Source organism: Buteo buteo, chromosome 18, assembly GCF_964188355.1.
Source record: "Buteo buteo chromosome 18, bButBut1.hap1.1, whole genome shotgun sequence".
NCBI lineage: Eukaryota > Metazoa > Chordata > Aves > Accipitriformes > Accipitridae > Buteo > Buteo buteo.
Genome location: NC_134188.1, coordinates 26,477,488 through 26,620,547, shown reverse-complemented (window position 1 = coordinate 26,620,547; position 143,060 = coordinate 26,477,488). Strand labels below are relative to the sequence as shown.

The following is a 143,060-nucleotide window of genomic DNA, read 5'->3' as shown; positions in this document are numbered from 1 at the left end:
CAAGAGCATAGCTTGCAAGACAAAAAAAGCCATCAACTCTGAGACAATGTCAGATAATGAAACAGAAAGGACTATATAGCAGCAACAGCCCCTTCCATCCTTTTAGCAGCATTTGTCCCAGAACTGTTAGAGATCACCCCATGCCTAAGGAAAAGAGGAGGAATCAAATGATTGGTCAAAAATAATGCATGTTACTGCCACCAGTGAAACTATAAAGACATACATTATAGGGCAGTGGGGAAAATCACAATGGAAGTAATTGTTGACTGATTAAAGTAAATTACATAGGAAGCAATGGGTGGAAAATGCTAAAGTGTGGGAGTGGGTTACATCAAATGTCCGTGCTCTGACTATGAGTAGGAAAAGGGTGAGAATAGTGATTAAAGGTGCTTTTGAGGATAATTTTTTTTTGAGAGAGAGAAGCACCACAGAAAGTAACAAAATCAGACATGTTCCAGCTAAAAGCATTGTAACTACAGTTGCTATGTGGAGCAGTAAGAGCAGGGAGAAAGTTAAGTAACTTCAAGTCAGAAGGCTGCACAGAGTAACTGTTAACGTTTCATCATCTTCCCATAGTGTTGTAACAACCCAAGCTGAGATGAATCTCATGGCAACGGGTGTTATACCCTTAAGATCCTTATCTTACGCAAATGCCACCAAGCAATTGGCAGACATATCAGAATTGATGATGATGGTCTTCACACATAGTAAAAATACTTTTGTTAACACAAACTTCCAATAAAAACTGAAGTGGCTGGTGCAGGGGAAAGGAGAGAGCAATTGGAGAGAGAAAAATGCAGGAAGAGAACAAAAAGATTAATTTGTATTTCTCAGGCAGCATAAGCATACCTGAGGACTTCCTCCAGAAGGAGTTTTTAAAGACATATTCCTTCAGTAGTGCTGTTGCATCGAAAAGTCACAGCTTCAGAGACTCAGGGTGTCTTCATGGAGCTGTCTCAGTCTGAGATACCTACAGCACTGCCCCGGGCAACAGGATCACCGGCATTCAGTGGAGAACCATGGATGTCTTTGGGCCAAAGCAGATGCAAAGCGGAGAAATTTTAAGACTAATAAAGAAGCAAGGGGAGAGGACTCAGGTCAAAAGAGGAGAATCAAGGAGCAAACTGGAACAGCTGAATGAAGGTGGAGGTAAGGCAGAAAGCAAAGTGATGGCAGAAGAGCAAAGAAATACATTCAAACTTGATCAGCGTGGCTTAGTCAAGAGGTCATCAATCACTAGCAATTATGCACTCCAGGTCCTATGAGTGACCTGGGTTATTGGGTGGGAGTGGACAGAAAAAGGGGACTAAGCCCCAGCATATATAAAGAGCCAGAGAACTATCTGTCTGCTCCACCCATCCTTTGGCACTTGCTTACCTGTGTTGTCTACAAGGGCAACATTAACACTTTTCTAAGCATTCAAGAAAATCCACCTGAATGAGTTTAAAAAATAATTTTTCATGCATCGTTCTGAATGGACCCTATCTATGTGAACCCTGAGGAGATAACACATATTCACACCCTCCTAGGAGCTGCAGCACCAAGGCTCCAGCTATCACTTAATAATGCTTGCAAAGTGCCAGTATCACTATTTTTTCTCATTAGTGACACCAGGAATTGACACATGGGTGGGAAGAAACCCCAGGCTGTCCCAGCCATGGCTTACCCACACCGGGAGGAAGAATGGGACAGAACCCCTTTGCCACCAGACTTGGGAGCTGCCTCCTGTGATAGCATGGGCTATCTCCATTTAAAATGAGAAAAAATCAATTTACAATCAGGGAATGATCAGAGAATGGGCCTCCAGGAAGCTGCAGTCCATCTGAGGCCTTTCAACCTCATCACACTGTTCAAAAGACAAAAACAACAGAGAAACCAAGAAAGTGCTAGGGACACCTCTCCTACTGAGATGGTCTCACCACAGAAGTCAGAGCTTCTCCTTGCTCCTAAGAAATCTGTGTGTTTAGCCTGTTTTTCTATGAAATTAGGTTTTTGCGTCACTTTTCGTCTCTGCCTTCTCCCATCCATGCACTGTTGGCCAAGAGCACATCACTGTTGGCCAACAGAGGGGCTCGAGGGTAATTACATTTCCTTGGGCTTGGAAAAAGCAAGCTTCCCCTGGGAAGCTCAGGTCTCAGCTATTCACTCATTCACCCACAATAATGTCTAAAATCGTAAACAATTTGGACAATAGAGTCCAGCAGCCTCACCAAAACACTCCGTGGGAGGAGGTTATAGGCAGAGATGGCAGAAAATCTTTGCATCATGCAAGGGAAAAAATAATCCGCCGAGAGAGCCAGCTCTGTTGGAAATACAGCCTCATTACAGCTAGCACACACAGCCGTGAGTTTCTACCTTAGCAGGAATAATATGCACAAGCCCCACCAGCCCAGCAAAGAGGCACCTGAGGTGTTTATATGTCGAAGCACAGTGCTGATTCCCACAAACATGCCTCCCGGTAAAACAGAGCTGCCTTATCTTCCTCGCCTTTTTATCTCAGGATAACTCGGGCGCCTTCCTTACTCCCATAAGAAAAATGCAGCTTTTCTCTCCCGTAGAGCCCACTCTTTGCTGCGTAGCTCCCTGGCATGCTCTGAGTCATCAGTGTGCTTCAGAGGAAACCACGGGGCTCAAGGTTTGGGATTTGGGATTTGGGTGGGAAGTGAGCTCCTGGGGAGCTTTGCTGCAGGCAGGAGGGCAGAGTAAAAGTAAAAGGGAGGTAAGGCAGGGAGATGAAACCCACCAAAGAGATACAGTTTTGCCCACAGATATGAAATATTAAATTTCTAAAAGAATTAGCAAAGCCTTCTGGGCCATTATATCTACACCTTGGTAGCTGTATCTCTCAATTTGAGACGGAAAACATCGCATTCCCAACTATAATACATATCTGCCCCATCATATCCAGTTGTTCATATTCCAGAGGCAGCTTTCAGCTTAACTAGCTCTTTTCCATCCCCAGTGTTTACATCCCCATACATTTAGGTAGAGCAACTGTATTTTCACTCAGCTTCTGTTTGGCAAGGCGAGGCCAAGCAAGGCTTGCTCCTTCAACCTTCATGTTTACTTCTTGAGGGGGAGAGGATGAATAAAAAGAAGGCAACACACCAAGCTCAGTGCTCAGGAGGGGAAACGAGAGGACCTTTATTTGCTGCACAACATTATGGAACTGGCATCTTATTGCTGGACTTCTTCAGGTGACCCCGGCCAAGGTTGGTGTGAAGTCAGGTTGATGGCAGGGACTTCAGCAAGTCCCTTTCCCTCTCTGTGTCCTCTTCCCATCTAAAGCTGTGTGTGCCTGTCCCCGCCGAGACGTAAGCTCTTTGCAGAAGGCACCATCTCTTACTCATCCAGCTATCATCTCAGCGAAGGCTTCTGGTGCTCTTATCTCTTGCAGTAGAAATAAAGTCTACTTCTTGTTGAGGGACTCCACCGTCAGGCTGTGTTAGCAGCTAATACCACCCCACACATCCTTCTGTGATGGAGAAGACCAGCTTCTGCCTTTACCATGAAATCTTGAGCTTTGTCTGCAGCTAACTCTTTGTAGGATGATGTAACTCTTCTAAGCATTGCTGACAACTGTCCACTTTTCTCATTATGACCCTGTCCTTGGGTTCGCAAGGCTTCTGGGTATTGATGGCTATGTATTTTGGAGCATGAACAAACAGCCAATGGATCAACGTCCGCTGGTACAAACTTGCTGAGATAAAATATTGGCTTCATTTGTTAAACTTTAATGACTGACCTGCCTGACAAAGCCAAAAATGCAATAACTCCCATTTCTCTAGGCACGTTTCGCATTTGGGTAATTATACTTAAAGCTCAATGAACAATGTTTCTTTTGAAATATTTTCTTGCCACTCAGTTAAAAATACATGTAATTAAACCTCAGAGGAACGCATCACAGATTTATGGTCCGAGCGAAGCTGGTTTGAATGACAACCCACCAGGCTTCGTGGCGCCAGCGGTTCAGCGGGTGAGCGCGGCAGCTGCCTGCGAGGAGATGCAAACCCATGAAGTCAGCGTCCGTCCGTCCGTCCTTTGGGGAACTCGGCGATGAGGGAAGGCTGCAGCCTAAACAGAGGAGCTATGAAAGCAGGAAAAGATGCATATGTCATCTTGTCTGTGATACATACCGTGCTTGGTTACCATAGCAATGGACATTATAGGTAGCTTCAGAGGAGGGAGAGAGTGATTAGCAGACAGATAAGGGAGAAGACTGTGCTGTACTCTCTGCAGTCAGAGTATTTTCATTAAGATTACAAGAAACAGGATCTAGATTTTAGACAGTAGCTATTTTCATTCTTGTCCTAATCTAAGTTCAAATGTATCAACAATAAGGTCATCCCGTGCTTCCCTTGGCAGGCAATTCCACCAGATGAAAGATTTTCCCAGTATTTGGCCTCCTGTTGTCTTTATTTCCCACTATATGGTGCTTAATCTTCTCAAGTGATAAGCAAAACCACCCCAAATCAATGTTTTCTATTGAAATTTGGCTGCTCAAAGAATAACTTCATCAAGTAATGATTTTGTGTTTTGGGCTAAAAACTTGCTTACAAGGCTTCAGTGCATAGGTGAATTTTATCTTTTAAATTAAAAGAAGGAAAAAACTTTCATAACCATTTGATCTTAGACTGAGAAATGCAGAAGAATGGGAAAAATGTTGCCTTTTATTGGGACTGGACTTATTTTGCTCTCCTAGCCTGGTTCCTGAACAAAATGATGCCCATGTGGTCTTTTGCCTAGCTATTAAGCATTAACACTTTTAAGCCTGTTGGCCAGTATCACCCCACTTTCAGAAAAGGGTCTTTGCCACTCTGTGGGGGTATGAAGTTCCTACAAGTTTCATTCATATCAGCAACCAGGGAAATGAGAATTAAAGGCAAGTTAAAGGAGAATTAAATGCCAATTAATCTATGTTAATGGGCCCACTAATGGAAAGACAATTCCCTATTCATCCTGCAAGGCAGCAGCCAACTGGTCAGTCAGCAAATGCCTACTGGTCCACCAGCTGGTACCTCAGGGCCCTACCAGCAATACTGTAGGTTGCCCTTTCCTGACCAAAATGATAGTGGACACTGGGAGAAACTGGGAGTACTGCAGGATGCAAATGTGCAGGGGATTAGGAAACCAGGTTTCATTGCTTAGGGAGCAAGAAAAGTATGTCAACAGCTTTGTACAGCAACAGCATTTTAAAAAATATCTAAATATCGTCTATTGTTTCCTTTTTTTCCACAACACATGTCTCTGCAGGGCTTGTTTCAGCAACGTACTTGTACCCACACATTTAACATTTAAGGCCACAGGTGTTTAGTGAAAATCACAGTCCTCTGTGGAAGTGAAGTCAATGGAGCTTTAGCAAATGCAAAATGGTAAGTGAGTGTTTAAGAGCTTTCTGGGATGAAAGTTGGACATAACTTTGGAGTTTTGGACCAAAGACCTCCAGAGGTCCCTTCCAGCCTAAATTATTCTTTGAGTTTGCATCTTGAGAGCTGTCTCTGTAGTCTGTATGCACGGTACACAGCTCTTACCTTATTCCTCCTTAGTTCTCACCTTGTCAATGTGAATTATTCTTATTTTCCTGACTGTCCTCCAAAAGGACTTTCAAGTTGCTGATTGTCTGGACAAAGGGCCTCAATCTATGCTTCAATATTGTTTTGGGGGATGAGATGACCAAAGTAGCTTACGGCATCCAAATAGGGTGCTGGCTCCCTGAATACACCAAGAAGACTCTTTCAGTATGGATTGACAGGGTATATATGGGCCACATATTCTGGCTTTGATTGTCAAAGATTTCCACCTTATCAAAGGGATTCTGATTCCATCCAGTTTACATGGGAAATAGAGATGAAGAAACCTCTGAGGATTCAAGGAGCCAAAGGCATGGAACTGAGTGGAAACACCAACATGGCATTAGAAAGATGCCAACATCCCTTCAATCTACAAATTGATCTGCTGATGCCAATGTGAAGCTGTTCAAACAAAACTGAGAAGAATAAATAAATAAATAAATAAATAAATAAATAAATAAATATACCTGTGCTTTACTTCCTTCCTTGTGTGGTCTTAGGAACCCTGATGACTCCAGGTAGCATTCAACACAGCTGAGGATGTGACCTTTCATGAAAAGAATGAACTCAATCTACAAATATCATTGCAGAAACAGGTCTTGAAAGCATGACAGGGTTTTCCTACCCATTGGTCCCAGGGCTTAACCATGAATGATAGCAGAAAGAGCTTAGGACACATTGATTTCATCCAAGTAAATCTCAATATTTATTAACTCAAGAGCTAAATATTGACTGATGTCAAAGGGAAGTCAATATCTGCAATGAGAGACTCAACATATCTAGAAAGGAAACAAACAGTCCAGTGAGCAGCTTGCTGGGAAACAACCACCCGCTTGCCAGGATCAGCTAATACAGCCAGATGGACAAAAGCCCACACGTCCCTTGGGCAGGCTATTTAGGCTCCACAATACCTGAAAAGTAGATGCTTGGCCCCAGTGGGGTGATAAAACTATCTTAAGTGCCCAGGCCTCCTCTGCTGTCTGTAGAGAGAAAGAATCTAGTGATTCAGTGGACCTGAATGAGACTTTTTTTTTCCCCCACAGTGGATGGGACCTACGCAATCCCATAGGAGGCTCAGTGCTCCTGCATGATATTCTGTGAGTCAGGCTACTGGATAGCAAGGGGAGGGAGCTGCCCTCCCTTTCTGCTGCTGAATTTTGGTCAAAATGCAGAAAAGAAGGCCTCCTCAGCCCAAGGGAGCCAAAATCCATAGATTCCCACTAGCCAAAACAGTGTCAAATCCACCAGACTATGGAGCAACTGGGGTGAGCAGACAGCAGGGACAGGGGATAAACAGTGAGGAAGGGGCTCTCCTCTGTCCCTTTCGGTCAAGCTGGGTCACCAGGCACTAAGGAGAGCAAAATTCATGCGGCCAGGCAGGAAGAATGACCAAGACGAACCTTGACCCTTGCTGACAGCCATGGGGCTTCCACCAGGAGGAGCTGAGTTCTGCCTCCTTTCCCAAATATTCTTCGTGTGGTTTTCCTACTAGCCCTCGGTCAAGAAAGTTCAAAAAATCTCTGCTTCTTGTTCTGACTTACTACAGGAGTCCCACAAAGATGGGAAATATTCACAGAGCAGACAGATAGACCTGCCTCTTTCACATTTTCCCAGTGGGAACTGGTGGTGGTTGTTTGCTATTATTGTGGGCAGCTTTTTTTCCTAACTTCTTGCAATAACTAAAGTCTTCCACAGTAATCGTGCTGGCTGCTGCTGTGGGTGCTTCTTTCTGAGAAATCCCATCAAATGCAGTCGAGCTTGGACAACTTCCTAAGACATCTGCTCTATCTCAACCACAAAGGAGAGAGATGAACGATCCCTTGCACAACAGAAAGGGAAGGCTCCTTCCTCTGCAGGAATACCCAGGGAGGGGGACACGTGGGGGAGATCAGAGATGGGGATTGCAAGGCACCCGTCTGGCTTTGTGGTTTTTTCCAATAGTTTGGTGCATGAGAAACCTCCTTTCCTGGGATTGCATAAGAGGAAGGGAAATGAGATCGCAGGGAGGGACTCAAATATCACGGGGCAGAACTCCAACACTAGCTCTTCTTACTAATCCAGCTTATGTCATCCTCATTCACTCTTTAACGCCTTTTGCCTGATATGTGCCTATTAGAATTTATCCAGGAGAAACTCAGAGTGACTCAGATATCTTTCCTTTGGCTTAAGAATCGTCTGGATTTTAACAAGCCAAACCAGGCGTGATGTTATCAGCTGTTGAGAAACAAGGAACTGAGCTGGTGTCTTCTGGGAATGGAAGGTCAGAGGAAGGCTCAGCATCACCCTGGAAGAACCGCCCTGGGAGAAGGTGTCTTATGGCCCCCAGACCTGTCAGGGTCTCTGCAGCAGCGGTATATGAGGGCTATTTGGAGTGATGCTCTTCAGGGCCGCAGGGCCAGAGAGAAAACTGAAGATCAATCTGTGCTGGTGTGGAGCTGAGCTGGAGAAATGGGCCATGAACACAGACCGAACCCTCGCACCTGGAGACAGCAAGAGAGGGAAGAAGCTGGGCTGAGGGACAGCATAGCGATCTGGCGCTCAGCTTTCTGATGTTACAGCATGGTGCTGGCAAAATTATTATAGCTAGACCTTATAATCAGGGTGAAATGGAGTAATTTTAGCAGAACCGCCCTCATCTGCTTTTCCAAAGCAAAAAAGGAGGGTAACCGATGGCTACAGCAGTGCCTAAAACCCCAAGTGAGGTTCTAGCATCATTTGGTGCTGCATGAACTCAAGCAAATCTCCTTCTATTTGCATCTTTTACATCCTATGCCGGTGTATTTAGGCAGTGAACTGCCTGAGACAGGTGGGGAAATTTGTCCAAACACAACGTGGCAGGCTTTGCATGTGAAAGTTCAGCCCGTGGGACCACACAGCTCTGGGAAAACCCTGGTTTATCTTCAAGAAAATGTGCTCCCATGTGCCAAAGAAATAGAAATAGTAATGGTGGGAAACGTGACCTTAAGACTAAATGTCCTCTAGAAATGATCTTGGTGCAGTCATGGGAATTAACTGGGTTTGATTTGCTGGGGGGAGCATCCTTCTATGGACTGTCCAGCCAAGGCGCTTTGCAACGGAAAGTTTCACAGTAGAGATGTGGACCATGGCAGCACGAGGCAGCGTTTTGTCATCCATCTCTGCAGGGCACGGACTGAGCACCAGGAGGGGGACACCCCACTTTCAGAAGTGCAGCTTTCAGTGGGAGACGGTTGAAGGAGCTAAGAAGCAGAGATGGACACACACCAGGGCTAATTTTGTGTTAGCATCACACCAGGGCTAATCCCTACCCCCAGATCACCCAGAATTAAATTGTCGGCCCTCTCCCCAGCATGATTTTGGCCAACTCCATCACACTGGGGAAATTTTGTTAAAATCTCTCTTAGCATTAGAAGTTGAAGCCAGGACACCTCTCAGTTGATTATTTTTTTCATCTGAGCAACAAAATTTCTGACTACACAATTTTCCCATGTCCATCTACCAGCAGCTATTGCAAAGCATGCTTATTTTGGGCTTCAAATAAATAAAACAAAATTTAAAGATCTTTCTTGAGCAAAATTCAGAGATTTTAAGCCAGTTTCATGTTTTTCAGCTCTTCCTTTTAAATACCCAGACCTGGCAGCGCTGACCTCTGGCCTTTATCTAAGCTAGAGAGTTTAATTCCCAACTCCTCCAGCTTCAAACTGGCGTTTTGCTTTACCGAGGCCAACTTTGGCATGGCAGGAGCCTAACACGAGGCATGGAAAAATTAACAAAATGGAAAATTAAACAAAAGTTTCCAGCTTAGCAACTTCCCCTACCCAGAGCTATAAAAAGGAACAAAGACCTGGGTAAATGGATCCTTATAGCAGACTGTTGATGTCTGGAGATATCACCACCACCTTTACATGCAAAATCTCAACCCAGATTAAGGGGTTTTCCCAGGGTTTTCCCCAAAAAGCGCTTGGCTCAGCTGAGTCCTGAGCACAGATTTCCTCCGTCTGGCTCCCCGGGGGCTGCTTGTCCCCTCCTTGGCAGAGCTCTCACACTCTGATGGTGATTCCCGAAAAGCAGCTCCTAAGACGTGGGCGCAGAGTGAGCACATAACCCAGATAAAACATGCTTGGAAATTGGGAGGGTGGAGAGGAACCTCTGCCATCTCCTCCTGATGTCCCCGGTATCTCCTGCCTTGAGCCCCAGCTCTTCTGATCAGAGCTGTGTTCAAGGCGGGGGGAATCACCCAGTAAATCTTCAGGCAGGTCATGGGGTGATGTGCTCGGAGAAAGCAGCTGAGCGGAGCAAAAACCTGCCTTTTCGCCCCCTTTTCATCACAAAGAGATGCTAAATGCAAATCTCAGCAACACGCTTGCTTGAAGGTCACGGTCTGAGCAAACTTTGATCATTGGTATGGGGCATGTGCCGTACTTCAAAGCACCAGCGCTACTGAGAGTAAACACAGGGAGCCTGGTGGCACCTTCTTAACCTAAACGTGTTAAGAAACAAGCAACCGCACAGCTTGGGACCTGGCACGGGCCACTAGTCGTGGCTAGCAGACGAGGCGTGAGGTATGGGAAGCCACAGCCAGCCGCAGGATGAGTCCCCTGCCACTCACAGACCCCTGAGGTCCTTTTAGCCTTGTCCAGTGTCACAGCACCACGACACTGGGTAGGATCCTGGGTCTTTTTCCAGTACCAGCATCACGACTCGAGCCGCCACCGGGCCATTACACCTAATAGTCAAGAAATTCTGCTGCGGGGCTGCTCTTTCACAGCCTCCTTGGAGAAGCCCCAGAGACTGCCCATCCCACAGTGATGGGGTCCAGACTCTCTGTTCCCCAAAATTGCTACCTACTTTTTTTTTTTTTTTTACTTTTTTTTTTTGCTTTATCCTATTTCAGGGGTTGCACCATACAGTTTATAAGCCCCAGTCTCCTGCCTGCTGTCATCACTCACGGCTTGGTGCTGCCTTGTCCTACTCTGCACCCTGGGGTGACGGAGCTGACCTTGGCCCTATACGCCTGGAAAACTGGGTGACGTTCGGGAATAGGACCCACTCCTGTAAATACAGCCCTGCAGAGGTCAGGGCTGGAACCAAGGCTGTGCTGTGAGCGATCCCCAAGAAAGCAAAAGAGAAAAGAGATTTTACCCAGGGGGGGAAGCAGAGCAGCAGGGAGGGGGAATGTGTGTGTGCAAAGCCGGCTTGATACCCCCCCATTCTTTTTCCCCATAAGGGGGGTCTGCCAGCTCAGGAGTGGCACAGCCGAGCGTAAGTCCTGCCTCCTCCTTCCTCCTCCTCCTCCTCCTCCTCCTCCTCCCAGATGTTCCCTTGTGTGCAGCCATCTGTTGAGCTCCCTCCTCCCTCCTCCTGCGGGGAAGGGGGCAGCCCGTTTGCCCGGCCAGCTGCACGCCTTGGACGAGAAAGAGGAGGAGGAGGAGGAGGAAGGAGAAAAAGAAGAAGGAGGAGGAGGGAAGAAGGGGACACCCGGCCCCAAGCTTTGCTGCTACCGGCTGCCGGCGGAGTCCGCTCCCCGCCGTGAGAACCGGCCCGGCGGTGGGAACCGACCCCGGTCCCGGTGAGTCCTTCCCTGTCCCCCCCCCCAGACACACAGGCAGGGTGTGGAAGCCGTGGGGTGTTGCAAAACCCCCCCACCCACCCCCGCAATTTTTTTTTTTTTTTTTTTTGGGGGGGGGTGCTGAGCCCTCCCTGCCTGCCCTGGGAGCTGGGGATGCTCAGGGCCAGCCCTGGGGGTGTCTGCTGGGGAGACACCCCCACACACACACACACACACCCCCCCTCAACCTCCGAGTGGGGAAACTTTTTTTTTTTTTTTTTTTGGTGTGATGAGTTTGCCTCGCGTGGGGGCTCAGCGGCCGGCGGGGGGCATGGGCTGCAAAACACCACGGGTGAGGGGCGAAGGTGGTGGGGGGGGAAGGACAGAAGTCTCGGGTGGAGGTAAACTACTTTTTCCCCACCTCTGGTTTTGCCAAAGGGGGAATTTTGGGGGTGCAGCGGCTGCGTACGAGCCCCCCAACCCGGCTCACCTCGTCCCTGGGGGGGGCTGCAGCCTGAAGGATGGGGGGGGGTGGGATCTTTTCCCCTTTTTTCCTTCCCCCGGTGCAATGGTGGTTTGCAGAGGGTTTGGGATTGCCACGGCTGCAAAGTAATCCGAGCAGCAGCTGGAGGCTCCGCACCGCCTCCCGTGCCCGGCTGCGGGGCTTTGATTTCACACTGGGCTCCCTGGCTCCCACCCCCCAAACCTCCCCCAAACCCCCCTCCCTGTCTTTTTTCCCGGCCCTCCCTTCCCAGCACGGCTGGTTGGGAGAAGAGAGAGGCTTTTTTTTTTTTTTTTTTTTTTTTTTTGGTCGGGTTCTGGTGCTGGGAGGCTCGCAGGGGTTTTGCAGCTCGTCCAAGGTAAGGGGAGAAAGGAGAAAATTGGGGGGGGGGGCGGTTAAAGCTTAGAGGGGGTCGCCTGGATGGGGTGAAAAGGCTGGGAGGTGAAAAGGGGGGTCTTCTCCCCCCCGGGTTGCAGAGATAAAGGCAAGGCAAAGCTCCCTGCCTGGGAATTTCCCATGCCTGTAAATGGATTAAGCTGGAGGGGAAGGTGTGTTTGGTTGGGGGGGGGTGGGGGTGAGAAGGGAGAGGAAGCAGATCAGGATTTATTTGTTCTCTTATTGCAAAAAAAAAAAAAAAAAAAAAAAAGCTGCTGGTTGTGACTTTTGAAGCAGGAGGTCAGAAAGCACGGGGTTCCCCTGATAACGCACACACCCTGTAAACTTTTAAGCAGCTCCATGGAAACTTGTTATTAATGCTGCAGTCATTAAAAGGCGCAGACCACGGCAGATTTATTAGCCCAGTAAACCACAACACGTGCCAGCTCTCTGGAAACAAAAGGGTCCGTCAACTTTACTCCTCTGCTTGGGATTTGGGAAGGCTGGGAGGAGAGCGGGCGAGGACGGAGCTGGGGAAGCGGCATTCGCCTCCGTTAACCGACGCTCTCCATCGCGGTTCGCGAACGTAATTCGGTGGCAGCGAAGGCGTTCGAGCACGGGTGGAAGGAGCTTCACGGCGTTCATCGCGGCAGCCGGGCGAGGAGCCTCCAGTCTCTCGAGTCGAAAGATTTCCCCCGGGGTGTCTGCCATGATAAATCAGCTGCCGTTAGCCTGAATAACCGCATTCACTGAAGTTACAGTAGGAAACTTGTCTGGGTGGACACTGTGCCATTGCTCTGCAGAGAGCAGCCGGTGCCGATCGCTGGCGTCGCGCTGAAATATTGCATTGATCGCCGCTCCAGAGCTGGCTTGGCAGCGCGCGGAGCTTTATTGCAGCGGTAGAGAGCGGAGCGAATCCCGGGAGAAGAGGCACTGTGGAAAGGCAGGGTTAGACCAACGCCTCGCCGATCTCTCCGGGAATAAGGAGAGCGCTGGATGTGTTAGATGCTGGAAGGACTCGGTGAGAGCCTGGTAGGTCCCTGGGAGAATTTGCAGGAGAAACTTGGCCGCGCAAAGGAAAAGTGGGTTAGCGTCTGCCGTCGTCCTGGCGTGGGGCGCAGCTCCCGTCCCTCCACGACCCACGGGAGCCAGTCCCTGTCCCGGAGAGGGCACACGGGAGGTGTTTCCACGTCTATGGGTTATAAATGACCCAGCCAGGCCCTGACCCGTGCTCAGCCGTCACCCGTCTCCGACGCGGGGGTCCCTCTCCGGAGGCGTTGGGTGCGCGGGGTGAGCGATGCTCGGGATCGGGGTGGGCAGGAGGTTGGGTGGCAGCACCCAGATGGGTTTTTCCCTTGCGGCATCGTGGAGCGGGAGCGCTGCGGGGAGATGCTGTTGGTTTGTGAATGAATTTGAGCAGCTGCTGGTAGAGGCAGCGGGGAGCAATTACGAAACGCCCGGAGGGAACGAGGACGTGAGGGACATCCCAGGGGACATTAATTTCTGATGGTGAGGTAGACCGGCAGGGAAAGCTGCAGGGTTAGGGTGAGGGTCTCCTGCACCCTTATTCTTTAAGATTGAATGCAAGGAATAAAACAGCATTGAATGGGTAGGAAGAAATTGGGAGAAGAGAGTGCTAAAAAAAAAAAAAAAAAGCAAAAGTTTTTTATTTGTTTGTTGTTTTTTTTTTATAGATAGGAAAAAGCATCCTGTGCTCCCCCAACCCTGCAGCAAACAGCAGCGTGTGCCACCCCGGCGCGAGACAGAGCTGGAAAAAAAGGTGAGCCACCGTCTTCCGGAGATTTAGAGTTTTCCCTCCATCCCTAACCGCTTTTTTTCCTCCTCTTTCAGTCTCTTCTCCCTCCTCCTCGCTTGTCAGCTGGTTAGTGGGGAGAAGCAGAGGCTGGAGGGTGGGATAAGACAAGGCATCCTTGTCCGGCAGCTCTCCTGACCCCCGGCACCCCCGGGCCGTGCGCGGTAGCCGCAGCGCTGGCCTCCTGGCAGGCTATCAAAAGAAACTTCCGAACGCCGAGATGTTGAGGGCCGGGAAAAGATAAAGGCTGGCTTGAGCAAGCTGTTTCTTGTCTTAAAACTTGGCACCTGGACCTATCAAGGGGGAACGTATGAATGGCTCAGCCGTTCACTACACGGAAGCCTTGAGATTTTAATTTGTATTGCAATTTTTTTTTTTTAAATTTTTTTTTTTTTTTCATTTCCTGGGAGTTTCCATCGTTCATTCTTGGAGTATTCATGATGTGCAGCAGGGGGGAAGGAAATACGTGCTCTGAGAATTGCCCCAGCCTCCCCCCGCTTGCAGACACTGCAAGAGATTAAACCAACCTGGCTGCCTTAGCACGGGACATTCCTGAGTTGTATTAACCAGGCTGGAAATCTGCCTGTTGGAGCAGTGGCAAACTGGAAAAAAAGCACTTTATCTTTGCCGTAGCTGAGTGCGGGGCCATGTGCTGTGTGTGATATCTGAGTGCTGGCATCTGTGGGTTTTCTTTTCCTTCCCCTTTCCCCGCTCCTACTTCTTTTTTGCTGTCCATGTATCTGTGATGCTGACTCCTCTCCCTTCCTCTGGTTCATGCATGGCAGCTCAAACCCAGGGGTGAGGAGAGAAGCAAGGACCTTTTTTTTTTTTTAGTTTGAATAAGATAACCCTTGTCAGGAAAAGCTGAAACTTCAAGGCAAAGCCCTCCTGTGGCAGATGGGTCAAACCAGATGTGATTCCTCACCCCCGTCACGTCCGAAGTGACAAATGTGCGCAGAGCTCGCCAAGTGGGGCAGGACAAATCCCTGACCCCAAAAGCACCCATTTTCCTCCCATCCTTGAGAACGAGATCTCTGTAGCAGGGGGCATGGCGAGGCCAAGTTTCACAAACCCTTCCTCCAAAGCCCTTTAATCCCGGTGCAAAACTCAGTTCCCACCCAGGGTGCAGCCCCCGTATCTACCCAGGAGCGGAGCGTTGCAACCTCTTGCAGGAGATCTCCAACTCAAAGGATTACAGGATCATGGGGTAACTCATAACCTGGTCGGTCCCACGGCCGGGGGGGAGCATTGCTCTTCCGGACTGTCCCCAAAAGTCCCGTGGTGATGTCCCCACCTCCTGTGTTTGCAACATGGTGCATGGTGACCTCCCCTGGCTTTGGGGGAAGGAACAGGGTGCAAGGGGCCAGCACCATGTAGCCCATATGGCGGGCACATATGAGGATGCCGTGATTTGGGAATTTTTACTCTGCTGGTCAGAAAATCAGGCCAAATTGGGTTAGGAGGTGGCTTAATAAAGGGTTAAATGGAAAAAGAAGATGGGTTTGTGCATCCTGGGTGACTTGCGGCACCTCCATGGCACGGCAGAAGTGCCACAGAGCTGCGCCAGAACCGAGGGGACGGGGATGGGCACAGGATGGACCTGAGCAGCGCGGGTGGGCAGAGGTCCCCGGAGAGGCAGACCTGCTGTTGGCAGCCACCGAGACCGCAGCCATGCTTCAGAGTCCACGAACGCTGATTTGAGAGGCACATAGATACTTCTCCCCCACGACCACCTCCCCAAATGTCCCCTTCCCTGTCCCCCCAGCCTGGCTGCCCATTTTGCAGAAGGCAAAGCAAGGCTGGTGTCCCCAGAGTGTCCAGGCAAGGCAGGAGCTGGACACGGTACACGAGGACAAGTGGTGGCATTGGGCTGGACCGGTTGTGGCCGTGGCTTCTGCGCAGGGTGAGACTGGGGCGTCTTGGCTCGTTCTCCACTCTCCCAGTTAAACTGGTGGGATTTGAACCTGGGGATGGTTCAACCATCCCCCCAACCCCACACAGGAATGAACACCTCTCGGTCCTGGGGTTAGTCGTCCTTAAGGTGTCAGGAGGGAAACTGAGGCACGTGAATGGGGACTGGTGGTAACATGAGCGGTGAGAAATGGGTCCTGCTGGGGATGTGGCTCTCCCAACCCACTTTAGATGACCTTTCTCTCCAAAATCCTGCACCAGGCAAGAGGGACTGGAGGATCCTGAGCCAGGGAGGGGAGTCAAAGACCTGAGGAGATACCACCACACCGTATCACTGGGGCAAGAGAGCATCATCTGGACTGGGAACCCCCATGGGGACAAAGCCCTGCTGCTAAACCTTTTGTCAGCTTTACCCAGACCCCCTTTCCCCTCCCCAAATCCTCCCTTCCCAAATCTTGTAGGAGACCCGCTGGGCGTAGCGAATGCCTCGCGCGCTTCGCTGGGGTGGGGGCAGCTCCTGAAGCCCCGCTCTACCGAGCGGTTTCGCTGGCGTTCATTGTTCGCAGAGTCACATTGCAAGAATTATTGGGGGGGGGGGGAGAGAAGAAAGGCCGGGAGGGGAACGAGACGGGAGCCTCCAGCTGTGCTGTTTGCAACAATAACGGCCAGGATTGTATTTATTATCTCCTCGGTGGAGGGTCTGCAGCTGCACACTGAGAGCCACAGGAGGCAAAGAGGCCTGGAGATTATTGTGCATGAAAAATAAAAAAATCCCAACCACAAAAATAAATAAAAAGCCCACAAAGAAGCCCTGGGCCGGCTGGGGCAGTGCTGAGGGGCACCCAGCCTAATGTTGCCTCCTCTCTTTGCCCTCCCTTATTGAAGCCAGCAGCCCCGCAGGGCTCTTAGGAGAAGGGAGGTTGGGAGCTGCTGCTTTTCAGAGAGCTAAAGCAGCATGGGGTCCTCTTAAAATCCTTCTGCCAGGGCCAGAGGCATTGCCCAGCTGGAGTCCCACCGGGGCAGATTTCTTTTCCCTCTGCTTTTCGCATGATTTTGGCCGGTGCCAGCCTCCCCTGCTCGCTGGAGCCGGGCAGAGCACCGTGACCAAGGCACGCCGTCAGCGGCAGCGTTTGGAGAGTTGATTTGCAGCCGCCTCTGTTTCAAGGAGAAAGAGCTGGAAAGCCCTTAGAGACCCAGGATGATGGGGCTGCTATGAGCTATTCGCTCCTGGTGGGCCGTGTCTCACCTGGAAGGGAGAAGCATCACCCTGGGATGTATCGCCTTCCCCTGGAATCGTCCTTCCTCTCTCTTCCTTCCTTCCCCCTGCCCAGCTCATCCTTTCCAGGGGAACCCATCCATCCCCATCCACGCAGCGTGGTCCTTCCGCAGCTCACGCCAACCCACCGGGGTGACTGAAAGCAAACTATTGGGGATGTGGGTTACATGGTACATCCACAGACGTTGTGCTTTTCCCTCATGGATCAGACAGCCGCTGGTGGGTTCTCACAATCTCTACTCTCCCGGGGTGGGATGTGGCATGTGCCATCCCAGGGACATGCACGGCACGTGGCATTTCCCAGCCAGGCACAATGATACAGCCGAGCAGCTCTACTAACAGTTAAAACCAAAAAGGGTCCTTCGTGGGTAGGAGGTTTTCTCTCCCCGTGCTGCACCTCTTAATGTTTCTCGCTGGCCTGGTGTATGGTGTTCGTCCCAGAGTGCATTCCTCTTGAATTATATCATGTCTCTGGGAGCCAGAGTGCTACGAAAAAGTATCGTCGTAGCAGGAGCCGGCGCAGGAACCGGCTGGGTCTGGGGGTCAGGTGTGGGAGAGCATCGTCAAAGGCTGAGGCTATAGGAGGAGCACACTACAATCATTTTAGCTTTCACTAATTGACCAGCTAAGAAATAAGGTCCTGCCTCAGTTGTTTTATGCTTTAAAAATTCACGTCAGCTTGTTGGCTTTCTTAGTCTGACACCAGGAGAGGTCAGAGAGGAGGGGGAAGCATGTGCAACCCTGACGTTGCAGATGAAGCTGTGATCTATCATTTTTAAATTGATCTTTTGCAAAGGGGGGTGAAGCCCTGAAGAAGGAGGGTTTAATCTTCCCAAGGTTACTGCTGTGATTTGGGTAAAGCCTGGGTATTCGCCGCCTCCCTCCGTGCATCACAGCGAGCCCTTGGCCATCGGAGCTGGTGGGGCAGGGGGATCTGTTGGTGTCTTCACCAGGTTCCTCTACAGCAAAATGCATTAGGGCTGGCGTAAAGCTTGGTGCAAACCTCTCCTTTTGCTACGAAATTACATGCCAAAGGGCTGGTCTGTCCTCCTGTTTGTGTCAGAATAACTCCTCTGCAACGGAGTTCTGGGATGTGTCGCTGGGTTTATGATAAAGATCCTATTCGGGCTGAGTTCGAGGCGGTTAAGAAAATATTTGTGTTCCTGGCTGAGATGAGGTCTCTGTTATGCGCAGCGAGTGCCGGGATAGCGAGACCTCCTGTTCCTGGAAATGCTCACGGTTAAAAAGCAGAGGGGGGAGGATGGGAAGCAGGGGTTATTAGGGGTAAAAGGATTTGGGGTGGTCACCCTGGGGGTGATGCTGGGGCAGGAGAAAGCCCTGAGCTCCTGCATCCCTTGCGGGCACCTTGTTTGATCCCGTGCATCCCGGGCTGCTGGGAACCGGCGTGCGGCTGCCGATGCTCCCAGTTTGAGCGGTCCTGCAGCTGGCAGAGCCCGGAGGCAATGGTGGGGCCGGGATGCTCACGTCCCATCTGCTCACGGTGAACCTCGTGAATACATCTCGGTGCTGCCGGGAGGTGCCACGCCACTCCGACGCCTGCCTTCCCCTGCCCGCAGCTGCTCCGGAGGCTTGGCAAACTTCAGTTTCCTTTCGGGAACGCCTCCTCCAGGCACAAGCACAGCTCAGCGTGAGGCTGGCGAGCAAAATTGCTTTCCGAAGCCATGGGAGGCTATTTCCCCACCCTGGATAAAACTGCTATTAACCTGAGAGCTTCCTGGGCTGAGCGGGAAAGGGGGATTTTTTGTGCAAAACCCTGGTGCTGCAGTGATTTAATTCCTGATTTGCTCATGCTGGAGGTAGAACTGATCTTTTCCCACTTGAGGCAAAATTCCCGGGAGTTGAGCTGCAGTTTGCTTCCAAGATGTGGCTTTTCGAGGCACGCAGCTCTCAAGGTGGCAGAAATTGTCCATATTTCAGCCATGGATGTCAAGCATCTGGAACTTGCTGTATGGGCTGGCAGACCTGCCCGCACAGGTTTCCTTTTGTCAGAGCCCAAAATACACCGCACGGCATCTTGATTTCTTCCTTGGGCGGGATGAGGGATGCTGGGGGAGAGATCGCCCAAGTGGAATAAACTATTAGGTGTTTAAACACTAGGATGCTAAATTACCCATGGCTTCTTGCAAAGCAGATGGGATTTGTGATATTAACAGTTGGAGCAAAGATTATTTTAATAGGTCTCTCAATTTCTTTTACAAAGAAAAGATAATTTATTTTTATTTTACTTTAATAAAAAAATAGAGCAGAGGCTGTTTCAGCTGAGCAAGGGATGTCACATGTTTGAAAACAAACCCATAGTGAGAAGGGTTTGGAGGTGCTGGGTTCCCTCTAGATCAATCCCATATGTCTTCTCTGCAGCCCGCATGGTGGGTCGAGTGGCTGCTTCGTTCCGGCTTTGGCATTGTGAAATGCTTCTGATGCTGAACAATTTGGCTTTGCTCTTGCTAATCTTATCTATCCCATCCCCTGTAATGTCTACGAAAATCTCCCTGAAGGATGGAGAGCATGGGTGGGATGCTGGTTAATCATTGCGGTTTTGGCTCAGCAGTTTCTCTATGTCTGGAGCTGAGAAAAGCGAATGGAGATAGCTGACATCTGGGGAAAATGAGGAATGGTGTCTTGTTTTTTCCTTCCTCACCCCTTCTGGCTGTCTACAATGCAAATTCCATGTTTTTTGGTGACATTCAAGTCTTGCAAAGGCAGACTTGATGCAGAGCAATGGGGTTCTTGTTCAGATCTGGGAGCAGCATCTCGTCTCTGTTTATGGCAGTTTTGTCCCCTCTTGAAATCACTTGAACGGGGACAAAGCACCCACAGAGCAAATAAACCACTGGCTCAAGATCTGCTTGTCCTGGCTACCTCCTGTGATCCCTGGGGACCCACAGGTCAGAGAGGATAAATCCTGTCCTGAGCTCACCCATCCCCATCACGCCGCCCATCCTGGTCTGCCTTAAGGTCTGCTTTGAGGGAGGAGAGACAACTTTTTGTTTCCATCCCCAGTTTGGTGCCTATCGTATTTTATTCTTCCATAGCCTGGTAATGTAGATTCCTGATACCACTGGGTTAATTACTTGCTAACAACTCCTCCTTTGGTGATGGGACTCTTGACTGAATGCAGAGGAGGTGCTTTTACATCCATTATTAGAAATCATTAAAGCAGAAACCAATTCATAGAGAAATCTTTTCTTTTTTTTTTTTTCTTTTTTTTTTCCCCCTCATTCCCTGCATTTAATTCTGATTTTCCCCAGTGAGCGGGAAGATGGAGCGAAAAGTGTTCAGGCACCTGCAGGATGATTTCAGCTCCTGTTCATGCCCTTGATGTCTCTTTACACTGAGCCATAAGGGCTAAAGCCACCATCCCAGTGGCTGAGTTTCCACTCGTCCCAATGCTTGCATGCACTGGTGGGGGAAATAGGGTGAGGAGAAGGAGAAGACTGGGTTGCACATCTCCTTCTTTATATCTTGATGGGGATGCCTCTGCTGTCTAACCAGCTTTGCGCTTCCCACTGATAAAACCATCAGTGTGAAGTGAAGGGTGACAACTTATCACCCCAAAGCGACTTGTGCAATGGCTCCTGATGGAGGGCTCCGTGAAATCAAGTTGAATTTAGAAGAGCCAAGGCACTAATTCTCATCTTGCTGTCACTGACACCTAGAGTAACTCCACTGAACTCCCCCAAACCCATCTAGGCAAATGCAGGATCAAACCTAAATAGCAGATACTTCTTGCATTCTCATTAGCTGTCCTCTCCCTAAATCCAAGAAGTCAGAAACGCTGAGTGTAAAACCGGGACCAGTATTTGCAAACCATACCCCAAACCAGTAAACAACAAAAAATAACGAATGGGTCAGAAAGCCCTGTTCCCATTTACACCAAAACTCCTTTGTGAGGAAGCACTAATTGGTTTAATAAGGTTTATAGGGGGGGTAAACACAGCTCTTTGATACATGCATCTGGGAACCCTTTCTGCAGGGGAAAGCCAGTCTGAAGCAGGCAGACCAAAAGCCTGGATGACCTTTACTTTCCATGGATTCAGACACACACGCACAAAAAAAAAAAGAAAAAAAAAGAAAAAAAAAAGAGTAACCTTGTCAGCAGCAGTTTCTTTATCATGTGAGGGGTGTTTGCCTGAGAGTTAAGGGATTAATAGTCTCTGGCTGTAGGCTGGTTTGAACCAGCTTTGCTGTCTGCTCACGTTGGCACATGGGATCTGGAGACGAGGCTGCGGTTGCGTCATTTGGACCGAGCCCGGGACAGTCCATACTGGAAAAGTGTAGCTGTTGCTAGTGCTGCACTGTATTCAATAATTATTCCTATTTTACAGAATAATTCATGTGAGGAGAGGGGGGGAAAGGTCTCTGAAGCAATTTTGTTGTTGGAGAAGCAACTGGGGAACATCCTGGTGCTCTGGAGCTGCCATCCCAGCTGCCTCGCAGAGCCTCCCAAGTATTTAGGTAGAGAAAGAGCCAACTATCTCTTCTTTTTTTTTTTTTTTTTTTCCAGTCTGGAGGATTTATGGCCTCTATCATAACCTATGCAGTTTGTTTTGCTTTCCAATAGCGTTCCCTTTTCCCTGCCCCCAATTAGAGAATGCAGCCAAGTGGGCCTCGTGGGCCTTGCTATAAAGACTTGGCTGATGCAAGAGACAGAAGACAATCCCCAAATTTTCTTCCTGATGAAATATTGTTGCTAATCAACTCCTCCCTCCTTTGCTAGAACAGCAACTCTATTTGGGATAGGTGGACTCCAGCCCTTCCTTTTTGCCTCTTTCCTTTAAAGGTTGCTATATTTGTTGTTAATCCAGAATTAATCCAGTAGCACATTGGCAAGAAACATGGAAATTACCAGGATCAGTCCACCAAGCCTTAGATACACAGGGGTTCATCTGCTCTAACGGTGGGCTGGTGTTGAAAAGACAGGTCCTGTTTTCCCCATTCCTGTGTCAGAGCTGGTAACCCTGCGGCTGGGCAGCCCGATTTGCTAGAAAAATGACCCACCAAAGGGGAAAAAGGAAGATCAGGGTTTTTTTTATGAGCTGAACTGATTCATCCTGGGTACAAAACAAACAACAAACTTTCAAATACCTCCCCCTCTTTTTATTTTTTAATTAGTCCTTGATTTTTGGCTATAGGGATTTCTGGCTTGGTGGATGCCAGGGCAAATGGAGGTAGCCTAGGTAGCATCCTCTTCATCTCCACATTCCCAAGATGGGAACCAGTCCCCGAGCAATGGGTTTCCATCCAGGGCAGGATGTGTTAGCACATCTCCCTTGGGTGGGAACGAGGTGGAAAAGTCTCAGCTGTGGATTGGGGAAGACTAGTGAGAAAAGTCTTTAAGGAAGAGGAGAAGGAGGAAATCAAGTGCAGTGAGAAGCGTGAATTTGCAACAACACCTTAACAAGGCTTTTGTCTCTCCCACCCCCTGACCCTCAGCTGAGACCTGGGTTTCCTCTACAGTCTGGTTTTAAAATCAGATTTTAATGGTTTTCTTGGCAGGGAAATCTCAGTGTGAGGTCCTGCCACATGACAGTGCAGGGTATGAGCAGAGCAGGGAGGAGGCATCAGGGCATCTGCAGGCTCAAGGAGAGACGTGGGATTTGGGAAGAAGGCTAGCACCCTGCTAGAAGCTTGGTCCAACCTTGGCTCCATCGTCCACCGCTGAATCTCCTTGGGGTTGTCTCAGGATATTTTCCGTGCAGAAAGGACAAGCAAGAGGTAAAGACCAGAGCCCTGCAGCCACCCCAGGCATCTGAAATGTGGGGGATGCTGCTGCACCCCCAGCAGCTCCTGTTGAAATCAGTGGGTTATAACAAGCCCCCCCAGAGCTGTCAGATGGCCAAAATTTATCCCTGGGATCTCTCCACAGCACAACAGCCATAGAAATGAAGAGGTCATGGTCATGAACCGGCCCAAGGGTGGGCTGCTTTCTCCCGATGGCTTTCCCCTTGCCATCCCAGGTGATGATGCCAGTGGTTTCTGGTCCATGGTGTTTCCTCCAGGTGAATCTCCCCAGTGCCGCAGGAGGATAACTCATCTTCCTTTTACGAGGGGATACCTTGGCTTCCTGCCTTTATCAACAGAGCAGCTCGTAGGCAGCAATCCAAAGGCAATTTGATGCGGTTTCAAAAGCACGCTGTACACAGATGAACTGTAAATGCCTGCGGCATGTTTCTTTCCCCATTTCAAAGAGCGCTATCGATTGCTCCATGTGATGATAAAGCATGCCTGTACCTGACTAAGCTCTTTGTTGATTATCTGGCAATGCAGGAGTCTCTTGGACTGGAAGATGACCAGTATCTTTATTTCTCCTATATTTTATCAGACCTATTGGCCAAGGGTCTTGTTAGCCTGTGAATGCTTCGTGCTGCTCCGTAAAGAAGTTTTTAACTGGTAGTAATGGATTGCATCTCATCTGCAAAGCAATTGCAGAGCCAGTAAGGGAGAACTTGGGGCAGTGCTGTGAGGAGGGAAGATCCAATAGATGCCGTGCAAATATCGAAGCTGAGCTTTGCGTACTGCATTTCAGCTGTGTAATGGTTTGTTCTTGCTGCTGGCTGGAGCCGTGGATGTTGCGGTGGGAGTCACTGTATCTGCCCACTTCTGGCGATCATTTTTGAGGCTGATTGGGAAGGGAATTCCCATGTCAAAAGGGGTTTGAGCAGCTGCATATCGAAGCCCAGCACTGGCTTTGATTTTCCTCTCAGTTCATATAATCACAGAATCACAGGACGGTTTGGGTTGGAAGGGACCTTTCAAGGTCATCTAGTCCAACCCCCCTGCCATGGGCAGGGACATCTTCAACCAGATCAGGTTGCTCAGAGCCCCGTCCAACCTGACCTTGAAGGTTCCCAGGGATGGGGCATCGACCACCTCTCTGGGCAACCTGGGCCAGTGCGTCACCACCTTCATCATAAAAAATTTCCTTATATCTAGTCTGAATCAATCCTCTTTTAGTTTAAAACCGCTACCCCTTGTTCTATCACTTCAGGCCCTGTTAAAAAGTCTGTTCCCATTTAAACTAGGACTTTGGAGATTGCCCTCTTGCTTTTCTTCAGGTGGCCCAGCAGGAGCCCATGAAGGTCTTAGCGGTGCTCAGAAAACCAACTCTCACACTGATGTGTCTTTGGACCTGCTGGAGTCTGATCCAGCTCCCACCAGAGCCAACAGAATGCCATAAGGAACTGAGCTGGGCTTTCACAGAAGTTAGGAGATGCTTCCCCTGTTGAGACATCAAATGAGAATAGCCACTGGGTGGGATCTGGAAGAAGAAGTACCAGTAGACTGAGTTGACACTAACGCGGGTACTTCCCTGTATGCGAGACATTTAGCATTTGAGTTTTCGCTTTTTTAGTTTCCAAAGAGCTCCCCACTGCTGTAACTTCCCCTGGTAATAAAACACTTCAGTGCGTTCCAAATGCAGCTTCATGAAAAGAAAAGTAGTATGTAGTTTAGGAGGGATTGCAGAAGGGAGCACGCTATGGTCTGCCTGCACAGAACCAGAGGGGATCAGCCTTGATGTCATTAGGAAAGGGATATCTGGAAACGTGTCTGCAGAAAGGAGCTCTACCCCCTGCGTCCCCTCTGCACACATATGTGTTTTCTCAAGAAACAGTTGAGATGGGCTGGGACTAGGGCTCATCTTACTGATTTTTCTGTTGTTTCTATAGAATAATGGACCCCAGAGGATTGCGTGTTGGCCTTTAGCAATGCTTTGGTTGCAGGCACTTTGGCCAGAGTCCCAATCTCTGCTCTCTGTTTGAAGGAGGTCTGGGAGTTACTGCCAGACAAGTCATATCAGTGATCAGGACAATATTTTTGCAACGCTTTTTCCCCTTTGCACTTCTTTTGCACATTGGCAAGTAGTCCCCCATCGGTCTCCTGGGAAAAAGCGCAGGGTCAGGAAGACCATGCTGGAAAGGGAGAGAAACTGCTGCCAAGGGGTGGGTGAGGGAAGATGAAAGGAAGCATGAACTTCTAGGAAATGGTCCTGGGAAGGTGTAAGAGCTGTGGGGAAGGCGCCTCGGTCAGATCAAAGAGTGTGTGGGAAAGATGATACTGCAAGGAAGTCAATAAAGTGCTTTTAAACAGCGGTGGGAAAGGTGAGAATAGAGACCAAGGGGGCTGAGATGGGGATGGGAACACACGTTTAAAGGGGATTTTTTTTTTTTTTTTTTTTTTTTTGGCTAAATGAGTGCTTGGCATGCGAGCCTCTGTTTATCACCAGCAGCGCAGCCAAAGAGCGGTGCTGATGGATCTGCTTGCCTGGTTTTTGTTGCTGGCCTCCCAGAGACTTTGTTTGTAAGGCACAAGGAGCCATCACCCATGGCTGCAGTAGGAACCAACGAGGACAGCCCTTGCTGTCTCTGCTGACCTGCAGGATGCTGGCATGCTCCAGTTTACCCTCTCCAGAGATGCAGAGCTAAATGTTTTTTGGCTGGCTCTTGAAAGCACGCAGCGGCTGTTGCCCAGAGTTGTGCGGAGGAGCTGTTAGGACGTGATCTAAAGAGGTCCAGCAAGCCGGTGAGATGCAGATCAGCTCTCTTCCTCCCTTGGCTGCAACGATGGAGGGACAGAAACGTCTCAGCTGGAGGAGGGTCAAAACCAGAGGGGTGGAGAGAGCTCCTTGCTTGCTGGCATCGTTAATCAGAGAGAATACTTAATGTAATTAGCAAAGACTCCCCAGAGGCTCCGTGTGAAATAAATTGGCTCTCTTCAGCTGATGCCTGTGCAGGAGGCTGGGCCCACCACAGCAGAGTCTGGGTTAGACTAAGAAGTCCTTGGTTCTTCTGCTCCAGCAGACAAGGAGCCAAGAGGCTGTTGTCTGTCCTACATGCCACCAGCCCGAGGAGCGTCGGTTTTAGCCACCTGCTATAAAGCAATGATTCCACCTATCTGAACACGTCTAAATTTGCATCTGAAGTCTAAGCAAGGGAGACATGCTGTCCGCTTGGGCGGTAGGCAGCTGGTCTTTCAAGCTGTTCATCCTGGAGGATGTTCTGATGATGCCATTATCTCTGTCATCTATAGGAAATTTGAACAAAGCTTTGGTTTTTCCTTCCCTGATAAGGGTTTTGGACACCTAAGGCTCCCACCGAGCGCACAGCCTAAATGATTTCTCCAACCTGTCAATGCAGGGTCTTGAACCGGAGCTCCCAAATCTCACATGGCTGCCCTGACGTGAAGACCTCTGCCTCCTGAAGTTTGCCGGGCTGTAAAATGACTCGGTGTTTGAGCTGTCATTTAGCCTCATGCATGGTCCAGTCGAAAGGGTGCATGTTGCTTAGGTTTTGCTTTAAGGCAGCCTACTGTTCTTACAGCTAATTTACAGTTGTGTCTTAACTTGGTTATATCTGCAAAGACTGTTAACCCAGGTTTTTTTCCTCTATTAATTTCCCAGTGGGGTTCATAACATGAGAGACAAAGTGTTTGGGACATCCATGCTATTTAAGGGTGTATTAATCTATTCCTTTGGAAAGGGAGTGGAGAAGACTGCATGCCTCAAACTGCTACAGATCTTCAGTAATTTCTGCAGCAATTAAATCTATTTTCATATTGTCTTGTTTTCTAGGTCAACAATGCAGTTCCTAGCCTGGTTCAATTTGCTGCTTCTCCTTCCTTGTTTCGGTACCACCAAAACCTGCTTCCCCGGCTGCCACTGCGAAGTGGAAAGCTTTGGTCTCTTTGACAGCTTTAGCTTGACCAAGGTGGACTGCAGTGGAATAGGCTCACACATTGTTCCTGTCCCAATCCCTCTGGATACCTCCTACTTGGATCTATCATCAAACAAACTGGAAACAATCAATGAATCGATGCTTACTGGCCCTGGATACACCACCTTGGTGAGCCTCGACCTGAGCTACAATAAAATTGCCAAGATTTCCTCCACAACCTTCTCCAGGCTTCGGTACCTGGAGTCCTTGGATCTGAGTCATAACTCTCTGGAAGTCCTTCCAGAGGACTGCTTCTCCAGTTCACCTCTGGGCGACATAGATTTGAGCAATAACAAGCTTTTGGATATCGCAATGGACATTTTTGCTTCAAAAGGTCAAGGAAAACCCCTGAATGTGGATCTGTCCAATAATATGCTCAGCACAGTTACAAGGCACCGTGAAAAGAGCATCCCCAACATCCAGAACTTAAATCTTTCTGGAAACAGGCTAATGTCTGTGCCAAACCTTCAAGGTATTCCTCTCCGATACTTAAATCTTGATGGGAACCCTCTAGTCAAGATTGAGAAAGGAGACTTCACGGGGCTGAAAGATTTGATTCATTTATCCCTCAGTGGCCTGCGTGGCTTTGGAGAGTTTTCTCCTTATAGCTTCAAGGAACTACCAGCCCTCCAAGTTTTGGATTTATCCAGCAATCCTGACCTGAAGTCACTGACTGCTGAAGTTATCTTTGGTCTGAACTCCCTACAAGAGCTCAACCTCTCCGGGACAGGCGTGTCATCCTTGCCAAAGACTGTGCTGAAATACCTACCTTCCATCAAAAGCATCACCTTGGGGAAGAACATACAGTGTCTTAAGACCATCAAAGAAGGACAGTACCACCGGCAAATTGGGCTGACCAAAAAAGAGGTCCTCAGTTGCCACGACAGCCACGGGTCCGTAGCAGCAGCCCCTTACGTTTCGTGATGAAAACTGGGGAGAAGGGGTGGGGAAGGGAGGGGGGGGCTGTGGGATTTGTACAGGTGTCGGACTGAGATGGCTTGCAGTGTGCCTTTTGTAAAATTGTCAATAATTTATATATTTGTATATGCCAATACTTGATTGTTTGTGGATTTTATAAACTCTCAAATCCTGGTCCACATCATCCGCAGGCTCCAGATTTTGCCCAGAGCGTTGAGGTCCTGTACGCAGCCCGTTAGCTCAAGAGCAGTGATTCTGGACAACGGGGACCAAGCTGCTCTGCAGGTCCCAGGGCAGAACAGCCGGTCTGGAGCAAACTTTTGTGCCCCAGACACATTCGTAGGAGCAAAGCTACGTCTCTGCAGAGCACACACCAAAACGTACCAACTCCGTAGCTGCTTGCTTACAAACCCATGCATCATCCTTTTTTTAATTATTACTCCCCAAGAAGTGCCTTCTGGATCTTGCCTTCATTAGCAGCACCCTGTTCCCTGTCATGCACTTTCAGTCTTGAAGAAACATTTCCAGACAAACCTGAATACAGGGTGCTCCTAATGTGCTGCTTTTTACATGTTATTTGCATAGGTGTGCAATGAACATTGAGTAAGTAAGTCGAGAACTTTTCCCACAATTTTCTCCCTGTTTTCCCATCTCGATCCTTTTCATGTCAAATTACTTCAGGTCCAACCTTGGCAACCTCCTGTCTTTCTAACCTTAGAGAGCCATTGCTCAGAGATGATGTGCAGCAGAGCAAGGGAAGCAGAGGGGTCTGCCAACAGCCGCATCTCACCCAGGAACCAGCCTCTGATGAAGCAAATTAACTGAAGAGATCATGTAGCCTAGCTTAAAAAAAAAAAAAAAAAATAATAAAAATCCCTCCTCCCTTTCTGGGGAAGCTTGGAAGAAAACCTCGACAGGGATTCTCGTTTTGACGACCTTATCAAACCAAGATGCAGACCCAGAGGACGTGCGAGTAAGCTGCTTCCACGCTGACGTCCGCCATCTGAGCACAACATCTGCGACTCAGCTGGGCTCGTGTGAGGCAATTTCCAGCGCCGAAAAACGCTCCAGAACATGCCAGCGGAAGAATTAACACTGACGCCTGGGACCCTGGAGTGCTTTGCCTATCGGGGGAAAAATCTTGGGGTTTTTTTTGCAGAGTTGTGGCTTTTCTTTCTCTCACACAGCTCCTTGGCTGCCAACTGAAATCTGATAAAAAGCCTCAGAGATTTACTCTTTTTTTACTCCATTGCTGAAATGCTGGCAAAGTAAAGGGGAACCCTTCTGGTCCCTCTTCTCCAGGCTAGGAGAAAGTGGGGGAAGGCAGCACAGCACGACTCAATGCCATGTGGGAAGCCTTCAACTTGCTTATAGGAGCTCCTGCAATGGAGGGGTCTGGTCCACATCGAGCATGGTCCGTCCTGGGGATGGGAAGGGATGTTGTGGATGAGGGTCCTGCTCGGGTTTTTCTGCAACTTGGTCTCTAAACCCAGCCTTGCATCAGGGCAACCTTCAAAGTTTGAAGCTGGTTTAGGGAGGCCCGTGCAAAGGTGATAGAGGTATAAATCCATCCCACAACCCTCCTTGGGAGCGTTGGGAGGAGCTCAGGCTTCATCCTCGCACCCCCAAAGGTCTTTGCGAATGGAAACCCTGTTGCCCAAAGCAGCTGTCTCCAGGGGTGGTTGAAGTCTACTGAGCCCATAAAAGGCAGAGTCAACACCTCACTTTGGATACTGAAATCCCTCTCTCACATTTTCATCCATCTCCTTTTCAATCGTGGATCTTAGGGTGGGATTTTAACCCTTTCTTTCAGTGCTGGGGGTTTTCCCTCTCTACTGAGCCTTTGCAATGCTCGACCAGCCTTCACAGTCACAGGAAACATTGATTTTCTTAAAAAGGCAATGGGACTGCCTACAGGCAGGGATTTGGAGGGGAACAGTAACCAACTGCAGTGCAAGATGGGGGCAGTTTGGGAGGGAGGAGGTGTTTTTTAGTAGATCTTGCCTTTTTAAGAGAATTCTTTTCTGCTGGCAGAAAATGTAATTTTTTAAAAAGCTGTTTAATTTTATAAGTCTGTACGTAGATGAAATGTTTCGGGGATCACGTACTGTCAAAGTTACTGTCTTTGCACCACTGTGGTAAGTTTAAAACCCAATGTGACAATCCAATTGAAGACTGCAAGATTTCCTTGTGTAATCTCACACTAGCTGCTAGCTAAACAAGTCTTAGCAAAAGCTGGCAAATACCGGCGCTGTGTTAGTTTGTTTTTTCAAAGAACCTCTGCAGCATTGTAAGGCTTTGTGATTACTCACGATATAATAAAGTGATTTGGAGGAGAATAAACCCAGATCCCCCGGATTTATTGCCTTAGTGCTGGGAGGGCGACAGATGTCGCTGGGTCCGAAGTGCAACGCGGCTTCTCTCCTTGCTCTCCTCAGCCCCACCAGCCTCGTGGGTGTTGCATCTCCAAACCGGGGGCAGGATTTGTCCCGCTGCGTTTGGCTCGCTGGGCTCCTCGCTGGAAGAAAGGCTTGAGAGCTGCACTGGCTGACTCAAAGGAAATTATGGACACGTGGCAGTGAAGCAGCACAAGAGTATCTGGAGCAAATTTCCTGCTCCAGGATCTGCTCCAAAGCTTGTCAGAGATGGTGGGGATCTCTTCATGGATTTTGCCAGTTTGGGACGCGGTCTGCTAGGGTGGAAAGGCTGGATTTGAGGAGCGGGTGATGTGGGGAGAGCCCACGAGCTGTTTCACAAGACCTTGGGGGTGGGGGGGAAAGCGAATGGGTGCAGGAGCGATGCCACGGCATGGCAAACCACACGCTGCCAGACCGCAGAGCTTTTGGCGGTGAGATACACGTGGTCCGGTCTCAGCACTGCTCTCCGAGGAGCGGGGGGCTGCTGCGTGGAGGGCTAAGAGCATGCAGAGCCATTGCAACTGAAGAATAAACAGAAACCCCTCAGGAGGGCTTTGCCTGCTCTTAAATAGAAAAATTTAATTTTAAGCACTTCTCGGTGCTGTGTATAAAAGCAACGCAAGCAGAGCCCCAGCGAGGAAACCGCCTCTGGGCAGTGTTCCCGGTCCTCCCAAGCCTGAAGGAACAAATTCATCTTCCATCCAGGCAGGAAGAGCTGCAGGCTGCCTGGAAAAGACTATGGGTTCTCCGTTTGCCTTCCAAAACTGCCCTGCTCTCCAGGATGGCCTGCAAGATACAGTCAGACTATAACCTGGGGGTTGACATCGCCAGGAGGGGCCAGATGTTGCTCCCAGCAGTATTATGGGCTGTAGGGGAAAAAGCCATCACCAACCCTTAGAGATGATGGCTCCTCTGGTGTCCACCGTTAGCCTGGGACCATTAGCCTACACCACCACGCTCCTTCTGGATGGGATCCCTCCTGCCCTGGGATGCGGGCTCAGCTGGAGCGGTGGACAGTGTCCTGCTGTCCTGGGGAAGGATTCCATCCCAGGAGTGATGGGTCTGAAGCTGGATTCTCCCACTTCTAGTAAACTCCCCACTTACATGATGCTCCAGCGCTGTGCTGGACCTTGACCCTCCCAGTACTCCTTTGCCTTAACATCTTATTTTGCTAGTGATTTTTATTATTTAAATAGTCTTTCCGAAGCCCCCTGGATGGGAAGAAGCATGCAAAGCTCTGTCAGCCGCATGAGCCCCCACATTGCCCACCCATGACGTCCCTCTCCACAGAACGTGGACACCAGAAACACAGCACTAATGTCCCCACGGAGGAGGAAAAGGCACGTGGTGGATTCAGGCTTGGAAAAGTGGAGGAGGCCCTCATGCCAGCTTTCTGAAGCTGCTGTCAGCTTGATAACATGGTGTGGTGGACTATAAACCCCAGTGTCACCCCAGCCACCCATGCCAGGAAAGCTGGCCAGGCTGGTTAGCTGCAAGCTCTGGCTGTCTCCAGGACCAGCTCAGCTCTGCGGCCGGATACGTTTTGCCCTGGCAAGGCAAATGGGCGTTTTAATTAGAGGCTGACCATTTTTAGAAGCAGGAAAACCTCAGTGGAGGCTGGGCGATAAGGATAGGCTGGGTTAGGGAGGGGAAAGTCGTGGCCGAGCTGGCGTTTGCTTGCAGCACTCTGTCTCCTGGAGGGCTATCATCATCTCACTCCCCTTCCCAGCATGTTGGGAAGGACATTGAGGGTTGCTTCGCCCCATCCACCTTGTGACCAGGGCAGCATCGGACAACCTTCTTCTCTTTATTTGAAAACATGAACCTCTTGGTACCCAAAAGCTCCTATTTTCTTCTCACCAGTCTGCTGGAGCTGTTTGTCCTGACTGTCAGCTGTCAGCCTACAGAAGTCCCTTGCTGACTGATTATGAGCCTGACTTCATAGCAGCAGTAAGTGCTGTCCCTTTTAAAAATAGCTGCTCCTCTGTACATTTTCCATTTTGCAGGAGGTTTTTATTTCCAGCACGTTTATTCCGCACACCCTGGCTTGGTCAGGCTGGAAAGCACGGATGTACGCTTGCCATGCCAGAAAATAATGCTGCATGGCTGGGCATAATCCTTCTGGCTACCCCAGGATCTGCCTCCTGGGAAGGCTTTGGGGCAGCAAAACCCTCTGCCCCGTTCATGTTTCTCGAGGCAGCGCCGTAGCATTATTCTTGCCCCGTCATCCCCGAGACATCCCCTTCCTTCCCTTTTTGAGTGGACAAGCAGACCTGGGAACCTGATTAAAAGGTGGAAAACTGGAGCTGAAAGTAGGCCATCAGAGAAATCCTTTCCTGTAATAAGGAGGGAGTCAGAGCACCGGCCCTTAATCACAGCCTTTGTCTTCTGGCATTTGTATGCCTGTGTGCACGCGTCCCTCAGCGCCAGAACAAACCCTCCCCCCTCCTGCCCCATCCCCACCCCTCCATTGCCTTTCATTAACGGCATGAAAATAAAAGTGGTTTATTCTGCCACAGAGGAGCACCCCGGAGAAAGCAGCAGCCCGCTGTGCCAGGCGCTGTGCATCCTTCAAAAAAAACCCCCTGCCAGCTGCCAAGGGGGTTTGGGCAGGGGGATGTGTTGCCACCCTGCCCAGCTCCATCCCCTCCAGTGGTCCAGCCTCCGCTCCGGGTGCAACTCAGAGGGATTAAAAAGCCTGGAGAAAACCCACAAATTTTTGCCCCTGGAAACTTTCCCACCAGCGTGGTGATGTCCTTTGACCCCCGCCGCTGCCCGCCTGGACCTCCGCGCCACGTGCTCCCCTCCTCTTCCTCGTTAGCGGTGGATGTGTGTCACGGCGCTTGCTGGTTAATTGACTGGGGCCGTGCTGGGAATTTGAACCTACATTTCAAAGAGATTGTTAACCTCCTTTTCCTTCTCTTTGAACTGCTTTGCTTTATTGTAGGTTAAAGGAAACACACGGCTTCTTCCTCCCAGAGCCCCTTTTGACAGAATCCTGGCACATTAGAGCCGGTGGTTTTTCACCAGCGACGATGTTGGCGGCAGCATGCTGCTAAGCGGCGTGTGATGATGCGTTTTGGTGGCATCAAGCTGCCCCTTGATTTCTGAGGGGATTGCAGGTAGAGGAATGGTCCAGAGATGCCCAAGGGACTGGCTGAGGCACGTAACATCGCCGTCCCGGCAGCACGTGGGGGGGATCTCAGCCACCAGAGGACCAAGGAAGGGCCACAGGTTATGGGTCGCTCACCCAGACGGGCTTGGGTCCACAAATGACGACTTTTTTGAGGTGTGTTTCCATGGGTGGTTTAAGTCCCCCTGTGACTGCAGGGCAGCAGAGGGAGGTGGTCCTGACCTTCCTTTCCATTACATCAAAGCCAGCATTTGTGGAGCCCTTCACTGTATCAAAAAAATGAAAAAAGACGACCAGTTTTCAGACAGATCGGTGAGCTGAACCAACCCATCAGGTGGCCATGCAGCCGCTAGCAGAAGTGCACAGCAAGAAGAGCGTGGTGCTCTGCACAACGAGCACTCTTCACGATAGTATCTGGACTCTATAAGCAATGTCTGCATCCATTTTAGCTTCAAAACAGGTGGACTGAAGGCTTCCAAGTACCTCTGAGTATCTTGCCTGCTTATAACCTACAAGTCAGCCCTGGTTGGCCTGCTTTGAAGGTAAATGTATGTAGGACTGTGAGGCGTTGGACTATTAGGTTAGAAGGTGTCCTGAAAGACAAGCTCTGCATCACCAGAGCTGACACCTGCATTGGTAGGTCTCCATTGATAACTGGGGTCATCTTTGGGCCTATGGTCCTAAAATCCTTGCATTGTTAATGATGCTTTTTCAGCCCACATTAGCTATCCTCTTTGCCCCCATAGTAGATGCTCTACTAAGCATTTCTGAGGGGCTGGAATATGTTCAATACCCATCTTGTTCAGTAAGTCTTTAAGAGGAACTATCTCAACATCTTCTCACCACCTGGGACAGGACTGGGTATGATGGGAAGGAAGAAGGTCAGGGATGGAGCAGAGCTCTGGCATGACCCCAAAACTGAATTTGGGGTCCTTCGTGGGGCACACACCTCTATAGCTCTGATGAAAGCCATAAGGCCTGAAGCTCTTTCCAGCTAGTGCTTTTTTTCATCTCATTTTGACTTCATTTCAGCTGCCCTTGAATTTGGAAGGCAAGTATTCCATGTCCTCACTGCTCTACTACTGTCCCTAATTCAACCACACCAGGCTTTTAAGTCACCTTCTGCCAATGATTGGCCTTACCTTTTTGTAGGACTCATCCAGACAATAATTATCACAGCTCAGAAAATCCCTAGACTTCAACTGACCAATTATAAGCTCTTAGCTTCAGCTTTTGTGAGGAGAGCATGTCAGTATAAACTTAAGTCAAATTTTTATGCTAATATGTCTTACCTCATGGTTGCAATCAACTAAGTGCATATATTTACCACAGGTCAGCCAGCATTCACAAAACCTCATTGCATTGATCAAACATCTGAGAACTTATATTAAAGCATAAATCAATCTGTGCTGCTCCATAACCTTTAGGATATTTCTGAAGAACAATATTCTACAGTCTTTTTTTACTTCAACTGTACTCGCTGCCGTCATTTCTTTTATCGCTTCAGTGATTACAAAACCTGAAATAATGGCTAGATTTATTTGCTGGAAGAACTGGGCATCTCTGGAGGTAATTCTCAGACCTGCTAATCTGCTGTCTCTGTCTAAGGTAAGAAAATTCTGAAGAGGGAGTAGCTTTTCCTCTGAGATATGCTGAGGAAAACAGATTCCTGTTTGGTCCTTACCTGCAGCCTCTCTTGCAGGAACACAAGGGGCAAGATTTTTCCCTGTTTTGCTAATAATCCTATTCACCAGCATAAAAATTCTCCATTTTCCCCAGAAGTATTCATTCATAGTTTTTTTTTTTTCTCATTTGTAAAGTGATTTCTTGTTTTCAAAAAAAACCCCAGCCAACAGCTGTCTGTTTATCATAGTGCCATCTGGGACCTGCATCCTAGAGACTACAGAGGTGAAAATCCCCTTGAATAAACAGGAAAGGATGAGAGCACAGAACATGTCCCTGTGATATCCCATGGGAAATGCCTGCATAATCCATGGTGGCAGTTGTTCCACAATGCATTTTTGCCACTGTTTCTTAAATGTCCTGTGGCAGCATCCTCAACCTCCCAAGACCAACGCTCCTCCATGGCTAAATTGGGAAGGATCCTTCCACAGAGATCCTGCAACCAGAGAAGACCTTCAAAGAGGATATTATCACAGAAATACAGGAAATTAGGACTGTGTTTGACTCAGTTTTCCCAAAGCCTCATCACAAAGCTGTATTTTTTTCCTTGGTTGCTTTAGGAACCCACATTGTCCCCATCTAGTCCCTATCTGCTTGCTGTAAGATTGCCTTTACCATGTGTCAAGCCTTTCAACAAGTCCAGTAGGCTTCTCCCTTTGGATGCTATTTCACAGCTGGGTTTGAAATCACCAGTGAGACACCTTTTCACCTGAAAATATTCCCTGTAAGAATATTCTTGACTCTACTTTTGCTCATCAGCTATTTCTATGTTCACACACAAGCAGGCCAGTCTCTGCTCCACAGGAGGAGTGTAGATACTTGGTGATCCCGGAGAAAGAGGTGCTGTCCTGGGAAAGAGCACTACCAGGCTCACGATCGGTTTGGGTTTCATTGCTTTGGGGAAAAATAGTGCTTTTCTGCGGTGGCTCTGCAAATACTGTTTGCTGGGTTTCAGCAGCCCCAGAAAAGCTGTGGTAGGTATTTTATGCATGGAGAAAATGCCCCAATCACAGCCTGCAGTCCATGGGCAACCAGTTTCGGCAGGCAAAAGTTCTGCCTGGAATTGCTTCAGCTTCCGTCTTCCTGAAGCTAAAATCAGAGCTATAAAGTGTGTGTTGTGCTGGCATCTCAAAGCAGAATGGAAGCACCACAGCTGGCAGGGACCCCATCCTAGAGTTACCAAGGTGATATCGAAATTAATTTTTCAAATTGTCAAAAAACAGCCCCAGCAGCTTGATGGAAATGAGGTGGTAATTCCTTCATTTTCTCTCCTCAAGCCACAGCAGAACAGAAGAGCCCCAGGGCAACCCTTGTGTCAGGCCATGTCCCCATTTCAGTGCCACAGCTCCCTGCATTACCTGCTGCAGAAGGGAAGCTGGCTGCCCCGTCTGAAGCAGCAGTTTCACACGGCAGAGCAGAGCTATGCAGTTCCCAACAGAGCTCTGGAGCCAGCCAAGCACCATTAGCCTAGTTTTTCATCCAAGCAAGGAAGTCCTGGCTCCTGGCAGGCTTATTAGCTTTGGCACCGAGCTCAGCTGACACCTGGCCAAGGCATTCTGGCTGCAGCTGGACCTGCCTGGCTTCTATCCCACTAGCTTGGGTCTCTCCTCATCACACTTCCCTACCCTCTTGGTTCAGCCAAGCAAACTTGCGTGCCTGCCCAACGGAGCAGTGGGGATAGCTACAGACTTGGGGGTTAGAGGGGCTGTTCAGACTCCAGACCTCTTTGTATATCCAAAGATCCCTGAGATTCAAACAGTTCCTTGCAAAGTACTTGATTGTCCAAGAACAGAGATTTCCCTTCCATCTGACAAAAATGGTGCTGGGCAGCTGGGCGCAAGGAAGGATGAGCAATTTGTTGTATTTTCTTTTATTGCTTATCTTCTCTCCTTCAAACACAAGATATGCTTGAAAGCCTAGAAGAAAGTTGCATGGCTCTTCCCAGGGATTGAACTAAGTTGGAAGAGAGGACAAAATCCTAGAAGCTGGCAGGCTCTGGAGATCCAGTACCTGGTAGATCTTCCCTAATGGTTGCAAAAATCTACACCCTATTTCTTAACCCCCTTTGTGATTTCTAGGGAGAGAGGAAGACAGCCTGTGCCCATAGCAGTCCCACCTCTCTTTTCTCCTGGTCTCTTCCACCAGAGTAGTCCTGGGCAGAAGTACCTTTGGGGTGGCAGAAAGGATTTTCTCTGCTCTAGGAGCACAAAGCTGTTCCTATCACAGTGCCTGCCCCATTGCTGTCTCCATCAGAGCCAGCACCTGGCTGGGCAGAGATTCTTTCCAGGGCTCATTTCACCACAGAGAAAAGACACTGAGGATATCCCCTATCCCTCACACCCTTGACGCTGTTCACATGCAAACAATTTGTGAAGGCCATAGAAATGCTCCCGTACATGGGAACGTTTGTTTTCAGCATGGGAGCTCTGGGCTGCAGGGATGTTAAGGGCTAACAGCATACCCCAAGCTGTTTGCTGCATCTGCATTGCTCTGTTATAGATAAAGCCCAGCACCTTGGCTCAAGTCCTACAACCAGGGGTCTCAATGGCCAACTCACCCATGGCATCAGATTGGCATCAGCCAGATTTACACTTTCAGACAGGAGTGTGTCTCCATTGGTCTAGCAGACCTGCAGCAGTGGAGGTGCCGTATCCTCTCTAAAGAAGCAAATTTCAGCCTTTGTTTTGCCCTTCTCATCATAGAATTATAGAATCATGGAATGGTTTGGGTTGGAAGGGACCTTTAAAAATCCTCTAGTCCACCCCTCCTGCTGTGGGCAGGGACACCTTCCACTAGACCAGGTTGTTCAAAGTCCTGTCAAACCTGTCCTTGAACACTGCCAGGGATGGGGCATCCACAACTTCTCTGGGCGACCTGTGCCAGTGCCTCACCACGCTCATAGTGAAGAATTTCTTCCTTATGTCTAATCTAAATCTACTTCCCAGCCTTTAACCTGAATCTTCCCTAGCTGCAGCCTGAGCCAGTGACTCCTTGTCCTTACCTCCACAGAGGTGGTGACGAGGTCACAAAATTAATGACTGACAGGCGACGATGCTGCGTATATCAGCTATGTTTGAACTGCTGAGCCCCTGATGAAGGCTGGTTCCCTCATTAACCACCTGCCAGCACCAGGCACAGCCTGGGATGCAGCAGATAGCATTTTTATCAGCTTTGCAAGACATTAACTGCAGGACCTGCTCTTCTCTCAGGCACCTGCTACGCACTGCAGGTTAAACAGGGAGCAGACAGTATGCTCAGAAAACAAAGGAGATGCTCTGTTGGGAGGAGATAAGGACAGAAATTGCCCCACGACGGTGACCTTGGACAGAAATTGCCCCATCGCTAGATAAGGAGTGCTGGCAAGAGGCAGAACTTCTGCCTGCCCCAGTCAGGATCTCTTTGGGCTGGGACAGGCAGAAGTGAGGTTTAGAAGGGACTTGGGGTCTGGTTAGGGTGGCAGCCTGTGGATCGATCCCCTTCACAGCCACTGCAGCGAAGCGGTGCTGCCAACGCATCGAACTGCCAAGGGGGATGTCAGGGCAACATGGGTTATTGCTGCCCATTCCAAAGTTGCATGCATTCATGGGGGAAAAGAAGTGATTAGATACCACTTCTTTCTGTAAATATTGATACCTCTTCTGGCCTTGAGATAACTTTGTCAGGACGACATGCCACTGCACCTCCTCGTAGTGGTGGGTATGAATTCTGCTGCCAGGAGGAGGGTCCAGTGTTAGCATCATCAGGGATGCAAATCATTGTAAAATACAAAGCACAGCAAGTCTCTGGGCATTCCCAAAGCAAAAGCCTGGAGATCTAGTGTGCGTGTCTGCTCATCACTTTGTCAGGCAGTGCCTGCAACTTTCCTGTGACACCTGTATTGACGTGAGTCAGCTAGATCACCAGGGAAGTCACATAGCCACCAAATTCATCCATGCAAAGGAACGGTACTTCACCAGAGAAGAACGCATCTATCAGGGCTGAAGGCAATGGCACTGGGAAATGGAGGGGACCACCCACAACCCTTCTGCCCTGATGACAGGCAAAAGCCCTTTCCACCTGATGTATCTCATCCAGGAGGACTGATTTTGCTAGGAACAGGGAATGAGTTGCAATTAAGATTCAGCCCTTGGCTCAGGTTAACCTCTTTCTGGCAGAAAAGTTTAGGTGAGCACGGGTGTGAATTTCTTTAAAACCAGGTTAGATGTTCAGCTCATTCGATAGGTCTTTGATGGGGCATGACAGTCTTGCTTGGGCTCTGAAAATGCCAGGCCCAAGGTTCAGAAGCATCTTTTTAAAAATTTCACACATACAAAAAGAGCACAAGGTCAGGACTAGGCTGATCACTGGATGCGCTCAGCAGGATCACAGCCAGTGACTCAGAAATCCCTGATAGACCTCTCTAGTCCCTGTTTGCAAGAAGACACCATGGCAAGGTGGATGGAGCAGAAAGCTAACCATCTGCAGCAAGGGAGAATTATCTGCTGTAATGACATCTTTCAAATCAATAGGCTTGGATAACTCACTGCCAGGAACCATCAAAAAATGACCCAAAGAGCCATTACCATTAAATCTAACAAGTCTTGGAGAACCTCAGGGAAGAGGAATGAGCTGGCACAGGGCCTGGGTCATGGCAACATGGGCAGACGAGAAGGGGACAACCAGAAGGGTAAGCACCATCAGTTCTTAGCAAAACAATAGAGCAGTTAATTTGGGATTTCATCAACGAGCTTGTAATCTGGACAAATGCACATATGTCTATAAACACAGTCAGATGGCAGAGCAGAAAACCTTCATCAGCATTCATCACGTTTCAGCCTCTGAGCCTCTGCTGATAAAGGCAGCTGTGGCAGTTTAATACATCGCAGTTCCTCCAAGGCATTCTGCTTTTTTTCCTTCTAAACTCCATTAGATGAGATTAACAAAACATGCATTAAATGGCGTCAGAACTGGGCCCCTGACAGATCTCGAAACGTGGCTGTAAAGGGATGGCGTTATAACTCTTCTCTTACGAGAGATGGCTTAATGTGGACAGCAGTGGAGAAGCAGATGGAAGCAGGTCCAGGCATGGAGGATTAAAGAGCTCAAAGCCCCAAGGCAGGCTCAGGAGCATGGGCTGGGGAGGAGGCACTGGAAGGAGGTGCAGAAGGACTTTAAGGGGATTGAGAAGTGGACAGGGTTTGCAGGAGCAGTTCAAAGGTCTGTAGGGTGGGAAACGTACTGGGCCGATACGTAGGTGCATCCACGGAAGGAGAGAGAGTCAAAGGGGTGTCAACCTGGAGGGCAAATCCCCTGTCAGAGGGTGTTTCACCCCTAAAGGGCGAGAGACTGCCTTGAAGTCTCTTGAACACCCCTTGAGTTGGGGATGGGTGAGAGCCAGCCAAGCTGATGTGCCAGAAGAGCCCCACAAAGGTCTTGGGCATCCAAAATGAAGAAAGGTCCCGCAGAAAGGACACCTTCTTGCCTTCGTAGACAGTAGGCTAGGGCTGCTAGGAGGTGACGGGTCAGTTCTGCTGGCCGTGAACCAGAGGCTGGGGAAATAGCAGAAAGCCAGGGATTAGACACACAACCCGCCAACGTAAAGATTTAGGAACGTAACCTTATTCATCAAAGAGAAGGCTAAGAGAGATCATTACGTATGGGTATTTACATAGGGGAAAGCTGTCTGATAGTGAGGCAGAGAAGGGGAGGTTCTTCAGCCATGCTGATAAGGGGAATGAGAAGACATGATGGGTGGACGATAGCACTAGATTAATTCAGCCTTTGAAGTGGACACCAACTCACTGCTATGAAGGTAATTAAATATTGGAACAGCTTATCAGGGAGGCTGCCAAGTCACCAGTGCTTCTTATGTTGAAATAAGGATTAGGTATCTATGAAAGAAGATGCTCTAATCCAATTTCTGGGAAAAATCTATTTCCTGTATACAGAAGGTCGGATAAGATGATCCTCGTGGTGTCTTTTGACTGTGCAGTCTGTGAATTTAGGAAGCATAAAGTCCCCTGTGTAAGGATCCATCTTCATCTGGTACATGACGTGTCAGGCAAATCAAGGGGAAATACATAACACAGGCTGAGATCCCAGCTCAAGAGCATGCAGCCAGTGCTGGGAAGAGAGCTCAGAAATTCCTGGCTCTTATCCCATTAGCCGACTGGAAGATAGATAAGCCTCCACATTTCTTCAAACCTCATATGAATCACAAAACTACTTAGAGGTTTTTGGTTTTGCCTGGTATTTATATTGCAACGGCAATAAAAAGACGCAGTCTGACTGTGCTAAATTGATAGGGGATGGAAAGGTGTCCTCTGCTCCAACAAGGTTTAAAATCTAGCTGAGAACATGAAGCAAGCAAGAAAGGACCCACCTGCCACTCGGCAGTGGCAGCCTGCAAACACAGCCCTCCAACAACTGAACGAGATCGTGCAACCCATTCCTCCATGCCAGAAACAGGAGGAAGAGAAGCAGGCAAACCTTGGGAGAGCAGATAGAGTGGTTGTGGTGGAGAAAGGGGTGCAAGCCCCAATGGGATGTGGCCAAAGCCAGGATCTATCCAAACAAGGCAAACTTCTGGATGGTGTCATCTCCAGGGAAGAGAATGGCCAAGAACCACCAAGAAGAAGGGCTGGGAGTCATCCAGCCACATGCAGGAGTGGCAAAATATGCCAGATGATAGAGCAACTCGTGAAAGTGCTTGTTTCTCCCCACTGACTTTAAAGGGAGCCAGGGGTGATTGGCCCAGACGGAGACATTAATACCTTAGACATCAGAATTCAGGTGAGATGAACTCCAAAAGCCAGAGGAGCCCCAGACTGAAGTGGTCACAGCAGAGAAATATTTCTCTAAGGCACAGGGCTCCCTCTGACTCAGTTTCTCAGCTGTGAAAAAGGACTTTCAATATCATCTGTCTAGAATAATCTACGACTCATTTAACGAGAAAAGGGAATTTCAGAGGGACTGAAGCTGCCTGTGAAGCCAAATTGCTGTGTGGCCTCCTGTGCTGGCTGGGTGGGGAGGGTGCTCAAAAATCCCATTCCAGCAGTGTCAGAAATGAAGTGTGGTAGCCAAAAGTCCAGACTAGTGTTTTCCCTTTTTTTTCCTTTAATGATATATCTCTAAGGGAGGGGGCGGGGGGGACGCAGGAAGAGAGAAAAGAAAAAAAGATAAAGCTAAGACGTGCTAAATAATCCAGAATAAAAGCAAAATGTTTCATTACAGACAGAAAGGGAACACTGAGTGTTAAGCCACAGTGAAGTCACTTTAGGTGGTTTTTATTATTTGGTAGGGTTTTTTAATCATTTCACTGAAACCCCCTTGGGAGACCCCTTTTGCTTCAAACAGAAGTGATTTTTTTTATCTTCTTGATTTTGGTCACTGAACCACAAAATCCAATTTCAGTTCAGGTCTCTCGGAGAGCCCTGGGTACTGGTGATACGGAGGCCCCTGTTCACTACGCATCCCTCTGCAGGCAGGAGCAGAGAGAAAATGGAGCAGTCCTAGTGAATACACATGCACTTACACGCTCCGGGAATATGTTTGCAAAAATCAGGGCATGCAGGTTTGTCATCTTTCCGTCTTCCTCTGCTGTCTCAGGTCCCTGCTCCCAATGGGAATGCTTTTAACCCTCTCCTGTGTGATGCTGCATGGATCCTGCCTCTCACGGGCTGAACCTGAGCAGTCTCCCTTTGAACCTGTGTGACTTTCTTACACTGCCATGGTTCTGCAGCAAGGAATTGCTCATTGCATGAAGAACTGCCTTTTTATTAGAGAGAGAGAGAGAAAAATAAAGAGTGAAAGAATGAAATAACAGAGGGAAGGGAAGGGAAGGGAAGGGAAGGGAAGGGAAGGGAAGGGAAGGGAAGGGAAGGGAAGGGAAGGGAAGGGAAGGGAAGGGAAGGGAAGGGAAGGGAAGGGAAGGGAAGGGAAGGGAAGGGAAGAGGAGAGAAGAGGAGAGGAGAGGAGAGGAGAGGAGAGGAGAGGAGAGGAGAGGAGAGAAGAGAAGAGAAGAGAAGAGAAGAGAAGAGAAGAGAAGAGAAGAGAAGAGAAGAGAAGAGAAGAGAAGAGAAGAGAAGAGAAAAAAGAAAAGAAAAGAAAAGAAAAGGAAAAGGCAAGAAGAGAAAAGAAGGAAAGGAAAGGAAAGGAAAGGAAAGGAAAGGAAAGGAAAGGAAAGGAAAGGAAAGGAAAGGAAAGGAAAGGAAAGGAAAGGAAAGGAAAGAGAAAAGAAAAGAAAAGAAATGAAAAGAAGAAAAGACAAGAAAAGACAAGAAAAGAAAAGACAAGACAAGAAAAGAAATGAAAAGAAAAGAAAAGAAAAAAGAAAAGGCAAGAAAAGAAAAGAAAAGAAAAGAAAAGAAAAGAAAAGAAAAGAAAAGACAAGAAAAGAAAAGAAAAGAAAAGAAATGAAAAGAAAAGACAAGAAAAGACAAGACAAGACAAGACAAGACAAGACAAGACAAGAAAAGAAAAGAAAAGAAAAGAAAAGAAAAGAAAAGAAAAGAAAAGAAAAGAAAAGAAAAGAAAAGAAAAGAAAAGAAAAGAAAAGGGCAAGAAGAGAAAAGGAGAAAAATACCTAGCCTAAAGCAGTACCCCTGTAACTCCCTCTCTGTCCAGGGCTTTCTGCCACAGCAGAGATGGAATTACAGTGCTGGAGGAAACTCAATGAAATAATGATTACCCTTTGGATTTAATTAGCACAGAGCTGAGGCAGCGTAGAACAAGCACGTCCGTGCATCAAAACATTCCTCGTGGCGCCGGGGAGCTCAGACCCAAACCGCCTGGGTCTGCCAGGCACAAACCAGGCACGGAGGGCAGAGACCCGGCTCTTTGGTCCCTGCCCGTGGTGCCAAGCCAGGCCAGGGCACGTGCCCCTGTGAGGACATGGGGTCAGGGATGGTCCTTTAGATGGGTCTACGGCTGGAGGACCACGGCTGATGCTCCAGGAGAACTTTGTCATGCTGTGCACTGCACAAACCTATCAAGGGAGAGATCTCCCATCCCAAAAGACCAGGTGGTGCTGGAGGGAAGATCACCCCATCACGGGGCTTCATGTCCTCTGTCTTACAAGGCACAGCCCTCTCTCCCCAGGGAGAGACAAATTTCAAAAAGCCACTAGTTATTGACACTTCACAGTGAATTGGGATGAAGCAGGGAGGTATTTCCATGCTTGAGACATGGGAGAACCAGCCCTGAGACACGCAACCTTCTCCAGCGACCAGGTGGGGAAAGGGCAAAGGGGCTGGGTGGCCTGGGAGAAAGCCCCAGACTGGGAGCAGGGCTGTGACGGAGGCTCAGGAGGCAATGACAAACTGCACCTCCTGCCTGAGGGTCCCTCTGTGTTTGCAGAAAAAACACGACTAGGAAAGCTGATTTCCCCCTTCTTTTGGCTACAGGCACTTTGTTTCTGGTGCAGGACAAGACCTGAAGGGAAGAGTGCTCAAGGAGGCTGTGAAGCCCAGCACGCCCAGGGAGTCCACAAAACCAGTTATCCCCAGGTGCTTGACTCCCCATGTTCTCCAAAGCCAGTGTCATTACCTTTCTTTTACTGATGGGGAAGCTGAGGCAAAAAGCACAGAGCTAGGATTATAATATACCCATAACACCTCCCACAACACAGGGCAGCAGCAGGAATAAGTTTCTGCCTGTTCATTCCCAACGGACACCCTGCAAGACCAATCCTGTAATTATAAGGGCCAGTAATGGAAAGATGTTGGAGGTGAGTAAATTAAGGCAGGCTTCATTTGCAGGCAGAAAAAAGACACTCGGAGGAAATGGCAGGTCTTGGGTTTCTAAGCTAGGGTGCTGAGACCAAGAAGAGAGATGCAACTCTTTTAATTTTAATTAACTCTTTTAATTTTAAAAGAGTTCATGCTAATAGCTATAATTACACCAAGAGCTTCTGCTCAACCACAGTCAGGGAGCTTTTAGAAATTGCTCCTTTCACACCCCTGGAACAGGAGCTCAAAACTGATGTGAGACCAGAACTTGACCAATTCTATCCTGATTTTCTGCCCAGTCCCTATATGTTCCTCTTCCTTTTTATTACAGCTACATTTATCCTGCATGTGGTTGACTTTGATCCTGCAGGTATTCGCAATGATTTGGGGGACGGCAGCAGTGTGCAAGCACCGTCCCTTAAATCACAAAGCTCCCTGCTCATTATTCCATCACCTGGACACGTTTGTTCACAACTTGGCAGGGAAATTGCTGTACAAATTACACTGCTTAGCTGCATGCGCAGCTCTTGAGATCGTCACACCATGATCACACCACCAGACAAAATCCACGGGAGCCAAAAGCCACTTCTTCATCCCTCTCCCCACAAGGATTTTCCTGGGATTACCCAGAAAGCGAATGAGTTGGTTCCTACAGCTGCTTAACAGAGGGCTTGCAGTAACAAGATCCACGCTGTATTAGGTTTAAATGAATAACATTGTCGGCAACAGGGTCTGCTGAGTGCTGGCAGATCTCAGATGGCATATAGCTGTGATCTTATGAAAGAGCATTAAAACTCCTTGAAAATATTACAGCTAATTGCATTGTCACGACATTAGCACTGTAGTTTCCAAACACTCGCAACAAAAGGCTACTGTCACTTCTGGCAGCTCCCAGCATCCCCATGCAGGGCTGAAATTTTCAAATTCTCCCATTTAATGGGGATCTACGGACTATTTTTCATAGCCTGGCCAAGCATGACTGTTCTGCTGGCTCAAAATAGCCAGCGTCCAAGTGTGATTTGCTGTTTTGTGTTGCTAGGAAGACATGCAGCCTTACAAGCGGAAAGACAGCCACACAGCTCCAAGCAGCTTAAATGGGCCAAAATTACTGACTTTTTTTTTTGGGGGGGGGGGGAACTAAGAGATTAAGGAACCCACTCTATCGTCCTCTCACTTGCATGGCCAAGAGTTGAACCAGTATCTATTAAACCCTTCTCTATACAGCTGATTTTTGCTCTGTCCCATGGTCTGTAAGCGAAGGACTTGGGGCTGGAGCTGTTTCTCTACTATCAGCCATGAGATGGATTTTATTCCTTTAAAACAAATAGCTGCCTGCTTTATTTTCCAGCTTGCCATGCTCCCCCTTTTGCAATAAACAGGATTCCACCGTGGAGAACGGGGGATCTCAACGTGCCACTAATTAGAAAGGTGTTCAGGAGAAAAGAGGAGGGAATAAATAACCTCCTCATAAATCATTTGCAATGAAAGGGGCGGGGAGGCTAATGATTTTAAATGGATACTTTGGCAATTCCTTTAATGAGAAGGAGCAGGTAATTACGTTGACCTTGGAGATCACATTATTCTCCTTGGGCCAGAGGAAAGAAATGATGAAAGATTGCCTAGCGCTAGCTAAACAAGGGGTGATGTTACAGAAGACTGACACAGTCAATAGCTAACCGGCCAACGGGGCATTTGCTGTGTTGTCTCACTCCTTTCTTACCTCCTAAATGTTTGTTCTTGTGCCTGGTTTTCCTCATCTTTTATTTTTTGGATAGGTTAGGGCCCTCGGGTTTGATGACTTGTTCTTTCTTGTGGAGGCAAATGCAATGGATTGGAGGGTGGGTTCTGAGCTGTCTTAGCATCCAGAATTTTTTCCAGAAGCCAATGGGTTTCAGTGAGACCTGCACAACCCAGAACAACAGAAATTATGCCTCCAAATCAAGTTGCTCCTAGAAAGCAGCCTTCCACCACCCCAAAAAAAGGGAGAAAGACTGCATTTTCCTAATGGAGCAGAGTAGAAGAGTCCTCAAGGTTCATCTCTGAGCCTGATCCAATACCATCATGTAATCCCAGAGCTGTTCCACTGAGTAGGAGTCTTTCTGATTTAGAGCCATTTACTATGAAACTGCCTTCTTTGAGAAGACACCCTGCTGTGACTGCTGAGGGCCTCTATACCATGAGAGAGCTGAGCACCTTGGGTCAAAACCAGAGACAGCTCAGGAGCCAAGACAAGACACGGGGGCAGGAGGTGGGGATTTTTTTTTATCCCGTGTAGACATCTCCATGTAAGCTAGCAGCCCAGACTCAGTGGAGGGGAACAGGCACTGCTGTGTATGAATCCTGTCATCCAGGGGTGAAGATCTGAAACCGGGCAGATGAATCACCACAGAAGCACCTACTTCCCTCCGTTGACTATTAAGGAAGCCCATGGTGACCAGCTCCATGATGATCCAGAGAGGTGAAACAAGTCCCACTGTGCGGCTGTTTAGAGAAACAATTTCTTCCATCTCTGCACCTGCCACTCAAAATTTTGGAGCAAGTTCAAGAAGAAATTACTCCCATTTTCCTTCTGATTCCAATTAATTTTCAGACCTTTCACAGTTCTACCTGGTTTTCCCCAGTGGAACAAAGGTGCAGGCAAAGATGGGAATAGAAATAAAGCTATCAAGCAAGCCAATGTCTCTTCTCCTTCATTTGTCATCTTGCCAATAGCCACCAAAGGTGTAAGGCGAGAGAAAGAACAATTTAGGAACTGAATCATAGAACCATAGAATCATAGAATGGTTTGGGTTGGAAGGGACCTTGAAGATGATGTAGTTCCAACCTCCTTGCCATGGGCAGGGACACCTTCCACTAGACCAGGTTGCTCAAAGCCCCATCCAACCTGGCCTTGAACACTGCCAGGGATGGGGCAGCCACAACCTCTCTGGACAACTCGTGCTAGTGCCGCACCACCCTCACAGTGAAGAACTTCCTTACATCTAGTCTGAATCTCCCACATTTTAGTTTAAAACCATTACCCCTTGTCCTATCGCTACAGACCCAACTAAAAATTCTGTCCCCATCTTTCTTGTAGTCCCCCTTTAGGTATAGGAAGGCTGCTATAAGGTCTCCCGAGAGCCTTCTCTTCTTCAGGCAGAACAATCTCAACTCTCCCAGCCTGTCTTCATAGGAGACGTGCTCCAGCCCCCTGATCATCTTCATGGCCCTCCTCTGGACCCGCTCCAACAGGTCCATGACCTTCTGATGTTGGGGGCCCCAGAGCTGAACGCAGTACTGCAGGGGGGTCTCACAAGAGCAGAGCAGTGGGGGAGCAGAGCTGTGCAGAGTCTCACTGTATGATGCCTCTTTCAGAGACTGATGCTTTGGGCAGACGCTGACAGCCACGTGTCTTAAAGGTGAGGACTGAAATTCTTCTCCAGAAGAGCCGTTTGACAGCTTGTCGTGCTGAAGTTTCGCTCTTCCGCATATCACCTTGCAAAGGAGACAGACTTCAGCATCATCTGTCACCTCTGTTCATTAAAATATCATCTAGACAAATGAGTTGTAATAGTTGGGCAGCAGTAAGGTGGCAGAGTAAAAGGCTGAGGCTCTGACGGCAGCAGTACCTGCTAGAAGAAGATAGGGCAGGGTCATGTACAAGCTTGAATGCCAGATAAACTTGAGATATAAGAAAGTCTGCTGTTAAACATGTGTGAGAACAGGTAGATCCTTGTTCTTCTGCCATTTCTTTTCCCCCAGCTTGCCCCATTTATGCCACAGAGACTTTCTAAAGAAAAATGCAGTCCAGTCCGCTACAGCCAGATGTTATGACCATCCAGTCCAACACTGAGCTTTGTCTAAATTTGCCACGCTGACCCCTCATATCTCCATCCAAACAAATTAATTCCTTGCCTGGCAACATCCCAGTGGGAACCACTGCTAGCTCTAAATAAAGCCCAGAGGAAGTTTATTAAGAACTGGAAAGGGAAGGTTAAACAAAAGTAAGCTGCCTGAAGCTTGTGAAGGAGATTGCGGGTTTGATGGGATAAGAAGCTGCTGTTCTGCAGCGTGGGTGGAGGACAGGACTTGGCCTGGTGGGAACGTGAGTGTGCCAGCTTTCTCCTTCCCTTTCATTCATGCCAACCAAAGCCCAGAGGTCTTGCTCAGGGAAGACTCCTGCTGCCAGATGTCAAAATACTGAACTGAGCAGTGAAGACCCCAATAAGACCGTGCCCAAAGCTTTGTCCAAAATATGATCTCTGCCAGGTCTGGGGAAGAAAGGGGGGGCAGAAAAAGGGTGATTAGCTAAAGTGTAGGAGCCTGGAGCAGAGAGAACTGTAAGCCTACGACCAGCTCATTCATATTGTACCGTTTCCTTCCTGCTTTGGGTTGGACATACTCTAAAGAATGGCCTTGCGGAGCCTGGGCCATAGTCCAAAGTAACTTAATTGACTGTTAACACAATTGCAACTGATAGCAGAAGGCATTTCTTGGTCTCCCGTGAAGGTCCTATGCCTCTCTCTGCACCCATCTTCTCCATCCACCTACTGCTGTACCTGGGTGGTCACACCAGCCTGCCTCCCCATCGGTCCCCTGCAGCAGAGCTGGACATGAGGGGAATTTTCCCCACAAACCCATCTGTCTGCAAGCATTTCTACCACCACACTTTATCCTGAGAGAGACAAAAAGAGCTCAAACGTGATGGAGATGGAGTGGGGGGACCTGTGAGCAACAGAGTGGAGAAAGACTGAAGAGCATATGGTCATAAGACCAGCAGAAATAGGGTCTGCAAAGGTGTGATTGTGCATATGTGGGAGGAAAAAAGTGAGAGCAAACACATGAATGTGGGAGGGAACAGCACAAAAGTGTGTGTTTGAAGGAAAGCAATCCCCAAACCCCATCCCAATTTGTTTCACACAATTTTCTCCCCACTCTTGTTAGAAGAGAGCACTTGGGAGCTGCCCTCCAGCATGCGGTGGCAACAAGCCACTTACATTGCATGTGTTGAGCAAGCCACCAAGCAACTCTCCCAGGGAGGGCAATCATTGTGGATCTAATTAAAGCTTGTCACGCAGCTCTGCTCGGCTGACCAGCCTCCGCGTGAATGAGATGACCTTCGTTAATTTTATCCGACAATGATCATTGCTTCAGGAACAAATCCCTACATGGGACTTGACACTCGCCAAGAGATGGATACAACAGCTGGAGCTCTGAAGGTGCAGGAGACGAGGAGGACCTGAAAACCCCAGCTGTGCACATGGTCTGCCTGTCTCTTGCCTCAATGGGCTGAGGATGCTGCCCGCTGCCACGTGTCTGTTGGTGAGACTGCAGGCTGGCAGAGCAGAAATGGCTGGAAAACTGGGTCTCCTCTATGCAAAAGCATCATCATCCCTTTTGTAGAAACATGGGACACCTCCAACTGTCATTCAACTCCATTGGTGCAGCCTTTCGGAGAGGAGGTGGTTATTTTCAAATGATAAATCTACTTAGATGTGGAACAAAGTATAAAGTTATGACCCACACTTTGCTAAAAATCACTGCAGAAGTCTCTGTCTCCCTGCTAGCCTCTGGAAAGGATTTTGAGCAGTGCAGCTGTGTTCCTGTACCTATCCCTGCACAGAGTTGTGTCAGGGCTCAGCACTGTGCTAACCATGCCCTGGTGGCCCCAGAGAGCTTGAAGCACCAGGGGAAATAATAGCAAAAGGCTGGTCTAAGAGAAGCTGTCCGGTGTGGCAGAGATATAAATGTCTGTGACACTGTGATACAACCCCTGCATCTCCTCCTGTGGTCCCTGATGGTCAGCAGATGGGGGGATGAAAATTACTGACCTCAGCTGCCTATCGGGAATGGTTCCTGCACTATGTTATCCCTGGAAACCTGCTCAGAAATTCAGCAGAGGTGTGAGCCAAGTCACAGACCAGGCTGGCAACGTAGCAAGAGATAATTGAATGGATGCTCCAGGCCCCAGAGCATGCCCTGGTACTAATTAATTGATTAATCCTGAAAAATGGGAGCAGATTTTTGATCAAATTGTCCTTCATAAGATCCCTGAAGGAATGAGGCTTGCAGGAACGAGAGAGGAATCTCGTTAACCAATGTTGCTTATTAGTAGCATTTAAATAATCTTTCTGAAGGCACATATACCCCTTAGGAACAACAAAGGACCAGGAAACTGCTGTGCATCTGATGGCAAACATAGGCCTGGGTGATCTCTGGAAATTTGGTAGATCTGTAGTGCATCTGAGGTTGAATCAGTGTGATGGACTTAAAACTGTTGTAAATTCGCAGGTAAATAACAGGGAACACAAAAAAAGCATTACTCTATGCAGCAGCAAGACCAGAACTGAAAACCTCAGAGAGCACCTGACAACTAGAGGTCTCAGCTTGTTATTTTCTTGTTAGAATGTAATTGCTTTTTTAATATAAAAGCTTTTTTAATATAAAAGCTTTTAAAATAATTTTCTTGGAGTCGCAATGCGGAGCCCCCGTAAATCTCTCAGGATCGCGTTGTCTCATCCTCCACACCAGCATCCACAATTCTCTCTGATCAAAAGAATAAGCGCGTTGCCAAAATCCAGTATTCTCATTAGCATGATCAGTTATTTAGCGCTCATCTCCCTGCGATTAATTTAACAGGTGTCTGTTGGATGGCAAACATTTCACCTGCTCTATTTCCTTTCTGCTTGTAACTGGAGGTCCCGTTTGGGAAGGGACTCAGCATCTGGACCACAAGCTGCTCTCCTGGCTCACACGCCAGTTGCACGCAGGAGCTGTATCTCCAAGCCATCCTGTTCCCTGGGTGCTCAGATGGTTTGTGTGATACCCATCACCTAGGTTTTTATAGCACAGCCCTGAGTGTGAGAAACTGCAGCTAAAACTTGATTAAATCTGATAGCTTCCTCTCTGCGTCCATCTCTATTCTCACTGCTGATGGGAACAGACAGTTTGATGTTACTGCATATGGGGTCATTACAGATGATCTAGTCTTGGAATCCAGAATCCATGACGATCATTTTGGGGCCACCTTCTTTTGTTTTGGGTAGACCCTCAGAGCGATTTGGTTTGGAATCCAGGTTGCATCTGGTGAAGCAACAACTGATCTCATCAAGACACAACCATCAGTCTGTGGGGCCTCCTCCATCTAGGATGTGAGTGGGTGATTCCTTGAGCTCATTTAAGCTGCTACAGGAAGATGAGAGCTTCAGGAATCTCTCAGGAACAACATGAAGACCAGAACGACGTGAATGACATGAAGACCTTGGAAAAACATGAAGACTGCGAGGTGCGGAGCAATGCTTAGTTGCTTAGCTCAAAGTCACTTGACTATAGCAACATTTTTCTGATTGTCTACTGGAGAGTGAAATAATGAAATATTTTAAAGTCAACCAGTCTGAGAGGATTCTGTGCATCCATTCAGATCTGGGTATTTGTGAGGCAGGGCACAGCAATTAGTGGGTACTTCAGTGCTTCTGAAAGGGATTTTAAGAAGACACGTAAAACCTGTTATTGAAGAAGGTTTGCTGAGAAGCCAGCTTCAAAGAAGGTTGATTTGAAGCTCATTCCTTGGCGATGGTGATAGGCAAGATGGAAGACACCCAAGTTGAGTCTTTGATATGAAAGGAGGTAAAAAAATCAAAGGAAAGAATGTGGGAGGGAGGCAGGGGGTTGCTTCGTCTTTCAGGCTGCTCACTAGGAATTGGTCTCAGGCAGGAGATTCAGGTTGCTACATTTTTAGTGTAAGGACTCTCTCTGTTCAACACCACCTTTTCTAGTAAACCCGCTGACTTTCTGGTTGTCTCCCCGAATCTCCACACCTGAGGAATTTGCTTCTCTTTCCTTGGGTTACTTTTTCTTTCCAGTACCTTTGCACTGTTCTTTGCACTAATTGTCTCACTGCATCCTGTGTCCCCAGTGCTGGGCAACTTGATTCTAACCCTGATACTCTGCTGCATCACCTCAAGGTAACTTTACCGAAAACAATGGGCTAGATACTTTGTTTAATCAGAGCAATAGAGTCCCAGTTAAATCAACAGCTTCAGCTTTTACCTTACTGGTAAAGCAACCAGCTTACCCCATCTGAAGATCCAGCCATATGATGCTACTCAGGCACCAAGCCACAATACTGCAATGGAAAATCAAGGCCACTTAATACTGTTAGGTTTTATTACAGCAAAAATGTTCCTTTGAGTTGGAATTACAACAAAGATATTAATGTTCTGATCTGACTCCTCCAGCTCAATGTATTATCTGTGGAAGATAAAAAGATATTAATTCTATGTGTAAAGAATGTCTGGTAATATGCCAAGTTTTCTTTTTTCTTTTAATTACTGAAAAGGAAGATGGGGAGCTGGCTCCCTACCTAAGATCTGGAGCTAAAAGCATTTCATGATGAAAAATAACTTGAGCAAACATCCTTCCCCTTATCTCTCACAGTTCCTCTAGGCTCATTTTGATTTATTTTTTCTTAAGAGCAAATCCTGTGTAGTTAATAAGCAGGGTGATAAAAAGAAATCAATGCTCCATATCCAAACTGATGTACTTCTACTCTGAGCACAATTTTGCCAGCATGCTGCTTAACGTCTCGGTCGTCTTTCTCTCTGTTTTGTCTTTTCTTTGGTGGTTGCACATCAAATAAAAAGGGAAATCAGGCTGAAAGGTGGTATGTAAGATGCTGAGATGTAGAGAAGGAAAGTACAGGGCATGGTCCCTGAAGATGGGCTGAGAGAGAGGCAGCAATGGTCTGCAATAGGCATTGCTTTGCACAGTCACTGCATTTACCCTCTATCCCAGCCCTGTCATGGTGTTTAATGCCTCAACCTGCTACGATGCTGCCCTTGGGGTGAACTGGTGTTTTATATCATTATTGATGCCATTGATTGAGCCCTGTGCATTTCAGCTTTGAGTTCCTTTGTTTTTTCAGTGCTTGCATGAATTATTCCCCTAGGAACAGAAGGGGACTCCGGGGCATAAAAGGATGAGCTCCTGTGTGGTGTGGAGGGGTCACCCCCAATTTGCTGCCTGCTTTGGGCTTGCATCTATCTTCTATGAAGGCTCCCCATAAAGTGGTTATTGGTCTCAGAACACACGGGCTAGGAGCCTCTACAGGAGGACTTAAACTCCTTCTTTGCTTTTGCTTTCAACCCCCAAATAAACAAGCAGCCACAGATGTCATATTCCTAATGCCTGAAGACACGAGCACAAGGTCATGTTACTCTGTCTTGAGATATTGCTCATCAGCTTCCAGCCTGCAGATAACGAGAGGTAATCTAGTTTAGGCTCATCCTCTCCGCTCATCAGATAAGCTCGGACCAGTAACAGTGCTTTTGCCCAGCGACGAGTTTACACCCAAGAAATTGCTGTGGCTTAGCTGATTTGTTGTAATCTGCTCACGCAACAAGCACCAACCACTTCCAAAGCTGTTGTAACAGCTTGCTCCAAGGACAGCAGTTACAGTTTGACAGCGAGAGCATTTAGCTTTAAAGCAGAGGCTCCTCCAGGCTCCTCTAAGAGCACTGCTGTCTTTAAGGCTGGTAGTAACAGGTTCTTGACCTCCTTTTGGTTCAACAGCTATCACTGAGAAGGAATAGGACTCTAGTGTGGTGCAACGGCTTGGAGATGCTGCATTCAGACAGTCCCTTTGCAGCAGGGATGTTTACAGAGCGGGGGGCAATGCATGGAAACATTGCCCCTTGTTTAATTCAGACCGTAAAAAGAGAGACGTTTCCTGCCTGCATTTTCATGAGCAGGCATTCCTGACTTGAGTGAATTAATGAGTTTCATCTTGTTCTCCTGCACATTTGATATCACATTGTCCTCAGGCATTTAAAAGAATTAGGTTGGGTGGTTGGTTTTTTTTTTCTCCACAAGAAAGAGACGTGTCGCCTCTTTCTTTATCTTTGATTTCACCAAAGGTTTCCATTTGTTCAGCCTATTAAAATCCAGCAAAGGGAGGCATTTGAAAACCCTGTTGTGCCTTGCAGAGCTCAGTCGCGAAGGATTTCACAGGCCACGCTGCCCCTGTAGAAGAGGAACAGGGTTTAGTCTCGCAAGACCTTGCTGAAATCCATCAGTTTAATTAGGGACTATTTTGCAAGGGTAGAAAACAATTGCTGTGCATACAAAGTGGAAATGACCAAAAATTGCCTCATTAACGTTGATTCACTGTAGCCGGCACGTAACGAGTAGAGACCGGAGCCCCTTGATGAATGGCACTCGCTCCACGCCAATACAGCCCGCATCCGTAATGGCCGAACACGGCGCGTTTTACGGGAGCAACGGTGCGGAGAGGAGGCAGGGCAACCTCCACATGGACCAACACGGTGGTGCCAGCCGGCTCCTCTGTAGGAACCCAGAGGTTGGGGCATCTCTGAGGGGATGGCTCTTCCTATGCACAGCCCCTTGTCCCAGCCTGGGGTTTGCCCTGGGGTTGAGGCAAGGGCAGCGAATTAAGGGAAGGGAAAAATTGGGGATTAAAGTTGCGAATTGTCTCCAGTGTGGTCTTGGCTGCCCTTTTATTTCCACTGGCCTCAGATACAAATTTTCCCTCTGCCTCTGATCACTCTATGAGTCTTGGCTCATGGCTCAGGGATAGAACGTGGTCCACAGCACCTTTCAGCATCAGGCATAGGTCACACAGGGGAAGACTCAACACCCCACACATGCTTCTCCCGAATGGACAAATCGATGTGCCCTGGGTATACAGCTGCAATGACAGCAAGAACCCACACCCCCGAGTCTGACTCAGGATGGACAGCGGGGTTTGCCATCATCAACTGACTTTAACACAGATGGCAGGACAGCCCAGAAGAGGACATGTCCTCTGACAGTGCACTGGACAAATTCCTCCATGGAACTACAGACTCTTGTACAACAGCTGAGATGGCCAAGCCTGTTGTTTCCACCTTCCACCGTCCCTTTGGGGAGGTCTCCTGGACTCCCGAGCATCTGCAGACCAGAGGATTAAACTGCCCTCCTAGTACACCACAGGGGAGTGTGACCTTCAAAGAAAACCAAAGCACTGCCCAATACGTCCACGGTTAATAGTTGTGTTAAATTTATCTTTAGCTACGCTCTTAAATGCTTAGGGAAAATTCCTTTTGCTGATTAGGCACATGAGGCACAGTGAAGTTTTAGTGGGGCTGTAGCTCAGTCCTTTACAATTGGCATAGGCAACCCAAGTCAGTGAGGAGTTGTCTCATTTTATTTTAGAGGTACGATACATCATCTGACTTATCCTAAGGCAGGCACCTAAAATGGGTTGGGGAATTGCTTTAGCAGTGGCCATTTCTCTTCTGTGACTAAAAATGGGAGCTGAGGGTGACTTAATCAAATGGAGACATTTGCATTTAGATGTGTGAAGGAAAATGAAGTTAATCCCACCCTATGATGGACGTGGCTTGTGTATAGCAACACAAGGATGCTGGGTAGGGTCAGGAAAAGGGGACCAACCACATGAAATACAGTCAGTGCTCAAACTGCAGAGCTGCTGCTTACCCCATCTGTCCGAGGGCTCAGAAATGCTCTCCCAAAAAAGTACAAAACTGCACTCGGACCTGTCCTCCCTGCTTGCCAGACCACAGCTGACTCCTAATGCTGAGGCTTCAAAAGGTGATCAAATGCCTATGCTTGGATCTGCTGGCATCCACTGGCCGGATTTTGCCCTGCTGATTATCCCCCCAGTGTTGTAATGACTACTGCAAACAGGAATAATAAAGACTTTTGTATTGTACATATACATCATGGAAGAAGATGAAGATTGTGTCAGGAAAGCAGAGGGAGAAGCAGGAAAGAAGAAAGGAGCGATGCAGCCTGCAGACCACGGTCACAGTAACCCAGTGAGCCAACTGATTGCATTTGGACCCCTTGCCATTCAAATCATTGCAGCTGCAATTCAGTCTTAATAATAACCAGGGCATCTTTATGACCCTTAATGGGTGGTTGCCCCTTTATCCTATGAAATAATGTCACCTTCTGCTGCAGCACAGCAAGGGAAATGTCTCTACTGCAAGCGGTTTACTGGGTACCAGTTTTCCTCCCTTCTTTCTCCTCAAATTTATTCAGCGAGAGAGACATCCTGGATAAAGACCAGCACAAGCCTCGAAAACAGCTGAAACAAGCAGTGGGCTGCACTGTCCTCACAGGACCCAAGTTAATTTGTAATCAGAAAAAGCAGAACTGGAGGGACATTCTTCCCAGGTACGGAGTGTGATCTGAAAGCCTGGATCCCTCAAAATCCCAAAGGTCAGTAAATGCCAGTCCAGTCTAACAAAGAAATTTGTAGCAGTAAAATAAAATCTTCCTGTCCATCCCTGACCAAAACATTTCCTTAACCAAGGAGAAGACCACTAATTTTCGGGCCAGTGATACTTTTTTATTTTGGGTTGTGAGCAATGGCAAGGAAGAATAAAAAAAAAGGACAGCTTGCTGGCTGCACTTCTAAGTGAGCAGTTTCTGAGCAGCCCTCTGTCTGATGACCTCCTCAAATGGATATGCCCTCTTGGAAAAAGCTACTCTTTCTCTTATCCCAAGGAATGAATCAAAACAGGAACCCCACTTTAAAGCAAGTTCTTTGTAACTTTCTTCATCTGGAGAGAAGGAAACCAATTTCCCTGTGCAGACAGGGATTTGTACACACACAGGCATCCAGAGCTGCAAACAATAACCCAACCGTCTCTAGGTTTCAGGCTCCACGTATCATAGTCACATGTTCAAAAATATCCATAAAAAAGAACAATCTTACATCAGGGTGCTTAGAAAAGAGCTCTCTTTCTGCCCCGTTGGGAACCGGGTGGTGCTGGCAGGCCAGCAACGCCCTTTTCATCTCAAACATCTACATTTCCATCTCTTTGCACATGTAATTTTGCACCTCATTGCTCCTAATTGAGTGGTTTTGAAAACCCGTCCTGTAGAGCTATCCATTACTCTGCCACGGCCACAGTGTCAAAGAAAATAAGTTCTCAGACACTTCTGTCTATAAATAATTCTGCTGTCGTGAGGTTATCCACAGGGAGTGTTGACAGCTATCTCATTACTGGCGTATTTCTCTGTTTTCTATCAAATTGCTTGTTTCTTCCCCCTGCCTCTTCCCAGAAACCAAGGTGCAGGAGGATTGCAGGGCTTCCTAAGCAGCATTTCCAGCATCTTCCACCCACGATAGATGCCACAGCCACTGCGGGAGCTGCCATCTCCGGCATGGGACTCAGGAATGAGACTCGTGTTCGCCTGAAATCCTTCACAGCAATTTTCTGGAGTGAAAGAATGTTAGCTCTAGTCACACAGCCAAACTCCAGCTCTGGTAATTATATCCTGCTAACCCAAATTCCCCCTTACAGTTTCAGCAGGACGCATGAGTCTTCTTGCTAAGCAGTTGCGCAGAGTTAAACCCCTGCTGTGGTTTATCTCAGAGACAGCTGTGTTTTGGTGGGGAAAAGTGATTTCTGTAGATTTGGCCATGAAAACCAGTTGCGAGTTTTGGACCAAACACCATAGTGTTGGCTTTTCTTGGGTGAGCATCAGCAGCTTGGTTTCCAGCAAGGAAGAGTTGTTACTGAAATGGGAGCTTGGGGAATCCCCCACAAAATAATAATTGTATTCGTAGCAGCTATTGAACAGGACTCAGAAGCTGTAAGGGGACAGAACTTACTGTCTGACCTCCCAACCCAAATACCCAAACAACCGTGCCCCGGGGAATGCAGGCAAACCTTCACCTCTTGCTATCGCTTCCCCACAAATCATCACCATAAAGCAAACAGTAGTGCAGCACGAATTTAAAGTTTCTACACTGCTTTTGTGCCAAGGCATCAAGTATTTGCACGCTCTTGTCCCTACCACTGCTATATTTAGTCCATAATTACACAAGCAAGGGACATAAATAGCTGACAGCATAAAAGCACTTTCTTAGACTCTTCTTCTTGCTTTGTAAACACAGACCTTACTTCTCCCATAAACTACAGAGCACAGCTATAACTCACTCTCCCCAGCACTGCCTTTTTTTTGCCTGAGTCCAGGGTATATTGTCACCTGCTTTTTTGACTTGAAATTTGTCTTTTTATCAGAAAATAGCTTTGTCCATCCCTGAGGATTGCTGGGTACATCTCTGAGCTGGAGCAGAGTCTCATCAAAGCACTGTCCGCAAGTCAATGCAGTGCAAGGATATGCTGGTAAGATGTGGGCCACAGTTTTTTATGAGCAAGTTAGAGAAAAGAATTAGCTGAGCTTCTCCAGAACAGATCAACTCTGATGAAAAAAGTTAATACCCTTTCGTATTAGCTTGGAAATCCCCCCTGCCAAGGAAAAATGCTACTGGTACAAAAGGCCCTGGGGGATGGATGGAGCTAGACGACGTTATAACACCCATAACTTCGAAACTTCGTCTTGAGCATTTGGCCCTAGAAAAGCTTCAAGGTGCAGTGCCCAGGGTGGGAAAGGCCTGAGCAAAGAGGGTGCTGGTGCCAAGGTGTCCCTGCTCTGGGATGTGGGGCAGAAGAGCTAAATTTGGGGTCTTAGAGCACCATCTGCTGGCATATTCCCCCAGAAGGAGCCAGGGTGGGCTCGGAGCCAGCCTTCACCATGGGCAGGACTGTGGAGGAGGCATTGCTGAGAGCAGAGAAAGGCTGCTAGAGAAACCCCAAGGTCTCCTTTGAGCCTCCATGGGGGAATGGAGCAAGGGAAAACAGACAAAACCCACTCCTTCCGCTGCAATCGGAACAAGCACTGAAGTGGGGTGGGTGTCATCTACCTGGCAGAGAGGGCAAGGGATGGAGAAGGGGATGATGGCTCCTGCCACACAGCAGGGAGGGCTCACTATCCCAGCAAGGATTTTGGATCATTTCAATATAGCGTCTTTGCTGGTGACTTGCTGGGCATCACTGGGAGGGGGTAGACTGCTTCCACGCCATCCTGGGAACCAGCAGGCTGTTGGTAGGCAGATCTCCCAGGTCTGGGTAGAAAACCTTGCTGGAAGGGGAAGAAGTTGAACCTCCGGCTTGCTGAGGTGTTTCTGACCTCTGGGGCAGTAGATAAAGGGTGGAAAGCAAGCAACCACCTCCCTGGCTGCTCCACTTCAGGAGACGACCCAGGCTCTAAGTGCCATTTGAGGGAGACCTCAGTGTGGCACATCTGTCCCAGAGATCAATCAGAGGATTTTGCCCTGTGCAGCATGCTGCCTGCTGCCTGGCTGGGTGGTTCCCATTTTGTACTGCCCACCTGCCCTCCCACTGCACGGGGACCTGGGTTCCCCCAACTCTGCCAAGGGGACCTGACATCTGAGTCCTCTTGTGTGACCCTTAGCATCTGTGTTGGCTTTCCTCTTCCAAGATTTTCCCGTTCCAAGATTTAGATATCTAAAATAAGTGTCTACATGCACCGTTTTGGCCATCAGGTGCTTCAAAGCAGCTCATTCTCCATAGGGCCTTCTCAATCATTTCCTCAACCATCTTTTCTCTCCTTTGCTCCCTTTCCATCCACCTCTCCCCTTTATCCTGCTTTTAAGACTGCAATCCCATAGGCCATAGTGGCTTTCAACAACAGCTTGGCTCTTCAGCCCTGAAATAATTTACTGCGGGGCAGGTCAGATATAGGACAGGTCTATATAAGGGATTCTTGGCTGCTGGATCTCACCTTGTCCTCACCTATTCCACCACATCTCCAAGACAGAGGTCTACGAACGCCTTACAGTTGAAGCGTACAGTCAAAATTTGGTTCTCAGTAAGAGCTTAGGTCTGTGGAAATAGAAAGGATATCCTTGTCCATGGGGACCAGTACTCTGTTTTCACAAGCCACCCATCCTGTAATATCCTTCATAAATCCTCTTCTCGCACCTATAATTTAGATGGGGCCATAATGTCGGAGCATTTCTCGCACTCATGCAGAAAATAGACAGCGTTCTGCTTGAAGGAGGTAAACTTTCTGCACGTAATAGCAGAGCAGAAGTGTCTGGGATGACAGCTAGTGAGGATATGTAAGTGGCATATTGATTTTTACGTGCTGCAAATAGCAAAAGGCAGTTGTCTCTTGATACACTTGGATTAACAAAACACAATGTTTGGCACTGGAAGCATTGCTGCCACAACGGAAAAGGGACAGTAGTTTCTCTGCCTTAGACACAAAGCGGGCTGAAGCAGTTAAACTACTGCAGTCCCATGTAAAGCTGGCTGTGAGGCATTCATCAAATATGAGTCACCAAATCATCATCTATTGAGCCTTTCACTGTTTTTGTCTTCTTCTCCGCTACCGTGCATCCTACACTGTGGGAAGGTGAGGAGGTAGGGCTGGAAGAGGGGTGAGTCCCAGCTCTTGGGATTGTGTGAATATAGGGGATTCTCAGTCTGAATTTTTAAGTGCATTTCTAACTGTCTTGGCTGTAAAAACAAAACAAAAAAAAAAAAAAAGAAAAAGTTGGAAAATGAGAACCTGCTGCACCTCTTATGGGGAAAAAAAAGAAGAAGAAAAGTCATACAGAATTTGCTGGTGTTCTAATCTCATAACTGGCAAGGGGAAGCATGGCTTGAGTTGAGAACCAGTGAGCTGCTTCAACCACCCTTGCTGACCTGAGATATGGTAAGAAGCAAAACCCGAGTTCACCCAGCTCTTCTGCAATGTGGGACATGGGTGCCAGCTCCTTTAGGATTAAGGTGGTGAGTAAGACGAACTGTCCCAGGAGCTGGGGCTTATATGGTGGCCACCAACAGACCATCCTGAAAGCACATCTGAAGCAGCAGAATAGGAAACATGGAGAAGAACACGTGCCGTCAGTTGGATGAGACTGGATGTCAGAGACAAAAGCTCTGGTCTTTTGGTCCCTTGACTTGCCGTGTAGCGCAGGGGTGGAGAACCCTATTTCCATGGATGTCCTGTCCCCCTCACATCTGTCTTTTCTGTGAAACCACACACTTTTGGCAGGAGGGTCGGCCTGTACATTGACCAGCTCAGTAAAACTCTGAGCTTAGATGCAAATGCTGGTCTTCACTGCAAACAAAAAGTAGTTCTAAGAAATGTTACACAATTTTAGATACGTGTCTGTTCAGAAATCCATACTAGCCCTTGGGATTCACAGAGTGATGTCCAGCAATATCACATCATTAGTATGACCACCTTCACAAGTGGTCCTGTCCCAACACAGGACATTTCTTGACGAAAGACTCCTATTGGCAACTCTTGTATTTACTGCTAACCAATTTTAGACATGATGCAGGCAAAAATACTTTCCCAATTAGCACAAAGAACTTTTCTTTGAAGCAAAGATGGACTAAATAAACACCTCTGTATCAGTAGGGTAGAGATCAATTAATCCTTAGTGGATTTAAACCACAAACAAATCTGATTCTGTGTGCTTTATCCTCATTATCCTATGGGAGAGCTTTTAAGTAATGATCTTCTATCTACCTGCACACAGAATATTTCTAACAGTTGCAGTGTTACAGCGTTTTTGCGATATCTCTTTGTATCACTGCAGCAACCACAAATCACAGTTCAGTCCCTAGGGAAGGTACCATATAAAGTTACAGGCAGGGCCCATCCTGAAGACCTATAAATTGTGTAGGTGAGGCGTATGTAAAGGTTCAAGGCTACAAATGTGCCCAAGGTCAAACAGAAGGTTTTGTGGCTGAGATGGTGACAGACTCGAGAGCTCCTGACCGCCAGCGTTCACTGCATCACCACACGATCATCTGCAATCCAAATTTCCCTGCACGTTTGTCCCTGACCTAATTCACTCCAGTGGTCTTTTTAATTAAAAAACGGTATGTGGGACAATTGATTAACAGAGGCTGCACTGTGAAATGGCTGCTCTCCACTGCAAATTTTAATTTCAAATTGAAAAGCAAAGGAAAAATTGCAGGTTTTCTTGTTTCAGTGAACAGTTGCCTTTTCATGCAAAGAAACTCTTGGAGGAAAGACCTTTTGGTTCCCCCTGCCCTGACTGCATTGGTAAAAGATGTTTGGCAGGGCTGTTTTCAGTGGCTGGCCTGGTTATCAGTTGCAGTGCACTGCGACCCTTTTTCCACCCATAGGGTAATGCACATGGAAGATGTAAGCCATCCTGAGAGCTCCTGCTTGATGCTAGCCCTAAACCAGGAAGGGATGATGAACAGCAGGAGGAATGCATGGAGAAAGGAAGTCTCCAGAGATGTAGAAGATGTCTAGGGATGTGGAAGATGTCCTGAGATGCAGAAGATGCCAGGATTCAAAGCCTGATCTCCGAGCTGAACTATCTCTACTCCATCTATGCGTGCTGCAGGGGTGTCCTGCAATATGGTGCTTTCTTCTGACAAGGCACTTGGTCTACCAGCATGAAAGATAAGCCCCTTTTAATAGGAACCCATTTTCCCAGGTAACAAGTGATAGGACAAGAAGAAACGGCCTCAAGTTGCGCCAGGAGAGGCTTAGGTTGGATATTAGGAAAAATTTCTTCCCTGAAAGGGTTGTCAAGCATTGGAACAGGCTGCCCAGGGAAGTGGTGGAGTCACCATCCCTGGAGGTATTGAAAAGATGTGTAGATGTGGCACTTAGGGACATGGTTTAGTGGTGGACTTGGCAGCGCTAGGTTAATGGTTGGACTCCATGATCTTAAGGGTCTCTTCCAGCCAAAATGATTCTATGATTCTGTGATAAATCAGGGTCCACCAGGGGCCCTGGAGAAGGGCTATAAGGTCTGAATCAGACCAGAGCCAGGGCAGCTGGTCTTACCAGCCAGCAAGGGGAGTAAAGTAAATAATACACCCAATAAATGAACAGTGAGGGACTGGTATGTTCAGTGAGAGATGCTTCAGACGGGAAGGAAATGATCTTCAAAGCCCAAGCCCCAGCCTAGACACACTTGTATGCATGTCCTTCCCTGGAATTGCATCCATTAGCACACACAAGCTGGTTTGTTGATGTGGCAGCTGTCTGTAACATCAGTGTCTCAATGTTCCTGGAAAGGAATAGTGTTTTCTGAGTTATCAGGTCTTTTTAAGTGCCTCAGATTAGGTAACTAACTGAAAAGTCATTCTAACAAATTCAGCTTGATATTAGGAAACTGAATGCAAGCGTAGCTGTCGCTGTCGTTCACCAGCATAGCTATGCCTATGCTGCTCAGGCTGTCAGCTGCAGCCTACATTCGCATGTAAATTCACTTATTTAAATACAAGACCATGCTCTGGTGTTGGCTTGCGGAAAACTTGAGGAAATCCTAGCTTCCCAAATGGGACCTGACCCCACTTGGCAGCTGCCTGGTCAGCTACTTCTGCATTCCCCTTCTGCCCTTGCAGCAACACGACATGATCAATGGATCCTTCTAAGAAGGGTTTCCAGGATCACCTGCCTCATGGACATCTCAGGTCTGCAGACAAAAATCGTGTGAAGTCAGAACAGTGTGCAAATCTGGGCTGGATTCACATCATTTCAAGACATCAGAAGTCTTAAGCCAATTCTGCCTAAGCTAGTCAGCCTGGGTTCTGTGTATAATTAAGAGAAAAAAAGGAAACAGTCTTACAGCATGATTAATCTGACCCCTTTTTATACTTCTACTTTAAGACTAAATTATAGTCTCTGCTGACAACAATGGGCATCTGTGGTAATCAGCTTGGATGGAAACACCTACTCTGTAGATATTTGTATTTCCCCCCCAAAATTCAACATCTACAGTGTTATAATCCAAATGTTGTGCAAGGGCAAAGAGGAAGCACACCATAAATGCAGTTAAAGCCAAGAACTTATTGTCAGTATAACTGAAAACTTAACTCTCTAATTTAAGAATCATTATTAGTCTTGATCTATTTATTAGAGAAAAAGAAAGAATAATAATTCTATGAAGAGTAAGTCTATACAGAAAAAGTTTCAATAATAGTAACAATACAATTAAAATCTCATTAGTTCAGTTTCTATCCCTTTTTCTGGTGTTATGGTCACTCTTCCGTTGCTCCACTGAGTCTTAAAATCAGTAACTTTGGATTGCTGGAGAGGGTAACACTGTAAGCCAGCAGCCTCTGGTGTGCTTCATGGGGAAGAATATGCTGTTTATGTTACTGGTTTATCCTTCCTCTAAAACCCACTTTGGGTCATTTTTATATTCTTGCTAATATGCTTTTACACCTTTCTCTTTCTTCATGAGTCTACAGATCCAGGTTACACCCAAGTTTACACGTGTTATGTATCTTAGATACTATTTCTTTGTTACCCCTAAAACTAGTTTTGTTCAGATCCAGGTCTGCATTTCCGAAACTACCCATGGATGAGTTGTTTATAGCCATGAGGTCTCCAGTGCCAGCCCATGCTCCATCTTCTCTCACGCCATGCCTGCACATTTCAGGGCCACATCCTGCATCTCCACTTCTCAAGGTCTCTCCTACTGTACCAGCCCTGTATTTCTATATAATACATCATTGTGTTAGAGCTATGTCTTGTTCTTCATAGAATAACTGCTTGTTACTGCTACTTATGTAAACTATGGTTATACAAAAGTATAGCAAATTAGCCGTAGACACCTGGTCAATCAGAGAAATTGCTGTCACAGCTAAACAAAGCTAAAGTAAAACAAAGCTTAGGCGAGTGAAAAAAAAGTTCAGGCAGAAAATGTGGCAAGGCTCAGTCCTGAGGCCTTGCAAACTCAGTACAAAACTGATGGTCTGTTGCTACCAACAGGGATACTGGAGCACAACACACCTTTACAGAAGACAAGAAACCCCAGTGGCACTACGATGCCCAGAGTCCAGGAGAGCACTGGGCTCTGGTCTGCTTCATCCTACAGCATCCCAACATCCGAGAACAGAAAACCAAGGTGGACCAAGGGCCCCTGATGAGCCAGATCATCTTCCTGGACCACCAGTAAGTGCTCCAGAGAGTATTTCACAAATGCCCAGTTCAAACACACTGGAGGTAACACCGAGCATTTTGGGAGACAGCCCATGTGAAAGTCTCTGTACAAAATAAAGTGAGATCCCCTGTGGCAGTCCCTTGTTAGCAGCAGCATAGTGCAGCAAAGGGAGGAAATTGCAGGGTATTTTTCCTAATTTGAGACACCCACGCAACGCAGAGCAGAAGCTTGTCCTAACTACGCTCCCGAGAACAATGATGGGGGCTCTGGAGAGCCACTTGTTTCAGCTCGCCCACCTGGCTGAACAGGTAGCTGCAGCGATCTCCTTGCCTCCAAAAGAAGCTGTTCTCCTGGAGTTCCCCCAAACACTTCCAAAAAGCATATCCTTGCCTTTGGGAGAGCTCAGGCTACAGCAGCTTGCAGGTTTTTCTTGGGAACCCCAGGAAAAGAGGTTTTGCAGTGCATGGAAGTGCTCCCAGGGCTGGCCTAGGCTCAGATGGGACATAAAGCTGTCCTACTTTCCTCACCACTGACCGCTGCTAAATGAATGCAGTCGTAAATCAGGTATCACGGACTAGTGGGGGTGGCCGGGGTGGGGTGTTGTTATGCACAACAAAACCTGTTTGTTTTGTGCGGCGGTGTCCCACCTTTGAAAAAGAAGTAGGACTGTTCATTTAGCAACGCACTATCTTTTGGAGGGGGCTATTGCAAACAGCAAGATAATCTATTTTCCTATCTTACCAGAACCCCTAGAGAATTAAACATTAATCTTTCACCCCAAATTGCTGAAACAGGGGGTTTCCCGCACACTGGCAGCAATCCCCTTCCTCCTACAACCAGCTTCTCTGGGATAATGAGAAAGTCCCATTAAGAAAATCCCCAGACTCTGCTTCCTCAAGCCCTGCTCCGATGTGTAGCTGAGCTATAAGCCCCAACCACCTCCTCCTGCTCAGCCGAGGACAAACCATACTTCCCATGAGCTAAGGCAAAAATAAAAATCAGCTTCTACACCGTGGCTCCCCGTTTCCTCTGCCTCCCTGTACCCAAGGTTCCTCTCCGCACTTTGAATTAGGAGGTATGACAGGCTTGTGGAACCAAGCCCAAACTTTCCTGAGAAAACAGAAGAGTCAAAGGCATGTTTTGAAAATAAATATCAAAGCTGGCAAGCAAAGGCGATGGAAGACGGAACTGGCATTGTTAGAAGCTGGTAGAAGCAAAATAAGAGGGGCTCTGCACGGCAGTTTCACACAGGACTCAGCCTCCTGCCAACAATATCTGGGGAATATCGCTCAAAGACCAAAAGAAAGAGCATTGAGTCTCGAGCAAGGAAGAAATTAGAAGTGTCTGTCTCTGCCACTCTGATAACATGAGGAATAATAATAGAGTGGGACAAATAAGGGGGGGTGGTGGTGAAAAAAAAAGAACGAGGAGAAACTGGGCAACAGAAAAGCATGTCAGAGTTATAAAAAGAGACAGAGGAGGGAATTTTATTCATGAGCTTTCCGAACGCATTTGCCATTATCGCAGGCATGAGAATATTATTCTGCTGCTGTCAGGGGGCATGTGACTGGGGCTCCAGCCGTCAGAAAATCACTGCCAGCTGTCAGAGGGCCAAGCCATTAAGGGCGATGGGCCAACACCAGTCACACTGTCAAGAAATACACTTGCTTGTCAAGAGATTAGCAGTCTGGCCTCCAAAGCCTTCAGAGAGCGTTGGCTTCAAAAATGGAGATGGTCATGTGAATAGTGCAGTCTCTGCCAATGGAAGCAGTGGGTAGAAATGCTCCTTTTAAAAGGGGAGTACAAGAAGGAAGGTGTTAAGCTGTTTCTGGTTGGCTCTGGTACATCAGGAGCACTGAGCAGTAGGTGGCATCTTTGCTCTGATGGCATTTTAAAAAAAATTAATTCATCCAGGAAAACTGCTTAGCCTTTGATCAAATGGGCTGATGTACAACACTGGCCTCTGAGCGCACTGCAACTTTCTTTGGGAAGACTGGCATGAGACAGCAGCCAATCTGCGTTGGAGTCTTACTGAATTTTACTCCCCTTTTGTTCAAGCATTAGCAGTCCCCTAACCTATGCCAGTCGTGCCTGTTTGTGAATGGGGCACATGGTTTGGATAGCAGAAGTGATGCAGACAATTCAGTCCTAGAGCAGTAGAGTTCCCCAGTGTTCAGCAACGATCCTAGAGAAAAGCCAACCCCGGGACCAGCAGTGCTTGTTCTATGGGCCCTTTTCTTATTTTACAGGTGATAAACCTAGACTTGGTTTTTGAAGTCCAGCCTACAAGGGAGTCACTGTATCCCTTTCCCGAGACAGCCACACTCCAGGTTCTACCAGAAAGCTACAAAGCTGTTAATATGGATCACAGAAATCACACAGCATCCACAGAGGGTGCTCTAGGGTTTCTGCTAAGCATATTGGGTCAAGGTCAAACCATATATTAGCATTGCCTAACTTTTAGGTCACTCCTGTGGTGGCATTTGAACTCAGAAAACCATTGAGTGATTCAGACTGTCCACAGCTGCCATGCTCAGCACTCGGTACAGAGAGAAGTTGCCCGAGACAGTAATTCAGTATTATATCACATTGACTTACCATCGCAGCCATAATGCCTTAACACAGACAGAATTCAGAACATGATTCACGCACATGGTGTAGCTTCATATGTTGTAATTAGGTAGTTCACATTGTAATTAAATAATTACGTCACACTTCCGAACAAAACTTTTCAGAAAAGTGTGTCATGATGGACCAACTCTCACCTATAGTTTTGGTATGACAGATGTATGAAGTTTGGTGTGTCAAACACATGGGCACTACCATGCCCAGAAGCCAACTCTCTCTCTCATATAAATACAAGAAGCGTGAGGGCCAGATGGTTAAAGCAATGGCTTTCTGCAATACAAGCTGAAGTGACTCACTTCTCGGGAGCTGATGCCAACAAGAAAGTAGGGTGAGGGGTACAAAAAACTCCAGAAAACTTCTTTCTTTCCCTGTCTAGTAATGAGCTCTCCTACTGAGGCTGACCATCAAACATTTACTGTGGGAATGACCATGGGACACAAGTCACCCCAGAAGAACGTTGCGAGTGGAAATGTGTTACTGTATTTCCCTGTGTTTCCTTTTATTCCCTTTTTAGTTCATCAGTCTGAAATACCCAAGCTATGCTAATAAAGTCAATTTGAACTGTCTAAGCAGTCTCCTTTATTAATGATTGTTAAAGGAAAAGCGTTTGGCTGAGGTGTAAGTTGATTAGCTCACTGGTAATTAAATTATATCCAGAAAAGTAACAAAGGATTTTTGCCAAGTAAATAATGACTTGATCTCTTTCCTCTCTTCCTCCTTCCTGCAGTAAATGAGAGAAATATAACAACCATTTCTTTACATGAGCAGAACGTGCTTCATTTCCAGGCTAGGTAGAAAAATTTGCATATGTTTGGGGTAAATACGCCATTTTCCCAGAGATCAAGGAAGAAAATAGCAGCTGCCTTCCCTACAGTGAATCAGATAGTGCAGTGCAGCTGAAGATATTCCAAGTGTTCAATTTTTTAAAAGTTCTTTTAACATTTGACATTTTAATGTATCTGTATCTGCTTACCACTGAGACTTTTTGCTTGATCCTAGTGGTTTTCCCCTTTTGTTGCAGAGGTTTCCAAGAGCAGCAATACAAGGAAATTGCTTTCCCTATCCATGAGACCAAGTGCCAAGCAGGTCACAATTGGATGGGCAAGAGTTTTATAGAGCACGGGGTGGGATATATTGCCTTCCAGGTTCAGACACTAATTGATTCATTATACAAGATACAGTGAACAAATGGTTTGTGGGTGCTTTCTTCTGTAAACTGAAAGTTGTAAGAAAAGGGCGAGACACTGGCAATAGCTCGTTCCTCTAAATCCATTCCCACCAGGGTTTGGGGATAAAAAAGCTTCAGCCCTTATCCCTCACAGACTTCAGATTAGCCTGTCTGCCAGCCAGTTTCTTGCTTCTTGACAACATTTTGCCTTCAAAATTTGCCTTAAGCCACCTTCATATCGTTGGGACTTCCCTTCCTGCATGGAGACTTCAAAATATCTCCTGCAGGGTTGAAAATATGTTTGTTATACAACAACTGTTTCCTCTGTGCCACAGCAATATCACGATACTAAGTACAGATTCTTATTTTAACTGCAAGCTGCCAGTGCCCTCCCTTCTCTTCCCCAAAAGGAGCTGGTTGTAAGAGATAACCAGCAATGTGTTCTCCTCCAAACCCTTTCTCAGCTCTATTCATGGGGAAGGAGCTAGGACAGGAACAAAAAGAGAGGAGCACTGCTCCTGTTCTCACCACGTGAAAAGGGCTACTGACATTTTTTGAGTCCCAAATGGATTCGGTGCTGCCTGTTCAAGTGCCAGAGAGAGCCAACACTTTATGGCTCTTGTCCTCCGGTATATCTCTCCTCCCAGATTTCATATAGGGAGCTTATAATTTGTCCTAAGGACAGGTGACTCCAATGATGCTATAATGAGTGGTATAATATCCCGAAGTAAGGCTGCTTCCCATAAATGCCTCAATTCCAGCCAACCGAGGTCAAAGCAAGCCCAAGAGTCAATTAGGTATGTACCTTCCATGGATGCTGTGAGTACAGAAAACATAACAGGAGCTTCATTGACCTCAAAGCAGAGTGGAGTGCTTTCCAGAAGAGAGTAAGCAGTTGGGATTCATGACCACACCCAACTTCATCCAGCCAAAAAAAGCCAGACACCCAAGCTCAATTCAGTTGCTAAAACAGAGATTTAGTGCTCTTGGACACAAAGCAGATGAGAGCCATATGGGGTACGACTCTGGATCTAGGGAAGATCCAGTGACCCCAGGGCATCCTGCCTGGCCTTCAGCTGCTGGTCTGAAAGAATCTCAAATGACAAAAGATGCCAGCATTTAAGGAAGTCAACAGAGCCTTTAAAGCAGGATCCAAATTGAGATTAACACACTTAAATATTGTTAAAAGTTCAGGGAAGTCTCTTCATATTGAGCTCCGTGTATGTAAATTAGCAGGCAGAAAAAGACAGCTTGCTATACCTTCCCCAAAGAGAAAGCTGTTTACAAGTGTAAACACTGAATTGTGATGGCATTTGCTTTGCTTTTTTAAAGCAGGAGAAGAAGTCCAAAGCACAAAGGCAGACCGATTCCCAGATTCCTTTGAAAGTCAATGAGATTGAGGCACATGCCATTTGTGCTTTTGGAAAGCCTCCCTCCCACGACAGATTTTCATTTGGTATTTCAGCTTAAACTGGTTTACATAAGGGCTCTGATTCACATGTAAGGGTGAGTTAAGCTCAGATGACTGGAAAAGTTACTAAGCTGAGCTCTCCTTCCACACTTTTCCCAGTGTCAACTGGTTCTCCCTTGGGAATGGCTGAACAGCAGGTTTTTCTCCTCCTGTACCAATTTCAGCCCTGCAAATTAGTGCAAACTGACATCAGTTTTATTTCATGCTAATACAATGAGTTGAAAGCTGCAGGTGCTTGGAGACATGTATGCATGCTGTCTGCTTTCAGGGTAGTAACCAACGGGTGCAGATAAGCTTCAGCTTAATCAACTGCTACAAGAAAGCAAACATTCTGATTTTGGTAAAATGGGACCTGTTGTGGATGGTATCACCTGCCTCAGCTTTTGATTTGAAAGGTTTTGGGATACATCTCGATAGACCCAATCAGATAGGCTTGTGCTAGGAAAAGGGTGAAGAAAAATGCCTTCCCAAAATCTGCTTTGAGGGAACGTCCTGCCCTCAGCAGGTCGCACCTCCTTTCCTAAATACCTGCGCTCAGCAGCCCCTGTTTTCATCGACCCTTCATAACACCATTCAGGCTGTGGGATTCGTATCTGAGCCCTTCAGTGCCGGATGCTCGCAGCATCCACAGAGCTGAAATCTGTGATGCTGTCATTCACTACCACAGTCAGTTGCCAAAATGCATACAGTAGCCTTGAAAATATGACTAAGAACAGTCGTATTACACTGGCGAGTTTATGAATATTTATATGGCTTTAGGACTTGAGTCCCTTTGATGATGCTTTACAAACGCATGACTCCATTTAACTTCAGCGCAGACGTTTCTGCTTTACCTAGCTATGAATAGGAAATCAGTTCTGCTGAAGTCTGCTGAAGTTTCTTGGATCAGATCCTTCTTCACGTTAGGAAACGTCTTCTCTTTTTCACTCATTCAGGTGCCAATAAATTTCTGTGATATTTCTTCAGGCATAATTATCATCAGCCCAACAACAGTGCTCACAAAGAGCCCTTGAACCTCAACGCATTTTACAAAGAGTCTGATTCAGCCTCTTCCAGTCCTGCTTTTAGCAGCTTACTCATCCTATCTGCATATAAATCAATGGGATAAATTACATGTTACACAGGATCAGGCTTGCAGGATCTAGAGGTGTTGATGACCTTTTTCTGTAACCAGTACGGACTAGACAATTATCAGGAAGCTGCCAATAATGACATTTTGTGCTGCAGTATTTGGAAACTGACATTATCACGGGATGTGAGACTTTAGAACTGAGAACCCTGGATCAGGATTCCATGCCTAAGATGTTGTATACTCTATGACCCAATAAAATAAGATCCTAGAAGAGGCACAGGTCCGTAATTAATGTAAAATTGAACAGGTGATTTTTAGCACAAAATTCAGCTTTATTTATGCGACTGATACCCTTATTTTAACATTATTAGAACCAAGTAGTGAAAACATCTTCAAGATTTTGTGTCAATTTATCTATCCCTTCGCATGCATATACTGGTAAGAGGGAATATGTACAATCCTCTCCAACATATGTAGCCATAATGAGTTCTAATCAATCTGTTTGTTAGGTCTCATTTTATGGAGAAATTAAGCAACCAGCAGTACAAGCAACGATAAAGTGTTTGCATAGAGCAGGGACAGAGAAAAATGTTCTTTTTCAGGTGTCACTCCCTGAATCTCATGGATCACAAAGAAAAACAGCGGAACACGTGCAATTTTTGAACAGCAGCCCTTTCCCATTCCCCAAGCAAAAAACTATTGGATCGACATACTAACCGTACGGGACATATCCCTCTAGTGGTGTAAACTGACATGACGCAATTAACCGAACTGACCAGTTAAGCCGTGAGGTTTCAGGGCAACATGAAACTCTATGGAAGGAGGATCCTTTGCCATAGGCAACCTGAGGCCACAGGAAATTATTCCATTGGCATGTCAAGTACATTTTTAGTAATAGTGAAAATAAACATTTCAGGAGCTCTGTGTTTGTTTCTCTACTTGTTATTTCAGAAACAAGGCATTCCCTCCATAGGTTGTACAGACCAGACGAAAAAAATCCAACACCTGGACATAGTTAGGTTTAACCATCTATTCAGATAGACCGCATTTAGATGCAGATAACTCCAGGCTGTCACATTATATCCACTGCAGTAACGTACACTACAAAGCATAGGTCAAGGTTACAGCAGAAGAGTATTGCTTTTAATATGTATTATTGTAACAGCTGAAACGGTCAAAGTTGGTTTTGTGGAAGATGAATTTACCTTTACAAAATAGTTTTAGGGGGAAAAAAGCGTGTATAATAATGGTTTGTGGCTGCCTCTGCAATACCATCCTTCTGAGCGCAATGGCTGAAAGGTTTGCCAGAGTTCAAAAGCAGAGAACCAAACCACAGTGTAAGTCAGAAGTAAATGCATATTGTGATGGAGAATACTACAGAAACGTGTCAAATAATAAACAAAAATTCCCCAATTACTCAAATTAAGGGCTAGTTATACATTTTGGCTTGTCTTTCTATCTAGAAAAAACAGAATGGATAACTACCCACATTGTTGTTATCTACCCCATACAATCTTTCATTAATTTATCTTGCCCAGTTTTAAAGCCAGTTTCATGTCTGACTTCCCTTTCTACTGCGGTTACAAATCTTCTCATGGCCAGCATGCATGTGATAAGAAAAGAAACAAGCACCAATATTTCAAATTATTTATTTAAAGCCAACTGTAATTGAATAGTATCCAAATTGCTTGGTTTTTCGTATTGTTCCCATTCTGTGCTCCTGGTGTGCCAATGGGATACTTAATAGTTATTTCTTCAGTTTCTGGACTACTGCAATTTCAAACTTTGAAATATTTTTCTGTTAAGAACTTTTAATCTTAAAATGGCTAACCATGATAACAAAAGATAGATCAGAGCCTTCCTTACTATATAAATGGAACCTTCAAAAGTCCAAAAAGCTAAAGTGCATCAAGCAGGCTAGAATCCTCCTCATTGTTTACAACCGGTTTTGTGCTTCTGAATCAGTTTGGTACTCTTCCAGACCTCAGTCTTGAAAGTCTAAATCTGGGGAGGATAATCTAGGTCTGAAAAAAATAAAAAGACGGGTCTGCACAAAAAAATGCACAGTGATTTTGATGATGTTTTGACAATCTAAGTATTTTATCATTGCCATCACTAAAATCAATTTTGCTTTGAAGGCTTTATATCACTATGAAAAATGTTAAACACATCTCTACCTGATGCTGAAAGCAATCATATACAAGCTGAACTGCAGAAGGCAGGTTATTCTTCATGATAAATGTATACATTATGAAACATCAGCATTTACACTAGGAAAGGTCTGTGTTTAGATTGGAGTTTTTTAGCTTACAGAAGGGGAGGTGAGGAGAAATAAGATGTGGAAAAAGAAGTTTGTGTGTTCATCTGCAGATATAATAAACTGTGCTGACCAGCAGGGTATAAGCACTGTGTACAGCCCACAAGGTCTGCCTAAATCTTCTCCTCAAGTCTTCGAACCTCTTTCTGAAACATAAAACCCACGATATTATTAGGCCTTTACTTGTGTGCTTTATTCTTTTCCCATGTGTTTCAAGTCTTTCCCTTTTTAGACTCTACTTGCCTTTGGATACCAACTCTGCTTGAAAAGCACTTTGCATATTACGGGTGTAAGTATAGTATGCGTAGTAAGCACTGAGGAAACTAAATAAGGCATCAGATGAGAGAAAACCCCCGTGTAGTAGGCAGTGCTATAAAAAAACCTCCTTCCTCCTCCCAGCCCACGAGTACGAGAAACACTTGCCTCTTCATTTAAAAACACGAACCCAGCGCGCTGCCTCGCTCGCGTTACGAACCCTCCCTGCAGCCTACGAGGAAAAACAGAGAAGGGGAAACCACCTCAGTGCCACCGAACCGACCCGGGGCCGCGTTTTTCTCCCCGAAAACCGGGTGAGGAGAGAGCGCGGCCGCGATGGCGCCCTGCCTCCCTCCCTCCTCTCCTCTCCACAGGGCCGTCGCGCGGGCTCCCTGAGCCGAACGTCCTCCCAGCCGGCCTCTCCCCTCGCATTTTCCCCTAAATCCGCCTTTTTTACCTCAACACTTTTCTTCCCTCCAAGATTCAACCCCCCCACACACCCCTCCGCCGCCTCAGACCAACGCGACGCCGCCCGCCCCGGCCTTCCCGCGCCCGCAGGCCTCAACCCGTCGCCATGGCAACCCGCGGCCTGCCCGCCTTCCCCTCTCCCCGCGGTCCCTCCCCCGGCCGGGCGGGCCCAGCGCCGGTTCCCGCCCGCTGCCGCTGCGCTCCGGGCCCGGCGCCCTTTCTCCCTCCTCCCCTTTCCCCTTTTTGCTCCTCTTTGGCCTGAGAAGCGGGTGCCGCGATGGCTCCGGCAGCTGACCGGGAGGGTTACTGGGGCCCGCCGACCTCCACCTTGGAGTGGTGTGAGGAGAACTACGCCGTCTCCTACTACATCGCCGAGTTCTGTGAGTGGCCGCCCCCGGCCCCTGCCCCGGGGGCCGCGTCCCGCCGCCGCCTCAGTCACCTTCTCCCCCCACCCTCCGCCTTCCTCCCCGGACCTCCGTGCCCTCACTCCACCGAGTAGGCCCCGCGGCAGTGGAATCCCCCCCTCCTCCGTGGCCCCTCTTTCCTGAGGGGAGCAAATGGCGGGATAACGGGGGCCCCTGCCCCTCAGCTAGCCCCGGCGGGTGGAAATGGCTATTTTCCTGTCCCCTTCCCCCTCAAATCCGTGTCTTAACGAGGGGGTGGTGTAGCCCCCTCTCTCCCCCATGCCCCAGCGTGGTTTTTGGCACCCCCATCCCAAGTCAGTCCCTTTGGCCTGCGTCCGAAGTGATGGTCGGGCAGGAGGAGGGTGTCTGGGGGTTTGGGGAGGCATCGAGGAGGTGGCCGGGTGAGGTGGGTCTCTGGGGGGCTCAGCACTGGAGCAGGGGTGGTCGTGCGGCACCGCGCGGGTGGCTGAAGAGGGGAGTTTTCACCCAAATCGTGCTTGGGGTGCCGTGCTGTAAAGCTGCGAGGGTCTGCAGGTCTGCTCCCCTTGAGAGGAGATGGGAGCATATGCCCAGCCACGGCCGGTCAAACCAGTTCAGGGAGGGAGAAGGTACTGGGTACAGAAGAGATGGTCTTCATCCTGGAGAGAGACCTTCACCCAGCTGGTCCTTGATGGGTCTTGACCGTCATTAGGTTGCTCTGTTGCAGGTGGTGGTCTTTTAGGGTAGCTTGGAGCAACAGCAAGAGAGCAGGCTGTTGTTCTGACCTCAAAACTCTGTTATTCAGAGGCAGTCAGGAACTTAGATATATTCAAGTGCATTTTAGGGAAGGAAAAAGGTGCTTCGACTACAGGGTCATCCAGCAGGTGCTTGAGAAGGGAGTGTATTGTGGCAGCAGGTAAAGGATCAAGCCCTCTGTCACTGATGTTTTGCTGAAAAATTAAATATTTTTGTATCTTGGGTAGTAACTTTAAAGGGTGTAGTAGCTGTAGTTACGCCCTGTCCTACAAAAAGTTTTCATGCATATAAGATAGGCGGCTGCTTTTCGAGTGTTAACACTCCACGAGAATAATACAGGCTCGCCTACCCTGAAGTGCTTGGAGTGGGCAGTCTGAGGAGGCCTTTTGCATAGCTGGGATGCTTCAGCAGCACCTTGGAAGAGCCTGGCATGCAGGAGATGGAGGGTTCTGGGTGTCCATGCCAGGCTGTGACTCCTGGTTACAGACACTGACATGGGTGAAGGACCAAAATGAATAGTTGTGAAAGAGGTTTCAGAGTGTGGGAATGGGAAGGAGTACAGGATCTGAGTAACAGTAGCATAGGCGGCATAGGAACTCGGCGGGGGGGAAGGAAGTTGGTGTGTAGATTTATGGCTGAGAAGAGACAGGCCAGCTGAAGAAGGAACAAAATTAAATACTCTTAAAATGGGACAAACTTAGAAGTTTTTAAATAGAATGAGACTTTTGCAAAGTGTGTGTTTTCCTTGTGGTAAAAAGTAATTTGTGAGATAATCCTCATAGGGAAGAGGAAGGTCTGTTGCTTCATCCATGTAAAAATAAATTTGACTAGCACGTAAGTAATCCCCGCATTGTTGGCCTTGTGAACTGATTGAACTGATACTTTTTATCTGCTTCTAGATTATGCAGGAGAAGGAAGATGAGGATGAGATTAATGGTAGGAGGTGGAAAAGTGTGTGTTCTGAAGAAAAAGGGACTTATTGTAGAAGGTCTGTTCCGTCCTTTATGGTTTTTGTGTTTGGGACCACAGTTTGTTGGTCTGTCAGTTGTGCTGAAAAAGATGTATGTAAGGGCTGTGCTGTAAATTAAAACATTTAAATGGTCCAAGTTTAAAAAGCGAAACAGTAAATAAGCCCACTTTATTTTAGGGTTACCTTAACAGTAGATAATTTCAGTAAAGATGTCAAGAAGGTTTAGATTTTCTTCAGCAATAATTCTGTAACTGCACTTTTGGGGTCAGAGAAAATTTTTTTTTTCTTTTTTTTTTAATGATATGAACCCACTGCATTTAAATCTTAGCCAGCAGAAGTTGGTTGGCAATGTATCTTTCTTAAAACAACTAAAGGGTCTTTCCCAACTTTCTCTAAAATACTTAATGTGAAGATAATTATTTTGGAAGATCAGAGAGATGTTACCCTGAAATCTAGTTGCTTTAGCAGAAAAGCTGAGAGTATATTCGGGTTCTGTGTTGCCCAGTGGTCTTCTGTCAGTAGCTGTGCCTTTATGGCCTCCTTTCTCTATCAAAAATTCAAATTCAGAGAGCAAACAAACCAGAAAGTACAAAAATATTTTTCTCACCTCTCTCGAGTTCTCACTGTGGTCACTTTTGATGTCTCTGATACTGTTTTTAAAACTCATGCACAGCCTGTATTATTTTAAGTGTTACCTTACAGAAGAGTGAAAATAGCTTTCTGACTTCTCACTGTCTTGGTACCACTCAGTTAAGCTGATGGTATTTAAAAATTTTGAATTAAATGTTTGGTACAAATAATTTATAAGAAATTATTGGAGGCCCAAAGCTTGAAGTATAGTGGCAGGTCCAAATCAAATATATTTTCCTTAGGTTGCAGGCTGAAGAGCCAAACTGCAAGCTTGTTGTACAAATTACATCTCTGTGCCATTTAGCGATTTGGTTTAATATGCTAATTTTAGTACAAATTGCTACATTGTGTTCCAGAAGCCTACGCAGTTCTTTGCCATTCACTCTTTAAAGAGTTAGTATAAATGATGACCCTTAATCAATTGTGTGTATTCAGAGATGTGAAGAGGAGGTAAGGTGTTTTTGTAGCACTTCATACTTGCATTCTCTTGATGTATCCCAAACACGATGACCTGTATTCAAAGATTCATCTTCTTAATAATGAAAAATGCATTTTCTTGCCTTTCTGAGTCTGCACCTAGCCAGTTTTCCTCCCTTGTGGAGGTGGATGACTAACTGCTCTACATCCTTCTGTAGAATATTAAACCAATTGAAATGGAAGACCAATTGAAAAGAATTATTTTGTTAGCTTAACTGTTTTAAGCCCTAAAATGACTCTTATATCTCTCACTGATCAAATATATTGTATGGTGTAGTAATTCCTCCTTCAGGGTTTCTCAGGAGTTTTGGATTGACTCCTGTGTGCTAGAGGGCAAGTAGTAGAGATGCTTTTTTTTTTTTTTCTTAAACTAATCTTTTCCAGCTCCCAGTGCTTGTATGCTGAATTACCCAAGCTTTTGTACGCCAACTTAAGCAAAATAACAGTAATAAAGGAAAACAGCAGCATTCTCCCACCCAAACAAACAGAACAAGGTCACATGTAATTGCTGTTCTTTAACACTAAGTGCTTAAATGTTGCAGTTTACTCCTTATTTTAGCAGGGTTGATGTTTCAGGCCAGTTCAGCCCATGTAGCGTTCAGTCTGTTTTGATGTGAATATCTATATGACAAGTGCCTTACCCTTCTTGCATTCACTGTCATCCCTGTAAGAAGTGTTGTCTTGTAGAGTATGAGGAGTGGATATAACTAATCTTTATAGATTTCCTTTGTTGAAAACGTGGAGAGTAGTATCAATTTAAACAAATACTTTAAATTCAAAGGACCCCTGTGTGGACTCGAGGGCTTATAATTCTCAGTCAGGAGAATCATGGAGGTGAGTTTGTTGTTGTTATCAACTCAGTGCTGTGTTTCAGTTGGACCAAACTTGAGTGATGTTTCCAGGTATGTGAAATACTGCCTTGAGCTATCATTGCCCATGAGTAATACGCATCGTCTACAACATGACTGCTTTTGAGATAGTATATCCTTATGTTGGCATTTACAGCAGCAAAGATCTGGAATATAGCTTCAGGCTTCTCAAGGAATTGGTGAAATCGTTTCTTTCTTGGCTTCTGGTCCTGTCTCAGTACTTTCTGCTACCTTCATATAAGAAAAGATTTATTTCTTTTTTTAATTACCAGAGTTAAATCCATTGCTTTTTGTTTTCATTAGAGTTCTGATAAACAAATATTTGTAACCGTGCTTTCCTTATGGGACCCTTATTTAGGAAAAAAACCCAACAAACCAACCAAACAGATCATGAGAATCTGCCCACGTTTCTAGCCACTTTTGCTGCTTTTCCTTAAATCCTTCCTATTTTTTCTTCAGACAGGAGATAAATGATTGAGATAAGATGACTGTTACCTGTGTTAGATGTGAGATATCTCATTAACATGTAGAATGCCATCCAAGCATTCTCTACATTGTGAACAGTGACACAAAAATACTGAGGGTTTGGGTTGGTTTTTTTTTTTTTTTTCAAGCTTTGTTCAAAAAAGGCAGCTGTCAAAGATGTACAGATCTCTGTTTTGCATGGGGATCATTACTTTAGAACTTAACAACTGGCAAAATTTACTTAAAGTTAGAATAATGTCATTAATATTGATTTTTTTGACTGCCACATATGTGCTGTCACCTGTTCCTTTTGGGCATCCTGCTGTATTTTGCCTCTTTCGCCAGAGGCTTTGGAAAGCAGCCAGAGTTTGTTGGGCTAGGTACTATCCATGCGAGTTAAAAAAATAAAATAAAGCCAACTCTGTCTAGCTTCAAGAGCTGTGTCTGTTCTTTCAATAATAAAGTGGCAGGTGAAGGAAGAATCATCAGGATTAATTGGGTGTGATCAGCCCAACTGTCTGGCTGTGGCTGAATCATTTAAAGACACCATGACACAGACGAGTTCTAAAGTGCGATTTAAGAGAAGACAATTCACAGCCTCACAGACTTTAAGAATGAAATGGATTTGAATGTGTAACTTTAATGACCTAATTGCAGGAAGCCACATCACAGGTTTCCTCTTTAAATTTTTCGGGCTCCTTGAGGGAGCTCCCTCAATTTAGGGGGCAGTACAGATGAAAAGGTAAAGGGAAAATTAAACTAATTGATGGTAGCTATAAAGTCAAGTGGAGTGTACAGAACAGTGCTCAGCTGTGGGATGCTTTTTAAGATGAACGCTTCTAGCTTGCTTTTTGTGCTGCGGACAAAAAAGAAGTTGAAAGAGGGGTTCCTTCCTTCAAAGAATAACGTAGCAGAAATGAACTCCTAAGCCAGTCGGATGGTCTCTGCTGTTGTTCTTTCTCATTTCTTTAATGATTTTAAGTGATTTTGAGTCAGTGGCAAATACTGTTGCATTAATTTATTTCCCTTCCCAGGTTGTAAATGTATATACTTGACTTAAGCCTGAAGATAATCTTGTGCACTGTTTTGATGCATTTTGCCAAAATTAATGATTTATATTTTTAAAAAAATTATTATTGTTTTGTTTTGTTTCTTTGCCACTTTCTAATCCATGATGCATCTCTAGCTTTCATTTCCTGACAGCTTAATTTTCTGTTTTCCCAAGAGCTTTTGTTGAAAGACAGGGTCAAAGGCTTTAGGAAAGTCTACATTGGTCCAATCAACAGTTCTTGTTTATCCATCACATTATGGATATGCTTAAAACTTGATGGATGCTGTGGTAATGGACCACGTGTGTGTTTATCTACTAATACTTGTGTAGTTATTAAGTGACAATAAAATTCTTAAATATGGTTTAACAAAGCATTTGATTACTCTGTAATTAGTGCTTCATATTCAGTACTTGTACAGCTGGCAATTGGACATCTGCTGCTCCAAATGGTAACAGAGCAGTGGCATTTGTACAATTTAATTTTGCTTATGTGCAAACTAAGGCAGACAGGTTTATGAACTGCGTGATATGAATTTGCAGAATATATATTTGTAGCTAGAAATAGGAAGATTAATGTAAAATAAATTATGGTAAAGGACACTGCTGACTTTTAAATGCCTTTAAATGAGCCTTTACTCACAGATAAAAATGACTGTTGTCATAATTGAAAGACAAAAATGTCTTTAGTCTGGGGTTTGTTGTGTCTTCGTGTGTGTGTGTGAAACTGCTATTTATGTAATGCATTTTCCATAATTGCTGGAGCCTTCCACAGATCAGTGGGGAAGATGTTTTTTAAACAAAAGAAAGATTTAATAAGTGCTGCAAAAATGTTCACAGGAACTCTGGGAGTTGTCTCCAGTCCCAACAGCTCAGCAGTCTATGGTTGTTTTATCTTGCAACGCATGCAAGTCCTAACACACTTGACTGGTTTTCTGACTGCCTCAAAAGCCTAAAGAGGATCGTAGAAAGGTTCATGGATCATGAAGGGTTAAGAAAATGTGAAGAGTTCTTTTAATTCAAAATATGTACCAAAAAAAATGAAATGTATAATGCTAGAAGGGAACCCACTTACAAGTGGTTATCAGGGAAAAGCTACTTTTGATTACTTCTGAGTTTTCTAGGTGTGGGGCTCTTTATACTGGTCTCATTAATTACAGCCATTTTTCAGTCCGTTAGCAGAGGAGCTGAGCTGCTCCATGAATTAAAGGTGCTTGGTAATTCTGTGGTTGTGGAAGCACTACAAAGAAGGAAGGAAGCTGTCAGGAAGAGAGAAGTTTCTAGAGCATGTTATAACTCAAAAAAAACAAAGCAGCACTGCTTTAATGTTGATCTTTTACCATTAATTGATCTGAATATCCCCACAGAGGTAAGCTCCTGGTAGAGTCCCAGTGATTTTGCTGCGCACTGTTTAGATTTAAGGCTTCAGGCACAGACCCTTTTGTCCACTTGAAAATGCAACTGTAAAATACTTGTGGGGTTTGTGCTAGCTCAAAAACCTGAGGTGTCTGACTAGGCTATATTTTTCTCTCTGTTTTTAAAAATTCATTTCCTTGAAGAAATACACTGTATATGCACTGACTTTTTCGAAGTGATTAGTGCAGTCAGGATCTGTAGGATCATTATCACCTTTACGCTAAGGTCCATTGACCTCTGGCATAGTATGTACTTCAGTCTGGAGTTTGGGAGGCAGAAGTAGCCCTCTCTATCAGTCCTGGTGGGGAGACACACCTTTTGTGCCTCCCCCAGCCTTACAAGGTTCCACTCCAGTTCTTTGCCTTTCCCGCAAATGGTGACTCAACCTGCCCTCCATGTTGCAGAGCTTTCCTGAGGGAAATTCCACACTTTATTTCAAAATTGAGATGAGTGTCTAGGAGTGTATCTGTTTCCCAGCTGTGTCCTGGGGCTTTATTTTATTTTATTTGTTTTTTTTGCATTATTCCTTGGTTCCTTTGGACTTGTTTTCTGAATCCAGTGTCCTTGGAGTGACGCTGGAATGATGTGTGCAGATTGTGTGTCTCTTAAGGGATCTCCAGCTGGCTTTGTGAGCAAGAGGGTATTTTCCCTTGCAGCCTAGTCCAGGCAACATTGTCCTGATGGTCCTCTCTAACCAGAAGAGCTGGAGAAGGGGACAAGAGTGTGGGTTGGTTCAGCTGGACAAGGTTCAGGATGTCAGTTTGAGACTTGACTTCTAGGTTTGAGGACAAGGCAAGGCTCAGTCTTCTTTAGGTAGGAAAGCAGACAAGCAGAATTAGAAAAAAACATGGTGTTGAGGGTGAGCTGAACATCTGCCTCTACCTAACAGCATGAGGTGAGTGAAGCCAGGACAGTGTATGTAACTCATACTAGCTGTCACTCTCCCTCAGTTTCTTCCTTCACATCTGCTGTTCTGTAAGTCATGGATGTATTGCAAAGGACCAGAGTATGTTTTGTATGAATTCCAACTAGTAGGATTTCGAGGTATAAACTTCATGGTCATGAAACATGACTCTTGGAAGCTCTCTGATTTACACAGTGCTTTAATGAGCTCATCATTTGCAGCGGAAACTCAAGATGCTACTACCCTGTAGGGTGGAATTTTAGTAATTGCTAATTCCAGTTGGATAAGGGCTTTCATTTGGACAAGATCCAGCATCTGGGAATCAGATGCAGTGTTAGATCAAAGAAGTCGTCCTGTACATCTATGTAGCATAGTTGAGCATTAAAAATAGTCTGGACACTGATAATCTTGGGACAGAGTATTTCTGCATTAGATCTGTCATTTGTTCATCAGTTTTCTTCATCTTCCCTGGTCAATACCATTTGTTCGTTCAGGCACAGACCTGCTTCCCAACTGGAAAGCATGCTACTGTGATCCCTTCTAATGGGTGTTTCAACCTTACAATGAGGAAACCCAGGGATATCTGAAAAATTACTTAAATGTCTTTGAGAAATAGGATCTGGAGATCTGGCTTTCTCTGAAATCAAATGGGTCAACTACAACAGGGAGCTAAAATGACCCAAAGAATTGATTTTATTGTCACAGAGTAGCATTCGTATTTCTTCTATGGAAAATTGGGTGTGTTTTTCCTCTCAAGTACATAAAAAGGTTTGCTGTATAAGAAAGGATATGTTTGTGTGATTCTCATTATAGGCTTGATTGCTCTTGGAGGAAGTTTCCAGTGCTGTTCTCCTGCCAGAGACTGCCAGGTCTAGTGCTGGCCCCAGACTGCAGCAGGCAAGCTGCGGAGCCTGCTCTGTGGGTTATTACACTCAGGAGGAAAGCTGCAGGGTGTATTTCTACAGATATTCCCTGCATTCCTCCCACAGGATACAGATTTTTTTCAGGTTTTAAATCTTATAGGCTTGAGGAAAAAAAGTACAAAATATATAAACTCAGAGTTGCTCCAGGTGATATTTTACTCATGAGTGAAAACTGATGCCTTTATCTTTTTTTTTTTCCTTCGGGATTTTCTTTTTTTTTTTTTCCCCCCCAGGTCCTTTTCACAGTTGTAGAAATTACCCATATAGGCAGAGAGAACTGTTATCAACATGATGATCAGTGCATGAGTAAACAGCTTGGAAAATTGGAGAAGCAAAACATTTTTCTTTATTTTTTTCAACTTAGTAACAGAAATTTAGAAAGAAGATTGGCAATGCACTTTTGCGCACAGTGTCCTGTACCTGCAGATCTGGATTCTGCAAATGGGTATAGTTTAATGCCACCTCCATAAAGCTTCAGCTAGCGGAAGCACTGTGGAAGTTCATGGCTTTCTTTACAAGTCGCAGAGTGAAAACCAGATGAGCGTTGCCAGTTTGTATTGCTTGTGTCTCTTTCGAGCTGGTGAGTGCGGTCTCTAATAAGAATCAGCTCAATTGAATTGTGTAGATGCCTTGGAAAGCAGCAGAGAAGTGCACCGTGGTAGTGAAATCATAGAGCAGATGTTGTTTTCGCTCACTTAAACAAACTGCTATGGCTTTGTGATCTGTGATATCACAGTTGCTTTTCACTCAGAGGTTTGGGGTTTGGTGGCTGTTAAATCTTTCAAGGCCCAAGTTTTATCTTCCTATGAGGCCCCTCAGAATACAGTCTTCAGCACAATGTCTAACATCAGCACAGTACTTAAATGCTAAAACTCTTGAGTCCATCCCAATTTAATTTTTCTTGTCCTTTTCTTCTTTCTCTGTTCTCTAGGCTGCAGATAAATATTTTAATGCTATTTCCTTTTCTTAAATGCATTCCCTTCCAAGCTCTTCACTTTTTTTCCTCCCTTTAAACTCTTCCATGCTGATTTCCACATGACTTTTGCATTAACTTTTTTTCTTTTTGTCCTTTATGGTACTTTTCCCACATTTGTCTCAAATCTGTCCTCTGAAAGTTTCCTCTGCCAGTCTTTGAGACACCATTTGTGCCGGGAACTTGGTTGATTTTGTGTTCAGTTTCTGGCTGTTTATTATTCGGTAAAATTGACTTCTGCCTAAATGCTTGCCACCCACCCTATGAACTGTTACTTTGTAGGTATTATATTAAGTTATATTTATAACAAAAAGACAGTCTTTAAAGCTTGAACCTTCAATGTGTTGTATATCTCTTCCTGTATTTGGTTTAGATTGTGAGATACTTGAGATTTGGACTTTGATCTTACTGTCTTTGTGGAGAAGCGGCTCCACTTTCCCTCTAGATAAATAGCTTGTGCCAAGGTTTGTGGGCAGATAGGCAATTACCAATTTTTTTCTTTTCATTTTTCAAACAAGAACAAGAAAGTTGTCTTGAAATGACAATTGGACAGTGACTAAAGAATAGAGTTGGAGTTAGGGGTTGTGAATCAGGAGCAATAACCTTCGAGTCTTGGGTTAGTGAATTAATTGGATACTGTTGAAAGTTCTTGCTGGAGGTTGTCATATTAACTGGAAGAGCTTATGACGACTTTAGAGAAAAGAAGTGCCTACGTAAAAGAGATAAAGTTGGGTATTTAGGAGTGAAGAAGAAGAGTCCGAGTAGTTTCTGAGATCAGGTGCCCTTCTTTTATCACATGTTCCAGGTAGCCTTAGGATTTTTCATTTAAGGCAGTCCTGCAAAAAAAGATAGTTAGTTACAGATGGGATTTTTCTATTAGTACTGCTGATAAGAGGGGGAATGTCACCAATCAGTGTTTGAATGGTTGCTGTGTATCTGAATCAGAACAGTGGTTGCTGACTAGTTTCATTATCCCCATGTGCTCTGTTTTACATTTGTCACATAGCAACTCACCTTTTATTTCCTACCATCCAGCTAGGACAAAATGCAAAGGAATGGCATGAGTCATTAGTAGGAGAGACTTAATCGCTCTGGACACCCAGGGGAAGTCCACACTGATAGTAAGAAAGGGAGAGAAGCAAGAAGATTTGGATTTCAAAGAAAGGCCACTCAAACTAAAGCTACAAATATCTGGGAAAGAGCACTGACACGCATTATTCTCTGCCATGTACCATGCAGTGAGCATATTGGGCTCCCCTAATGCTCATCTCTTGTATGTCACTGCACAGTGGCTGGAAGAGACCTACCAGAGCCTCTGAGATGATACCCACAGCTTACTGTGCCTCAAGTTGGTATCTCTATTTATAGTCATGAGGACTGGCAGATACTGGGCTGGATGTATTCTGGTAGCTCAAAACTGTCAGCTGCCAAAAGCTGTGCTTTCTGCTCTGGACAGGCCCTTAGGCTTAGAGGAGTTGGTGCAGAGACTGAACATGAAGCCGAGATGGTGACACCAGCATAGCAGAAGAAAGGTTGGAAGGAGTTAAGTATGATGAAAATTAAATGGATGATCACTGTAACATTGTATTGGTCACTGCTTAGTTTTAGCAGTGGCTGCAGTGTAAGCTTCCCTGTCTCAGTTGTTTCCTTCCAGTCTGACATCATCAACCTGTCTTAAAATAACATTTAAAATACGTTTCATTTTGTTTTCCAGTAAAGGCTATAAGAGAAGCAAATCTGTCCTTCAGCAACAAGCTTATTGCATGTAATATTCTAACTTTACATCATCTCAGCCTAATCTCTTTAGACTTTGATTGCATTTTCCAGCTGTAAGCATTTGCTTTTAGTGAGCTTTCTAGATTGATATTTCAAATGATCTGCCTATGTCAACTGTTTTTACTTTAAATTTACTTGCAATATGCTTCCAGGTGTACTTCAAAGTAATTGCTCTGCTTGCTATCATCTTAGGTGCATGTTTATCAGGGAAATGATGCTTTCTTTTCCATGAGGCTTCACATACTCTAGGAAAGCAACATTAAAATACGACAGGATGGCATATCAGCTAATTGTAATGCAAGTTTATTCCTTGTAGTCCCATTAGTTGTGGATATCTTGGATTGGGAATAAAATGTCCTGTAAAGGAGCTGTGGACTATCTTATTTGTCCAGGCTGCTTCCTGCAATCTCAAAAAATGGCCAAGGATAGATTCTAGCACTTTGTTACATCCTTAAATACTGTTACTTTTCATGTAATGGTCCCTTTAAAACCCCAAACCCGTTTATTAATGCTTCAGAATGCCCTGCACTTGTAAGAGTCACAGGTGTGATAGACATAGTTAGAGCCACGGTAAGATAATTAGCAAAATTGGTTTCAAAAGTGAGGAATGTGGCTTTTTGAGTTAGCTCTTGTAGCTATCTTTATTCTGGCATGTCACCTCAGAATATTCTTCTTGCAATTGCTCTCATAATTATCTGTTGAACTTCACAGTTGGTCCTTCACATTTTGTAATCTGCCCTATTAACCCTATTCTGAGGATCAGCATTTTGTGCAGACCTTGGATTTCACTCATGAAAGGCTTCAAGACAGATCCCTCTGAAAAAAAAAATCAGTCATCCTTCCTCAAAAAAAACCCCATCAATGCAAGTTCTGGGTCTTTAGGTACTTTCTTCTTCATTTGTGATAGCCTTTAAGAATTCCAGTAGGAGGAGGAGGAGGACTCCATTACAATAAACATAAGAATTGGTGACAAAAACGTTGTTTCTTGGAAGTACGCAGTTCTTACTCTGATGTACATTGAAGCTTTATTTACAAGAGGTATTGTGGTGAACTCATTCATTTTTATTGTGGCAGGTAAGGATGGTCTAGTGGCTAGAGGAACACTTTGGTGTTTAAAAGTCCTGGCTTCAGTTTTATGCAGGTTTCTTTGTGACTCAGGTACCCTCTTCTAGCCTGTCCTCTTTTTGTAAGGATATTGAGGATAAGTGCACAGAAGATTGGGGTTGCTCAGACACTTCTGTAACAGAGACTAAATAGGTAACCAATATGTTTTAGATTTGAGGGGGAAGAGCAACAACCTCTTAGCCCAGCAATGAATGTTTCACTATCTAAGTTTAAATCTGCATTATGAATGCAAATGTTGGGTTTCTGGGATTGCAAGTGTATTGGTTTTGTGTGAAGAAACATGTGGAGCTTTAAAATCTGGATTTATATAGTATTAGCTTTCACTCATTTTGAGTATAATACACATAAGAAGCAAGGTCAGCGTTAGTACAGTCTCCTGTTAGGTTCTAATTTTCTGGTGTCTTCACTACACAGTAGCAAAGCACTTTGCAGAGAGGTGAGGGTAGAGAAAAGGATAGCTTAATTGTAACCTAGGGCAATTCAGAAGCAGTTCAATAATAAGTGCTTTTGTAAGACATGCATACCAAAGAGAGGCTTGAGCATTAGAAAATACACCCACACTTTACAGGTTTGAACTAAGCTTTCTTGTGTGTGCTTTGTTAGTCAGGAATGTCAAGAGCTTTTTCTTCTAATTACCTTTTGATTGTTTTGAAGAACACAAATGCAGCACGAAATACTGTAATCAGAGTAAAACCATCTACAAAAATATTAGCTGAACTAGTATGATTAATGCCAAGGGAATGAATTCTGCAGCTGGAATATAAAGTGTGTAAGGCCATAAATCAGAACCTATCGCTTGACACAGCATGTTGGAACTGCTCATAAATGAGCACTGGGAATAAAAATCAAATTGTGTTGTTAGTAATTAATCTTTTTTTCCTCCTAAAATTACCTCATTACCCCTCCCCATCCAGCAAATCGCTGAAATGGTTCACCTGTGCAATTTTTGTTCAGAAAGGTATCAGTGTACATTTACATATCATGGAGAAATGGAGACCCAGCAAGGGAGAAGCAGTGTAGAAGATCTAGAAGCAGTGCCCTGCATGCTGACTTTAAACACTAAAACCTCCCAGTTGGCCACCAGCGCTGCAGCAGTGCTGCCTTCACTGTTTTTGGCCTTGTCCCAGCACTTTGACTTACTGGAAGCAGCGCTCTGTTGTGGCTGGGGCTGAGACATGTCCGACTGGAACGCAGTGTGCTCACACTAGTGGTATGCATCTGTGCTGGTGCTAGCATTGAGGAGGAGGCTGTGTTCTTGCCTTGTTTGCTTCCTTTTTTTGCCCGTGGTGTGTTGTTTTCATCATGTATCTTGCAGCATGTTGTCCACTCTTGTTTGAAACTGTTCCAGGATTCATGGCTTCTTTTGGGATATGTTGCTGCTGCCAAATAAACTTGATTTCTAGATGTTCTGCCTAAACTTCCTTTTCCTTGTTTCAATTTGTTAGTGCTGGTCAGAATGCTCTTCTTTAGTAATACAAATAATATTTTTTTTTTTTTCAGTCCTTCCCCTATGTAAATCTGTTGGATTCCACATTGCTTTCTTGTAGCTGCTGCCTGGCCAAGATTTAGGTAACTGGTGCTTTTTGTTGTTGGTTGGTTGGGTTTTTTAGAACTTACTTTTCCTTTGTAGTACTCCTGGTTGCTGTATCTGACCCCTCCCTCTCATTTGTCCCTTACAGTTTTTCTCATAATAGTATGTCAACATCTATACAGAGCTAGATTAATGCAGCATTCCTTTGTAATGTACTCACTTTGTCACATTTTTCTATGGTGTTTTATCTACCTTTTAACTTTATGATTCCTATGATCTATATGAACTTGCTCTTTAGATTTCTGTTTTTATTTTAAATACCTAGGGAGATCTAATAGTCCGTTTAATAACCCATTAGTTTGAAGTGTTATTTATCTGTACACATTTTTATAGTTCTTCAGGAAGCTTTCATACATAGCTTATACAGTTCAGTAATTGCTTCACTATTTGTTTCCTTCAGTGTTTTTCCCGTTTTGTTATTAGAAATGTGGTGGCTAATACAAGTTGCAGCTGAATTGCTGAAGTTGCAACTTCAGTTAATGTCCAGGTAAACAAAATCAAGGCTTGCTTAGTATTTGGAAAGGAGAATTACAGGAGGTAAGAAATGGATCTTGTCACTTAAAAATAAACACTCTAAAAGCCCCCCGCCCCCATTTTTTATTTTAAGTCAGCATTGGTCCTGTGCTCCAGCCTGGAGTAACGCTGTGTTGCGTTTTACTGAGTAACGGGAAGTTTATATTGATCCTTCATGCGCATTAGCAAGTAGGGAGTTGAGTAATTACACATTGGCAAAATTCCCATTGGGATGACTCAGTTTTCTCCCCTTGAGGTCCTTCTGAAAAATCAAATGGAGACAGGAGTTTTCATTTCCTGACACTCTGAAGTGCAGTTATTGTAGACTTTGAAGTGGAAGATATTAAAAATGGCTGGTGGAAGTGAAAATCTAATTGCTATACTGCCCTCCTGGTGATAAGCTGTAAGCGAAAACAGCTCAAGATTGAAGTTAGTGGCCAAAACAGCAGATTCTGTGTAGTTGTGTCTTCTGAACAATCATAAAGTGCCTGTATTTTGAAATGTCAGTGATAGAAACCTCCTCTGGGCTCTGGCTTACTTATTATTGACTGATAATATATAGCATATACTGTATTGAAACTTGTTGGATTTTATTCAAATTAATTCTTCTGTTGACACTTACAGTGCTGTGATAGGTGAGCGGTGAAGTTCTTCTATCTTAGCAAGGACACCCATATTAGATTTGAATGAGTTTCTTATTCTTATAAGGAAATACTCTAGATTCCTTCTCAGTCTTTAAGCTGTTAGGCTACCTACTCCTCCAGTTCAAATCTAATTTCCAAGCACCTTTCTGTCTTTCATTGTTTCACCTTATCTGGTGCTGCTGGGCCACAGGACTACCCTTTTTAGGCCTTTCTTTTGCTGTTATTCTCTGTGTGTGTTCCTCTTTGGTTTCATATCCCTAGAGATCCTGCCAAGAGAAGAATCTTTCTTTAAAAGAGACGGTACCTAATGGTAGATGGTTATGCTCTCAAATGTGCCTGAATTTGCAATTTCTTCAAATTTGGTAAACCCTCTAATAATGAGCTGTCGTTCGCACCAGAGCTGCTTGAATTGATTGCAGAAACAAAAGTCAAGAGATAGAATTCCTTATATCTGAAAGCAGATAGAAGGATGATTCAATTCTGCATGATGCCATCTGACAAGCTTTGTTTTTATAATTATTTTTATTTTGTTCATGCAGTGATGGAAAAAGAAAAAGCTACGTGATCCAGGAAGTGCACTAAAATTGACTGTGCAGAGCACCATGATATCCAGACAATGAAATGGATGTTTTCAGCCTTAAAATCTTCTTTACTTGCTTGCTTGTTTGTTTTACTTAAATGGATGCTTTGACTTTATTGCAACTTGGGCATCTATTTTAGAAAATAGCAGCCACTGTCCTTCTCCTGTTTCACAGTGAGGTGCAGTTGTCCTTAAGGGGAGGCTGAAAGCCTGTAATGAATGTTGTGTTTGTTAGTCCTGATTTTAAATGAGCTTTTTATGTATAGTCAACTTTTTTAGCTGCAAAAATTTTCTTTGCTCTCTGAGGGTAACATCTGTTTCTATTGGTTTTGAGACTTGTTGAAACCATAGTAGAGTGAAAAGTCTTCATTTGTTTGACAGAGAAAGAGCATTTTAACATTTGAAAAGATTCTTGCAATTGGTAAATCTTGCAGTCATTCTGTGTACAAACATAGGAAAAAGGATCTCTTAACACTGTGTGAATCACATTGATCACCTTGTCAAAAGCTGAAGATGACAATTTTTGCTTCTTTTTTATAATAGCGCTTTTCCTCCCTCACTGAAAACAGCACCTATATTCTAAATCCTAGTGTTGTGTTCTGATGCTTTTACATCCTGTGTATTATTTCTTCATGACCGTGTTCTGTTACAACTTATTTACAACTTTACTTGTTTTATCCTTTTGACTCCTCATACAAATTTATTGTAGAAATTACTTTCTAATGTAGAATTAACTACATATTTGGGGAAATGGAAACTTTATAAAAGTAAGGTCCTTCAAATTTGTGTACTCTAACTGTACCAAGCTGTCTGTATAACAGTAAGCAGTATATTATGCCCATGTTTGCCTGTAAATACTATTTCCTCTTTAAGCTTATATTTTTTTTGTCTTTGACGTGGTCAGTCTTTGTACAGATCTTTGTGTATTTATGATAATATGGATATTTTTTAGGACCTGAAGATGACTCTGAATGTACATGCATCGTAAAAAAAGACTTATCAGGGTTTGCAGTTGTATTTGCAGAACAGGGTGCAGATGTGGTTTAACACTCATACAGCTGTCCTTCCTGTAGACAGAGGCCTGTTGAAATGATGTTTTGCATAAATTTGATTTTGTTCTGGTACCATATGGCATTCTTTCAATGAATAAAACAGTATTTTGAAACAATGGTTTGCATTAAAACAGTCTTGAAAGACTTTTATGAAAATTTGTAAGGTCAGTCACACAGTCTGCATTTATTATGTTTAGACATTAATTTAGCACTTTACCTTAGTACCATGTATAGTCTTTGTGGACATGGTCTGTTTTACTCCTGTGATAGGCCACCACATAATGTAATCTGGCTTTTGAGCTTACTGAGCTTCACCCTGAAAGCAGGTAGGTTCATCATGTTGCCCATTTCTGTTGGAAGCAGTTGTTAATACCTCCTCTTCAGTGGGAGGGTTTCCTCTTAATTCTAGCCTTCATTGATTTAGGTTTAGTTTATATCTATTTATTCTTTTGTCAGTATTACCCTTTAGTTCAAATAGCATCCTTTCCTTGGCATTTACCCATGGTGTATTTACAGAGCACAGTTTTATTCCATCCAGCCCTTGTTTTGTTAAGCTTGGTGAGCTAAGCAATTGTAAACTCCCATTTATCACTTCCATCTGAGTGATGCTTCTCTGCGCCTGATGTGCTTTCGCTTTTCTTTTATCGATAACTGGAGAACAGCGTATTCTACTATTGGCTGGCATGAAGACATTACTGTTTTCCCTGCCTCTACTGGAAATAAACATAGGGGGTATGGTGCTTACAGTGATGGCTTATAGTCAGTCACCATGCAATCTTTATTCACTTTTCTGCCTCTTCAAATAGATTAATCCTACATTTGGAGTAAGGATTCATACTCGCATTGGAAGGTGTGTTCTTGGCCATCTTATTTAATCCTGTTCCTGTCGTTTCAGTCTACGAGTTGATTCATTTCTTCCTCTGATAATCTTGTCCTCCTTTCTGTTGACAGACGTGCTGAAGATAAAATGCTGAGAAGCAGTCTTTGGTCACTAAAGAAAAATTAGATCACTCCCTGGACCAGCATTCAAGGAATCCAATACTGAAATACTGGATTCAGTACTGAAATACTGCAAGAATGCTGTACAGAGTTAAGCCCAGGTCCATCTACGTGCATCCATCTAATTTCTGATATCTATATTTCTTAGAGTCATAACCAATAATCTCTTTTTAAATTATTTTTTCCATACCTTCTGCCTCTTGCCTTAGTTGCAAATTCTCCAATCTCTGTTTTTTCCAAGGAGGTCTGTTGCATGATATTTTTCCTTTTTTTAAAAAAAGAATATCTGGTGAAAAAGAAAAAGATTAGGTTTCTTGACAGTTCAACTTTTTTCCCATTTTCAACTTCCATATCTATTTGCCTCAAAACTCGTTTCACTTCCTTGTTTGTTAATTAACTTGAGAGTTACGGGTCTGTAGTTGTGTCACCTTTTTTCGTCTTTCTTGGTATTGTTTGCTAATCTCTGTGCATATCCCACTGCCGTTTTTTGATGGAATTAATCAAAATCCCTTTTAATGGATTTATAAGCTATTCTGTGTGAGGATAATCCTGTAAAGACTAGCTAGACTTTTATGAAATACGGACTCCTAGGGACCTTGGGTTTGAAAGAGGCCTTGTAGTTTTTGTTCTTGAAAGAAGTAATTTTGCTAGCAGCACGCCAGAGGACTTCATTGTTCCCCCGCCCCCATTTCCCTTTTTAAAAAATTTGCACAGCTTTCAATAAGTATGTTTTGCACATAGGCTTGCCTAATCCGTGCTATAAATGTTCTGAATAATGTAGGGCCAAAAGGTGCAGAGAAGGAGCGGCAGGAATTTACAGCTAGATTAGGTCTATGGTATTTCCTCTCTCAGCAAGATGGTCCTAGATTAAACGGTCATAAATTTTCAAAAATTTAACATAATTATAGCTTTACAGGAAGTGTCGAAACCTTTACTTTCCTGCAGAAGAATCTCTTTTCTGCATTCTTACATCCATCTGAAGTTTGATATCCTACTGCAAATCTCTTCTGAAGTCATGTGCCTTCCCAGTTATGGATAAACATCATGGTATTTCTTTTGTTCGGCATTTTCATATTTGAATTTTTGCCAGGTTTTTGACACTTTCATAATAAATTGACCTTGAACAGTGATATTTATATAATGTCTAATAACTTCTTTTGAAAATGGGCATAGTTGAGAACCGCTTTGGAAAGCAGAAGATTCACTATCCAGATTACATAGCCTATACTCTTCTTTTCAAGGCTGGATGACGTCTTCGCATGATTTGTGGGAGGACATGGTAATGGTCAGTGTACCACACAATACTGAGTTTTAGTGGATTTCTTCCAAACCTGGTCTCCACTGAAAATGAATCACTGCCCATTGAAACACTGTGGGAATGTGGTAAAAGGTTAATGATTCCCCAAAGAATTTAAGCATGAAAAAGGCCTTTTATATTGGTATAAACTTGTATGTCTTTGCAGAGCTGTTTTGATTTCAGCTGGGCTTCTTTTACATGGAGCAACTTACTACAGAGCTGACTAGAAGAGTAAGATCTCTGGCACATCTCTGTTTTGCTTGTTATAACTTGGTGAAATTCATGGTTGTGCAGGAGATGATGTTAAATCAATAAGGAAGTGATTTAAAAAAGGTCTCATAAAAATGAGATGCGATTCTTACCTGGTCAAGAAGGCTGTCTCAAACTGAGATTTGAATCTACTTCATGAGAATTTAGAAGAGCTAACTTGTTAAAGTTAACTAGGTATACTTCTGCTTCACATGTTCAGAACTAACCATTTTTCCATTTGGGTTTGAATTTTCTGTAAACGTGTACAGTATGGATTTTTGTTCTAGAGGTGCTGTAATACTTCATATGATCATAGTTTGGTAGTTTTCACTTTTCTTTGGGATGGATGTTGGGAAGTAAGACTCTTGAAAACTCAGTGCTTGAATTAGGGGGGTGATTTAGACATGGCCTGCTCACTCTTGTTCTTTGTTTTAGAAAGTGAAACTCTTCTGAGATTTTCTGCTGAATAAAAAAGCTGGAAGTAGGGGGTTTGGGGCCTTTCCATAGCCTCATACATTGTACATTTCATTGAGATGTTTGGCAGTTAGTGTTTCAATTTTATATATATTTAACTGATGTTGTGTGAAAGTGCATTTTAATTTATGTAAGCAACATTCTGCTTTTTTTAATACATTTGCTCTTTTTCCCAAATTGCATGTCACTTTATTCCCTTTACTTAACCTTTATTCTCAAAATTATGGTTTGTGGTTAGGCTAAAAAGCTGAATCTGCATCCCTTCTGCTGAGAAATGTACCATTTCCTTATGCTTCACTTTAACTTCTCAATATTTCATTGTACTTTTGCATAGGCCAGGACAGTTTCAAAAACCCCATCTAAATCAGACTGGAACAATAGTCTTAAAGAAAATGAAAAGAAAGGTTCCTTGATCTTCCCCAGTGCTGGAGGAGTCTTCATGCCGCCTGGTATGAGAGCTAGGCTCCTGGCTTGTTCTTGCTTTCTCCTATCTCTGCAACACATGTTATTTCTTTGCGTTGCATCCCAGCTTCAGCAGCAGGGATGGAGAGCAGCAGTGTCCTGCTGAAGTTCAGGCTCTTGATAAGCTTTGACAGTTGCCTATCATGCTGATCAGTAGTGGCTTCTGACTTTTTGCTTTTCCTTATCGTACCCTCTTACAGTCTTTGGTCTTGCATTGTGATCTGTGATACAGCATCTCATCCAGCTGTTTCTTTGTTTGCGCAGTGACTAGCACACTAATAGTAAAGATTGAACTGCTTTCATTTGGGAATGAGTCACTTGGTGACCTTAAAGTATCCGAAGGGAGTGTGGAAGAGAGAGTTCCAAGAATAGGTTTAAGAAAAGAAAAAACCAAACGGCTCTTTTAAAATACCAGGCTTGAACTGTTTGGGGCTTATTATCTCCTTGAGGAATCAGGTTTTAATTCATGAGCTGTGAACCCTATTTTTCTGCCTCCTGCCAAGAAGGTAAGCACCGTTGTGCTGATTTTGGCTGGGACAGAGTTAATTTTCTTCATAGTAGCTGGTATGGGGCTATGTTTTGGATTTGTGCTGAAAACAGTGTTGATAACCCAGGGATGTTTTCGTTCCTGCTGAGCAGGGCTTACCCAGAGCCAAGGGCTTTTCTGCTTCTCCCCCCATCCCACCAGCGAGGAGGCTGGGGGGGGCACAAGGAGTTGGGGGGGACACAGCCGGGACAGCTGACCCCAACTGACCCAAGGGATATCCCAGACCGTAGGACGTCATGGTCGGCAGATAAAGCTGGGGAAGAAGAAGGAAGGGGGGACGTTGGGAGTGATGGCATTTGTCTTCCCAAGTCCCTGTTAGGCGTGATGGAGCCCTGCTGTCCTGGGGATGGCTGAACACCTGCCTGCCAGTGGGAAGCAGTGAATGAATTCCCTGGTTTTGCTTTACTTGTGTGCATGGCTTTTTCTTTACCTATTAAACTATCTTTATCTCAGCCCATGAGTTTTCTCACTTTTGCCCTTCGATTCTCTCCCCCTCCCCACTGGGGAGGAGTGAGCGAGCTGCAGCGTGGGGCTTAGCTGCCAGCTGGGGTTAAACCACAACAACCATCTAAGTCAAACTTTTTATTTAAATTAGTATTTTATTACTATCCATACATGTGAAAAAAGACAAAAGAGTTAAAATGTTCTTAGCCTTCACGTAGTTAACTGTGTTGTACCAAAATTTAACTTTGTATTATGTGTGAAAGCAAAAGACAACTTCTGAAAAGGTGTAGTTTTCTGGGTGAAAACTGTTGAACCTGTCTTTAATGAGTGAATGCAGCTTCATTTATTTAAAGTGCATAGTACCCACTTCTAAATCTCTGCTTTTGGTTTCTGTCCTACAGGGAACACAGTGAGTAACCTGATTTTCATTCTACCTCCAATCTATGGTGCGATTCAGACCTATAAAGATGGCCTTGAAAAACGGTATTTAGCTGCATATTTGTGTCTTACAGGTATGTGTAAAACTTAATTTGCTCTTTCATTATAAAGGGAGCTTAGATGTGCAATGAACATTATCCAAATGTTAATAAACCAAGTAGTTGAATCCAAATACTATGTGTATGAAATGTAAACCTCAATTTGTTACACTTGTTAGTATTTACAGAAAATTGGTATTTGTTGGTAGCACATGAAGTTAGAATTCTTTAAATAACTTTATGAGATTTTAAAGTGATCCTTTTCTGGGTTTAAGTCCTGCTCAGTGTATCTTAGCTTACCACGTCCTTTTATGATGATTTACAGAAGATGTCTTGTGTGTCCTACTTCCAAACAGTTTCACACTATTTAATATTTTTGTGACATTTGTATGGCGTAGTAATACAAGAAATGGCCAAGATCTTGAAGGAACTGGAAAAGCATTCTTTCATGAGTTTTAATTTGTTTTCAGTTCCTCTTTGGCATATATCACCCAATGACCTAACTGCCATCATATCTGGGGAGTTTTGCAGGGACAGAAGAACAATGTGACATTTGTCCATAGGTGAACTTAAGGGCGGTCTGTTTTTTCTAAAATAGCAAAATCCGGAAAAGAACCAACTTCCTTTAAAACACTAATTATGCAACTAAAAGTCATGTTCCTTATGAGAAAAGATGATGTTTGAAGATGGTTCAGATTTGGCAGTTTGGTCTCAAAGTAGATTTCACAGAATTTCTGTGTTTCACGGGATTTCTATGTTTGCTATAGCTCCTGTCTCTGTGGAGGCTATCTTTCCCAGTCTTCTCAGTGGTAAGAGATCGGTTTATTGTAAATCTTACTTTTAAGATTGGCATACTTCTGTATTTACAAACATTGTCAAAAACCACATATCCATATGCTAAATGTATTCTTGATGCCAATTAAGCTGTAACATATACTGGGTACAACTTCGTGATTTTTCAGTTACATCAGCTTTGCTGATACATGTGAAAGATAAGCAGCACCAATGTACAGCATTGAATGTTGTCTGAACACTTTCCAAATAGCCATTTGTAGGCATTTTATGGTTTTGAGTAATTACTCATTTTTGTCTCAGTATAAAATAGTTTGGCAGAAGGAATTCTTAAAGGTCAGATTTCCTTTTAAAAAGAGAGAGAAAGAAACAGTGTGGAAGCATTTGCTGAAGCTGACTCTTCACATGTTCCTGAATCAAAGTATCCTATTCAGCCATTCTTTCTAACAAAAAAAACCCACACCCACCCCACCCCCCAAAAAAACCCAACAAACCCCAAACAAAAAAAACCCCTCTGTTTTTGAGACTCAGTTTTCACTGTAACTTGTGGCTACCTCTGTCAGTGACACTTCACTGTGTGCCACTATCTGACCAGAGTGTCAGGCTGTCACAGCAAGACTGCCCTGAGTGGGCATTTCTCATATACTGTTTAATGTTTAAAATGTTTAAACAAAAAAAAAGAAAAAAAAAGTCTGTCTTTGATCACAATAAATACCATGGACTTCAGTTTTATACTGTTCTGGGTGTTCACAAAGGGGAGGTCAGGCTGCGTATTTGACAGCAGTGCTGGAGGGCAGTCCTGAGTTGCAGCTGGGCTCCGCTCATCTGTGACTGGGATGCCTTTGACTCCTGTCTGAAGTGATAAATGGTTGCATGGCTTGATTTTTATCTTGTATGGTGGAACCTAACATTAAGGGTCACTCCCAAAAATGTTTCTCTTCTGTTTTGTCTCTGCTTCAGTATTGGTATCGCTGAATTGAAAGACGTAAAGGGATATAGAAGGCTTTATAGTTTCTCAGTGAAAAACAGGAACAGGATAGTTCGGAATCACAAACCTCTTAATATTTGTTCTACTACAGAATAAAAGCAGCAAATGAGAAGATAAACAGAATTTTAAATATAGTTGAAATGTGCCAGGAACATTGGCATTTTTTCTGTGGATGTGTCTGAATGAGAAGCATACTGAAGTGGATGTAGAGTAAGCGTATAGAAATTTTTTTGTAAGGAAGTACCAGAGAGAATTCTTTCCCTTTACAGTAATTTTATTTATTAACAGATTTCACTCTACTTACTTAATTTGTAACAGACAAGTGTAGACTTAATTTGTAAAGGGATAGTGAATTTAACACAAACTTCTGATTTCACTTCAGGCACCATGCTTCATTAAAGACCATACAGCAAAGCTTCTAACTAGCTAGTAGTGTCTAAGCATTGTTTTGTTAAAGTAGAAATTCTTTAACAATTCTGCTCTGAAGGTGAGGGTGGAAGGGAGGGCACTTTAGTTAGGTTTTAACAACTTTGAATCATTACTGAGATTTTACGAGATGTTAAAAGACAGCTGTCAAAGCAGACATGAAAATTAAATCTGTTAGCATTTCAGAACATAAAGTGTTGTTTCTAGACATTATTTTGATCCAAATCAGCTGTGTCTTTTGGATACTTCCAGATATTTAGCTGATTGTCAGTTTCTTTGTGTTTTACCACACTGTGTTCAGTGCTTCATTTTATACCCCACAATTTCTGTTGTTGACATTTATTTCCTCTTTGAACCAAATGCATTTTGAATTAGGGAAGCACTGTTCATTTCACATATATGCTAAGATCCAAAGTTGGCAGGACAAGAAGGGGGATTTCTAAATAACTGTTCAAATGAATTTCTTGTTCGCACTGGTGCCGAGACTGATTTGCACTTTTCAGCACATACTTTGAGATATAGCATGCTGTTCTCAGCCCTTATTTCTGCTGCTTTTCAGCTCCAAGGGGATGTTGTCAATGAACTCAGTAAGAACTGGATATGATTTTTAACCTTCAGAGAACTATTTCATCAACCTATAAATTATGAAGAATAATCTTAAGCAATTGCTTTAGCATGTTGCATCTCATGAAGTAGGTGGAACAAATCATCAGACTGTCACTGCCTTGAAGAACAAGCAGTTGTTTTTGGATGGTTCCTTATGATGCTGTGGTATTGTATAAGGTTCTACCATATGTCATTTCCTCATGCGTCCTGGGAAACTATGATTCCCAAATGGTTCATATTCTAGAATGGTCTTGATTTAAAAAAAATAAAAAATGTATATGTGTGTGTGTATATATATAAATAAACAAAAAGAGACTGTAACTATTTTGGACTGAGAGGACAAGAAAAAAAAGTAAATGCAGTTATATACTTTATTAGATGCTTTACTTGAAATTTGGAAGGATTGTTCTGTTGTGTATTTCTTTGGCCTGTTTAATAGGACTCAATCATTCAAGCTGTGCCAAAGTGGAGGGAGAAAAAGGATGCAAGAAGTTTTCTACCTTAGACATGGCCACAGGAACTCGTAAACACCTTACTGAAATTCGTTTCCAGTGAAACTCTGTTATCTGTGAAAATAGTTGTTAGAAGCCCTTCAGTCAAAGTTAATTCTCTTATTCTTATCTAACAGCCGTACAGAAGGTGCTTAGGCCATGTCGACGTTAGTAAATCAAATGTGCTTGGGAACATTCCTGAGTGCTGAAGCCAAGTAGTGTGGAACAGCCCATGTCTGTTCGTCTTAACCTCCGAAACAAGGTGACCGCATACAAATTCCCTGCTGGGCACGGGCCCGGGACTCTTCTGGCTGCTAGGCTCTGCCTGGGAGCTACTCGGGGAAAGTGCTAGTTGGAACAGGCCAGATTCACGCCACAGACTGTTCTAACAATTCACTGTTGCAGATGGTTGCATTATAGTGTCTGGGAACAGTCCCATGCTTGAGTTTACTTGTAGAGCTGTACCCTTGGAGTAACCAAGGTCTCTCCTGTCTCTTAAACTGTGGAGGGAAACCATTACAAAACAAAGTAATTCAATAAAAACTGTTCATTTAATTCTACTTTTTCATCTCATTTCATTCTTTGACTGTTTACGATGCAGTATGTTGTTGTCTATTTTTGGTTTAGTTCTGTCATCGTAAAAAAACATAGGTGGAATTTGGCTCCAGATTCAAACACCTAAACATGTGTGTCTACCTGTGCAGAGTGGTCTGTCTCCCATTGCATTCAGTAAAGCCTAGAGAATCATTTGGCTCATCTTAAAATATCCCCTTATATTTGGCCAGCTGAATTACTCTTTATAATGCCATTCTTTTTAGTGGAAGCTTTGGCACCTAGTTCATGTGTAGATACCTAAAGAATGGTGTTTGCATTTGAAGCATCCTTCCTTTAGAAAGTTTTCATACAGTGCTTGTACAGTTTAAATTCAAACTACATCTATGAAATCATAATACACTGCTTTTTCTATAAAGGCTTTAGTCTTTTGATAAGAATTTTGAATGCTGATAGATAGTCTTATATTGAAATAAATTACCACTGATTATGTGATTTTTTTTTCCTAAAACTATTGAAAAATTCATAGGGGGTATTTGTATCCCTCTAGCATTCAAATCCTGAGAGTATATGTGGTTCATATATGGAGCTGGATCTCGTGTATAATTGGATATTTCTAGCATGAATATTGCCTTGAAGTCTTTGACAGTGTTGAAGCACAGTGAAATAACTGTGTATGAAGTAAAGTCTGCAGATGCATTGCTTTTACATCATCACTAACACAACTGTTTTATCAACTGGCAGTAACTACACATTGTGTTTGCTGCAGGACAAAAAAGACCATGTTAGTCTATATATAGCAGCTAACCTGACTTTGGATTTCCAGTCTTTTTAAGTGCTGTTCCAATCTCATAATATTGTGACTTAATGTGTATTTTGTGCTTAATATGTAATTTATGTATATCCCCTGTAACTTGAGAGGTTTGTTGATGTAAAAATGCTGAGTGATTTGTAGTATCTATGAAAAGTGAGTTACAGTAGTTAGAGAGGAAATGGTATTGCTTCAGGTGGTGTTAAAACTTCCCAACTGATATGCAGCTTTTAGTGAGTTAAGCTCCTTTGCAAAAGTAAACACCTAAAATTGTAACTGTAACCCTTGCTTACAAGATAAGAAGCAAATCTATTGCTCAGTTTGTCAATGGCTATATGGGAAAGTTGCTTCTATTGAAAATTGGTGTAATCGCAGTGATTATGTTCACTCATATTTGGAAAAGTACAAAGCTGGTAGAACATCCCATTGCAGTGATAGTTTTTGTGAAGTCAATATTCCTTAGAAATGTCTTGATCCTGAAGTTACGTGATAAGAAGTATATCTAAAGGTAGCTGCATTCCTGTAGAACTGCAGGTAGAAGCTACATGCGAAGATACTTGAGCTTGAATACTAAACGGCTATTTACTGGAGACAAATAACGTGTCAAGCCCCTTGTAAGTTTACAAGTTAGACTTTCAAGTGTGACAAAAAGGTAGTGTGCTCTGGGCATAGCAGAGGAAATAAAGATTTCCTTGCAGTCCTTGGCATGTGATAGGTGTTTCCTCTTTTTACTTTGCAATGTTTTCAGCACCGAACACTAACCCTGCATTAAGCCACAAGACAGCACCTCCAACTAGCACAGCTCTTGGCCCAGTGAGTGCAGTATTAGGTATTAGTTCCCTTCTGCTGAAGTTTGCCAGTTATATAGAGAAGTTAGTGAAGCGGAGTATGACATATGCTTCAGCTGCTACAGTTCAGTTCATTATCTCTTAATGCAGTTTCCTTCTTCCTCCTTTTTGAACAGATTCATGAAGCTTTTTGTACAATTCTGTGTTAAGATATAATGTATGCCAAAGGTAGCAAATGAGAAACTTGGTTCTTGGCTCATTCGATCTCTAGATGTAAAACATTTTAAATATATTCCTCTGCAATGTAAAACATACTATTTTAAGTTATGCCTTTGCAATAAGCAGGTATAAATGGGATACGTAAAAAGAATCATGTTTCATTCTTTAGTCTTCATTTAAACCATCTCTTCAAAAAGATGCTATTGTGTACAGTTACTACAATAGTGTTTGAGGAAATGTGTCTATGCAGTCTTGAGAGGGAGAGTGTCATCTGATGAATAATCTAGTCATGTAATTTCTAGTCATGTAACGTCCTGGGTTATCTGCTGAATGCACTTAAATACCAAACAAACTTGACTGTGTTTATGAGCTCTGTCAAGATTGCAGCAAGCAATATTACTGCCATTTCCAGTAGAGGTTTTTATTCTAGGAAGGACCATATGATGAGTCCCTGTAAACTTTTCTTGTTTCAGATAACTATTTTATTCCTACACAATATAGCTAAGCATTGTTCTCCAATGCATAGTAAAATTTCATAATCAAAGAAACCCCAAGTGTGATCATTACACAGAAGCAAGAGGGTTTTTTATCATTTTTAGAAATTAATTGTAGTCACAGGATTAATGACCTGAAACACTAATATCTGCAGCATTCTTGATTTTTGCAAAGACTGGAAAGGAAAAATAATCTAGAAATAACTAATTCTAATCATATAGGAGGAAGGGGAGGAGTTCAGTAGCTGATTGTTGAGATTTTTTTAACCTCACTAACATTAACAAAAAACCCCAAACCCCCTAAAAAACAACAACAAAAACAACGCTAACAATATATTTTGTTAATTTAAAATCAGTTGAAAATTCTTATGCAATGATTTTGCCCGTATTTGAAAATTACACTTGTTAACAAATGTAAGAGTTTGTATCACGAAGATACTGAAATCACAGTGACAGCCAGGATAATGGATGGTACTGTTTTAATGACGATCTTAATGTTTTTTTTTTCTTCAGAATGAACATTAATTGTGATATATTCTGTATACGTAGAAAAATGGCTATGAGAATTTCTCATTAAAATCTCAATGAAGGTGAAAAACAGTTATTGCTTATTGTTTGGAAAGATTTTTCAGAAGCAAAACAATTTAATCAGAACTTACAGAAGTGCATATAGTTGTTTATGTTTTGGTAGACAGCCGTGCTTAATTTTCCCAGAGAATTAATGACATTAAAGTATTTGGCAATAAGTTTTTAAATGTAGCTGTATTACAGTTTTATGTTTCAGTAAAGTTACATTCTTAGGTATTTCATTACATTGAGTACGTGTAATAATCACAATTCTAGCTTAATAGCATCTAAAGAAACATCTCCAGACATGTGTATCAACTGTCTTGGGAATCCTTTACAAAATGTGCCGTTTGTTAGATAAAGGTCTGTTTATGCACCAATGAAATCTAGCTGTTGTGTGTAGAAAAGGTTATGCTCTTGCAGCAAAGCACAGCAGCACTACCCAGTGATCAAGGCTTGAGTGCAAATTACTTAGCTTTCGCTGAAACTAGAGTCTAAAGTAAAACATCATTTCTTGAAGGAAGACAAGACATTGCATTAATGTACTTGTTCTTGCAAAATAAAAATGAGCTGGTGTTTAATGAGGGTGTTTAACTGATAACATTTCAAAGTAATGAATAATACATTACTCTACCAGCTTTGCTCTAAACAGTGAAATCTAACTTCCAAGAAACATTGCCCTTGTCTAACTGAAAAAGCTGTGTATAAGCAAAGTATCTAACTCATAAATTAATTTCAGAAGTAAATTCAGAGTTTAAAAATAAAATATTAAAAATAAATAAAAATCATTACACAGAAGGCTGAGCTTCCAAGAATAAGGCTTGGAAATGGTGATCGTGTTTCACAAAACAAATCCATACTGCGTGGGTTTTGTTTGTTTACCCTGAATTTCTAGTTCTGAGTTCTAGTAGCAATTCATTTCTGCTTCTAGAGCTGACAAGAAGGTCCTTGTAAAATTTACCTTATAAAACTGGACAATAAGCAGAAATATCACAGGCTTTCAGGAGTATTAGCAGTTGAATGATGCTTTGCATTATAGAAGGATTGAGACAGATAAATCTTAATGTACTTAAAAGAAGAAAAAAAAAGATAAATAGAATGATAATGTTCCATTCATTCTTGGTTCCCTCCACTCCTGTCCTCACTGAGATTATACCAGTTCATAGGAGACAGTATTGAGAGGAGGGAAAGAAGACACCCACCCTCCAAACAACCATAAATTCAAAGACATCACTGATGACTAAAGTATAAAGAAGCAGGCTGTGGAAAATTGGGGGTTTGTCCCTGAAATGGGATGCTGATGTTCTAATTTTTTTCCCAGTAAAGTTCATGCATTTAAGTTAATGTACCTGAAAGTTTTACATGCAGACTTTTATGTTAACCATAGTTTTGATTTGCTTTCAGCTGTGGGATTGGGATCTTGGTGCTTCCACATGACCCTGAAGTATGAAATGCAGGTGAGTATTGATAAGTAGCTGTAAATGATTTTATGTGTGTATGTCACTATATAGTCATATTGCCATTTCTTGACTAGATGAAACTTACATAGCATGAGTTAATGTACCTTAATTATCATTGCACATGACTCCTGCTCTCAGCAAGAGAGTAGCGGAGGTCTTGTTTATGAGATGTTTTCCACTGATAGATACACAGGAATATATACTTGCATCTAAAATAAGGGCTATAATCAATTGTTTACATTGATAGAAGACACTTTATCCTTTGGGAAATCATACTATCTTTTTACTAGAGTTGTTATTTTAAAATTCCTACAGCTTTGGCTTAATAGCAAGCAGTATAGACTAGAGATGTTTATTGTATCATTTTTTTTTCATCCTAATGTTTTCTATTGTTTTTTATTTATCTAGATGTACCTGTAGCATTAATAATGAAGTCAGTATTTTCTGAGTAGCAATAGTGGAGTCTTCCTTTCTCTCTTTTATTCTCAAGTAGAAGGCATTCTGTAATAAATCACTGAGCATAAGGATTTGGTCCTGGTATTTCCCATTTTCAAAAGGGACACAAGGAGTCTTGTCCTGTTTCAGGTCTGAGAAGATTAAGGAAGTCTTTGAATCAAAGTCAGGGTGAAGTGGGATGCAGTTCAAAATTAAGAAACCTACATTTAAAAGTGTATGCTGGAAGTCTGTGCTCCCACCGTAGTCAATGGAAATACAGTTAACTCAGTGGAGTTTAGAGAGCCAGTCAGCTGGGCTGAATCTTTCTCCAGACTCCATTGGCAGTCTTGAATAATATTTGTTTGTCTGAATATAGTTGTTTAGTGTCATTTTAGACCCTGTATGTGTTCTGTCTGGCCTCCAGCTGCCACCCCAAAAAGGTGCAGCTCTCTTAGACCCCCTTGTCACATCTGCCAGTCTTGGGTGGGTGTATTGGAGATGACGGAACATCTCAGGTGGCATTAGGTGCCTATGCTGTGGCAACGGAATTGAGTCCTGGATTTCTGCTGATCATAATGGGACCTGAGACCCTCCATATGTGGATACCAAAAGTTACGTGTCTTAATCTTGAGCTGAATTACAATCCGTAGTGATGTTTGCCTCCATAATGCTCTGTTTTATATCTCTGGCACGTGCTGGAGACTGTCAGCCTCCATGGAGCATACTTTTGCCACCATGTCAGAATATTTGGTGCTTTTCTTGGCATGAAGATGGTAATTTCTAGATCCATTTCACCACTCCCTCCCAAACTGGGGTGTGATTTACCTATATTCTCTTCAGTGGTGAAACTGCCTTGAATTTCCACCTTTTCATCTCTTCCCTCAGCTTCTTGTTCCTAACCCTGCCAGTGTTTCAAATCCTCTTCCTTACACTGATGCAGAGGCGAGCAAGGCCACCCTGAAACCCAGATCATTAAAATGATCCAGGCTTAAAACATTCTTATATGGGGTTTGTTTGTTTGGTTAGGGGTTTTGTTTGGTTGGTTTTTTGTGGTTGGTTTTTTTTTTTTTTTCCTATGTAGAGGCTATTTCTGACTGGTGTAAAAGGCTTTGTGTGAGGCAGAGAAAGTGCATTAATTATTTTGGCAGCCAAGTGAGATCTGCAAGTGGCCCATAATTACTCTGATGGCTAGCTCTTTCCATGTTCACTTTATCTCTCGTTCTGATTAAAAGTCAGCATTGATAGCTGTTCAAAGAGATTTTTTTTTTTGTACATTTGTTTCACAGTCTTAATACTGTAAATGGTTATTTCAGATTGCTTAATAAAGATAAATGTGAAAGCTTCTGGTCTTGAAAGCAGTTTAGAATACTTTTGAAGTGATCACCTTTCATTTTCTTTTATTTTTATGGGAATCTGCTTGATTGTGCATTCCTCAAGAATCCAAATGCTTAGCTAACCAGTGAAATCAGCTCACCAAGTTCTCTTCTATCCATGTTTCTTCATTGTTCAGACATGCTGTTGACAGTATTTTGGGAAGCATTAATTCCTTTGGATACAGAAGCCGTTGTCTTCTGCAAGCAAATTCTAACTACGATCTTTTGAGAGGCTCTTTGATGTTACCATTATGTCCCTGAGATGCTGCCAGCATATGAACTTCTGAGTGTAATCAGCTGTCCAAATTTGAAAAATTTTGCTATGTTGTATTTTTTATTCTCTGCCCCCCCCCCCTTTTTATTTTATGAGGCCTTAAATGACTCATGCTTTTAAAGAGCTGCATGAATTAATCCTGTAGCTAATTCCTATCAGACTTGGTAAAGCATATCACTAAACTTAGAAATAACTATTAGTATAAAGCTGAATTCAGCTATTGCTTCTATTTTTTCCTCTCTAAGGCATCACAGCAAAGGTAAACTATGGGATGGCAAGGTGCCACCTAACATGCCTGTTAGCTTCAGCTGCTATCTATGTTCCTGATACTTTCTTTGCGCTACCTATTATGGTCCCTGACCCTGTAATGCACAGATTCAGGGGTTTAAACCTTTTTCTGCAAGGTTAGCTGTGTGCTGGATCAACTGTTGGAACTGGCTCACTGTGGGTCAGACGAGCTTGACTGCCTCACTTGAGAGAAATAGTGGGAGTCTGGGTAAAGAAGCAAGACCTGCCCTTTCAGTGGCAGCTAGTCAGTAGATCTGTTTAGCAGTATTGTGAAACATTTCCTGAAGTTTCTATGACCAAAACCACAAAAACCTAATAGTTGACACTCAGGATAATACATTTCTCCTTCCGTAAAGAACCAGATCACTTTTTTTCCCAGTATGAAATTTCAAAACGGAAAGAAATTTTTTGCCAGTGCAGTTAGAAAAATTCTCCCAAACCAAGCAGAGTTAGGCTGGCTTTATAAAAGGGTTTGTGTAAGCTGCTATTGCTCTTAATGTGTCTCATTATTCGGAAAAACATGGTTGTGAACTTGTTAAGTATGTTGTACCAGTAGTTGGAAGGTAATTTCTGTACAGGCATGGCCATCAACAACTTTCAGAGTGATGGTGGAAAAAGGTCAAAATCTTGTTTGCATCCAGTTCTTTTTTTCCTTAGGAAAGAGTCAAACCTGTTGTAACAATTCTAAGATGCCTAACTATTAAGGTTTGCTTAACGTATTAGAAATCAGAAGCCGCGGATCTTCATTGATCCATTTGTATACTTTTGTATTTTCATGATTTTCAGTCCTTCATAAGAGGAGGTAAGTTTAACTATATATTTATGAGCAGAAATTTGTTAATGTTCTTTGAGAAAAGTTTTAGAAGAAAACGATGCTATGATTTTTATTTTTTTTTCCCTTTAATGATAATTAAATGGCAATTTTGAGCGTTACCTGTTCTTGAGAAATCACCCCTGTTGTGATTACTATTTTAATTCCATCTCCATTAAGGTGGCAAGTTCCTGGAGAAGTAACTGTTGTAGTTGTAACAGTCTTCTCCTAAAGTATAAAAATTATTTAAGACAATAAAATATTATATGGCAGTAATAATTTGGGGAGGAAAAAGAAGCAAACAAGAACCCCAGAACAAACAAACCAACCAAAAAAACCTGTATCTGAATTACAACAATGTAAGAAATTTCCGAACTTAGGAAGTAAACATGCAAGCACATCACAAGGTACTTACTAATGGGCTAAAGTTCTATTTTATGTTATGGAAAAAATGTATTTGAGTTTCTCTGTGAAGTTTGTACAGAAGGAAGAAATGCTACAGGCTGTATTGAGCAGGCTATAAATGGGGTGGTTTTATTCAATCTGACTTTACAAAACTAATTTGTATAAATGTTTAAAGAGGTATGAACAGCAAAAATCGCATGATTCTTTGAAGGTGTGGGCTTTTTATGAAACGTAATATTCAAAAGATTCAGAGTAATAAGCTTATTAATGCAACAGAGTTTAAGTAGTTGAATAGGATTTGACACTGCTGCATACTGAACTACAGTCAAGGTGGATAGCCAAATGACTTAAAACCTGTTTTCTTAAGACTTGTATCTCCTTGATTAACTTACACAAGTGTGTGAGTTAGAACTAGTTTTCATGTTCTGATGTCTCTGCTTTTTGTAGCTGTTGGATGAACTGCCAATGATATACAGTTGTTGTGTGTTTGTCTACTGCCTGTAAGTATTTGTTAAATGTTTTTTCCTGAATATTTATGAAATAGTAACTTTTGAAATGTAGAATCTGTGGAGCCCAATCTAGTGTATAGTGAGGCTGACACTGAAGCTTCTAATGATTTCAGTGAGATCTCAGTTTTGCTAGCAGTGTAGCATTATGACGTGGCCATTAGAGCACGAGGCTGGCTTTAGTGCTAGTTTTTCCTAATTTAGAGATGTTTAACCAGTGTTTGTTTAGCAGGAAAAAAAGTAACTCTTGTTAAAGACTTTGTGTAGTATACAAGCAGAGCTCAGTGTTACTTGGTATGTAAACAGCAGACATAATAAAATCAGTTTCAGTAACACCTACAAAATTATCAACATTATAATTTATTTGAGCGGTATTTCTATGATGTAGTCTGACTCAAATGCAAATTTCAGATTTCTGGTTAAACCTGCTTTCCACTCATCTGGAAAATTAAAGAAAAAACATTTTATGAAGAGTTGCGTGCATATTCTGTGGAGAGTGTCTTGGAACATGCATGAGAGCTTAATGCCATGCCAGGATGTTTTCTACCATTTAATTTTGGGAGCAATGTAGCTTTTGGCGACTGTAAAAGATACTGTAAGTTGGCTTTTTCTTGCTTGTTGCTGCAAGGCCTGGATTTAACATGATGTGTTCTGTCACTTGGAAAATCCAAATGATAAATCACCTTGTTGCAGACAAAAAGACCAAAAAAAAAGTCTTTTTGCTTTTGAACATATCAAATATTCAGCAGTTGAGAATTGGAATATCTTTGGTGAAGATTACTGGTAGCTTGCAATGGAGATGTGGGTTTAGTCCTATAGCATCCCATCTGTGGAAATTACCATCGGTTTGTGATTCATACATAAGTATGATTTGTGCAAACTCAGGACCAGAATCATAATGCCTCTGTTAGTGGAAATATTTCCATTGTAGCTCCTCATCTCCTTGAAATTGCCTTTGCATTTATTTTGTCTGATTTGAATGTGATTGGGGAAAAGGATGAGAAGTGGCTATAAAAATCTGTTTGAAAAAATAATCATGCTTATTTTGTGCAATGGTTATTCTATTATCTTCAAAAGCACTGGAGTCTGTTACTGCATTTATAGCTCTAATAAGATTCTGTGTATGTATGTTTGGTAGTAATTAAAATGTTCTGAAGAATGAGCTAATGTTTAGTTTAGGAGGCCTTTAATAATCGTTTTGGTTTTCTTGAAGGTAGGTGGCGGGGTGGTTCTGAACAGGACATTCCCTTATGCATTATTCAGTCCTACTGACTCTCAAGCTGTGTAATTACATTGGCAAGCCATTTTGCAATGTAGCACATTGTGCTGTCTTGTAGATATTTTTTTTTCACCAGATAGTCCTAAATGTTTTTTCTTTCTTTACTTTTACTCATCTATGATGGTGTCTGTTTTGAAAAGTCTATAAACAAGTAAACTAGGCAGATGTAACTTGGAGTTATATAGACAACTTCCTTTAGCCCTAATGATTTTGTGCTTCTCAAAGTTCATTTTTGTTGGGTTTTTTTAGACCTTTTTTCTGATGGAGATATGAACTGAGATATGTGTGCGTAATTCCATCACAACTGTGACTGAAGCGTAGTGTAGAGATTGTGAAGCTAATTTTAATTAGTTGTTGTACATACTGGGAGCAATTAGCTTTTTTTACTTTCCACTTCTACCAGTACCCAATCTAGCAAATTTACTGCACTGTGACTGTAGTAAAGCCATAAACAATCTGCGTTTTAACAGATCTCTAGAGTTCACTGTTTTGTAAGGCAGTGCCTTTCCCACACTGCCTTTAGCTCACAGATGTAATGTTTTTTGGCAGCTGTATTGCATTTTAAACTCATTTCTGATTTGCCATCTATTATCACCCCTTAAGCACCTTCTGAAAACACTTCTGCTTCCCAAATGCTTTCCACTGACTGGTTATTTTTTGTATATGCGTAAGCTTACTGGGGTTTTTTGCACTAAATTTTTTTTAAAAACGTTTATTGGTAAAAGTGTGAATTTTTATATTAAAATAACACATCTTTATTGGAGGAGCTACAATTTCTTGAAGGGCCTAAGACTCAGATAAATTTTCTCACAAATTCTGTGATAATATACCTTGAAAAATGCGTCCTTTATATGGTAAGTGATGAATGTTATCGCTCTCCTTTATGTTCTGTTCCAGGTATGAATGTTTCAAGTACAAGAACACAGTCAATTATCCACTGCTTTTCTTGTTAATAACATACAGCTTCGTAGTCAGCATAGTAAGTAACTTTTCTAATACAGCATTTTCACCTGTAGGTTGACAGTTTTCCTGCCAGTGAAGTAACATTACACAGGCAGTACTGAATCTCTCTTGCTTCCAGCCAAGATGGACAAATTATTCTTTTGTTGGGAAAATTATGGGATGGGCAGAGAAACCTGAAACCTTTCTATCTAAACCACTGTATAGAATAAATGAAGAAGAAAAGCAGTAATCCAGTTGCTAGAATAGGAATGTGAGAATAACAGTCAGCATTGACTTGTTATGAGACCTTGGACAAATGGCATTCCTCAACTTTCCTCACTTTAATTCATCTACAGAAATGAGAATAGTCCTGTTCAACAGACTGCAAAAAGTGAACTGTGATAGACAGTCCAGGGTATTGACTGGTGTTTTAAAATACAGCCAGAATAAGAAAGGAACTTAGCTGTTAAAAAAAATTAGAAGAACTTTAACTGTGTCGTGGCTAACTTGATTCCCTTTCTCAGTCTAGTGTGCTCCCTTTATGAATAAAATTAGTTTTGTTCTGGCTGTCAACCACAGATGGAATCTCCTTCATTATTTTTATTGACAACCATTTCTTAAAAACAAACAAACAAACAAACAAAAAACTATTATAGGTCATGTTCTGCCTTCAAAATGCTTGCCTGTTCTCTTCTGTGCTTCCTAAAAATTTTTACACTTGTGGCATGTTACACCAAAGGTCTACTGCCCTTCTGTCTTCAAAAGCAGAAATTAAATGAACTGCATTAACAGTAGGAAGAACTACTAGTTTTTTGTAAGATGAATTGAAATGTTAAAGCATTGTCAAAAACATTAATAATAGCAAATCAAAGCAGAGTACATTTTCTTCTTGAGTGCATATCAAGAATGTGTCTGGTAATTTCTGCATCTTAATTGTTTTTGTGTGTGTTGCAACTCTATTAAATGAGGAGATTTTAGATGTTAATGTCTCTATTTGTGCTTCTTAATTTAAAATAATTCCACAGTTAAAACCCCAGGTTTTGCCAGAGGAAACTTCAAATGTTTAATCAACTTTAATGGTGCATGGATAGGCACTTGTGTCTTGATTCTAACAGAACAAGTCTTGGCAATATTTAGATGAATAATGTTATGATCGTTCTCTGTTGCAAATTATTTCTCTTCTTTTTAATCTTTCCAGGTTTACTTAAATTTGAAAGAGCCTGTATTCCATCAGGTAAATCTTGCTCTTTTGGAGTAGCTAATCTTGCTTTTCAACTATGCTGTTTTAGAGGAATGTTTTACAGGATTTTATAGCAGTAAGGAAGATGGAAGGCAAGCACAATTTGCCTTTTGCTTTTTTTTCAAGCGGTATTGTTGCCTGTCATGTTGCCATCCTCTTACGTGGTGACCTGAAAAACTAGAATGGTTTAATGCGTGTTTTGTTTTAGCATTTGACCTAATATTTCACGTGGTTTTCATCAGTGGCAAGTGTAATGAGGTGACCCTCACTATGGGCTAAGGTGTATGTGAGAGGGAGAGCTTAATGAGTCCTGGTCTGCTTCTTTCCGTTAGCAGCTGCTGTGAAACTAGCTTGGGTAACGTGGCTTGGGTGACTTAGCACCATGTTCTTCTCTCCCTTTTAACATATTCGTTTGTTGGGGTTTTTTTAACTACGCAGTTTTACTTTGTGTAAATTCAAGCTGAATTTAAACACAGAATGTCTTCTAGGGTTATGTAGCAGACTGGTTGTTATGGTCCTACTGGTTTAATGGCGTATTTGGTGCAGGTTCATTTTGTAGCAGCCCAAGAGTATTAATATGCATCCACTGCCTGTGGGAGTAAGACTTGTATCACTTGCCTCTTTACAGGAGGTTAGAAATCATGCTTGTTTATGTATGATATGAGTAGTGTTCCCTCATTTCTGACTTTTTTTGATTAGGGATAACAGCTGAAAAATTGCCAAGCAAAAGCACTGGAGCTCTTTGCAGGACAAAGCTTTAAAGCCTTTATTTCTGAAATTGGTAGTGCCATCGCTTGTCAAAATGTGCCTGCTGCATCGGCAGTTGTAAAAATGATACGTGATTCCTGTTGGTGGATTAGCGAAGCACTGATGAATAAAATAAATTCCCAGCTGCTCCAAATAATCTCTCCTAGAAACATGAATTGTTACTCTACCTATAGATTAAAAGAGAAACTTGAGGGGGGTGTGGTGGTGTTTGATAATGTTAATTAAATTCTTTCTTTTTTTCCCCTACTTACATTTCTGGCAGGAAGATACTGGCTGGGGTGAAAGCAGCAATTTCTGATGCTTTTACTGAGCTGGATATAACTGGTTTTGAATTAAGTGACTTAAAGTAATTTTGTTAACAACAGTGGCAGAATTTACTGCTCATGTTGGACTTCTATTTCTTTAATCAATTATCTACTCAACCTACATTTATTGCAATAAATACATCACAGTTTCACTATATTTCAGTTTGATGCATTGGCATAGGTATTGTCCCTAAGATGATACATACTATGACTAAGATACTAAGATAGATACTAAGACAATAGATATTATGACTTGTCAGGAAAGAGGGAAACAGGGAAACTTTAAACTGTTGCCCCAGACCTTTAATTTTTTGCATCTGGTTTCTCTTAGGTTCAGAATATGAATCCCTTGTTATAATTTATACATGAGGAATCAATGTAGAAAAGATTTAGGCCCATAAAAGTGCTGGACTTTTTACAATAACTCTTTCCAAATTGATTTTTATGGAGAACATACAGTTGTGGCCAAATTCCAAATGTTCAAGTACTGCACTCATTTTTTCACAATCTTTGCCAAATATGTTGTAAATCCAGAGGAAACATTTCTCTGCACAGCTAAGCAAGGTTACTTTCTTAACACATGTCCTTTACTTTAGAGTGCACCAAAAAAAAAAAAATCTCAATATAATTTCAGTAAGTATTTTCCAACTGAATGGGTCACGTAGACTTGAAGTAAAGTTAAATACACTCATGCAATCATACTTTAAATCACAATCTTAGTCCCTAACTGTATTGGAAAGCAGCGTCAGGACATAAAACAGCATTTGATTCCTCTAGGTATTCATCTGTGATTATCATCATCATTTGTCAGCCTTGCAAGAAGGGGAATAACTACATGGACAGCTTTATATTGTTCATTGTTGCAGTGTGGGGTTTTTTCCCTGAAAGGAGAGCAATAAGAATGGAGAAGGATCCTATTATATTTAGTAGTCAGGATCCAAGCCTCATTTTTCAGTGAATTACTTTCTACTTTTCTTCCCAACTTAGGCTCATAAATTGCTTACTGCCAGCAGGGCATGAAGGGGATTTCAGATTGTTATTCATGGCACAGTGGCAACAGAGACCAACTCCTTTTTCTCCATCCCCATATTGCAGATCCTTAAGGGTCTTAGCGCTTTAACCATAGGAGGGATGAGATGCAAGTTTTGGTCAGTTGGAGGCTACACATGATAAGAAGGAAAAAAACCACTTCCTTGCCTGACAGCTGATCTGGTATTTTTTTGCTGCCTCATCAATTAAATGAAAGACAGCAGTGGCCTTTACAAGCATCTATTGTCTTGTTTGTGTCAAAATCTCTCAGGCTAACACACTATTATTACCTAATGTCCATGGGGCTAAACAACCCTACATCCCAGTTTCCTAGTTGTTTTTAAGCCACATTGTTGTCAAAGAAAACAGCTATGCCTTTCTACTCTTTCCCATCTGGCACACAAATTTAGACTCATGTGAATTTGACTGGGGAGCTCAACAGGTTAAAAGTTTCCTAAGAATTGTTTTAAATCCGATTAGTTGCTCATCACTGTTTACTGCATGTATATTTCTGCTTATACAAGGAGAGGGGTGGGGGAAGACTGGCTGCTGGTGTGGACTGATCCATAGATACAAAAATATAAGACAGCCCTGGAAGTAGAAGAAATTACCCTGGCAGTTAAACTCTTGGACTCAAGTCTTACAAGTAGTCTTCTTTCTAATATGATGTGGCTTAGAAAGCTGTCACATACAAAGCATTGTTTTCCATCCTGATTTGTTTATTTGCTACATATAATATGCTGGCTATACACTTGTAGCCATCAAAAACCTCATTCAGCTAGTGGGCCAAGTTATGTGAATAATGAAATAGATCTAAAACCCTGTTTTATTTGCATACTCATCTGCTGCAAGAGTTTGAACCAAATTTTGAGCAAACAAATAATTAAAAGGTAAACAGAAAATTAGGTTAAATAGCTGTTTCTTCTACATTAGGAAATGTGATTTAAAAAATGTCTTTTGTATAGACGTTCAAATTTTGTTATGGTGTCCCATGAGAAACTAAGCAAGCTGGAGAAGTAGATCAGGATGAGAATTGCAAATAGGGTAAGGGAGTGAGTGACTAGTGGAAGATGACTAAAGGAGATGATGAAAGGCACTCTGTCTGGACTTTCTCGAGATCAGTAGTGGGACTGTTTTTATTTAACGACCTGTAGCAGGGAAAACAGAGTTGTGTACTGATGATATCTGTGATGAAACAAAGTTCAGAGGCGTCATTGAGCACAGAGGAGGAGATGAAGAGAACAATGGGACACCTTCAGGTCTAGGATGACAAATGATTCAAAATGGAAGAGCATGCATCAATGGGCAAATACCAAGTCGTCTTGTTCTAAACTGCACACAGATTACCAAAGGAGGGAGGGAGGGAGTTCCTGGATGTGTTCGCTGATCACAGCATAATAATATGACCAGTGAATTTTCTGCAACAGTGGTAGAAGTAAGATACAAATATTGGATTTACCAATTTAGGTGACTTTGGGTAAGAGGGAGAGAGTGAGTGTGGGAGAAAAAGATATTTCATCTGCCTCCATGAAAAAATTAATAAAATTGTTCTCCATAGGTGTTTTAAATATACAAATGCAAAGAAGGAAGTGATATCATGATGAAATGTGTATGTGGAAGTACATACGGGAGCCTGAAACTGCATGAAGAATATGTTATGTCAGGGCACAACCTGTTCAAACTTGCAGGATTTCCCCATTTTGAGGAATCTATGTGTAGGACTCGATGTCCTACAGCTCTCCAGAGCCCCTCCTGCTGCTAAGGCAACAGTTAGTTGTAGGCTTGTGGCTTAATATATTGTGCCTTTTAGTGGAACGTGTTCTTACTTTCTACATGTTCAGGTTGCCAAGCAGTCTGTTAAAAATGACCTTTCGAGGGCATGCCTTCACCACAGAGCTTTTTCTACTTGGGCATTGTCCTGCTGACGTATAAAACTAATTTGAGTGAAATTTCACTCTGTTACACAGCTTGTTTGGGAATGTCTTCCAGAAAGAAAGCACAGCTTTCGTTCTGGCTAGTACTTCTACCTGCACAGTAGCTTAGGGAATGTGGAAGGTTGTTCAGACTCTCCAAAGTTATTGAAGGGGAAGCTCAGTTTACTGCTGCAGTGTCCAAGAAGCTCTGGATTGCTGCTCTGTGCCATGCAGCAGCAGTGACTTGTGTGTTGCTTTGCCATCATGTACGTGCACCTAAACAGGACCAAACCAAGTGAATCTGAATTAGTTCATTCGGGAGCTGTCAAGGCAGCATGTAGTACTAAACAGCCATAACTATGCTGAGTTACTAAGTGTTTCAGTGTTATTGTGGGGACTGTCCTTCCTTTTTCTCTCTGCTCGGATTTCTTTTCCAGAAATCCAAGAACATGTAAAAGTCTGTTTTCTTTGTTGTAAATTGCAAATACAGTTTCCAACTTCAAGTACTTAGGCTAGCTATCTTTTGATAGCTGGTTGGTATATTAATAGATAAGCAGTGGTTGCCAAGAACCCAAAAGCTCTCAGTGCAGTTCCCAATTTGTACACTAGTATTTGAGGCTGGTAAATTGACTTTATTAACCAAGGATGGGCAGAAGGCCAGGAGCAGAGGAAACAGGGACGTGGAAATAATAGGCTGTTGCTGCTTTCTGTACTAGAAGGGTAGATGAAGAACCAGGTTTGTATGCTCCCCGCGGTGTGGAGTACCAGCCTTGCCTCCAAATTGCATAAGAAGTGAATCTATATGATTTGCGTAACTGCCTCCACATCAAAAATGCTGTCAAACACTAAGCCCTGAAATGCTCACTTCCCCTTTGTGAATTAGAAGGATGTTCTTCATATTTAGCCTTCTTATCAGGTAATCCACTGTGTATTGGTAAGACTTTGGGGTTTTCCCCATTGCAAAGATGCAGGCTTCAAAGCTGAAATACATGCAGCTTTATTTGCATCTTAAAGAGCAAAGAGGGAACTGTCTAGTGATAACAAAAGATGATGAGATTTTGTTGTTTCCTTTTCAATTGTAGTGCAAGGGTGTTCTCTGGCTTACAATTTAAAGGCTGTGAGGCAAAATAGCACACAACTTGCTTGGGTTTTCATCTGTCACTTAAGTGATGTGTTAGTTAAAGAACAACAACAAAGGGAGCTAAAGGAATTGAAAAATTTGAGTCAATTTGAATAAGGCAGATTTTTTTTTTTTTTTTAATGCTTTATCCTTCTTTGGGTGGACGGATAATACCTAACAAATTTTTGGCATGATGAAAATAGTAAATCTGTGGGTGGTAAAGAAGTAAAAGCAAGCACTGCTCCCTGAAGTATAAACTAAGTTGTGTAGCTCAGTTTATAGGCCTCTAGTAAGAAACAGCTGTAGCGAGACGTGCAGCTACAGTCTCTGCATATCACAGCAACACCTCCTCGATGCTTGCCTTCGGTGTGAAGAGGAGGATTGGAGCATGCAGAGCAGAACAGTTTGTTGTGCCAGTCTTTCACAGGCTTTTAAACACGAATGTGTTTTACTGCTGACAACCTGTTTGTGTGGGGGAGCGGAAAAGGCAAGAAATTGAAGTGTCAACTGTGGGCATATTTTTCTTCAGTCACTGCAAGGTTCTTTTTATTTTTTCCTTCCTCCCTCCATTAAGACTGTCCTCTTCTGCAAACCATTAAGCAACTCACTAGGAGATATCAAGCCAGAGGCTCTACAAAGAAAGCTTTTGCTCTTCCCTGCTTTTAGCAGCTGCTGCAAAAATCAGCATTTTTAGCCTGTGTTTTACCTGGGCTTTGGGCTGCCTATAAGACATGTTTCTCTAGGCATACTCTGACACTAACTCCTTGTACAAAGAACCCAAGAGCAAATCGGATAAAAGCAGGAAGGTGGTCACACCCCTAATGGGTAGGTTTTTCCTGTGTCTCTCTTGCAGAAGAGCATTTTAGCAATGGAAATTATAGGAGGGAGGAGATAAGCAAGGAAAAGGCATCAAACTGATTTGGGTTCCAGAGGAGCCTTTCTAGGAGTTTCTTCCTCTGTGCCATCCCTCTCTTAGAATAAATTACTGGATTTGATTAGGAAAATGCAACAGGCTGTTTTAAATGAGACTGATGAAGTAAAATGGCATTTAACTTTTAAATTTACTTTGTTATCTGGTGGGGTCTTTTTAGGCAAAACGTCAGTGATGATTAATTGTACTAGCATTCAGCACCTAGCACACCTGAGCAGTGCCCTTTCTACCTTTAGCTTGGGACTGATAAACACTTGATACTCAGGCTGTGTCTAGCAGGTTTTGTTGTTTGGGTTTTTTTCCCCAATTTATGTGCTGTAGCCCAGCAAGGGGACTGGAATTAGCTTAACAGCTTTGTATAAAGTACAAGCCAGAACCAATTAGCCTTTCAAATAGTTTTGCTTTGTTTAGCTCTACAGAGCAGAACACACAGTAGTAGTAGTTCAGTTACTGAAGTTACTTGATCTCACTCTGAATGCAAATAAAGAGCTGCTGTGCTGAATGACTTTGCATAGTCAATATTGGAGCTTACTTTTACCTGTTGTCAAACATAAGGGCTCTGTTGTCTGTCGTGTTCTGTATATATGCACTGATAATACAGTGTGTGCTACTAACCTCATCCTTAAAGCTAAAAGGAGTTTGAAACTTTGGCTTTATGGACTTTTGAAGGGTAGGTTTCACTTTGTGTTACTACAGCAATCTGTTTTATGTCTGACGACTAGGCGCATGCATACGCTTGCAGGACAGGGATAGCTGAATGTGCCGGTTACAGCAGAGTAAGAGGTAGTCCTTGCCTTGAAGACAATGTAGTCTAAAAGAAGGAAAGGTATGAGGAGGTCAGTAGAACATGGTAAGGACACTGGTTTGTAAACACACCTCTGTGAGGTTTACAAATAGGCAGCAGAGGTTTATCATTTGTCTGTTTCATGTAAAACAAGGCAGTTAGATAGGCATTAACTAAAAGCAAAATGAGAAAGGAAGGTCAGTGAACAAGGAAGCGAAAAATAGTGAGAGGCTTGTGGGCCACTGGAGAGAGGCAAAGAGCAAGGCACAACTGCTTGGAACAAACTGCCTTTTGGCAGGAGGAAAACGATGTTCAGAATAAAAAGCATGGAGAGTAATTTAATGTCTGAAACCTGTGTCTGAAAATCCACCCTGCTGCAGTGGCTTCTGCATCACTTTTCAGGCATGACTGACCACATTTCTTCACTTTAGTCTGTACCTCTTGGAGATGGTGTTATGTGGATCCTAAGCTTGTGAATAAAAAAAGGGAGAGTGATTTAAAGATCACGAGGCAGAAAATAAATGATTACTTTGACTTTTATATAAGTCAGGCGATTACATTCAAATTCATCAAGCCTACAGTGAGCCAGATTTTGCTCATGGATCTTTTCAGAGCGTGCAGCCTTCCCACTGTATAATTAGATTGAATCCCACCAATCTGTAATAGTTGGTTTTAAATGCTTCCTGGAAAGTTTCTTCCATATTGGTGCCCAGTGTGGGCATAGTGCATAGTCTATTCAGGTGTTTGCTTTCAGGAAAAAATATTAATCAAATATCAGTGAAGGAAGCATAGCTTTCAAAAATGGTTTTAGCTGATGCTTATGCAATCCTGGGCTAAAATGCACAGATACAGAAGAGATGATAGGAGTTAGTTACCGTTTTGATTTCAGGATGCTTACTGAGTGCCATCTAGTGTTTGCTTTTGAATTCAAAAAAGTGAAGCTGATTTTACACAACTGACTTTTCCTGTACTCACATAAATGGCATGGTTTATAATCATACTTCTATTTGAAACTTTTATGGAAGACCTTCTGGAGAGGAAGTTAAAGGGGATACTATTTTCCTGAGACTAAGGAATAAAAACCAACCGAGGCTTCAAAAATTTTTTACTTCTGTAGTGTTTTATAAAGTCTCTTGAATTCAACTGATTTTATCTCTGTTTTTATTTCCAGATCATGTATGGAACACTAGTTTCCATTATAGTTCTACGATCTGTTTATATAGTATTATGGTAAGTAACCGTTTAGTTCAGCATTATAAAATATAACTTAGCATTTTCATCTTTTTTTTTGGTGGGCTTAACATGAGAAATTGGCAATGGCAAAATTTCTTTAACAAGGTACATAATGCTAGCTCATATGCTCTGCTTGTTTGAAAGGGAATGGCTCATCTCCTTGCATTTTTTTGAAGGGAATAACATTAAACAAAACTGAGATCTCTACAGTTATGATCAGTGTTCACTGCCAGGCGTTCTGCTAGAGGCTTCAGCTGTTAGCCTGGGACTTCAAGGGGAGTAGAGTCTCTGTTCTTCGTATTGCTGGGTAACATGTGAAATCTATTGCCAGTGTCAAAACTCTAAGGGTGATACTTTGAGAAGGGTTAGAGTACGACTGCAGAGCTGAACTATCGGTTAATATTTTCCTTTCCTTTTCCCTGCTCAAGTATCTAAAATTCAAATGTAAAAGATAATGACACAGAAGGTTAAATGATAGTTTTCTGTACAGTTTCGACTGGATAAGGTTAGGGTTACATTATGGAAATTAAAATACAAACTATTTATAACAAACAAAAGGGTATTAGAAACATTAAGAGACTTTGAGAAGCATTAGAATCATCAGAGCACAGAGTTGCTGGGTAGAAGTGAAGAAGAAGGAATTGAATCAGTGTTGGAGTAAACACATACCTTTAGGTCTCAGGGACTCATGTGGTTGCCCCTTCCTGTCTCTCCCCTATGAATAGTTGGTGTTCTTGTGTGTTTGGGGATTGCCCCTGAAAATTACTGATTTCTGTCTACTGTCTTCATTCTAAATGTGGTTTTTGTTAAACTTTGTTTTGAGTTACGCACACATCTGTTCAGGAACACAAGGAAGAATTTAACAAAAGGTGTGAACTTAAAGTAGATTCATTGAATCATCTTCCAATTGCAGTTTCAGTTAATTTGGTTTGACTTTTCCCCAAGAAATCCCCACAAACCAAGTGTAAATGTTCATAGACTTTTATTAAGCAAGAAGAACTTAAAACTGATAGTGTATTGCTTGTGGCTTTAGAAACAAGCATCAGTTTAAAGGCACTTTTCAAACCCATGAACATGGAAATTTTAATCCTGACCTAGAGATCTTAAGTGATATTACCTTCATTCACTTCCAAGGGAAACTAAGTTGAATCAAGTTCAGGTCATTTTAATTTTGTTCTTATACAAGGATTTAGGACAGTTCTAGTCACTTAGATTGAATTTCTTTCTGTCTGTGTAGACAAACCCTTAGGCCTGCTGTCTTTGCAGTTCTGCAAATTCCACACACTTGTGCATTCTCATTATTTCTGAAGCATTTCATTGTCTTCTGTCACTATCAGTAACACTGCCATCCTTCCTCTCAGGGTATCATGCATTGTTTTCCTCCAGCAAAGCCTGTCTCTGAAGTTCCACCTACTTTTTTGCTTCAATTTCAGGAGTTTGGAGTGTATTTTCTTAATTAGCTAGATCACTTCATTGCAACATGGCCCTACAAAGACTTGCTTCACCCTTTGGTTGTATTACGCAAACTGGTTAGAAAGTTGGGACGGGGAGAGAAGTAGGTTTAAACTTCTAAATTTTAACTAAACTACTAATAATTTTAAATTAGTTCTGCTAGAGAAGCTGTGCCAACCTGAAGGTACCCTTTCTTTTCTCTAAAAGTCATCCCCACGTACACTTTCAGATTTACTTCCTCTGCATTGCTAAAACATATTCCTACCTTTCCATTGATAGTGCTAGCACTTGTCCAAGCCTGTTTCAACTTACATATTGACCCCAATTTCTGCTTATTTTGTTTCTTACTTCCTTAATACATATTAGCTTCCTATCATCCATATTTCTTAGTGTGGGGCTTGAAGTTGCTCTGAGAGTAAAAATCGCAAAGAACAGCATGTTATTCTTTCCAAGCTGCTGCCGCCTCCTATCCTCATCATCTGTTGCTGTTCCTGCCTGTTTCCCCTACACATTTCATCTCTTTCTTGGGTCTGCTTCCTTCCCAAGATTACAACTTGGCAAATGTTGTTCTCTGTACACAAAGCATGTTCCCCATTAATAAGTGATGCCAGCCTCTCTCTCATTCCTTCACAAAACACCACCATTTATTCCCTGAACAATTCTAGCTATAATTACCTAATTACCAGCATGTATAACATACCATTTAGTGCTCTTTCATGGCCTGGGCTTGCTTATGTCTCTACAGCACTGAGTTGGGAATATTACAGTGTAGTCTTCGCTGTGTACCACATGGTGCTCCATGCATTTATTAGACTAAACAAATAATAATTTTGCTAGTTTATTTTGGCAGTGCACTTGTGAACATGTACAACTTGTATCTGGTTAGCTTGCCCTGTGGAAGAAGCTCGACTTGTTGTGTTTTGCGCATTTTGGTTGCCAGTGCTCACAGCTCTGAAATGTGCACTGTGTATAACACAGTGGAGAAAAAGTACCTCAGGAATGTGTTTAACCCAGAATCTAAACTGTGCATTCATAATGTTTAAAAATAACTTGAACGGTATTTCATGGCAGCCTTTTAGGTTTGGAATTGGGTTTGCTTTTGAACTTGTCTTATTAGTGGGAAAGGAGCAAATGCTACCAACTTCCGTGTAGGAATTTTACAATTCCATGGTCCAACCTGAATGCAGATAGTGATGGTAAATTTATTAATGATGCAATTTCTTGCATCTGATTCTTCAGTGTGTTTCCCGTATCCTAAAGAAGATTTTTTTTCTCTCCCAAAATGAAATTGCCATTTTTCCATCCCCAGTAGCACTCAACAATAAAATACAACATGAAATTACTGTTTTCTAAAACTATTCATTTGGTTAGTTGTTGGTCATGGCGGTCTACATTCACAAAAGACTATAGTCATTTTGAAAGACCTTGTTTAAACAAGTCCCCTAGTATAGGGATATCATGTGTTGGAAAAGAGCCTCTTCTTTTGGGAGAGTCCTAATTTGTAGCATGGCTATTTTTTAACTGGAAGATTATACATGGGACTGAAGAATCAGTACCTTTTAGCCAACTTCAGTTTTCCCACTTACTTGTGTTAGGAGAGAGCAGTATTTAGGGGAACAATTAGAAATATAGAAGTAAAACATTTAAAAGATCAGTCTCAGAGAATCAGAATTCAGTAGAGGGGAGGAGGTAAAATACAGTACTTAAATAGGTGAGATTTGGAGTTGGTATTTTTCCCTTTGGGAGAAGAAAAATAAAACCCTGTTTATTTGTATGTAATAGTATTTATGTATGTTACAAGCTGCCTTTAAAGCATCTTGAACTAAACTTGCATTATTCCTCTCTCTCTAGGGTATACCCTTGGCTTAGAGGTCTAGGCTATACATCTTTAACTGTATTTTTAATGGGATTTTTTCTCTGGAATGTGGACAACATTTTCTGTGATAAATTGAGGTGAGTTCTTTCAATTTGTCTGGATAGCTCTTAATAGTCTTCTAGCATAAAGCTTTGTTTTTAATGCAGTGTATATTCAAGTCCATCTCATGGTATGCATGGTACGCTGCCTACAAAATATTCACGAGGGTTTTACCCAGTTTGCTCATGACTAGATTCAGCACTCAACAGGTTTTTTTAACATTTTTTTTTAATCCATGAATAGATTTATTTTTTTAAATAATTGCTATTTCTCTTTAACTTCAACTTAAATTGAGAGAAAGTAATGTCACTGAAGTTATTTTGAGGATCTGTGGCTTGCTAAAGCCTACTATTCACACTTGATTTCATCTGAATGAGTGTTTTATCCTGCTTTTTTTTTTTGCTTCTGCTCTTGCCATTTCCCAGGAAAATATCAAAACCAGTAGTTCTGCAGGTTAAAGAAATATCTATTTCAATATATCTGTCACAATAAACAACAGCTGTTTGAGCATCTTGGAAAGAACAGTAACAGTGAGTCAATACACTGTGCTTGGCTGTCATCATTAGCCTGAAGTCTTCTGGCTTAGCAGTTGTAGAGAAGGCCAGGAAAGACTTCCTCTCTGCTTAGTGTATTGCCAAATGGGGTAAAAGAGGCCTCCAGACAAAGCTTGTAGGAACCCACCATCTCGTTGTATGGCTAGATATCCTGTCCGTGCAAGAAAGAACACCAGTCCAACAGGTTGTTCTCTTAACGTGTGTTCATCTGGAACTGGGCAACTGCATTGTGGCACCTTTCTTTTGCTTAGTTGTGATGCTTGTGTTCCACTGCAAGCTGGAGAAGATGGAAAGGTTGATGCCAGCATCCAGAAAATCCATTCTTGACTATCTGATATGCTGTTATGCTGCTGAATCTGTGGTGTACACAATTGTCCTAGAAGGTTGCTTTGTCAGGGTCAGATCGTAGTGTGCTGTAAAGATGTCTAGTGTTTTCCATCTGTCCCTTTTGGCTCTGTAGTCCCTGCACTAGGCTAGGTCAACTGAAAGTTAACACCAACAGGGTTTTCTTGAAACTTTTTTAAAAAATATAGGTGTACTGAATATAATAACATGGTGCCTCATCCCTGGAAACGCTTGATGCAGATGAGATAGAAAAGTTATTTGCCAACAGAAGTGGGTGGGTATACAGTGACTTTGCAAATATTGGCATCAGGGTTGATTTTTGCAGCTGCATCAAATCACTGGTGAGATCATAACCCCCAATTCTCCAAGCCTGCTGAGCTGCTGCAGGTCCGTGGGGCTTTTGAACTTGTTCCTAGACTCAAAGATTACACCAGCTGCTGAAGCACTTTTTTCCATCCTCATTTTGTAAAGGGAAAAAAAAGTTAGCATACCTCCTGTAATACTTGTTTGGTTATGGTGCTGGAAAAAAATAAATACGCTTGTTTACTAGCTTTAATCGGATGTCTGCAGAGCCTTGAATTTGTCCAGGTGGTATGGAACCTTTGGGGAAAATATATTCCAGCTCCTTGTAATTTTTTATTCTTTAAAGATCTAACTTGTGAATCATCCACCTACCTGCTCTTTTGGGTTTTAATGTTCAAAATTGTGTTTTGGTTCAGTTTTTGTTTTTCCATATTCATTAAATCTGGAACTTATTTAAAAACAAAACAAAAACAACCACCAACCCCCCCCCCCCCAAAAAAAAAAATAAAAAAAATTCTCTATAGCACTCAAGTTCCCTGGTTGGATCCATGCACTTTTGAATTTGAACTTTGAGATTTCCTGCCATCCAAAGGCTCGGAGGCTGTGCCGGTGTGACAGTCTTTGTGTTCCACTGTGTCATTTCTGGGCTGACTAAATCAAAGCTCTGTGTTCATATTTGTGACTGAGCAGCTCTGGAAACTAAGAGGTAGCTCAGGGATTAGCATTAAGTCAGGAGGACTGAACACTGTAACATCAAGCAGTAAGAAAGAATTACAGAAGCTGCAGATTTTTCTTCCTTAACACCTGTGATCATTGTTTCCCGTTTTTTGTTTTGACTGAATGTGAAATGAAAGTCAAAAAAGGAGACAGGCAGATGCAAACATTTGCTCCACCATCAACCAAAATAGGCGTTATCTGCAGAAGCCTAGTAAGCAGGAGAAATCAGGGCAGGGTAGTTCCTTCCCTTTCTCTGTCTCCATCCCTTAGCCTCTTCCCAAGAAGCTCACACTCCATAACTGTGTAAAATACAAAGCATGTTGGCGGAGTACTTCAGACCCTCTACTTTCATTGCTTCCTTACTAAACACCCATTTTGCCCCTTTTTTAGAGTACAACAGAGAAAGGCAAGCTAAGCCTCTGTGGAGCTGGAGAGTAGGTGGTGTGATTGCCAAATGTAAAGTGTTGATGTCTGATGGATCCCATCTCCTCTCTCAGATCTTAAACTCAGCATTTCATCCTGTGGACAGTAGTTCACAGGTTTTTGGGGAGGAGAATGATAGAACTCATTTGGGACTGTGGGGTGCCATAAATATAATTCCCTGAAATTTGAGTCCGGAAGTCACTGATCACTCATTGTATGAAGAGGTGTGTGCTTTCTTCAAATGTGTAAGAAAGCCAATTTGCTAATATCTTTCTGTACTGGCAGTATAAGGTGTAACTGCTGTTTCTCACCTGCTGAAAGCCTGACTACATGAAGCCTTACTCATGAAGCACATGCCTGAGATACAGAAACAGTAATGTGTGATCCAACAGTCAAGCACTGCAATTTGAGATTACTTAGCTTGAAAAAAAAAAGCCAACAAACAGTGCATGATGTTTCTTTCTTACAGAGCACTACGAGAGAAGATGCCTCCTGTTGTGGGAGCTGTAACACAGTTTCATGCATGGTGGCATATTCTCACAGGCCTGGGCTCTTACCTTCATATCCTGCTAAGGTAGGAAATGTTTTCTAAACTGGATGTTCATAAAGCACTTAGGAGTTTTCCCAGGTTCAGATTTACTTGAAGATGTTGTATTGTCCAGAAAAGCAGGAAAATGACTTTTTACTAAACTGGTAGGAGTTTTTCTTTTCTCTTTGCAACTGGTCTAAAAACTATGTAAAATTAATTTATATTGTTTAAATAGTCATGGTTCTTCATGAAATTGTAATTCAGAAATGGGAACCCTGTAGCAGTTAAACTGCAAAACTATTTGACAGTATATTAATTTCAAAATGTAAGCTATTAATACCTTTCTGTTCTTGAGCAGCAATCTTGAAGTACTTAAAACATGTTTAATTTTAGAAGTGTAACTAATCTTTTTGATAAGCACTGTCGCTCCTGAAAACTAGCAGGCATCATGCTATAGATCAGAAGGGTGATGGCTGAAGTTGTTGGAGCAGTGCTGCTCCCAGAAGGGCAGGATATTAGTTTTAGAAGGAGACTTAAATGATAGCCTAAGGTAGCAAGTCTGCAGCCAGCAGATTTTTGTCTCTGTTTTTTGCTCTGTACCACCATCTAGTGGAGCCAGGAGCAAAAATAGAATTTAAGCTAGAATCTGAAGAATTTCTGTAGTTTGTTCATTATGTAATGAAATAATGTTTTACCACTTAACTATAAGAGAATGTCTGTTTTACAGATACATTCTATGTAGTTCAGAAAACTTGATTACTTACCAGTTTTTCTACATCTAACGTAGATTATCCTTTTTCGTCAGATGTTAAAATAGCTAGTAAAAGGAAAATGCAAGGAAAAATAAGTACATTTACAGTAGCTATTCTGAGAGCTTTTTTTTATATCTATGTGTATGTAGATATGTACATATACACTTGTATATATGGATGTGTATCTATATGTACTTGTATATGTATGTGTATATATAAAATATGTCATGGTATGTGGAAAACGGCTGCTCCGTTTTGGCTGACAGGTTGTCTGCTGCCCTAAACAGCTTGAGATACTCTTTTGATTAAAATTCCTTACAGAAAGCAAGCTGAAGCAGAGAGTTTGGAAAGCATAGGCAAGTTTTTTCCAGCACGCTGCACAGAAAAAATAATTTGGGTTTGTGTCCTCTAGCCCTTGGGGAACATGCAGGTGCCCGATTTGTCTGTCCTACCCCAATGAAGTCCATGCTTTCCCTGCAGTAGTTTCCCTAGTATTTCCTGGGCCACACAGTGGCATCACCTATGTCTGCTTAAAAAAGTGAGGTCATACACAGGAAAACATCTGCTGAAGAGAGAGGGTCTATATGAGCTACAGAATCAAGCTATGATGCTTTCCCCTGCCCCCCCCACCCTTAACATCTGCTATATTTTGTGGTACACTGATTTAATTTCATCCTTCCAAAATGACAGGCTTTAGTCTCTGTTTGATCTTTTCCACAGTGGAGAGAGAATTTACTTCTCTGGGTTTCTTTCTTTCTCCCCATAAAGGTGATAGGGTAGATTAGTTTGCTAATCATAGTCTAGCGCAGAGGGATTTACCGTAGGCTAATGTCTCCTACTTTGTGTAAATCTAGGCAGAATTGGTAGCTCTGCAATCAGAGAAACAATTCTTTTCTAGTTGGAAAATATAACTGGTATTAGTACATCATTATTATTTTATATGCTGTCTTACACATGAAATTTTAAGCATGCTTTTCTCCTTTTCCTCAGTTTATACACAAGGACACTTTTCCTGAAACACAGGCCAAAGGTGAAGGTAAGTGAGCAATATTTTGTGTCCATTAATGCGCTGCAGCATTCTGATATCTTGTGCTTTGAACTTGCAGTGGGGCTTACTGATTATGCCTGTTAGGGTACTGTCTTTGATTTCTACTTACATCCCAAGAAGTGCAGTTGAAATGATGGTTAACGGTGTTTGGTTTCTGTTCCAAGAGACATAAAGTTCCAGGAAATCTTTCCCCTTTTCCTATTTTTCTTTTAACAGTTTGTTTTTGGAATATGGCCTGTTCTTCTTGTGGAGCCGCCCAAGAAACTTTGACTGTGAGACCTAGGCAGTCACATGCGATCACCTAGTCTGGCTGAATAAAGTGATTCAACAGTTACTATGGCTGAAGTGTCAAAATTACGGATCAATTCAAGTACCATTGCTATAAAAGGACTTCTCTGTGTTACTAGGTCAGCCAGCCAGAACAGAGCAAAGAGCTGGCACGCTACGGAAATAATGTTTAGTACAGCTTTATTCTAAGTTGTTAAAACAAAGATTAAGACACCATATTTTTATGTATATATTGTATAGCTGATGATACTGAGCTAATATTTCGTGCTGGTCACAGAAAACTAACCATTTTTGAAGTGGATTGCATACGTTTTTCATTCAGTTGTTGTTCTTTCTGTCATTTAAACTAATGTTAGTAACTGAATGACAAAAACAGGCCATTGATGGCCAAGCTAAGCATTTGTGTGGCCTGAAGTGAACTGAATGCTTAACCTGAACTACTTTAATCTTGCACTTTTATACAATTAATGAAGTATGTAAAGATTGATTTAGGGCTTTATTCTATCTTGCTTTTTCACAGCCTCCTTTGCAATTTATATTTTAAGCGAAACGGTTGGGATACCTGTGCCATTTAGTTCATTTTGTACCAAGCTTCCATTTTCTCTTAGTCCAACTGAGGTACATCGTGGAGGATGTTCCAGGGTGTGACCGGCAGAAGACACTTAAGATGGTGAAGCATTATAGGGGTTCTGGTTTGTGTGTGGAAACTGAATTCCTAATTTGTTTGACCAGTGATCTATCAAGAGACTGCAGGGTGACTGTATAAACACAAGAAACACTTTTTTATTTTTTATAATTATTATTTACATGTCTCCCTTTTCTATCCCTACTTTTTACTCCCCATGTCCCATTCATACTATAGATTGACAAACACCTTAGATGTGTGCTAGTTCAGCTTTGAATTCATCTCTTTCCCTTATTTTACAAGTCTTAAATATTGGTCTGACTTTCAGAAGCATCTTATTATTCAGAAATACTGAAGAAAGAGTAAAGAACAAGATTGATGTTGAGGATACCCCAAAATATAATGGGCAGCACTTTGATTGCTTGCTCTTAATCTGTCCATCACATGGTTAGTCTGTGGAAAGTTGACCACCTTTTTAAAACCAAACTTTGGGGATTAACGGGGGAGACAAACCCTCTGGTTTCTGCAATTTTTGTCTACCCAGCTGATGAAAGTTAATAAGTGAGCATATAGAAAACTTTGAACTAAGACAGTTTTACAAAATATACCTCATATTGGAGGCTGTGGTTTTGACTCTTCAGATCTTGGGGCAACTAACGGAGTCTGTCTCTGGGCCTCCTAGCTGCCACGCTATGCAATTTTTGTCTGCTTTTGATGCTCTGAGGGATTTATCCTTCTTGCTGTGAAGGAAAAAAGGGAAATGCTCAGACTAATTGGAAATCCCATTCTGTACTGATTTAAAATGTGCCCACAGCAGCAAGGCACAGTAACATAGCTATAAAGCTGTCTCCCAGATCACAAAGTCCTGGCTGTTGCACAATCAGCGCTGACTAAAATGGTCTCCTCCCTTTAATGTCTTTTTTCCTGTTTGCAGCTTAGCTGCATCTTCCGTGAAATCTGTCCATCAGTAGCACTCCTACAAATTGGCAAATCTCCAAATAAAATCATAGCTTTTGTTATGTGACTGACCCTGGACTCTTGGGATCAAATAGACCCAAACTTGGGGCTAGAAAAAGATACTTAACCTTTTCTGACTTCAGTGAGGTTTAAGCATGTCCTGATAGCAGTGCATTTCAACCTGTAAAACACTATAAAGACTCCTGAACGATAACTTTAGAACAAATTTGTTGTCAGTAGGCTCCAGTTCCATAGACAAGCTCAGCATCTGTATTGGGATATGAGTGACCTTCAGACTGAAAGAGGTTGGAATAACTGGCACAGAGGTAGGAAAATGCTTTCTTGGATCAAATGTCTTCAATTATCCAGAAGGCATATTTTTTGTGAAGAGATTTGAGAACTGTTTTAAAAATGTAGCTTAAAAATAAGTGCCTGCCTATTCACCTCCAGGCTCTTTTAAACATCCTTCTGCACACTGTATCTGATTTTCTTATTTAGTATGTTTACATGTTTTCATAAGTTAGGGAAAGAGTCCCATAATAGGAGCAGCGCAGCAACAAGACATGTCAACAGTCACTTGTGATATCTGCTAGGTATGGTATTATTTTTAAGAAAATGAACAAAACTTTTATTTTAGTGGCCTTAGTTTTGTTACTGGAGGATCTGGGGGCTCTGTTTGGTTTCCCTGTAATTGCAGGAACCAGAGTGTGCTGAAAAGCCACTTTCTTATTGATAAGACATCTCTACAATGGTATATTTTAAAGACACTTGTTGATCCTCCTACACGTTTTCAACTAGGAAGTGTATGGTTTTTTTCAGATCTTGTTGAATTAAATTGTGAGGATTTTAAGAAAAGGTTGGAAAAGCTCTTGTTTTAATTTTATGCTGCTGTTAGCTTTTCGTTCACATACCATTTGTCACTGATGTTTTCATCTTTAAAAAAATTACGCAGATTGTCTTATTCCTTCATTCCAAATGACCAAAAACATTCTACCACCCTTCCAGTAGCCTTTCTTTCAGGTTATGTTAGACCCTGAAGAATGTAATTTACTTGTGTATCCTTCTGAGCATAAATAATCTAAAATTATGGGTGCTTTGGTTTCACTGCCTTACTGATCTTGTGAGTGATATTGAAAATGGCAAGCCAGTTTTAACTGCATGTCACTGAAATTCAGACTGCTTTTTCTAGTGCCTGGAAAGACATACATCCTTACTCCTGTAATGTGTTAAATGTCTGTTAAATTGTTTTTTATTTATATCACTTGTATGACATGCTGATCTTTTTCTACAAACATTAGAGCAGCATATCCTAAACTTTTCTTGCACTACATCTTATAAGGTGGGTCGTCTTTGATCCTATTTTTTGAGTAGGATTCAGACAGCAGCTACTTTAAAGGGAATTAGGGAAGTAGTAGGTGTTGTTTAATATGAATCCTACAGGACGTATTGGACAGACTTGATAGCAATGAACTCTTATTCTTTAATATCCGTGAAGAACCAGGAAATCTGCCACCTTACGACCATCGGCTTGGCACAGATCCACAGCAAGCAGTTCTGCAGATGGTGAGCTGAAAAATTCTTCTTGGAATTAAAAGAAAAACCTCAGAATTACTCTCCCAATACAGATCAACACCATACCTTATGCTGGGAATCTAGATTCTCTGGATACAGCTCAAGACATGCATTATCCAGAACTGGAGATAAGACATGATAAACAGAAATCTGCCATCAGGATGAAACTCACCTGTGTTTTGAAGGCAGTGCTGTTAGCTAGCAGTATTAGTCATCTCCGGACTTTATTTTAATGCTTTTTCTTTAGCACAAGGACGATGTGCTACGTGCGAGGGTTTAGAAGACTACCCTATAGTCAGAATTGGAATATGCAGTCTATCACTTGCCAATCTACCTCTGTCATGTATTGTACAATACCTGTGCCCTTAATTATATCTGCCTGAACGTGCAGACGTTAGAGCAGCCTGACTTAGACCATGCAGCCCCTGAGGTTGGCAACAGTATTGTATTGATCCGCGGCTGACTGTTCACTCTCCGTAAACATCCTGACTTGTTCAGTGTCTGTCACTTTCAGGTTGTGCTCAGTCTGCTGTTCATCTGCATGCAGAAGTCCGGCTGCTTTAGAAAGAGATACGAGTAGGAGGACTTTAATTCAGACAGGTGAAGTGAAACCTTTTTGGCAGTTAAGTTATATTTAAAGCTAAGATGCAAACAGTGTAACTTGTTTTACGTGGTTTTGGAAGAGATGTGATGGAAAATACTGTTTTATAATTAGTTTTAATTCTCTTTTAATCTAATATTGCGCTGTCTTGTTTGGCTGAAGGGAAATTGTATGATTTGAAATGCAGTTCATTCTTTTGGCTGTAGTGCATTTGCTTCCAACAGCTGGTTTCGAACAGCTGAATGAGTTTTTCAGCTAACCCCTCCATGTGAAACTCTTAGCAACAGAAAATCCTCCCAGTATCACAAGTGTTTCTCGCAGTCACTACCACCTTTTTTAGTCTGCATTCAAGAATTTCGGTAATACCATTCTTTTTTTTTTTTTTAAACCTGTTTCTCTCTGGATATATTTTTAGCATTTGATAGCAGGTGGTGAAACAATTCAATATAACACTTCTCAGTGGAAGATGAGCTCTAACGAAGCAGCACTGCTGTTTTCTTCAGTAGACCTCAGAATCCAGGAACACACTTTAACTTTGGTGGAACGTGTGCCCCATAATTTAAAATAACATATTCAGGTAAAACAGTTGGTTTACTTTAAAGAAACCCCATCTGCACTTTAAGTAGGCGGTGGGAGGCTTTAACTGCAAAGTACTGTTTAACTGTGAGACTTTAGTATGAAGCGGGATAAATGATGAAGTCTTTATTACCCATGAGAAGCAAAAGCCAGAAGGAGATTAAGAAATCTTACATGAAAAGAGAGTAACAAAAGATTAAGCACAGAATCCCATAGTATTAGGTCAACCACCTTCCTGATAACTGCACTTTAGATACTTATGTAACAAGTTTGAATGTTTTGCTATTTATACATTTAACTTTCCATGCTGACTCTCCACTCTTCATAGAAGTGATGTAGCCTCTGTTACATTCGGTTCATTGTAGATTATTCAGCTGTTTGTTTATGAGGATGGAACGTGACATGGATTGTTTTGTACATGAATGAACACGTTTCTTACCCATCTGGAACATCCTCTGCCAGTTTTGTTTGAGACTCTGTAATGTAACTACAGAGAATACACTGTATAACTATTAAGACTGGTTTTGGGTTTCATTGTTCAGTTTCTCGCTTGCGACTGCCTATGGCTGCCAAGTGCCTGATCTCTTTGTCGCAAGTCTTTTCTGAGAGCTGAGGCTGTTTTCTCCTGGGGTCCATAAGACGGGGTCCTCGGTAGGTGGGAAGACGGTTTGGTTTTTGTTAAAAATACTCCTACTGCAGGAGTCACAGCACTCTTTTTAGTTGTTTTCCAGAAACGTAGTTATCCAGTGCGTGGCTGCCTCTGCTTGGCTCAGATTTGAGCCTGACTACCCCATGTCCCTGATGCTGTTGCATCTTTTCAGATTTTGAAAGCTCGTTGAGGGATTTATCCCCACAGCTGTTTATTTTAGTGTGTGTAGTTCAGTGACGGGCAGTGTGAGGGCGCAGCAGGCAAGCAAGCACTTTATGCAGAGCCCCATTACTGGAGCTCCCAGCCAGATGCTCCAAACAGGACCGGGGATATGGGGATTCATATGTACAATTTTGGGGCAGGGTTGATGCCTGAACCTCTTTACTTCAGAACTTTCCCTTTTGACTTGTTGAAAGTGTTTAGATTTGATTAAGCATGTAATTGCACATTTAAGAAGAACCAAGTTCAGAATCCAGCTAATGCAAGACCCTAAACCAGTGCCTGCAAATTTTTTTTTGCACATATTTCACACAAGTTGAATCTGCCTAATGTTTAGAGCAGATTGTTGAGATTTTAAAAATGCAAAGATAAAGGGTCTTTTGATTATTTGTCCACAGGAATAGCTGTAAGCACAATCTCAGATTCATCCTTCTTTCCCCAAAGCTCTGGAACATATATGTTTCTCCAAAGCCAATGTCGAATAGAGTGGGCTTTCACACATGATCATAGCAAATCATGTACCAAAATGTTTTCTAAATTAAAGCCTTGGCCAGTTGCTGTGGAAGAATTTTGGTTGTGTATGCTGTTGCTCCCTGGATTTTGAAAGAGAGACTTTCAAGCAGCATAAGCAGTAGTTACTCTTAGACTGAACAGGAACTGATTTTTCCTTTTGATCTTCCAAACTGATGTTGACTATTGAACTCATCTTAATGCACTGATGATGTTTACTGTCTTAGCAAATAACATCTGTCCACTTGTAATGGACATGAAATACCCCGCGTGTTACATGACCAAACTTTCTAACGTTGACACTATTAGTTCTAACGTGTGGGGGTTTTTTTTCCTGAAATTCAGTATATTGTTGCAGATAGATAACAACACTGTGACAGGTGAATAGCAGTTGACTTGTAAAACACGGCTGCATTGAGCAATGTTTATTGACAGTTTTGATATACTAAACTGATTCTTCATACCAAACCAGCTGGTAACTAACATTAGGCTTATATGTATGAGCATATCTTGTTCTGCAAGCACAGTAGTTTTGAAATATTTAATGTATTTCATTTGTTATTCATGCTGCAGTCAAGCACTAATTTCTGTCTTTATAGTTCAAATTATTAAAGAATTTTAAATACAACTTTTCCTAGGTGTTTCTTGGCTTTTGTGTTGCACAGGGCTGGCTGGTTCATCTTGACGCTATTCAGTAGATGGGTGGTTCTACGTCTTGGCTGGTGGGTGCACAAGTAGAGCAGCAGGATTTGTATGACCCACAGTGATGGGGAAGATGCCTGCCTGCAGCTACGACACTCTGAGTGCCCATGGTAGTAGCACAAAGCTTGGTCGTCATGGCTTCTTGCCTGCAGCCATCCAGCAAACAGAAACAGATGTAATAACGTTCATTTTGAACTCCCGTGCAAGGCTGTGGGGTTTCCCCATCTTTACTGCCTTGTGCTGGGGCTCTTTGAGCACTGGACCTTGCTCGGAGGTGTAGTGCTGACTGCAAATAGTGCAGGATCTTCTCACCTACAAAGGCCTTCCCCAGTGGACACCAGTTAGAAGGGAATTCAGGTGCTTGACATGGGTGGGAGAGGGAAAGGCAGGAGTCAGGTGAACATGCCATCAGCTTGGAGCGTGCAGTTTGCACATCCTTTGCCTCACCCTTTTCCGTTTCTTTCAGTGAGAGAGGAGGATAATCACTGCAGGGCAGAACCTCTCCAGGCAGAAATCATGGACCAGCAGGCACTTAGCCAGCAAGTCTCATCATACCCCAGCAGCCAGGGTCGGGTAGTGACCACTAGGTATTTCACCCACTTCTGGCAGCTCTCCCAGGTCCTACTCAGAGACACCATTTTCTCCTGCTCGTGACTGTTACAGGGACAACATTGAGCTAAATATTCAGGGGACAAAACATGGGGCGGGAAACCTCACAGCCAGTGGTGTAAGTGTCTGGGGGAACCACCGCCACCTCCTCTCGTTGCTTGCTCGGTGGTGCTGAACACAGAGGCACATCTGAACTCCACAGACAAGCATTGCCTGAATGCTGGGCTGGGTGAAATCCAGCTTTGCATTTTGAGCTTGCGGCTAGCCTAAAACTGAGTAATACTTTGAAATTTCCCTGGGGATAAAAACATTGTGGTTCTGTCAAAGACCTCCTCCCAACCAGAAAATTCAATTTTGAGCTTGACAATTCCCTTTCAAGACTGCCAATTTACTTGCAGCTTTATTAATTTCCCATTCCCTCTTCCCCCCCCCCCCCCCCCCCATGCTCCCCTGGTTTTTTCTTTATTCAGCCTGCTCAAAGGCTTAAACTGAAGCTATATGTTTGCAACACTTTAACCCCAGTGACTAACCAGAGACCTGGCTGTGCTCGGTGCTGTACCCACAATGGAGACAGTTGCTGACAGTTTGGCAGAGGAGCTGGCAATCCAGCCTGGACCTTTGGTGCTACTTGCATGGGGATGGTGGAGATAAGGGAGTCACTAATGGAGCTATGATGGATCTGTCTCCTCTGGGGGTCAGTGGGTGACTCCTTTTTGCTGTGAATGTACCTTAAGCAGACCAACTGATCTTGGTTTAGCTCTTACCCAGAGGGACCAAGCATTCAACATGCTTCTGTTGAACATGCTTATGTTATCTCCTGGCCTTATGGAAAACAAGACTTGAACTGGCCGGAGGTGAGATCAGCGATTTGGCACTACCCAGGAGAGCTCTGTGTCCTCAGAGAACATCTTCAAGGCCATCTGCCTGAAGATGCCTCCCCAATAAGAAGTCTCTGCCTCCCCAAACAGCCACTTCTCCAACAGCTAAGACAGGGCAAACTTGGGTTCCTGAAGGGGTAGGTCCAACAGCAGACTGGCATTCAGCAGGGCTCCTCTGATGCGTCCCCATGGGGACAGGACAGACAGACAACTCCACCATGGTTGTGCTGGCTTGGGAGGGAGGATCAACAAAGGCAGGACAAGGACGAATATCTGGATTCAGCCTCAGTCACCTGAGTGCCCGAGAGGGGATAATGTGGTGAGACCTGGAACTCAAGGAGGTCCCCTGCACCCTGAGCAGGAACAGAGCTGGGATGATGTTCTCATTCACCTTGTGCATACGAGGGACCCTGTGTTTGCGAACACGGGACTAATGTTGTGTGGAGCACCACGTGTGATGGATAAAACATCCCAACCTACAAGCAGAAGCTGCACAGACTTACTTTAGACCTGTTTTGCAATGAACATAGTTAGTTCGGCATCCTGGCTTCTAAATTCCTTACTGAAGTGAGACACCCAGCTTGGAGCTATCTCACCTCGCTCACATGCAACACCCAAGGGTCTTGGTGCATGACACTTTCCAGCTGCTATGGCAATCTAAATAGCCACTGAAAAACATCCAACCTCATTAATCTCCTTCACTGGGTCTGACTTTGTAATTTGCATGCAAGAGGCACATGCCGGCTTAATGAAATTAGCAGTAATTAATGGCACTGACACGCACGTAGAGCCAGCACAGGGATCAGCCGGAGCTTGGTGTGTGGAGCTCTGTGGACCGCGCGCCCACAGCACCCAGCGATGCCTTGAGACATCGAGGGCTCTGACTCGGTGATTTCTCATTGCTGAGATCAGGTAGGTGAATGCTAATGAATAGCAGCTCGCATGAGCCCACAGAAATTGAATTAATTGAGTTACTCTGCTGATGTAAACTGATGTCAAAACCCTAATATTTATAGGCTGGCCATGTATCAGAGCTGCAGTGATTTATGTGGATACCTAACCTTAGCACTGCGTTTTCCTCATAACTGGCATGTCAACTCACTGCTGAACAGGGGAATAGAGTAAATTTGTTAAAATATTGCAGTATTGTAGAAGCCTGGGGACAAGTCCAACTACTTCTCAGGTAAGAGAAGTGATGAACAGGACAGCCAAATCCACTCTGCACCCAGGCAAATCTGTCCAGGCACTTGTGAGTCATTACTTAACAGGGTTTTCGTTTGGAGCCCTCCAAGGGTTTGGGCGGGGTTTGGGTGTTTTTTTTCTTCTATTTGTTTTTTTTCTTTAATCTTCTTGTTTTTAACATCCCACCCTGGCTGGAATGAAAACAAGATTAAGTGCTAGTTACAAGATGAAAACCAGCAACAAACCTGTAAGCAACAGCATCAAAGCAGAGCTGTTACAGAAGGGGTATTTTTATGCAGGTTATCTGAAAAGCAAACAAACTCCAGCTGTGTTTTCTTGCTGCTGGCATTAATTGAAGCAGGAGGGCTGATTAACATTGAGGACTTGTTTCTGCTGAAGATCTCTGGGCCACATCCCCCTGTATTTGACAGTTCACTATCAATTTGCTTTGCAGCCGATGTGCTCACCTGTGCCCCTCCAGAGCAGTTGCGGCTCTTCAGTAATGCCCAGGACATCTGATACTTGGTGGGTTTGTCAATATGCTCACATCACGTGGTGTTCATGTTCAGGATGGAGTAAAAGACCTTTTTCCTATACCATGATCCATGTTACATCCCAGCAGACCCCTTCCTCTCCAGTAAGCATCACGGGGCACATCAGCAGCCCCATGTCAGGTTTGTACAACCATCACAGCAGCAACCCTAGCCCAAAACTGATGATGAGGTCTTGGCCTGGATCAGGCTTTGGGGGAAATCAATATTTAAACACCACTCGGGACATATCGTTTTAAAGACAGAACCCCAAGTCAACATAAAAAACTGGCCATTTTTGCCTTAAGTAGATTCAACAGTGGTAGACAGAGTGCTGGAGGCAATTACCTCCAGCAAGGGTGGTGATGAGTATCTGGAGCAGAAACATCCTCAGGTGGGAAGGCTGGAGGTGGAGGAGAATATCCTTTTAGAGCCTCCGATTTCAAATGAAACCCTGGTGTTTTCCTGCCTGAATCCACGCCCAGCTTGGCTGTTTCTGCTCAGAGAGCTATATTTTAATTATATATAGATATAAAAATACAGTCTGGTAATCTCAGAGATGGCTCCTGCAGCTTGAATTCAGAAGTCAGCAAATTAGGGAGAGCAGGAGTCTCCAGTGTTATTCATTAAGGTGTGACAGTAGCTGTAAGTCTCATACATTGGTCCCAGAAAGAAACATATATCTTTATGAGCTGTTGAGGTATGGTCCATGTCAATGTGAAGAGTAAAACCCTACTGCACTTGCATTAAAGGCCTCGTTTGTTTTTTTTTTTTTTCTTGGCTTGACTAATGAGAAGTAGCCCACCCGGTTCTTCAATGTGATTTTTGCAATCACTTGCGCTGACCCAGATTAGGAGGCTGTGGGATTTCTCCTGGCAGACCCTGGTGTGACAACATCAATCTGTGGGTACGACTGGAGTAACACCTCCTGGATTCAGGTGCTGGAGGAGGGGACGATGCCCCGTGTCCCTGGCTGTTTCACTGAGTAACTCCCCCCCCGAAATAAAAACTGGCACACAGCGATGCTGTGGCAGCAGAAGCCGTACCCAAAAAAGCACAGGGCTGCTTGTGCCTGGGGGTCACCCTGTTTCCCCTTGCTCATGGGGGGCAAGGTAAGCCAATTAGGGCCAGCACGATGCTTCATCCCCCCCCCGCACCCCCCTCAGCTGCCATGCCCTAGCACAACGCAGCCTTTCCAAGATGATTTTTTGAAACCTCTAGGAACAGGGATGCTACAGCCTCCCCTGTCTGCCTGCTCCAAAGCTAGACTTGGGAAGTTTTCCCTAATAGCTCAGTTAGATGCAAGCTTTGTCCCTCGTTTGGGCTTTTCTCGATGTAAGAAGCTGAATGTAAAGGGGATTTCCATCTTCCTTTTTTTTGTCTAAACTATCGATGTCACTGAACTGGATTTTTTTTTTTTTTTCTCTCCTGTCTTCAGAGTTGAAATAGAAACTCTTCAGTTCTGAAACCCTTTTTCCTTTGTGTCTTTTTGGCATCAAAGCCCTTATTTTGGCAAAGACATATAGCAATGAAAAGACATTTCACTGGCTGTATACATCGTTAGACTTATTAAAATACCATGTACAAAGAGGAAACAATCTGGATGCTTTGTGCTATATGACCACTGCTGGGTCTTGTTTTTTCTTTCTTTTTTTCCCCCCTAAAACACAGGGATGCCTATGTGAGACAGTACCATCCCCCTGGGAGCCCTCTGAGCAAGACCAAAGACTCCCAAAGGATGCAGCACCCGGGTCAGGCATCCCAAGCCCATCATCCCACTGGCCCCACGCAGGAGCAAATACCTCCTTCCACAGCCCAGACCAGCTGAGGTCCACTGAAAGCACCACGGCAAGTCCCAGGACTCGATTTAGGCTGCAAACACCCGCCCAGGTGAAACAAGAGGCTCCGCTGAGAATTTAAGGCAAAGCTTATCATTTTGTCTTTGCTTTTCCTTACCAAATGCTTTGCACAATGCACTTGTTTGCTAATTAATACAGTCCTTTCTTTGCAGCTGGCAAGTAAGTGAGATTACTTGAGTCATTAAGAGATAAGGAGGACCTCAGATTGTAAGAAGGACTGTATAATTATCTAGCTGGCTGCTGTCCCCTATTACTAGCCTGGGATATTAATTATTTTCCTGCTGATTCAGAGGGAAGATAGCCAAGCCGTGAATCAGCCCTGCTGCTTCTTGCAACACCTGTCTTTTCCCTAGATCTCCTCTCCAAATCCCAGCCAGGTCTGGCAGTGCTTCGTTAATGAGATCAGGCGTAATTACAGCACGAGCTGGTAGGGTTGCAGAGTCGGGAGAGAATTGGAGTAACTGCTTTTCTTTCCACATTGCAAAGCAGAAAATGCTAACTGTCAGATGTATATGTTTTTCTCTGAAAGATGGATTAACAATTGCTTTTTTACAGAATCGGAGGGTACCTGGTTCCTTCTCCATTGCTTTTCCCACAGACTGCACAACGGCAGCTCCTTTAAAAAAAACACCAAGAATCTGAAACACGAAAAAGCCCAAATTCGCGACTTGTGTACACTGCCCAGCAGCCAAGACGTGCATCCTTGTGTGAGTGAAAGTAGATACGACACAGACTTAATGAGCAACAGGTTCTTGGCAGCACCACAGGTCTCAGAAACTGTATTGTTACTCATTTTCTTGACTAATGCAGTTGTGTTGTGCAAAAGAGGGGGGAAAGCTATCTGGAAGGCTAAGTAAATGAGGTTTTGAGAAAAAACCAGCCAACTTAGCAGGGTTTGCTGAAGCTTAGGTGGGCCTTGGGCATATCGTACTTTTGGGGTTGGTGGAGAAGCCTTTCCAGGAACTGCCTGAAGATTTAGGGGGCCTCAACACCATGTATGCAATGCCTGAGCCTGCACTGGCTTCACAGAGCATTTAAAATTAGTGTCACGTTCTCCTTAAGATTTCTGACTGAGACATCCCTGTTCTCTAAAACTTTGAAAAAGAGTTTTAGAGATGCCATTGGTATCGTTGTCATCTGTGTTACTGGTGCGAGGGGAGTATCTGCACACCACAGATGATAACTAGCAGTCTCATCAGCAGTGCTAGATAATCGCTGCTTTTCCCAGTATATGATAAAAAGGTGTATCCAGAGCTTTTAAAATGATGGTTCAGTCTGTTTCATAAACTGGCAGCAATGAAAAACTACGGGTGTCAAAGATCTCTTTGAAAAAAGTACATTTGGGAACATCTCCTTCTCCTACCCACTCATTTTGGCTACAGTACAGTATTTTCCCCTAAAATATAAAACTTGCAGAGGAAGGGGCAGAAGCCAATCGCTAGACACTGCAAGAGAAGAGGATGATTTCTGAGCACGCATTGAGGGGCTGTACGCAAGTCAAGGCTCTTGTGGACTCCCAAACACAGCAGCTGAATTACGGTTCAGGGGTCAGGCAGGGATGCTGAGCAGTGCCTTGCTGCCGGGGTTTACGCAAAGAATTACATTGCTGTTGTTTTTTCTGACACCCTCGGCTCCACCTTTCCAGCCAGTCTGTACTGCAGCAAATAAATCTTGATTGCGCTAATGGTTTTATGCTTGCCTAGTGTTTAAAGCTAAGCCCGGATGAAGCTGATGTAGAGGTGACCTCTCTAATTAATGCTCAGGCAACTTCCCCGAGCTCTGTAATCGGAGACGGTCCGGGAGCAGAAGTTGGAGTTGGCTTCCTCACCAACTACAGGAGTCAGCACAAGTGCTGGAGTTGCTGCACGCTGATGTTGGGGTCAAGGTGAGGCTGATAAGCAATATGTAAAAGCAAATACTCTAGAGGCCTCCAGGACATGCCCTAGAGATGTTCCTTGCAGAAGGAGAGTAGGTTGTAGAGTGAAAATACCTGCCTTGGAAACAGTGGGGAAATTCCCAGATGACAGGTTCTCATGGGGTGAGAGTGATGGAAACATGGGTGCATGGTTCCTGGTGCAGGGGGGTGAAGGGACTGTTGGGACGCGAGGCCACCACAGCAAATTATCCTCAGCCCCTTTGAAACCTCCTTTTTCTTGAAATGCCGTGGACGTGAGTGGCCAACCCACAGGTCCTGGTGGGTGTTGGAAGTAGCTCAGTCAGACATATATTGCACAAAATGAGTAAATCCCTGGGGAAATTTGTCCTTTAGGATCCAATGACTACTCATCTTACTGTCTTGTCTTGTAGGGAATCGTCTGAGTAATCTTTGTCATCTTCTTCTGGGAGCTTTGCTCTATGTATGCGGTAGCAAGGACTTGGTCAAGGGTGTTCCCATGAGGTCCACCATTTGCCTGCTTGTCCTCCCCAGAGTTAGCCACTCCAAAAGCCAAGGAGGGCAGTCCAAAAGTGACATCTGAGGATCACCTTCTGGAAGGACAAAGTCTCTTCTGACATAGGAACCAGGCAGTGCTTTGATGTATCTACACATTACAAATCGGCAGTATTGTTAGGCAGCTGGGAAACAAGGAGAAACTCGAAACGCAGCAGAGTTTTCTAAGATTTACTTAGGAAACACAAATCCTGCCTTTCTGTGAGTCCTTCAGAAACAAGCTACCGG

The 143,060-nt window shown here is 43.6% G+C and overlaps 2 protein-coding genes and 2 long non-coding RNA genes across 9 annotated transcripts; 2 read left to right on the top strand and 2 right to left on the bottom strand.

The window, feature by feature from the left end:
* Positions 1-3,687: 3,687 nt before the first annotated feature.
* Positions 3,688-11,871, bottom strand: LOC142041418 (uncharacterized). Its single transcript, XR_012653469.1, has 3 exons — positions 11,588-11,871; positions 6,038-6,117; positions 3,688-4,087 (listed from the first exon to the last, which is right to left on the bottom strand). It is a non-coding gene; the product is annotated as an uncharacterized LOC142041418 (long non-coding RNA).
* Positions 10,878-29,966, top strand: TSKU (tsukushi, small leucine rich proteoglycan). Of its 4 annotated transcripts, none has more exons than XM_075050221.1 (5): positions 10,878-11,118; positions 12,361-13,006; positions 13,669-13,754; positions 26,564-27,598; positions 28,342-29,966. In XM_075050221.1, exons 2-5 carry the CDS (start codon positions 12,980-12,982, stop codon positions 28,442-28,444), a joined length of 1,251 nt encoding a protein of 416 aa, XP_074906322.1. In that variant the 5' UTR covers positions 10,878-11,118; positions 12,361-12,979; the 3' UTR covers positions 28,445-29,966. The 4 variants fall into 4 exon arrangements, with proteins under 4 accessions (XP_074906322.1, XP_074906321.1, XP_074906323.1 ...); XM_075050220.1 differs by having other exon boundaries at positions 12,331-13,006; XM_075050222.1 differs by lacking the exon at positions 12,361-13,006 and having other exon boundaries at positions 10,880-11,118.
* A 43,362-nt stretch (positions 29,967-73,328) lies between these two features.
* LOC142041414 (uncharacterized) lies at positions 73,329-74,730 on the bottom strand. The gene is made up of 3 exons (XR_012653468.1): positions 74,412-74,730; positions 74,066-74,134; positions 73,329-73,699 (listed from the first exon to the last, which is right to left on the bottom strand). It is a non-coding gene; the product is annotated as an uncharacterized LOC142041414 (long non-coding RNA).
* Positions 74,731-74,941: 211 nt separating this feature from the next.
* Positions 74,942-135,256, top strand: ACER3 (alkaline ceramidase 3). Of its 3 annotated transcripts, XM_075050218.1 has the most exons (11): positions 74,942-75,095; positions 96,684-96,794; positions 104,897-104,949; positions 108,986-109,038; positions 111,221-111,302; positions 112,464-112,499; positions 120,527-120,585; positions 123,892-123,993; positions 126,767-126,871; positions 128,569-128,614; positions 128,843-135,256. In XM_075050218.1, exons 1-11 carry the CDS (start codon positions 74,993-74,995, stop codon positions 128,894-128,896), a joined length of 804 nt encoding a protein of 267 aa, XP_074906319.1. In that variant the 5' UTR covers positions 74,942-74,992; the 3' UTR covers positions 128,897-135,256. The 3 variants fall into 3 exon arrangements, with proteins under 3 accessions (XP_074906319.1, XP_074906318.1, XP_074906320.1); XM_075050217.1 differs by lacking the exon at positions 128,843-135,256 and having other exon boundaries at positions 128,569-128,800; XM_075050219.1 differs by lacking the exons at positions 74,942-75,095; positions 128,843-135,256 and adding an exon at positions 94,905-95,278 and having other exon boundaries at positions 128,569-128,800.
* The last annotated feature ends 7,804 nt before the right edge of the window (positions 135,257-143,060 follow it).

What these genes read in the sequence shown, in the direction of transcription:
- TSKU (XM_075050221.1), top strand. Translation starts at nt 12,980, where the DNA reads ATGCTGGAAGGACTCGGTGAGAGCCTG. An exon ending in AAGGACTCGGTGAGAGCCTG is followed by an intron (nt 13,007 to 13,668) that starts GTAGGTCCCTGG and finishes TTTTTTTTATAG; the next exon opens with ATAGGAAAAAGCATCCTGTG. An exon ending in AGTTGCCACGACAGCCACGG is followed by an intron (nt 27,599 to 28,341) that starts GTCCGTAGCAGC and finishes TTCTAACCTTAG; the next exon opens with AGAGCCATTGCTCAGAGATG.
- ACER3 (XM_075050217.1), top strand. Translation starts at nt 74,993, where the DNA reads ATGGCTCCGGCAGCTGACCGGGAGGGTTACTGGGGCCCGCCGACCTCC. An exon ending in TGCATATTTGTGTCTTACAG is followed by an intron (nt 96,795 to 104,896) that starts GTATGTGTAAAA and finishes ATTTGCTTTCAG; the next exon opens with CTGTGGGATTGGGATCTTGG. An exon ending in ATTTTCTGTGATAAATTGAG is followed by an intron (nt 123,994 to 126,766) that starts GTGAGTTCTTTC and finishes TCTTTCTTACAG; the next exon opens with AGCACTACGAGAGAAGATGC.